This window comes from Cololabis saira, chromosome 17, assembly GCF_033807715.1.
Source record: "Cololabis saira isolate AMF1-May2022 chromosome 17, fColSai1.1, whole genome shotgun sequence".
Lineage (NCBI taxonomy): Eukaryota > Metazoa > Chordata > Actinopteri > Beloniformes > Belonidae > Cololabis > Cololabis saira.
In genome coordinates, this window is record NC_084603.1 from 27728333 (window position 1) to 27867835 (window position 139503).

The 139503-nt window shown below is 39.0% G+C and overlaps 6 protein-coding genes across 8 annotated transcripts in view; 2 read left to right on the top strand and 4 right to left on the bottom strand.

Annotated features, from left to right (window-relative positions):
* hhat (hedgehog acyltransferase) overlaps nt 1-3420 on the top strand; it is a 14544-nt gene extending 11124 nt beyond the window's left edge. Inside the window, exon 12 of the mRNA XM_061745078.1 lies at nt 2988-3420. Coding sequence (XP_061601062.1) covers nt 2988-3073 — 86 coding nt within the window. The 3' untranslated portion in view covers nt 3074-3420. The remainder of the gene's footprint in view (nt 1-2987) is intronic.
* An 11373-nt stretch (nt 3421-14793) lies between these two features.
* kcnh1a (potassium voltage-gated channel, subfamily H (eag-related), member 1a) lies at nt 14794-93175 on the bottom strand. Of its 2 annotated transcripts, XM_061745280.1 has the most exons (13): nt 93054-93171; nt 89930-89956; nt 87756-87879; nt 78701-78807; nt 78226-78354; nt 75449-75567; nt 74845-75237; nt 49859-50016; nt 42290-42561; nt 33239-33438; nt 30366-30618; nt 22894-23090; nt 14794-15758 (listed from the first exon to the last, which is right to left on the bottom strand). In XM_061745280.1, exons 1-13 carry the CDS (start codon nt 93124-93126, stop codon nt 14889-14891), a joined length of 2922 nt encoding a protein of 973 aa, XP_061601264.1. In that variant the 5' UTR covers nt 93127-93171; the 3' UTR covers nt 14794-14888. The 2 variants fall into 2 exon arrangements, with proteins under 2 accessions (XP_061601264.1, XP_061601265.1); XM_061745281.1 differs by lacking the exon at nt 89930-89956 and having other exon boundaries at nt 93054-93175.
* Nucleotides 93176-98083: 4908 nt separating this feature from the next.
* On the bottom strand, nt 98084-98389 carry mrpl57 (mitochondrial ribosomal protein L57). Its single transcript, XM_061745152.1, has one exon. It carries the CDS (start codon nt 98387-98389, stop codon nt 98084-98086), a length of 306 nt encoding a protein of 101 aa, XP_061601136.1.
* Nucleotides 98390-101115: 2726 nt separating this feature from the next.
* Nucleotides 101116-107549, top strand: LOC133463436 (cytochrome P450 3A30-like). Its single transcript, XM_061744979.1, has 13 exons — nt 101116-101252; nt 101363-101456; nt 101636-101688; nt 101981-102080; nt 102842-102958; nt 104475-104560; nt 104658-104800; nt 104881-105005; nt 105579-105663; nt 105879-106039; nt 106141-106367; nt 106561-106723; nt 106793-107549. Exons 1-13 carry the CDS (start codon nt 101185-101187, stop codon nt 106865-106867), a joined length of 1497 nt encoding a protein of 498 aa, XP_061600963.1. The 5' UTR covers nt 101116-101184; the 3' UTR covers nt 106868-107549.
* A 2584-nt stretch (nt 107550-110133) lies between these two features.
* Nucleotides 110134-120650, bottom strand: LOC133463364 (cytochrome P450 3A30-like). Its single transcript, XM_061744867.1, has 13 exons — nt 120499-120650; nt 120292-120385; nt 120099-120151; nt 119624-119723; nt 117626-117742; nt 113103-113188; nt 112870-113012; nt 112666-112790; nt 112034-112118; nt 111658-111818; nt 111330-111556; nt 110979-111141; nt 110134-110902 (listed from the first exon to the last, which is right to left on the bottom strand). Exons 1-13 carry the CDS (start codon nt 120564-120566, stop codon nt 110828-110830), a joined length of 1497 nt encoding a protein of 498 aa, XP_061600851.1. The 5' UTR covers nt 120567-120650; the 3' UTR covers nt 110134-110827.
* Nucleotides 120651-124794: 4144 nt separating this feature from the next.
* LOC133464180 (cytochrome P450 3A56-like) lies at nt 124795-133661 on the bottom strand. Of its 2 annotated transcripts, XM_061746228.1 has the most exons (14): nt 133506-133661; nt 133304-133397; nt 133112-133164; nt 132778-132877; nt 130560-130676; nt 130035-130120; nt 129797-129939; nt 129590-129714; nt 128917-129001; nt 128539-128699; nt 128211-128437; nt 125497-125659; nt 125328-125425; nt 124795-124933 (listed from the first exon to the last, which is right to left on the bottom strand). In XM_061746228.1, the coding sequence occupies exons 1-13, from the start codon at nt 133571-133573 to the stop codon at nt 125351-125353; spliced, it is 1497 nt and encodes a 498-aa protein (XP_061602212.1). In that variant the 5' UTR covers nt 133574-133661; the 3' UTR covers nt 124795-124933; nt 125328-125350. The 2 variants fall into 2 exon arrangements, with proteins under 2 accessions (XP_061602212.1, XP_061602211.1); XM_061746227.1 differs by having other exon boundaries at nt 124795-125425.
* Between the last annotated feature and the right edge of the window lie 5842 nt (nt 133662-139503).

Below are 139503 nucleotides of genomic sequence, written 5' to 3' on the forward strand. Positions count from 1 at the left end.
GGTGGTGGTCTTAATGTTGAAGGCAAGGTTTTATTATCAGTGGCTTACATAACTACGTAACTATATTAAGTTATTCTCTATAGTTACGGGTCATTCACACTTTCATTTGAACAGGTGATATCGACCTGAAAAGCCACCAGTCCATAAACGAATCAATACCTCCTGAGTCACATATGCCTCAGCAATCCTCTTCACACGCTACAGGTTTGACAACTGGTAGCATCTACTGTTTTACAAATAAAATCAGTTTCGGCCTGGTGCACTGGTGCAATCTCATAAAAATCTGGTTTTAGGTCATAAAGCTGGTTTCAGACCATGTGATTTTCACAGTCAGCGTATCACTAGTCTGTTCAGATTACAGGACTCTGTAATTAAGGGTCTCTCCCTAATCATATTACGTGATTACAGATGGAGGGGCACACAATACAGAATCTGACAGCAACTCCATCACACCTGATGGGTCTCTTAAGCTAGCTATCACGTATGTGGAAAATGAGGCGTATCCACGTACAAAACAGTTTACTTAAAAATTTCAAAGTGAGGAAACAAATGTTGGAAGCTGTTTATGCAATGATTTGTTTGAACACAAAAAAGAGAACATACGTGAAGGGATTGGTTTAGCACATATACATGCAGAGAATGTGTTCAAGGTGACTAATAGAAAATCTTTTTAATGAAAAAGTCGCTGCTTGCTGTATTGTGAAGCAGCACTCTGCATCTCCTGTTCACTTTGCTGATTTCCCCTTTGGCGTCCTCTTTCTCATGGTGACTTCACTTAATGCCGATTAGGGCTTCCCTCAATGGCTCCAGATATTTTCACTTATTATTCACTACTGGCAACAGCTTTGCAAGGCATCGGTGTGCATCTTCGACTTGTTCCCACATGAGGATCTTGTGCTGCTAACCTGCTACTGGTTTGCCACCAATAAATATGCAAGCTCTGCAACTGGCAAATTGGGCCATAAATCCTCCAGTCTGAAAAGAGTCTCCAGCGTGAACACGTAAAATCTGACATGAAAACATTGTGCAAGGCTGTGGCCTCATTCAAAATAATCTCTTAACAAAACAAAAAAAAAAAAGCTTGCCAACTTCAATATGAATTATTCAGAGCAAGAGCTGGAAACTAAACAGAGAAACTCGGTTTACTTTTATGGCGATGCCCTCAGATGATTGAAACACTAAAATTAGAACAGCCTCATCCTGATGGTTACTGAAAATGATTTGGAAGAGATCATTTAAGAAACAACTTTATAATCTTGCTGCTTTCACTGATTGCTTGTGTTTTTGTACATTAAATGAGATGGATCCATTAGAAATGCCTCAGGCCATTTCTTCTACTCTTGTAGATCTGCACTATAAACCACCTTGTGGGGGCAGTTTCATTAACATGAGATCAATACTTTTAAATCAGCACATCTTGGATTTTTAGTAGTGCTGGCATCGCTGTAATTGCTCAGACTTTCACTGGTGAACTTTGCAATTCCTCAATCACACTGCGGTCTTCAGTTGAGCGTGTTTGTTGTCTCCTTGACTCGAGTGCCTGACTCATGTGGGTAAACTTGGTCTGTGTCCCAGCCGAACGCCCCTGCGTTAAGATATTTCTAAACGTATATCACTGAGTGAGGGAGAGCTCTTAAAAAGATTAGACACACAAAAAGCTCAAGATCCATCCTGAAGGAAATATGAGCGTTTGCAAAATTCATGGTAGTCCGTCTAATGTTTGAGGTTATTCTATGTACACTACACATTATAGGCGGTAGATTTCACTCTCTGGGTATTGTATAAATACCTCTAGGAATTTAGGGATATATATATATATTTTATATATATATATATATATATATATATATATATATATATATATATATATATATTCATATTCGCTAAGTAGATACTTAAGTCGTGAGCAAAGTGTCAAAATGGACCAAAAATAACCTTTTCTTTTCCCATCTCCCATCCCATGATGATGTTCAGATACTTAATACAAACAGTACTTAATGGCTTATTTCCATAGATTCGTATGAGAGTAGGAGGGAAGACTTAATCTCCTTTTTTTTTTTTAAATTCCTTTTAGAATGTGTCTCGATGAGGATACATTTAAAAGAAGCTGAAAAAAAGATCTGAAATGCGATATACGTTGCTTTTAACGTATTAAAATCTGATGCAATGCTTGAACGTGCATGCGTACTCATTCACAACACAGATCTTAATGAGTTAACGGTGGCTTTTCACTGTTGGTTTTAGTAACAGTAAAAACGTGGATGACTGAGAATCTTTATAATCACACTGAGGGTGTTAATGAAATGTTAATTTTTGCGAAGAGAAAGCACTGTGGTGTCTTGGCAGAACAGCAGGTTTCATGATGTTTGGAAGACCGTAGGCTAAAAAGCCATTATCAGAAATGCACAACATAATTTGTTCAAATTCTGGTTAAAAATAATGGCATCAGCTGTATTTGTAACATCTTCAAAAAAAAAATAAAGCAACTAACCTCTGCATTCCATAAAAATATTTAACATCAGAATATAGCTTTTCTAGACCTGCACCGATGTAACCTTTGTCTTCTGCAAAGAGGAAACTGACAATTAAGCTTTGCATGAAGTACCCTGTGTGTATGTGAATTAGATTTAGACATGAATAGAAAAAGAATAGACTATTGAAAAGCATTGTGGGTGCAGGTGTGAGTTCCTGAGAAAAATTGGAGGCAGGCCAGTTCTGGGGGAGGCACAGACAGCTGTCCTTACCTGCACGCTCTCAACCCTCGAACAAGTGGCTATAAATATAAAAAGAAAAAAAAAAAACACAACAACACTGTATTTCAAAGATAAATAACCAAAGCATTATTCTTAGTATTAGTAGGTAGCAATCCTTTTTAAAAACTGTCCCTTATTCTTGATGAAAACGGAGTATCCGTTTTTTTCCCCCTCCACTCTAGATCTTTTCTCCTGATACAAAACCAGTAATTTGGTTCTTTTGTTCCATTTCAGGATGGTCTACCATTGCCCCGCCAATGCTTGCTTTTCTCTACTGCTTTGCTCAGGTTGGACTTGAACAAACGCATCGCTCGCCATGAGTCACCTTGACTTTGCATCAAAATGAGACTCTCTACTCCTGAACATCCTGAAGCTGCTGGCTTCAGCACCTCGTCCTCACCAGCCAGAGCTTCTGTGGTGCAGCTGGCTCACAGCCAGTCCAAGTCCATCTGCTTTCAACTACCCACAGGACTGAAACTAAACCTGCCTGAAAACTTGTACTCAAGGATAAGGGTTCCTTTGCTCCTGTGGAAAATGTAATCCCACACAAACTGTATTAAACTCAGTAAAGCTGTGTACATGAGTCTCTAATGGCAGGCTTACGGCATGCTTTCTCAGTGAGCTACAGTACATCTAATCTGTTTTATTCTAATAAATTGCAAAAGAAAATGTGGACCCGGAGTGTGTCTTGGTTATGACTCTGATAAGGTATTGCTCAGTGGTGCAGTAAGGTGGAGAAATTCCATGTTTACTGCCCTCTTTTAGTTTGCTAGCACCGCTATTATGTATTTAGAGGTGGGCCATAGACGAAGAGGAGAGCAACAGAAGCCAGATCCTCGATACAATTTCCCCTACGGATGTAATTTGGATGAAACAGAACCAGAGGAAAATCAGAAGTAGAATTAAAAAAACCTAATGGCATTTGATTAAGTCTAAAAACATTTGATATTGGGATATTCAATAAATATGTAATTGCCACATAAACCATTAGATTTAACAAAATGTATAAACATCCATTAACCTAACTAAAAAACACGCACCTGAAATCCATCAAGTGAGGCTCCTCATCATCCTGCTCCTCCTTATGAACTTGCACTTGAAAATGAGACGAGACCAAAGAAATGGATGTCTTTTCAGGTTGGAGCTCAAGTAATCATGTGAAGAGTGTAGATCAAATACTTCCAAGTTGATTAAAGCTTACACGGTAAACAATACATGCATCATCTTCAGTGTGTTACCTAATAATCTAGACATTGTACATTTACATTGAAAGCATTTTATGTGTATGAAGTTACGTTAACTTATTTAAGAGAGACCAAGCCAAAATGCACAGTGTTTGAAAGCTAACTGCACCCACAGTCAAGATTCAGGTGTATCAATACAATGCCACGGAGAAAAGACATCAGAAATGGTCACAGAGAAGCAATTGTTGTTAGGAATAATGATTTGTAACAATTTGGGGCCCATTATTCAATACAGACAATATACTGTAAACACGAGAACAATATTCAAGACAGTTGCCACGTTTCCCAAGAGTCAACATGCCACAAAGTGATCCCAAGGCCAGAGTTTACAATGCTCAGAGAAAGCTACATATTAGACCCTGCACAATGTATGGATGGATGTATCAAGCAAGGTCTCCCTTGCAAAAGAGATCTCGTATCTCAATGGGATTTCCTGGTTAAACAAAGGTTAAATAAAATAAAAATAAAAAAAAATCAGAATGTATCAGCACAGACTGTTCACATATACTGTAGTTTGTTTGGAAAAATTGCAAAGAGAAAACTTCTAGAAAAAATAAAATATTGCTGCACTGCTTAAAGTTGCGAAGTTGCATCTGGAAACAATGCAAGACATCTGGAACAGTGTCCTTTGGACAGAAGTGCTTGTACAGTTTGGCTATATAGAGTACATTTTGTGAAAACCAAAAATCAGCAAGCAAGAAATGCCTCATACTAGCTGTCAGGCAAGTGGTGTGACGATTTGGGGCTGAACGACCATCAACTCCTCTATATATCTTAGTATTCTACAGTCAAACATATGGTCATGAACCTGAGCACACCAGCAAGTGTACAATAACAATTGTTAAAACAAAAAAAGGGAAAAAAACAGGGATGTGTAAAAAATAAATAAACAAACGTACTCAAACCTCAGACTGAATCTGATGTAAAGAATGAGTCCAAATCTTTCACAATCATATGAAAAACTTGTTTCCAGATTATATCTCATGACAGAAAAACTTACTTCTGACGGTTCTACAAGCTGTTGAATTATGGAGCGTATTTAATTTAATATGTTGCTTTTGCACCTGTGCTGTAGCTTAATAAATCAACATCTTTATTTTTTTAAATTAGCACTAGTCTGTTATTCGTTAAAGTGAACTGCTTTGTCCTTAAGTAATTAAAGTAAGGAGGATTCTGGACGACTGTTAAGTTGAACCTTGAGTGTTTCCATTAGTTGATTTCTGTCCTCAGGATTATCACATCCGTAGCTGTAAGTAGGATCAGTGTGAGTGAGGAATCCTCTTAGATCATCTCAAACCGGAGGTTTATCTGACGTGAGAAGATCAGCAGGAGAATGCACCTGCTGAGTTATAGCTTCTTAGAGATGTGTCCTCACTACAGGCATACGAGACAAAATGTATCAAAAATGACATACGCAGCACGATTCATTCCTCAGACCAGTGTTCAGTATGTACAAAATATTTATTATGAATAGCACAATATGTCACATGTCATAACAAAAAGTTTCCATTGTGCTTCAAATAGTATATTTTTCATCACAGGACTTGTGAATAAAGCCATGTGCATTCAACAAACCATACGCCATCATAGGACTATAAACTTTGCAGTACAGCTTGTATATATGCATATGTGTGTGTTTATGGGTAGGAGTTTTAGGCAGTTTTACTAAAGCTGACCACAAAAATAGATTTTTATGCAAACTGCTTCTGGGGAGCAAAATTGGTTGTGATATTCAAGATTTTCAAGCTTTTCTTTCTGTGAGCTGGAAAACGACTATGGGACAATATCATGAAGGCACAGGTTTGCATGCTTCTGAGTCACAAAGGTAGAGACTTCAATAATATGAGGGTAATGGGATTAAGTGGTAGTGCAGCTTAAGGTTTTCCATAATCATGTCACTTATTATTTATAATCGTTACAGCACAGCGCTACATATTGCTTTCAAGAATGTCTCTTGATTATCGAGTGCATTTTATCCCATTTTAGTATATTTATGACCAAATTTCTTTCCCCAAGTTTTATATGAAAATGTGATCCAATTCTTGTTAAATACTGTAGAATATGAAGAATCAAAGCATTTTAAACTTAATCCTAAAACTTTAGAGTACATCATATTCAACTAAACATACCCAACTGTTCAATTCATTGTCACTGAAAGTGAAATTTTAAGATATACATTGCAAGTATTGTCATTCATTTGTGTCCTTGAAGTGAAACAGCAGTTTTGTTTTCACTATAATGAAAATATTCCACCAGAAGTCATTTTAATGAACACAATTTACATTTTTCAATACAGCAAAATAGCAGTTGTAGAAAATAATGCTCTTTGTTATTCTAGTACAGAAAACAGGAAAATATCAGCACCTTGTTAAAAAGTTCAATAAAGTCAATACAGGTGTTTTTAGTTTAATAGCAGTATGACATTCAATAATTCATAGTTTTGACCCCCACTGGACATGACTTAAGGTTTAATCTTAGATTTGCCATTCTTAATATTTGTGCCTAAAGCTCAAGACCCACACAAATCAAAAGCCTTACTTGGTTTTGAACACTAGTATTTATGATCAGTTTCATCACCATGCAGACTGAAACTCATAACATATCGATTTAGGGACGAGGGACTTGTTTTGGATACTTTATTTTGTTCCGTTGGGTGAAAACATGCGATTTGTCCGAAATATGTGGCGTTATTGCTGGTACCCTACTGTCGTTAGCCAAAGACTGGAAGCAGAAGGAAATTACATGCTGGGATGTATTCATATGAAATAGTATTTTTATATGTTTATTGTCAGTGTTTTGTCTTTGAGCCTTAAGACTCCTGTAATATTGGAAATATTACATATAAATTAAGATTTTAGAGTGGCCTTACATCTTTATTGTGAAACTAACCTGAGAGAAAATCCATATAATTCGAATTACAGTGGTCATATGACTTTCGAAGGAAATTATGTCGAAACGACTTGCTTGGACAGGATTTGACCATCACTCAGTCCGCCGACTGAATCCAGACCCATCAACACTGAATTAGCAGTCCATTTAGTTATTAATGAAAAACTGAGACTGTCAAAAACAACTGTGGAAAGACAAAAAGTGTGGTGTGGTGTAGAAGAGTAAATTAAACTTTTGCCGTAGCCTGTTGGCGAAAAAGCAAATACATCTACCTTGAAAAGGAATGATTGGAGCGCCGTCTCCTGTTCAACTTTCACAAAAAAAAAGCCAGAACCGTTAACTTTTTCAATAATCAGTTGCATCTATATACTCCGTTTACATCCAGATTACGTCACCACTTTGTCATCATAGTCTTTGCCTGCCGCCCAGAGACTCCCTACAATTATAGACTGATTTGATTGGCTCTCCAAGACTTTTAGGTGTAGTCAATTAGCTCCAACAGATGTAAGGTAGAATTACCTGCAAAGCATCTCAAATTTGATAGTGGTACGTCTACATTTCTAGACTAAGTCTTCTCAGCTATTTTACAGATTTTATTGTGAGTGGACTGTGGTTTTTTTGGGGTGCTGATGTGGTTCAATATACATCATCTGCTGCTGTTCATGTACAAACATGATGAGGAGGACTGAATTGCAGTGCTCTATCTGCATCCAGAACCAGTTCCACGTCTGTTTTGTGAGATTAGTACCGGTAAATACCTCTTCGCTTCAGTAAATGTGGTCATAAGTATAAGCACAACTGGCAATTATTAGTTCATTTGCATAAAGTTGCCCATTTGTGTGGATGGCCTGTAACTGTGTACAACCATCTGAGGCCACGTTTACACATAGCCGGGTATTTACAAAAACTGATATATTTCCCCCTCTACGTTTTGAAAAATTCCATCATTTACACGAGATCGTTTTCAAAATCTCTTCATTTACACGAATCCGCATAAATACGCTGTTAAGGTGCTATGAGCCAATCAGAATCCTGGAAAAACATCAACAAATGACACGTGTAACTTCCAGTTAAGGCTGATTTATGGTCCCGCGTTACACCAACGCAGAGCCTACGGCGTAGGGTACCCGGCAACGCGCAACGTACGGCGCGCGTCGCCGCGTACCCTACGCCGTAGGCTCTGCATCGATTTAACGCGGGACCATAAATCAGGCTTTACTTCCAAGACGGAATGAGTCTTTCGTTTGGAGTGACAGAGAAGTGGAGTTACTTTTAAGTGTGACTTTAGAATATAAAACAGGTAAAATACAAGAAAATATTGACGGTGGCCAAACAAATTGTAAAAACAGGTCGCACTCATGACGCAGGTGACGTTTCTGTAGCATAATGTGACGTTCTGAAGCCTAAATCTCCGTTTTCCTCTGTTTAGACGCAAACGTGAAAACTGAGTTTTTGAAAATCTCCACTTTGGCCAGAGTTTTCAGAAATGATCGTTTTTGGTGACTTTGAGCTCCGTTTTCGTGTAAACGAACAGCCAAAACGCATGAAAACATCACCGTTTTTGCTCCGTGTAAACAAGGCCTGAATCTCATCTCACAATATCCTTTTTAAAATGTCAAATCACTCCCCGAAATTGGTCTTAAAAAATTGGTTCTTGTACTTAAAATACAACACCAAGTTATTTTGTGTGCATTTCTCTTTTGTGTGTTTAATAATTATGTCAACCAGGGAAGAGATTGTATTGTAAAAAATAAATGAATACATTAGTTTAAAACCAGTTTGTAGTTTTCAAACTTTAAACTGAGAAATATCTGGACTGATTTTGTAGATGGTTCAAGATATCTGCCATTACATAATTTCTATAACCCGTCTTTTACTAGTGTGATTAAATATTTCATCAATGCTGTCTGACCTCGTTTTCGCTCACTATAATTTGGAAACTCTTTACTCATGAGAAGCAGTTTTAAATATTATCTGTAGTAGAGGGGTCATAGTGTGGCATTTTTAGTGCTATTACTGTTCAAGGTTGAAATTCCTGTGAAAGCAGACCCAGAAAGGCCCAGAAACCCTGGCTGTAAACCAAGCGAGCTCCCGTTTCTGTGATGACATGCCCATTTATTTTTAGCAAGCTGAATTTTTGATGGAGATGGCGGCAACACAAACCTAAGCATCTTTTTCCACTCTGCTGTGTCCATCTCTGCTCCTCTTATGTTGTGAAGGGAAAATGCATGCAGGTACAAAAATATCCACATGAATAATACATATTTTAGAGCAATTTGTAATTTTTGTAACATCAAAAGAATACTTTCTTTCTTCCACATTCGTAACAACTGTCAACAGCCATGACATAATAATTACGATATCAGGTTTCTTTTGGTTGTTTTTGTGGCTTTTATTACCCAAAAGAAAAAGATAGTTACATAATAATACTAAACAATGTGGCTGTTATTAAAATTTTCTTGCATTATTTATTGTTTTTAAAGCACATAAAGAAATGCTTCAACACGTCATCCTTACTCTAACAGCTAAACTGGATTATGTGGCTGTAATTTGATGTATAATTGGGTTTATTTTCCAATTTTCGTTTGTTTTTTTTGTTTCTGATATAATGGCCTCAGATGGGGATTATTAGCCTGATAGATCAGACCCACATCTAAAAAGATGTAGGGTCTGGAAATGGTCCATAGGGCTTCCTGAACTAAGGGTCAGCAGCAAATGTCGTTTACTGTATCAAATTGCCATTACACGCAATTATGACCAATCAGAGCAACAAAGGAGGTGACGTTTTCAGAGCAACGGAAATGAGTAAACAGGAGTGTGTGGTGTGTAAAAGAGTAAATTAAACCTTTGATGTTCTGTTCAACTTTCACAGAAAAAGTCAGAACCTGCAACTGTCGATGTCAAAGCCAATTCAGACCGCCATTAATATTTGTGTTAAATATGCCCAGAGACACACTTTACAAGGAATGACTGTATTGTCTGGCTCTCCATTACCTTTGGGCATAATTAACAACAAAACAAAATTAAGGAAATTTGGGCTTGGTAGATTATTTCTTCATTGTATCAATAACTTCTTGGCAGTATATCTTAAACCGTTGGAAAGTCTGTTTATTTCCCTTTTAAATGGTGCCACAGAGCTGAGTATGTGGGTTACGCCCCTGGAAAATGTGCCAAATCGTCTCTGCCAATGCCAAACAGCTTATTTAGCTATTGACTTTTGTTCGGTATCTGATGGATATGATGATTGAAGTTTGAAGAAACAACAAATATTGGCAATGTAACAATTTATCCATTTAATAACAGGAGCCTCAACTATCGTGTGGAAGACCATTAGACAGCTACAACAGCCTGGCACCACCTCATCATGCCTGTCATACACTGGCATGGCATCCCATTATACAACCAGCATCTGTCACAAGTCAGCCAACGTGGTTGTGTTGGTCACTCTGGCACCAACAGCAAACCCAAGCTGATCCCACAAGTGTCCAGTGGGGTTGAGGTCAAGACTGCTGGCAGACCACTCCATCCTCTCCCAAATCTGGAGGTGGTCTCTCATTGCGTTTACATGCACTCAATAACCCTTTTAAAACCCCAATATTGGCAATAACCCGGTTTTGCACGGCCATGTAAACACCAATAACCCCTTTGAATAACCCGAATTTGCTCATATTCCGGTTTTTAAAAACCCCAATATGACCCATGGGTTACTCCTTTTAAAACTCGAATATTTGGTCATGTAAACGCCAAACGGAATATCCCCATCAAACGGAACATGAATTTGTTTTCTGCGCATGCTCTGTTCGCAAGGAATCCTGGTCTTTTGAGTCCAGGAAGTTCTTATAAACACGGAGAAACGCAAGACCACGCCACACTTTTGGAGTGAGGAGGAGACTAATCACTTCATAAATGTAATGAAGGATATGAACATTTTGGCATTTGTAGACGGTAGAAAGTACCGGGATAGCGAGATTTACAAGAAGGTGAGCGAAAAGTTGTGCGAAGCAGCATTTGTTTTGAATTTGGATACAGGAAGAAGAAGTGGAAATGACGCTAATTGCGTCATGACATTCTCCGCGCGTCGCTGGTTTGATCGGGATATCCCGAATGATTCATTACCATGTATACAGGGATAACCCTGTTTGCTCACGCATGTAAACAGAATATTCCGAATGTTTCAGTAACCGGAATATTAGCAATAACCTGAATTTTGACTCCATGTAAACGTAGTCAATGATAAACCCCACAATGTGGGAGCGAGCGTTGTCGTCTTGGAGGAGTTCAGACTGTGGAGATGTGGGATTGTCACTGGTTGCAGAATCTCATCTCGACATCCCTCTGCTCTGGGATTGCCTCCAATGATGACAAGCATTGTTTTTCCAGTGAGGGAGATGCTGCCCTGCACCATCACACTAACTCCACAAAAATATGTTATTCTATCGGTGCGGCAATCAGCTTAACGTTCTCAGCATCTTCTCCAAACTTTTACCCTACGATCCAACTGGCGTAGGCAGGATCTGGGCTCCTCCCTGAACGTAATGTTCCTCCACATGTTCAAGTGCATGTGTTCCAGACACCAGCGCAAACAGGCCTGATGGTTAAGGGCAGTCATGGCAGGCCTCATGGCAGCTCTATGAGAGCCATCGGCCATATCGTCCTGCAAATCTGTCCAAAACAGCCTTCAGTACCTGAATACCAGCGCTGACAGGGTGAGGAAATGGCTTTCTCGGGGTGCCGTCTTCTTGGGACACCCACTTCGCAGCCTGTCTCTGAAATGCCACGTTACATGAAACGTGGCTTTCAGTTTGGAGATGACACTAGGGCTCAGTCCAAACAATGGTTTTGTATAACACCAGCTTGAAGTCGCCCTATCCAGATCAGTGAAATGTTGCATGCTGGTTCTTGGAGCAGACGCGGACTGACCTCTGTTACAGGGCCTGTGCTCACAGGTGCTGCCAATCAGGTGCAATCAGGTCCCTGATTGGCAGCACCTGGGGGTGCCAGAAGCTTAAAACAAGAGTCAATGGCAACAGAGAAATAAGCTGTTTGCTATTGACGGAGAAGATTTTTCCTGGGTGCAACCCACATACTCAGCTCTGCTGCTCATCCCACAAATGCATGTTCCTTATAAATGTGGGACCATTTGAGAGGGAAATAAACAGGCTTTTAACAATATGATTTTTTTTTTGCTGAGAAGCATTGTTACAACAAAGAAATCTACCAAAAACAAACTTTTTCATTTTTTGTGCTAGGTTTAGATGCTAGAGGAGTTTAAATGTGAAACAAGTTTCTTACATCCGTTAAAAAAGTATTAAAATTACTAGCTGCATAAAAAACTATGTCGAATTATATGTTTTGTTTTTATAAATATTAGTTTTCAACATACTGAAAGCATCTTAAGAAAAAAAAATCCATAAGTGATTTTCAATAGCAAAACGTCAACAATGTAAACAGAATGTTTGTGAGAAAGCAAAAACAAAAAAAACGAATGAATCTGCTCAACCAGCTGAGCTATCCGCCACCTCAAAGTTTAAACTTAGTTTTCCCTGCTTCAAGCCCCAAAATGTGGTCCTTTACTGCGTAGATTTTATGTCTGACATTTGTGTAAAAACCACAAGAGCCTGATTGTTTTTCCCCATAAACCAAAGAAATTCCTTATCTTATATTTTCAAAAGAAATTCGTCAGTTCATGCCATTAACCTTAATCCTTCTGTATGTGTGTGATTTGTTCTTAAGCAGTAGATATAAATATGTAAATAAATATAATGTAAACATGCAACACCAGTAGTAAACAAGCCTAAACCAGGTATTTCAGAAAAACCTTATCTTCTGTTAGCAATATAATATCATTTCCTTTTATTTCTCAAACTTATTTCTTCAGGACATTTGTTTTTGCTTTGTGTGTGCGTGTGTGCGTAACATAGTTAATTTTAGGAAATCTCCCCGAGTTCTATTTGCATTTGAAAGATTGTATGCATTTTAAATGCTCTGGCTGTACATGTCGGCCAAAAAGACCTTCTTGTCATCTTTGTCTCCCAATAAACATAGCCATAATATCAAAATAATAAAGTAAACTTTTGGAAAAATCATTCTTGCCAAATAAGAAAAAAATTATCTAGCTTTTTTCTTTTTCTTTTTTTGTTAAAGGATGATCGTCGTCGACTTCTCGAAACGATTATGTGTACCAAGCACAATATGTGCAGGTAACTGCAGGTTATGCTGCTTAAAAGCAGATGGTGCTGTCCGTGGCAGGTTTCAGGTCATAGCTTATCAGAAGAAAGATCCCTTTAGGGAAGGGCTTCCAGTTGTACAACATAAAACAGGTCAATTGAATAAATGTAAAGGCTGTATAAGGGGCAAGTTTCAAGAATAAAAGCTGGAAATACAAAAAACATGAAGGCAGAGGGATTAAATTATTTGGGGTAACAGCTGGTTTAATTATGTAAGAACAAAAAGTTATATGTAATGTTATTATATATACAGTGGGGCAAAAAAGGACAGAAGCTCTTGTTACAGGTCTGTAAGCAATGGAAATCTTGCTGGTTTATTAATGACCAAATACTTATTTTCCACCATAATTTACAAATGAATTCTTTAAAAATCCTACAATGTGATTACCTGGAATTTTTTTTCTCATTGTGTCTCTCATAGTTGAAGTTTACCTATGATGAAAACTGAAGACCTTTCTCATCTTTCTGTCGGAGGACTTGCACCATCAGTGGCTGACTAAATACTGGTTTGCCCCACTGTATGTATGTATGTATGTATGTATGTATGTATGTATGTATGTATGTATGTATGTATGTATGTATGTATGTACAGTACGGACCAAAATTTTGGACACACTTCCCCATTTGTTTGAATGAGAAGGTGTGTCAAAACCTTTGGTCCCTACTGTACACATTATATATATATATATATATATATATATATATATATATATATATATATATATATATATATATATATATATATATATATATATGCACACACCAGCAGATGCCAGTGACTAAAAGGTTTCAATCCACTTTTTGGTTTTATTTAACACGTTTTATTTTAGAAATATTCTAAAAGGTCATTAGTTGATATATTTTAAAAGAAGGCAAAATGCAGAACCAAATTTATCGTCATCTTTCGCATTCTCTACCAACTATATCCGTCCCCAAACCTAGAACTTCAAGACTGTCAGATATACTGTATCATATATGTAGCTCGGTATTCATAGATAAAGATGATAAATACTTGAAATCAGGACACATTGATAACTTCCTAAGGTTGCCTCACTAGTTAGTATTTAAATAAATGTTTCATCAAGCACATCTATCTGCGGTTTCTGGAAATTACACCGTCTCTTTTTAAACATGTTTTTGGAAAGCAGATTGCCTGGCCAAAGTAATCTGTTGTATAATTTATAATGATCCCTCCAGCTGATTTAATAAGAGATGCTTTCTACATCTACATAGTCTTTCCTCTTTCACTGTCAAAGTGATATAATGCAAATGACTATCTGTGCAACTTCAATTAATCAAAAATACCTCCCCACAATTTGAAGCACACATCTATTTTATATGACATGCAAAGAATCACATGAATGTTTCAATAATAAACCAACGGTTCATGCTGCCTCCACATGGAGCATCCCAAAAGAGATAAAACTACAGTAAGTTTTACTGCTGAGATAAAAGCAAACTGTGCAAATTATTTTTCCATCGTAGTGCAGTGGAAAAATAAAGAAAATCTATGTACAAACATAGAGCTGTAGGTTTTTATGTAACCTCCAAGAGCTACACACACAGAACTTTCGGCTACGACCTGGACCGGTCAACGTTTCCTTGTTAACCAGCAGGTATACCCCTACTTGAAAGGCAGGTGGATCATACAGACCAAAATGATGCCTTACATAGAAGTATGTGCCCATTGCACCTGCAGCCATCCCAGCAATTCAGATATCACTGGATTCCAGCTGATTCCATGGTTTACGGTTACCTGATAATTCTTCCATCCTTCAGGAGAAGATGTCCTCTTTGTCCAGTTCTGGTGAAGCAGGTCTGGAAATGTCAAAGAGAGGCTGTGGAGAACCAGAGCTTGATTTCCTGGCTTTGAGGAGTTTAAGTGCTTCTGTGAGTTGTGCCTCCAGGCTGGACATTCGAATGTTCAGGCCTTTTAGGTCTTCCTTCAACTCCAGTTTGAGCTCCTGAAGCGAGGCCTGAAGCGTTTGCTCTGGGATGGGGTAAAAGGCATGCCTGGTTTCTGGAGGCTGGGAGGGGCTAAGGTCCTGTGGAGTGATGCGCAACTCACCCACTTTGTCCAGTCGCAGGTCACTTTTGGTGATGCCACTGTCACACGAGTCTGTCTTCTTCAGAGATGTCTGTGAATCGTGCACAGTGGTCCGTTCAGGTAAAGTCTCCATGGATTCAGCTTTAGAAACCTTGTTCCAGTTGTCAGGTTTGGCCATGGACTCCTTGAAGCGACCCCAGCCTTTGACTTTGACCGGTTCAGCGGGCCGGCCACCTACCAAAGACACAGGCGAAGGCACCTGCAGCTTTGCCTTGTCTAAGGGGTTGCATTTGGGAGGTGATGAAGGTGAGGCGGCTGAAGATGAAGGCGTTGCTGGGCTTTCTGTCACTGTGACAATGCTGGTGGTAGTAATAGTTGTTTTAGTCATCGGGACATCCACGTAGGCGGGGCCCTTCTCTATATCTTGTTCATCTAGATCTGGTTTCTCAGTTGCCATGCGAGCTTCCTTCTGCTGTCGAAAGCGCTGGAAGAGTTTCCGTACTGGGTGATCTGGCGGCAAATTAAGAGGGGCTTCATTTTTACGTCGCTGTCGCTCCTCCTCTTCCCGTTTCACATCGCTGATCTTCCGGAAGACAATCTACAAGAGAAAGAAATTATAATGCACAGAATCAGTTATAATGACTAAAAAAAGAATCAACAGGTAAATCTGAAAGAATCATAACGAAATCAGGCTGATAAGGAAAAAAAGTACAAAATAAAAAAAGGAATTATTTGAGTGCATTTACCTTAAATTTCATTTGATTCTTTAAAGAGCAAAGATAAACAGATCATCTTCATTTCATTATCAAGTGTGTAATAAAAACATTACAATTTTCAAAAGAAACGCTCCACGAAGAAAGATATGAATACTTTTGTCTCTACAGTACATGTCTTAGATGGAAATCCGTCATCTTTAATACTTCAGATGGCACAGTGTAAAAAAACCAGAACCATCAACATAAATAAAAATAATTGGAATGTAATAATACCCTGACCTCAAACCTTAGACATCCAGTACTTGAACGGGAATGGGATTTTTTTTTTCCTTCAGTTTCTGTGCTACGTGGCTCTTTCAGTCCTTGAATATGCAGATTCTTGTCTGCCCTTTCCAACAACACAATCTCAAAAGCTCGGTTTGAAGGCTCCCCCTTTGATCGGTCTCTGGATTTCCCTGCTGTAAACATTCAGGAAGTATGGTACCCTTGTGGGCAGTGACTGATGCAGCAGATCAGATTGCTTATTTATTATTTTATTTATTCAATCTTATATTTACATTGTCTTGGGCAGAGTAACCACAGGAATGAGACTACTCTTGTTTTGTCGATCACAGCAGTTTATTTCTGAGAGGACTATACACGAATCCAGCAAAACCCGGAAGTCGAGCGGCCGCCATTACTGCGGTGGCGGCTCCGCTCCTCCGCTCCAGCCCATAGACATATATACGTATAGATCCATGCTCCGCTCCCATGGATCTATTACTCCGCTCCCTGCCAGGCTCTCATAATGTATTTGTATCATCGGAAAACTCCTGTCCCGGTCACGTGCATTTGTTTTGATAGTGAATGAAGACGGTACGGACTTTAAAAACTACTTTTCTGTTTCACCAAGTGAACAGACGGAACGCAAAAAAAAGATGTTAAACTGCTGGAAAGGAACTGGAATTTACCGGGATACCTTAAACAAGGAAGCCAGGGAGCGGTATATGGAGAAAATAATGATTATTAACGGTTTGGGTCCATATGAAATCACTAGAGTGGAGCTCTGATGAGGATTTACTGCCGCAGTTCTGCACAACCCACGTCTTACTACCTTGTTTAGTGTTTGGCAGCTGCTTTGGTAAATGTTTGACTCGCCATGTGTTTCAATAAATTTGTATAATAGTACAACATACAGTAGGCCTACATCTTTTTTATTACTCTTACTTCTCTTTTCTTTTTTTTTTACCGCTATATTATGCTGAAGAGGCTCCGAGGCGTGAGCAATATTTTTCTTTTCCTCGTGAGATTATTTTTTTCTTCTGCAGCTACAAATAGAGTTGATATTTTTTCCTCAACAAACTAGTTTTATCTGAAGACTGGGGTTATGTATGTAGCCTATGTATTCTGTATCATCCGGAGCTGAGATAGTTCTGCCCTTCAATTAGAGACCTGTAATTGCGTTTTTTTTGGTCATCGGATGCCAGGCGATCAATAAAATATTCTTGGATACCTAAAATAAAACAAAACATAAACAGGTGTTGTTGTTGTTGTTTTTTTTAATCACGTAGCCTTTCCATAATGATTACATTTCGCGCTGCTAACGTCACACGTAACGTATGCTATATTACAGTGTTTAATCATACACTCCCTTATCTCCCTATTCCTCTATTCTTTCCTGCTTATCACTCAAACAAATCATTATTTATAAATTAACATCAGCATTAATTTAAGATACCTTCATTATTTATGGAAGGCCACTGTCTAACATCATCAATCCAGCTATAATGATGCTGTAGCGTCAGGTTACAATAACAGCGCTGCGGTGGCAGATTGACACCTGCCACCGCAGCAATGGCGCCGCCGCAAGATGGCAGCGCGCACAAACCGGTCGCCGGATTCGTGTATATGAGAGTCTATTGTGACTGGATTTCTCTCTTTTAAAGTGTTGTGTTACAATTTGCAAAGACTCTGGCAGCTAATGCTTCTGGGACACAGCTTAATTATTTTTTTTAAAGGTTTTCATATTTTCCAAAATAAATCGAAACACAAAAACTTTGACCAACAGGCTGGGATCATTTTCACCCCTCTGTCACTATAAACAGGATTGAAGACGCGAGTGAGTGAATAAGTGAATGAATATTTAAAAAATATACATGAAAAATTTACGCAAAAAATGTTAGTTCAACTGAATAATTCCCTAGAAATCCCCAAATGGATATATGCTATTTCAGTATTCAGGCAGTCAGCAGAATAAAGGCAGTCAGATTCATTGTAGTATGTTACCGCTGTGGACGAGAATGATCTTCTGTATACAATACAATCAATATTGCAGTGAACCTGAACAAGTCTCTAAAGACGCTCCATTTGACAATAACTAGGTTTGTAGTGGATGCACACTGTTCGTTATTTTCTGCAACATATGCAGCATATTTCTTTACACAATCATTTCTAACAGCCCCCCAGCAGTTCTACAGAGTCGGAGGACAGTCACCCTTTTTTATCACTTTCCTCAGTTTCTTATAGTCACTGGATCTGATGCTGCTGCCCGAACAGATGACTCAAGATCAAAGTTGAGGATGTGGTCAATTCAACAACTACTGTACAGGCTTTATTCTCAACCAGCTCCAAGTCTCTGGCTTGGACCGATCTAAAATGAAGTGACAGCTGACCGCTCGATCGTTGCATCTCTAGTTCTCTCTACTCAGTATCCTGTCCCCCACTGACACAGCCCACAAAAGCAGTTCTCTGAATATTTTTGAAGTTGACATAGCTCTGAATTGTGCTGGAAGTTTGGTTTGTAGATAGTGAAGAGAAGTAATTAGAGCACAATCCCCACGAAGACACAAGCTTATGGTCTCTAAACTGTGGTTTGCTTGTCAGGTAGTCCGTAATCCAAGTCATTGTTGACAAATCCATCTGTGTTTCTGGAATTTTTCTTTGCTTTCAGAAAGCAATGCGGGCTGAATTGTGTCAAACACATTAGAGAAATCTATGAACGTGATATATAGGAGATGACATATTCAATCTCTGACACCATGAGGATAAGCAGACTGCCTCGTTTAGATGATCAGTCTCCTGGGGACTTCTATCATTTGGGAGATGGTCTATAATCATCATGGACAGATGGATGAGTTAGATTTTTTTCATTTTTTTTGGTACTGATACAAAGCAGGATGTTTTCCACAAGACTAGGACTTTCTCCTGGCTCAGACTAAGGTTGAAGAGGTGCTGTTCCGAAATGTCAAACAGCTGGTCTTCAGGACTCTGGAGCTGAAACCATCTGGACCTGCAGCCTTGTTCAGTCTTTCCAGCTCCTTCTTCCCCTGACTGCTACAGACAGGTAACAGGGGGAAACGGAGGGGGTTTCAGCATTTTCTGATGAGCTGGGTGAAAGCAGTGCTTCCTCCTGAACCTATGAACCTATTGAAAACATGCCACCTTAATTGGGTCTCTCCAGGCCTCCTCATCTTTTCCTTCCTCCCTTTTCTTGTTTTTTTTCCCCCCTTCTACTTAAGTTCAGCAGCAGCTCTTTCAAGTCATTGCTGTTCCAAGGCTTGTTACTGGGGAAGCAGCTCACTGTCCTGGTGGGGATGGTGTTCACCACACAGGATTTTATGCCGTCTGTCATACACTGACTGATGATCCAACAAGTTGTAAACCTGATCAGTCCATCCCATTCCTAGCCACGCAAGGACTGTCATGAATCCCAAGCTCTTTAGTTTGTCTAAAACAGAGCTGTGACCGTGAAACTGTGTATATTATTTACTTGACATATGCAGCTACAAGAAGGAAGCAAAACATTGAACAGACAATGTGTTAATAATCCTGGGCAGTTTTTTCTGTGTCCTGGATCCTCCTGATCTTAAAAATAAGGGCCGTTTTGACCAGCTGTATGTCTGCCTCATCAGAAATGCTTCCTTAAAGCCACAGAATAATTCAGGGGGGCTGAACACATGTGGAAGAGCAGTCCCACAATACTAAATGAGGCAAAAGTGCAGCATGACACCTAAGCAGTATAAAATATGTATGGCATAAGATTGGCTCTGTGCTTTTAAAGAAGAGTTTTTTTTTCTCATTTCATCCATCACAACCACCAGCCCCATCACCCCCTTGAATCAATGCCTATAATCTTTTAAGCCCATAACATGGGGGGCGTGGTAGTCTAGTGGCTACAGAGGAGGGCCTGGGTCTGGAGGTTCAAGCCCCAGAATGGCAACCAAGACGAACCACCTTGGGCCCCTGAGCAAGGTCCTTAACCCTAATTGATCCACAAATGATGTGTGTTGTTATCTCAGATGTCACTTTGGATAAAAGTGTTTGCTAAATGACAGTAATAGTAGAAACACCTAAAAAGACATACCCAAAGTAAATGTGTACTTTAAACAATACGGTTCATATGCATGTTTGTGGTGTCCAAGGACATCTAGGTACCTCAGAGCATGTACCCAGTGTCAAAATGACTCTGTTATGGGGCCCTGGATAGCTCAGGGGGTTTAGCGGGCACCATTTGTAGAGGCTATAGTCCTCGTGTGGGCAGCGCAGATTCGAGTCCCAGCCTGTCGCTCGATACTGCAATGCTCCCCCCCTCTCTCTACCCGTTTCCTGTCTACGTACCTTCTCAATAAAGGCCACTATTGCCACAAAACCCTTTAAAAAAATACTCTGTTACTTTGCCTGAGTAAATTGGAATAAACCAAAGGATTAATGTCCATCACGATCAGATTTTTTTGGTTTTTAACAGATGCTAAAAATGATTCCCTCCACACAGATGCCATTAGTCACATTCAGCAACTCATTGGCTACAACACTACCAAATTTGATAGAATTTATACAAAGGGTAAAGTCTCCTCAAGGATTTTAGTAAGGATATTACCAGGTGGAGACTTGCTTTGGCACAATTTGGCACCAAGTGTAAAAAAAAAGGGTTACTTTCCAGTTTCAATGGAAAGTGGCCATCTACTGGAGCATTTGGGGATGACATTTTCCTTGAACTTCAACCTCTGCGAGAATAACCAAATAAAGTAATCAATGTCGATGTGCAATAAAAAAAACAATAACGTATAGTGTTGATGTATTCTTGAAAACAACTATCACAATTTTGAATAATGCAAACAGGAATAGAAAAAAAAACTACAGTTACAGTCCAGCAGCAGCAGTGAAGGATGTGGAGGGCGACCACACACCTGCAAGGGGGTGTTACGAAAACATATTTGAAGAAAATTCACATGTATTTATCATAGCAGAAACAAAATACAATGTTTGTATAAAAAGTATTTTGGACTTAACACAAGAAATATGTGCAAACCTCAGACCAAAAGAGTTGAAACTTCCCAGTCATATTGTGTGTTTACAAGCACCTACGGTAGAATTGGCTAGCATTTTCTATTTTTGAGAAACAAACAAAAGGATCAGCAAATAATTCTGAATTCAAAAAAACACAAAAACGTACTAAAACTGGGTCCATGTCTGAGGTGAATACCTCCTCATCAAAACCGCTACTGCTGTTGTCGTCTAAATGTCTAAAACCCCCTTAAAAGCTTTGCGATTTCCTTATGATTATCAGATTGGTACAATTTCCTTGCTACGGTGGAAAGAAACACCTTAACACTCCTCACGCCAAAAAATTCACTAAAACAGACCTGAGCAACAACTGAGCAACACTCATATTGGTCGCTACGCATGGATTTAACTTCAGCTGGATGTTGTAGTCCTTACAATGTTTGGTATCATTAGACTCAGTAGTTTCTCCCCTTTTAAAGGACTACAAATATGGTTACCATGTGACTGGTTTCACGATCCCTTAAAACATTTTCTTCCTCCTCTCACGCATTTTAAATGCCATTTATATTAGTTAGAAATCCCTTCTTAACATTAATCTTTGCACTAATATACACTTCAGTCTTCTTTTGTGAATATTAGGCTTTAAACTTTGATCAAAAGTTGAAAACAAACACTGTGGTTTTGTTGTATTAGTTTTTAGAGTGGATCGTCGCTTCTGTATATCCTTACTAAATCAAACGTTTTGCATATGGAATAGGGCAGCATGGTGGTTTAGTGGTTAGTACTGTTGCCTCACAGCAAGAAGGTTCCACAGTCCAAAAACATGCGTAGTAGGTTCATTGATGTTTCAAAATTGCATAGGTGTGAGTGTGTCTGGTTGTCTGTACTGTGTATCTATGTGCCCCTGCGATAAACTGGCGACCTGTCCAAGGTGAACCCCTACCTCTCGCTTGTAATTATCTGGGACCCTGTGACCCTACAAAGGATAAAGCTGGTATAGAAAATGGATGGATGGAATCGGGTTAGCAAACAACTGTGAACTGTTGCGATGGCTGACTTTGCTTCATGTTTATGTGTAATGTGCAACTCTTGCCGCATTACCACATGTCTTTTTTTTTGTACTGTATTACCACAACACCACTTTATTTTTCTGTGCCAACCCTCTGCTTGTCTGCACCTGTGGCTGATTCTGTTTTCACAACACTTGGCTGATGTTTGGTGTCGACGCTGCCCCTTCATGCAGAACGTTTTAATGAAGGTACCTTTAGACTTCAGTGAGAAAAGCCATGCCAACTGTGTGGCGTATTGTGAGCACATTTAAACTGGCAGCACCTGATGGTTGTATTGAGAAACACTGATTTATTGCTGTAGGCGAGGTAAAGGAGCCCCAAAAATGTAAAGGTAGACTGAAATGAAAAAATGTGGCTCTGGTACAAAATTCATAATATTGATTAAACTGTTTAATTCATTTTCCAGGGCAAATGTGATCTATTTAACTAAAACTGATGTGGCTTCATTAGAACAAGTCCTGCCTTTTGGCCAGTTATCTTTGTAATTGTCAAAAGGTACAGAAAAGTACTAATGATAATTTTATGTTTTTGTCATGTCATTAATTAAATGCCATCTCTCCTTAGTTGTTTGTGGCTGCTTTGGAAACAAGCCAGACTTATCTTTTGACATGACAACTACAGAGTAAAGCCAAAATCTAAGCAGAGTGGATAATTTTATCTTGGTGCGGTCGAAGAAATCACTCACCCTCTTTCGCAGATTATAAGTGAGCAGCAAGTTTCTGGAAAAGTGGTTGGAAAATGCCGTGTAGAACTCCAACACCTTCTGCAGCGCATCCCTTTTAATGACGTGGAGGTCACAGTAGGTCAGCGCTCTGACGTTGGCGCAGGACTGAGCCAGAGTCACTTCCTTCCAGAAAACATCCCCAAACACATCTCCTTTCCCTGCAGAGAAAAAGCACCTCAACAATGTCCACTCGTCAACAACAAACATACTGCATCTCCTTCTAGGAGATTATCTTTTCAAATGGGCTTGTACAAACAGTGTAAATAATTGTCCATAAATAATTCACTAATCCTGTAAAAGTCTGTTATACATCTTTCATAAGAACAAATTGTATGTTGCCCGGCCCTGAAGGACTATTTGTGAATAGGTTGGGTTGTATTGTTGACTTTGAAATTGTTCTGTATTGGTTTTATTTTCCAATGAAATGAGCTTTATGAAAACCAAATAATGTCCAAGATTAACACGGGAACCTTTAATGTCAAGATTCAGCAGAATCTTTTGCAGAAAATGAATGAACGTGTACCTACATTTGTTTAGACAACATTTTGCGTTGACACAGATGGCTAGTTGTACAAGTTGCTTAGCCGAGGAGGATCAGAGGCAACGAGGGGAAGCGCAAGTCTGCATTAAATCACTGAGATAAGGAGTGGACGTATTCCGGTGTACTATGAATCTTCAGTGCATTCAAATATATTTTTTAAAGTTTTTTTTTTTACGCATTGATCATGAACATAAATACTTTAATCTTCTTATGAAGAATCAGCAGTAAATGTGACGCTTACAGTTGTGCGTACTGTATTTGTAATCTTATAAAAATCATAGGTTTTGTTTTGTGTTCTATACTGTAAATCATCATGGTGGTATAAACAAGTTATTAAGACACATTATGAAGGAAAAAGAGTGGAAGCATATGTCTGTTGAAAGTAACTAACAACTCTAAATCTTTGAGATCTCTTAGGGAACAACTAAGGCTGAACCTTTGTGATTCAAAAATGTGATTTATGCAGCTTCCTGATCTTTATCTCGGTCCATTTTCACATTTGGTGTAACCTCCGACATGGATTGCAAAAAAACATGTCAAAAGAGGCAAACCGCACTGAAGAGGAGGGTGGATAAGAGTTGACATGCCAACTCCACTCCTTTATGAACAGCACTGAATGTGTGTTTGAAAAAGTCTTTTGCTCTTTATCCCAAGGTATCTTGACCAAAGCATGTTACAAACATTTCAATAAGACTTCATTAAATTCTATTAAGTTCTGATGACATATATTTGGTTTATAGTTTAAATATATATTTCAGTTTGTTAATTTGACTTATTTCATTTACACACAGTTTATGTGAAACATTGCCTCATTTTCAGAAATGAAATCAGAATTTCCTCTTTAAACAGGAATTGCCATTTAAGTTATATCCCCTTTATTGGCTTTGTTTTCATAAGTCTATAAATAATTCCCCATTGCTTTGTAGGCAAGTTATGTTCTCCTAACAAATTTAATCTCATCATGCTGTAGAAAATAACAGTACTTTATTTTTAGAAAATAACACACATGGACTCTTTACTGCCAACACTTGAGCATTAACTTATGGAGACATTCCTAAATTATCTTGGATGATCACATTTGTGGAGTTATTTTTATTTTTCCTTTTTTCCACCAGTTGGTCATTGGTCAACGCTGTAGTTTCAGAGCAGAAATGCTCACTATTAAAAAAATAAAAAGTGAAAGGTTTATTTTCATTGATGGGGGTACTGAAGCTAAGAATGTCATAGTAATGACTAGTAGATCATTAAAATATTAAGAGTTAATTTATCAAGCATCAATAATGTGAATCTGTAGCTAGTGGGTCTTTTTGAAGGGGGTGCTTTGTGAAAAGTAGGTTACTTTATGGACTTTATAGGCCATAGCAGTAGATCTTAACTCAGGCATATATTTGCTCGGCACCCTAACAGGTGTGACTTATATACAGTGCTATTTTAAGTTGACATGCTTAGCAAGACCATATGAATACTGTAGGAATAAAGCTTCATGATTTAGAATAACGATTGTCATAAACAGCAAAATGTGGCTTTCTAGCTGAAAAGATTTTAATGAATGACACCTAGAGCAACATGCAGCCTCAGAAATGAACACTAACCATCACTTATAACAGCAAGTATTTATAGAGCAGTAGTAGTAGCAATATAGAGAAAATCTTTGGTCTTGTCCAGTAATTCACATGTTTTTCTTTTTACTTCCATTAACTTAATGAGAACCTGATTTATAGAAGCAACTTGTCCATGACGTCAGGCTCCAGTAGAGCGTCTATCCAGCTCAGTGGTATCAATCTGACACCGTTGTAATTTATACAAAATGAAACTGGGCTGTCATCATCTCTTAAAATCTGGCTAATTTCTTTCAAACAAATGGCTAAGAATGTTTTTTCTCAATTTGTATTTTATAGTGATAATTAAGACCCTATAAGCTGCAGTGTAAAAGCAACTTCAGTCCTCAGCAATACTGATGGGCATGGATCAATACAGATGCTTGTACAGGAGCAATACTGTGCTCGGTTTCATCTAGTTAAGTAGGCTCTCTTTCCAATAAAAGTCTTGAGCCAACAAATGCTGATAGAATTGGCAGATAGAATTAGTAACCAAGAAAAGCCATTTATGAGGCAAAATCACTTTAGATTCCAATTTTATTCATAAATATTATTATCTTTATTCATTTCATTCACAGTTTCATTCATTTATAGTTGCTGGTTGCCAGATGACTGAACGTCATGTGTGATTCTTCTTCATTCAATCTAGATTGTGGCCTTTACAAACCTCCTTTAACAGTTATATAGTCTTCTAGGTTGAGCAGCAAGATGACAGTCTGAGCAAGTGTAAAGAAAAACTGTGAAACTGTGTCCAAGTATTGCAAGAATGAACTGAAACTTGCTACAAGAGTTAATAAGCCTAGTGAGGCTGACGAGCGAAAACCATCAGGCTGATTATACCTGCTCAAAGATGCACTGGCTGTCGTAAAAAAAACCCACACACTAATAGTTCATTGGACCGCCTTTAGGTTTGATAATGGCATGCGCTGGCTACAGCAACACTCCAATAAGCTTCTGCAATTTCACAAAATGTATCTCCGTCCAGTTGCAGTCATCTTTTGCCAGGATCTTGTACTGACGATGGGAGAGTTGGACTGTCTTCTTCAGCACATCCCAGAGGGGCTCAAAGGAGTTAAGGTTTTGACTCTGTGGTGGCCAATCCATGTGTGAAAATGATGGCTGATGCTCCCTGACACACGCTTTCAAGATTTGAGCCCAATGAATCCTGGCATTGTCATCTTGTCATCAGGAAAGAAAAAAAGTTCACTGGCGGAATAACCTGGTCATACGGTATATTCAGGTAGTCATGTGTGGCCTCATTCTTTGAACACATGACGTTAATGAATCCAGACCTGACCAACTGCAGCAACCACAGATCACAGCACTGCCCCCGCAGGCTTGTATGGTAGACACTTGGCATGATGGGTGCATCACTTCAACCACCTCTCTTCTTATCCTGATGGGGCCATCACTCTGGAACTCTGGGTAATTCTGGACTCAGACCAAATGACCGTCTTCCAGTTCTCCAGAGTCCAATCTTTACGCTCCCAGGCAAATTGAAGCCTTTTTTTCCGCCTTATAAGCCTCACTGATAAGTGTTTTTTTTAAGGCTACACAGCGTTTTAGTCCTCTTCCCTTGAATATCTTTTGTATTGTTTGTGTGGAAATGCTGGTACTTATATCATTAAACATAACAATAATCCTTTTCTTTTTTTTATGATTTAAGTTCACCAAACTTTTAAGTCATCCCAGATCACAACCATTAAAATTTTTTTTCAAACCACATGTCTTCCTTGAACATGATTATGATTTCCACTATCCTTCCAGTTTTAATAAAGCGTTGGACAGTTCTTAACCTCACCCTCCTCCTCCTCTCCAGCAATCTCTGCTGAAACAGATCAACATATTTTCCACGACGACAGGATGTGTCTTCACACATGGTTGTTGGGAAATGAGAAGTTCCTCACTGCGTCAGCTAAGACTAAATGACTTGCTGCCAGCTGAAACACAATCATCCCTGTAGTCATTATCCAATAGGAGGCTTGTACCTATTTGCTTAGTTAAATCCAGGTGCTGACTTTTTTTTTATATTATATTTTTTACATTTTTTTAATTTCTTTAAAAATGTATAATATTCCTCTTTAAATTATTTTACCAGTCATCTGTAGAGAAGCTAGATAAACAGTTCCGATCCCCTAGCGTAGAAATCTGGACGTACCACAAGCAAGTTTAACTTCGCTTACATCTTTTCCTTGGAAAGATGGTCTCTGCGCGGGCTAAATGCAATGAGAAACGTGATGTATTCTGGATGTAAACATTATAAATTAGTGAATCAGCTTTGACATTAACAGTTAAAGATTCTGACTTTTGCTTCAAAATCAAAGAAGACCAGTGGGTGAAAACTACTTTAAAAGTATGGTCAAGGGTGAGAAAAAAGATGAAACTCCCCACCTCGATATCTAGAGTAATGAGAATTGCACATAATGTTGATTTTCTCCCCTCTACATTAGACATAGGGTTCAAGAAGTGGGAAGAGAATGGTTTATTCTTACTGGATCAACTATTTGAAGGAGAAGTCCTGATGTCTTTTGAACAGCTACAACGCAAACACAACCTTCCAACCCATGACTTTTTTAAGTACCTTCAACTAAGGCACTATTTACAGAAACACAAAGAATGGGATGCAATAACTGCTTTGCCATCCAATATAGAACTGTTTTTTATGCAAACAATTAAGGGGAAAATTAAGAAAAAAATAATATCACACCTATATAGAATACTACAGGAAGAACTAACAGATAACAGCTTGGACATCAAGGAAAAATGGGAATTAGAAATGAACACCATAATTTCAGATGAAAATTGGGAAACATCATGCAAGGAGGGACATAAAACGACAAATAGCCCCATGTGGAGGGAATTTGAGTGGAAAATTAAGATGAGATTCTTTAGGACCCCTCTTATCACGTCAAAATTTGCTCGCACCTCAGATCAGTGTTGGAGGGGCTGTGGGCTAGTAGGAGATCATACCCACATTCTATTTGATTGCCCAAACCTACTAGGATTCTGGCAAAACGTAAAAGATGAAATTAAGGGATGTCTAAATATAGAACTACCTTTAGAGCCATCCTATTTTATACTAGAAATATTACCAGAAGATCTAGATGATAATCAAAGATTATTACTGAGAGTCCTTCTTGTTTCTGCTAAGAAGATGATCACGGTCTCCTGGCTGAAGCCCCAGCCCCCCACAGTAACTCAATGGAGGGAGAAGGTTAAGGAGGTTTTCTACATGGAAAACATAACAGCAAGGCTACATTTAAAAATGGATGTCTTCTCGATTAAATGGTCGCCAATTATTTCTTATTTCCTCAACTGATGTGATCTGCTATATGTGAGAAGTGACTTTCTTTTGTTGTGGTATTCTTGATTTTTTTTATTTGTGGTTTTCTCTCTTAATTGTGCACTTAGGTACATGTGCACTCATACCCCTCTGCCTATGGACTACTCATCCTCATAGGGATTATGTGACACACGGACAATGAACAGATGCAGAAACCCACGGACTACTTCATGCTGACACCCTTGCTGTATTTTTGGCTGTATGACTGCACTATATGTCTGAACTTGTTAAAAGAAATAAAAAGAAGTTAAAAAAAAAAAAAAATCAAAGACGACAGCACTAGAATTGTTCCTTTGCAAGGAAGATGTATTTTCTGTTTCGCCGACAGGCTACAGCAAAGTTACATTTAATCTTCTGCACAACTTACTCTCCTGTTGACTTGTTTCCATCGCTCTGAATATGTCAGCTATGCTCTGATTAGTTGTAGCGCTAACTGACTGCATAGAGTCTAATAGGCAACCGTTGGTACTGCTCCCTGCATATGGAGCCCCTATGCATCGTTTCCACACCTTACATCTTTCTAGATGTGGCTCTGATCTATCAGGCTACGGATCCCCCTCTTTTAAAAAATAAATAAATAAAAAATATAATTTCTATCACCAGATTAGCCTGGGGTTTCTACGGGTCAGTATTGTGCTCCATCCAGTGTTCTGCACCAGGAACTAAAGATCTCCATTTTAAGACCAGCAGCAAATTGTTGAACCTTTCTCTAAAAATCGATGGAAACTTGACCCGGGCAGTCACAGCTGTGTGGACATGCCACTTCTGGAGTGTGTTTCACAGGTATTGATCTTAACCCTCTGAGGACCCTAAAAGCTGAGGATGTGGTTTTCACACAGATGGAAAAATACTGCAACAGTGAAACACAGTTTGCCATTTAGGCACGCCACTGAAAGTTCAGAAGGTTTGAAAATGATATAACTTGATTTTTAAATTGTTTTATGTGCATTTAGTTGTGATCATGACCATAAAAAATAGCTTTGGTAACATTTTGATATACAACATATACCAAGCTTTACTGTATCTTAAAACTGCACAATTCTCCATTAACATGTATAACGTGACAGCTGGTTGTACCATTTTTTTTCTTTGATTCTATAAAATGATATAGTAAAAGATGGTGCCAGAATAAACTGATGAACTGACGTAATGTGACTCAGGTGAAGTTGAAAAAACATCATTTATGCAAAGAGTAGATGAGAGGATTGCATATAAAATATTTGTCCACTTCCTGAATCCACCACTTAGCAAAAAACAATCCTGAAGCAGCTCAGCTTTCACTGCAGTCAGACACTTTGAAAAGTGCTGTTGAACAGAAATAAGAAGGTAATATTTGAAGTCGTTCACCAAAATTTTGTTTCTGTGCTGAACCCCCCCCCAAAAAAAGGTTAGACTTTACTACACATCTCTTGTGATCACTGCCAGTTAAATAATCTTGATGCATCTTTGAAATAAAATATAAAAATGGCTTCACTGTGTCAGTGCATCTGATTCTACGATATTTTTGTGTTAAAGCAGAAGAAACCCTTACCTTTAAATTGAGAATTGTAAAAAGAAAAATTGATAAAAGGTCATAAAAGTAGTTGACCAGAAAAAGGTTGAAATTAAATGAAAAAAAAGGTAAAAAATAGCCATCAACCTGAAATCAATAGCCATTTATCAAATTTTCAATCATCTTCTTTGGCCGCAGTGGGAAAAAAAAGTGAAATATTTATTTCACTGTGATTTAAAATCGATCTTAAAGCATAAAATTATTAACCATGACAAATGGTGTTTAAGATGACGCGCCTTCCTTTATTTTGGAGAAAACACGAATGTACTGTAACTGATACTGGTGTTACTTTTCTCTTCATTTTCAACCATGAAAAAAATTATTAAATTAATAAATAGTCTAACTCCTGTGAAAATGATCCTCTCCTCCTCAAGAAAACAAGAATAATCAGGATCTCACCTAGAATGGCTACCACCTCATCATCCTGAATGACCTCCAGGGATCCCGACACCACGAAGCACAGACTGTCCACACTTTCCCCAGCGTGGTAGATCAAGTCGCCCGGAGCACAGTGGATGGTCTGAAACTCCATGGCCAGCGCTCTGAGACAGCCGTCACTGGCCAGCCGGAAAGCTGGGTGCTCTTTAAAGACCTTGCGGTTGAGATGAACACAAATATCTGCTCTCATGTCCTTTGGACAAATCTGCAACACCTGGGGGGGGATTGGGGGACAAAAACGCAAGAGCAGACAGAAGCGGTAAATGTAAACGAAGAAATCTGGTAGTCTTTACACCCATCACAGCCAGCTGGTTATCACAATGTATGACAAACATAAAAGTTCGGTTTCTGCAACAAGAGATTGTCGCCCAATGATGAAGGTGGATTGTTATGTCTCATGCCAACAACTACTTTAGTTTTATACCTACACTAAACCTTAATTTTCAAAACCCAATAAAATAAAAATTTCCGGAAATTTTAAAGCATTGCAAAAAAATTCTTCATTTCTCAACCTATAAAGAATTAAAAAAAAAAAAAACACACTAAAAATCCATTTAGGGGTTAAACAAAAATAAATGTTTTATGCATTTATGGATGGTCAGTGCTGAAGCGCTGTAGCGATTTCTCAGTTAGTCAACATACTGTATTGTAGCTGCTATCACATGTTATGAGTCAAAGAATACTGATGTTACTTTCCCGTGAGGTTGGATGCCACCTCATGGGAGTACTTGAATGGATGGTTTGAGGTGAAGAGTTGCTGCACAGACTACATTAAAATGAAAAAGAAAAGGAAAAAAAAAACAAAACAAGACCATAACATCATATCCTGCAGTCTTGGTTTGGATGTTGTAGCTACATTCAGACAGGTTTATAGTAAACCACTCTTTCTAGAGCTGGCTGTGTGCTGTGAATTCATGTGTTGACACAGCTACATCACCAAAGCTGTTTTGGCTTTGATCTCAATTTGTTACTTGCCATTTTAGATCTTGTAATTGCAAACAGTACAAGTGTTGAAAATCTTTAAAAAAGCTTTCGTCATATGAGATGTACAACTCACAAACAAACCAATATACTAGTACATCTTTAACCGGTTTAACAGCAGTTTGTTTGGGTCTGTTAACTTATGATATTTGCATACTTCATGCTTAACTTCTCATTCTCCTCACAGTACAGTGGTTAAAGGCTGAAACCAAAGAAAACATTGAGAATACTTTTAGAAGTTTATATTACTTCCATGTCGGGTAAATAAATCAATTCACAATGTTTTTTACTGAAAAAAAATAAAATAAATTGTTATACTGAACTACTTAATAGCTAAGCTTCAGTAGCCCCAATAAACTACTATCTTCAAATATTTATAGCACAGATGTTTACACTTCTTTTAATGCTTTAAGTGGTTGTTCAGGGAATATTCTACCTAAACCAGACTGTTGTACAGTAGGAGCTACAGTATGTGCCTAAACCGTCATTGTTCTCCAAAATGTTAACGTCACAGAAAAACCAGTGCATTTTTCAGAAGGGAAACAACATGAGGATTTACTTTCACTAAGCCAACACTAGATGGAACATTTCCAGTAATAACTGCACACATTTCATGGTGAATATGAGGGAAACAAAGGCGGTGATCAACCCTTGAGTCTAGTGACCCGTCTGCGTGGCAACACACTGTTTATGTGTGGCTCATAAACATGATGAAGACCAATCCCAGGTCTCTACTTCTAAAAAGTAAAAAAAAAAAAAAAAAACTAACTATGAATGCTAAATAGAGTGGCATTATGTATCACGTTTAAACCTTTTTAATACAGGCAGACAAATGACGTATGGATGCAAAGCAAACTGAGAAAAGGGAGCAAACCCATTTTAAAAGTGTGACTTTGATTACAAATGAACCATTAAAAGTGTGACTTTGATTACAAATGAACCATTAAGGTGTACAGATTTTGCAAACGATAAATCCCCTGTGTCATAAGGAGTTAAGCTGCTAATTTGAAGTGAAATAATAAAACTGTTAGACTTGGACAGGGTGACTTTAATTAGATGCCGTGATATGAATGCTTTCTGGCATCAAATCACAGATTTAATCTTTCCTCTTTCAGTTTTGAATGCTTCATTTACGCTCAGATCATTTGAACGTCGTCTGAATTCAGCAGAATGACTAATAGCTCGGCCGTCTCATGTTGATTGTAGACAATTGCATATAGATTATTTTTTAAACAAAAAAATATAAATTCACAGTGATTTTCAAGGAGTAGAGATTATTTAAGTCTGGTTTAAAAGGTATTCACATTTTTTAAAAAGGAGAAAAAAATGCAAATGAATATATATCGTTCATATTACTTATGCTGTTGTCTAATAAGCATATTACTGTTATTATATTATATCAAGAATTGCTTTTGTGCATTTTTTTGGTGCATAATTTACCAAAATTTCTGGATAATTAAAAAGGAAACAGTTTTAAATTCTGTGATTTATGCTTTCATGCCTTCCTGCTCCATAATGATGTAGCTTCAGCCAACAGCCAATTAACTCTGCATGAAAGCTGAAAACAGCTTATCTCTGCTCAGAGATAACAAAAATCCATCTCTACAGCTGGCTTATGAGCCTGTTATGTTTGCTTTGTTTAATCTGTACATAAACTGAAGGGTATAATGAAATGGTTTACAACGGTTTATTCTTCTGATGTGACCAAGCGTATTAAGACAGCGCTCAACTCTTCTGGATTAGTCAGACTTTACAGAGGAAGCTGTTTAGGAAGATTGTAAAAATTAAAACCAAACCCCATCCCTTTCCAATGGATATTTAAAAAAAAGCAAGGTAATTCCTTGCACGCATACCTTTTCAGTGTCTATGCCCCGTGACATAGACCAGGTGGAGGCAATATAGTCCATCACCCTCTCACTCAAGCCTTTTGGCACCTGATAGAGTTTAAGGAAGTCCCGTACGCTGTTGATCATCTCATGGTAGCGATTTGTGTTGGCGTACATCTGCTGGAAGATGGTTGTCACATTACCAAAGATGGTGGCATAAAGAAGGGCTGTGGAAACACAAAATATGGAAGATATATGAGAACAACTGAAGCACATTAATGATTTTGTTTTTGATAGTAGAGATAAATAAAACAGTATACAATGTAAAATGATGTTTGTTGTTGTTGTATGGATTTAATAACTGATGTTTCATATGGGAGAAAAAGGCATTTACATGAATCTGCAAAGCCATCCCTCATCTTTAATATCTCACAAACTGTTCAAAAACTCTTGCAGAGTTTCCAAGATGCTCGAGGACAGATGCTATTAAAGCTGAACTATCCTACAACAGAAAAATCTTTTACATTTTAAACCAGGATCTTAATATCGTACAGCAGTCAAGTTTTAAGTGCCTTTTATATTGACATGTCTTGTAAATTTATTAAAAATATCCAGCAATATGTAGTTGCACTTCGAAGCCTTAATTTTTATTTGAAATCTTCTCCATTCCTTCAGTTCACTCTGGCCAGATGGGGAGTAGATGAGGAGAACCGCAGCTCAGTTAAATTTAGTCTGGACCACTCCAGGATATTTGCCTGAAGCCACTTCTGTGTTTTATTGGCACTTTGCTTCCGGTCATTGTCTTCCTCAAATGCAAATGCTCAGCCCAGCCTCAGATTCTGTCTCTAGAGGTTTTCAGTGAAGCTTGCTCTACATTTTTTAGGCATACATCTTTCTATTTATCCCGTCCCCCAGCTCCTACAGCCCAACAACATCCCTACGAAATGATTTTGCCATTTCCGTTTTTGACTGTAGGGATGGTATTAATGAGCTGGCATGCAGTGCCTTCAATCTATTTAATCAAATCAGAGGATTTTGTTTCCCTTGGTCTGCTTGTGAATCAGGTGCCGGTGGGGAAATTCCTAATGAGGATCGGGCCTCCGTTTGGCCTCTTAACCATAAAGGCCCAATTGTGCTGCACTGATGGTTGAACCTCTGCTAGACTCTCTCACCTCCACAAAGGAAGTCTGGATTTCTTTCATGATTATTACTATTATTATTATTAGAGAAAAATATTGTAATGAACTCTTGGTAACTTGTCTGACGGATGACAAAATTGTTTCCTATTGTTGACAGAAAGTCGTCTCCGTTTATACACCATAGATACATCAGACTAAATCTGCCTTCAGACTTAATATTGTTTTATGTGGTTATTTTTTTAATTAATCACATGGGAAATTAAGCATCACCAGTCATCACATCCTCCAAATATAATAAACAGAATTCTTGCTGAAAGGGAAAAAAAACGACAAAAAAAACACAGTTACAGCCTAATTTTGTGTAAGCATACTTCCTTGTGATGCAACATCCCATTAAATGAGCATATTTTTTATCCTTCACTCATTTTCTGACAGAAGAATTACAAGAAAAGCAGCAGAAAGGAAAGAACATGTGATGCGGTTGAACTGGTGCAACAGCTGGCGCATGCATGTGGATCAAAGCCATCAGATGTCTGCTGTGTGAGCAGGGCTCTCTTGGCAATGGAGCCCTAATTAGCCCTGCTAGAAAGGACGAAGAGGAAACATGCCAGCCAAACATTTCAATTATCCTTACATGATGACAGCAACCTCTGCAATTCTGTTTGTTTATTTCATGTGTACAATCAAAATGTTGAAATACTACACTGAGAATAATACTAACTTTTAATTTTAAAAGTACTAAAAAGCTCAAAAACACATTAAAGCAAAAGTTAGTCACAATGTTCATCCTTCCATCATCACTCAGCCATGCAGCAATGTTATTAAGCATTGCAGTTCTAAGATGTTCGTTATTGCCTTAAAACTGTTTGGTTGTACATCAGCAGGCGTCAAAATAAGCAGAGAATAACACATCAAAGAAGGTAAATATAGTTTGAGCTGATTAACTCTGACTTGAAATCAGAATCAGTCAACATTGCCAAAGTTTGGGGATGAGTGCACCTGAAGCTTTAGCACAAAATCTTGCTTCATTGATAAGCAGAAAATTCTTTGAGAAAGGAGACTACATTTTTTTCTGCCGAACAGCATTTTACTTTCTTGGCAACGCCACCCTTTACTTGGCACTGCGCTCTTCTTCACTGCACGCTGCTTGTGAAACAGCTGGCTCATTTGAAGGTAGTTAAAACATAGTTTACAGAAACTCCAGCCCTCGGCCAACGGTTGCTATAGAAACAGGACATATGTATAGTGTGCCCCCCCCCCCAAACACACATGCACAAACACACCCCCGCACGCTCTTTCCCATGCCACCCTGCAATCCCTCATCACGCTGTGATCCTCTGCAACCAACACCAATCCAGTGCTGCTGGTAAAAATAGCACAGTATCATAGCATCCATATTTCATACAGAACAGCGAGAGAGACTGCACGAGACTGCATCTACAACTGAATCCTCTCGAGGATGTCTGGATTTTAGATATCAAAGATCATTTGTTTCTCACGATGAAGATTTTCACCGAAGATACATCTGCAAATGAATTTTCCCAGTTCCCTCGCGAGCCTGTTCATAAACCTGAACAGCCAAATCAGAACTCAAAAGAGGGAGGGGGTTCAGGTGCTGAGACTGTGGCTGACAAAAGCCACCGCGAAGGTGAGGGGTGACTGCAGAGGGACTGGAGGGAGTGCTGTGCTAAAGTGATCTGGCAGTGTCACTCGTTGCTCCAAGGTGTTGCTCTCTGTGTGCAGTCACACATAACGGCCCCATGCTGAACACGGTTTTATAAACCATGCAAGCAAAGGAGAGCATATTCAGATGTGGAAACAAGAGAACGCTCTGAAAATTTTTTTGTAGTAGATAAGACCTTTGAAAAACTGTACAGGGGACTGCCAAATTAAACCACACTATGTGAAATAAACAGATCTTTTTTTCTTATTAAACATGCATAATGTTAAAAACTACTCTCAGACACTAAGTATTAAAAATTGCTCCAGAATCTGAGATGTAGTCTTTCTATTCATCACTTCCTCTGTCTCATTTTTGAGCCTTTTCAAAAATAATCCTCAGAAAATCTAAATAATTCAACAGAATATCACAAACTAGACTGCGGTAATGAGTGAGATCTGGGCAGGAATGGCACTGCACTGGATGTCACCGTATTAATTCTTACTGGAGCTGACAGAGTGCTGATGAGATCGAAAAAAAGAAACTGACAGTTGAAACTCATTAGGGCTTTCTCCACGTTAAACAGAACGTGCAGTACAGTATGTCCCATTTATATAATATCCAGTATCCATGATTTTACAAAAAGTTGTTATGCAATTCCAGCTACAGCAGTGACGCAGTAGTTCATTTCAGACTGATCCACATTTCTGATCTCTGTGATTTACATTTTTCACAGACAGCTGATCAAATCCGATTTTAGGAAACGTTTTTTTAAGCGTACTGATATTAGGGTGGGCTTGCAGAAATATCAAATTAGAAGACAGACATGGGGTTAGACGAGCATAGTAACCGAAGGGATATCGGTCTCAAGCTAGATGCTCGCATCCTCAAAGTTATTCTTGACAAATGTAATCCACAGAAAGGTACCAAAACACCAATACTTCACAATCATTTAAGATTGATCTAATAGTAAAAGAGTAAGTATGAATACATCCGCAAACTTTAAGTTTAGGTAAATTTTATCCATAAGTATGAAACTGTTGAATGCAAAAACTCAAATACAAATCTACACACAAATCTCCACATAAAACAAATGTTTTACTTCTCAACATATCCTCTTTCTATCACAGGTCAGCAATCTCTGAGATTGAATTGAAGGCAGAAACTGACAGTACCGTCCCTCAGCTTCCCCTCCAAGTAGATTTAGCACCGCCTAAAGGTCTGGTTGAAGAAATTGTCTTGCTGCATTATGAAGTGTGAACCAATTAAATGAGTCTCTGAAAGTACACCATGTCACTGTCATTAACCCCAACCATTACTGAACCTGTACCATGCTTTAAAGTAGCGTTATACACAGAGGAATCACGCCTCCATCTGACAACGGGCATAACTATGACCTAACACCAGAACCACAGACGCAGTCTCAGGGATGGACCAGGGTTTTATTATGTACTGGTAAATAATGTATCTAAACAAAACCTACAGGTCTGATACTCTCTGACTTTTCCTAGATATGTGAGTTTTATATTATTTAAAAAAAACAAAACAAGAAAAGTTCTAAGCACTTATTCCTCTAAATGCCACATTTTTTCCTGTACAATGCCGTCATTTACACTGCAGGTAGTTATTCGTACATTGGGGATCATTACATTTCATTTTTACAGGATGTTTTCATGGGTCAGTGCATCTGCAACCCCCCAATTGTATCCCCTCTTGTCCTTAGATTACGCAGTATATCCTGACCTGGAGGGAAAGAGAGAGAGAAGCCAGAAGATCGCCATTTTACAGATTGGATTTGGAAAACTAACAAACACACACACACACACACACACACACACACACACACACACACACACACACACACACACACACACACACACACACACACACACACACACACACACACACACACACACACACACACACACACACACACACACACACACACACACACACACACACACACACACACACACACACAAATGTTTTTTTTTGTCCTGCTGATGGAGGCCCAAAATTGTGTGCATCTTCCATCGCAGGGCCCTTACATACCCACACTCTCCGACAAAGACATGGACACTCATTCTCTCACCACTCCCCACTCCCCGGGGAGGTCCGGCACCGCCAGGCAGCACGGCGAGCCCACGCCAGGACCCGGGCACCATGAAGGAACGCGGGTGGAGTAAGCCCTGCTCCCGCCCCTGGTGTTGAGGGGATGTGACTGATGCGATAAAAACGGGGAGGGGGAGGTCAGGGAATCATATTTGATGGAGAAGTTTTCAGTGATGAGAAACGCTCCGACTCTGAAGGTCAGCTGGTGTTACACAGGTGTTAAACAACGATGTCCGATGTCGATGTCCAACTAAGGTGGGGAGGGTTTCTACGGTGATTATTTTGCCCATATAAATGGATTTTGGTGCCTGATCTGAAATTACCGCCATGAATTTTAGGCCACGCCGTTCCTCTCACCAGCGGCTGCTGAAGCAAAGCCAGCTGATGGCTGCTTCAATAAAACATACTATAACAAGAACAAGCTTACCTTAGGAGTTGCTGATTCCTATTTCCACCAGGTATTATTCCTAATAAAGAGATGTCACCACATACAAGAGGAAACAGAGTTCTGTTGATGCAGGGATATTACATTTTTCATTTTTTGGGGGCGGGTTTTTGGCATCCAACTTTATGTCAAATCATTTTTGTTCAACTCTTGGACGCTCCGTTAGGCAGAAGACTGTGCTTTTACTGCCCTGTCAGACCCATGACTTGCTGGCTCCCACCGTGTCTGTACTAATAGAGCAAAATTCATTTTTCTTTGCTCCACTTAAGTTAAAATTCCCTCGACTGCCCAATCAGGAAAAACTTCTGTTCTTCCATCTGTTTAAATGCGCCAGGTAGACAGGCGAGATGAGGATTCACCTTTACACCTCCTTATATGGTGGTCCCTGGGCAGGGATTTATGCTAATTAATGAGCCTGGATGGTGTTGTCACTCTGCCAGAGAATCCCTTTTTTGAAGATATACACATTCTTACGATCGAATCTGCCTTTTCATGGCGTTCATGAATCCAGATTAGGGTTTTAGTCTACGGCCTTTTGTCCATAAGACTATTGACCTTGTCTTGTTCTTGTATTTAAAGCAGTTTCTTTCTACAAAATACCACACAGTCAACCTGGAGCCATTACCAGACATCTAATGATGGATGTATATCATTAAGTTGACTTGTTGGTTGTGAAACAGTTAAGTGTTTGTTAGACAGACTCACTGAAAAACCTCCACAGAAAGTCCTGTGTATCCTGCGCGGCAGGTTAGAGTGTGCACCACATCTGTAAGGTGATGCAGAGTAAGTATCCAACTACATCCACTGATATTTTAAGGGGTTTGGGTTTAGTAGTTGTTTTTCTTCTTCTTCCTAAATTGGCATTTGCTCTGTAAGTTAATGCTTCTCATATCAAACCCATTAAAGACAATAATTATTCTGGGCATAGTTCCCTCTGTATCCTCACTTAAATTTGATCAAGATTAGATGAAACTACATTTGTAATTGCAATTACAGAATAGCATGTCAGTATGCACTGTTGACACCACCCTTCATTACATTATGTAGCACTGCTGGTCTTAGCTGTGTGTGTGTGTGTGTGTACAGTAGCATGGAAATACTGTACCTCTGTCACAGATTTCAAGTTAGACAAAGCCAACGTATCGCTATTCTCTCAAGTTGTTTGAAAATCATTACAAGCAAACAGATAAGAGCATCTCGGAATGCGCAACACATCGAACAATACCTCATCTGTGCACGCAGATAGCATAAAATGTGCATGAATTATGGATTTATGAGCCTGTTTGTAAACCAAGCGCATAATTTTACAGGGTTGGACCCACTTTTGCCTTCAGAACTGCCTTAATCCTGTGTGGCATAGATTCAACAAGGTACTGGAAACATTCCTCGCCTTGAACTGCATCAGATTGTCTTGACAATGTCTACATGCCTAAATGCATTGAATTGCTGCCATGTGATTGGCTGATAAGAAACTTGTGTTAACGAGCAGTTGAACAGGTGAGTGTATGCTGACTGAAGAAAAGCTATTCTGTGAAGCAAACGCTACCTTACCACTCCCAAAACATATTCAAACCCTTCTGTGACACATTTCTGTATCAAAAACCTGTCAAACTCCCACAATGAAAAAACTACAACAAAAAAATACACTCCACAAACACAAACAGAAGTTGTGTGTCCTGTTTCTGTGACACTGCAGTTTTACACAGTGCTGTAATGAATGCACAGTGCATCTGTTATATCTGAAGTGGAAAATAAAGCAGAAAAAAACATTTTGAATATACTGTAGTCATAATGAGTCACACTGATATTCACTGAAAAAAGGCAGTGGACTTGACAGCTATGGATCCATTGTTATCTTCAATGTCAAATGTCAAACTAATTTACACAAAAGCTATGCTCTAAAGGTGGATGTTGTAGTGTAGATCCAACAGGTCTCCTTTTAGCATCTGAAAATATCCTAGGATCTCAGAGCCAACATCAATTGGGCAGAGAAACACTAACCTGCAGATGACTGTCTTTCGCTGCCATTTTGACAGCTGGTCCAGTCTTACTGCTGAAGTCCAATGATGGTGATGGTGTTAAAGAACCATCCTAAGAAAAGCAATTACTCTCCTCAGAGCAAAAAGGGAAATATTTCTAAACATAAAAGTCTTCATATGTGAAGTTTAAAGTTAGTCTACACATTTTAAATCAAAAAGTTACAGGGAGGGAAAAAAAAAACGTACAGTCAGGTTTCTCAATTCCAAACAAACTGGGTGCAAAATTGCATCAATCCATGATTTAATCTAGTTTAAAGAAATATTTTTTTAATGTATCCAAACAAGCGATGCAGATCAGATCAAGTGGCTATGTGTGATTTTTCACAAGTACTGCAACCATATGTGTGAAATCTGAGCACTCGAGTTGAATTCGATGTTGGCTGGTCATCTTCAGAACTTTACAGGCTGCAGAGTTCATTAGTTTGGCACAGATGTCTCATTAGTACAACTTCTATGTTCAATCTGGCCAAGAAAGTATTTTTCCCCAAGAGCGCTGATGGGAAGGTTTCTGTAAATCCTAAATGCAGTTTTCCATGTGAAACAAACACCGCAAGATGATTTCGTGGTACCAAAATTTGGTACTTAAAACAACGTATTCCAAGCCCACTTCTTCAATTTCCAATGTTCATCCATCCATCCCCTTTTGCTTATTCATGTTTGGGTTGTCAGCACAGCAGTCTAAGCAGAGAAGTCCAGACCTCACACTCCCCAGCCACCTGTTTCAGCTCCTCCTAGCCGTGAGATATAACCTCTTCTCGACGTGCAAGAGCAGCAACTACTCCAAGTCACTCCTGAATGACTGAATTCCTCACTCGCTCTACAAAGGAGAGTCCAGCTACCCTGCATAGAAAACTCATTCCAGGGTTTTATATCTGCAACCTGGTCATCCCACCCACTACCCTCAGTTCATGATCATAGGTGAGCGTGGAAACATCCTGTACAACAGGTAAACGGACAATCTTACCTTTTTTGCTCAGCCCTCTCTCCACCACCAGTGCAGAGTCTGCATTACTGTCCATTCTTCCTTCCCTCACTCGTGAGCAAGTCGCCCCCCCCAAAACAGATTGCAGAAGGGGTATACTGTATGTGCTGAGTGCACAGTGTTATTGATGGTGGCTGAAGGCGCGAGCCCTGGTGCTCTGACCTTTGCTTGCTTAAACTGTCAACTTTACACATCAAATATCGGCACAAAACTGTGCACTCAACACAAATTACTTAGTTTCAGTATGAAGACTTATATTTTTCTTTTTTTTTAAAGAAAAAATAAACTACATAAAATGCATTCTAAGAAGAAAAATAGATATTTTTGCCAAAAGCAAAAAAGTACATTTTACTTTGAGAATAAGAATACTGGCTTTGGGTGTGATTTAATATTGAAAAACACTGCAGAGCTGGTGCTAGACAGTGAATGCAGCACTGAACTGAGGGGACACTTGTAGGATGTATTCATTTTTAAAATGTAGTACATAGTAGTTGCAGCGTTGCAGTGAAAACTGAACTGCATATTCTGGAACCAAGCAAGATACAGTATATTGTTTAGCTAATCTAATGTAAAGTTTGATGACTCTATTCATAATTCACCTAACACACCTCAGTGGACTGCAGCTTTTAAGAACATAGCTGGACTTCTCATGCATGGAGTTTCTGTGACGTTAGAGGAGATGATAAAGGGCTTCGACTCACATCCAATCATCATCATGGCCACTGCAAAGATTTTCTCTCCATCGGTCGTCGGGGCAATGTTGCCGAAGCCAATGCTGGTTAAGCTGGTCATAGTGAAGTACAAGGAAGTGATGTAGACAGAGTCCTTGTTTGGTCCGCCCTCCCACTTCCCTGAACCACTGGCGTTGAAGTGATACGGCCTGCCCATCGTCTCAGCCAGGATGTAGAGCCAGCTATCCACTCGGACAACATTGTTTTCCTCATCGATAACCTCATAATCACCAATGCTGTACCTGTAGAGCAAATCAATTATTTATTTCACCCTTGACTAATTATTTAAATACAGTGATTAACAGATTAAGGAAACACAGGTGGGAAAAATATTCTCTTCCACAAAAATATATATATAAATACCAATCCATGACATGCTTGCTGTCACAATCTTATTCAAGTATTAAAGATGATGATAACTTAAAATGGATAAATCCACCAAGTTGCAATTTTATACATCATTATATTATAGGCATTAACAGTTGTGGTCAAGTCTGGTGAGCCTATTTTGAAAACAATAGTGTCCAACTGCAAACAATAATTTTCACAAAAGTGTTGATAATTTTCTCTATTCATTCATTCACTCACTTATAGTCTAAATTCTGAAAATGGTGAGAATTTGCATTCAACATGAGCATGATACAGATTCCAATGTTCTGTGAAGTTACTGGTGGATTACTTTAAATGTACTTGTATAAAACTATTGGAAAGATTGACTTATCTTTCCAATAGCCTGTCTTTTTAATAAATTAGGGCTTTCATCTGTAGAATAACTAAAGTGGTAAGAGAAATGCAGTGACATAAAACAACATGAAGTGTGGTGGGATAGAGAAGTACATGAAAGAAAAATTACTCACTTAAAATGTGTTATAAATTACACTAAGTCGTTACTAAGTTACATACTGTACACTATTGGTACTGAGAAACTGAAAATTAAATTAAGTCTAAGCCAATCCATATGCAGTGACACTTTAATTAAACATTTCATTACCCAGTGACCCAGTTTACATTGAACCTGCGTTCTTTTAGTGAGTTTTTGCTTCACTGACTGGTTCACTGTGGAAAACAAATTTATTGGGTCCACATAAAACTTTTACATTTTTCATCCTGTGAGTTTATTAAAAAAAACATAAATGCTCATGCTTCATTCACATGACTTTTAATGTCTTGAATGGATGTACAGTGGCTTTGCTTCACTGAGCCACTGAAAACAAAGCAACAAAGATAATGTAGTGCAGGTCAAGCAACAAAGGTGTTCCATATACACACAAAGGAATATGGATTGGGGCTGACGTTAAAACCCTAGAAAGAGATGCAGAGTCACCCTAAAGAACACTTTTGGAAAATGAAGATAGAAGAACAGAGTCACCACAGAAGAGAAACAAAATGACTCCAAAGTTAAAATTCCCAGCAGAGCACCAGAGACAAAACACTACCAACAAGTTGACAATAGCAAAGCTTCCAGATTGCAATTTATTTTACAGCAAATTATTATTTTACAGCTCTTTTTCCTTTTAGACCCAACAGATCGTCATATTCCAAATATGATCATGCATATGGTTTACATTGGATGCCTTTCTGGACACAACTGTCCACATTTATCTGAGCTTTTGCGTCGGCACTATCAGAATGCTGGCTTATGACCCCTTATGGACAACTCGTCAATATGGACAATTGACACGAGGCTGGGGATTGGTACGGGACCTTCCAGGTTCAGGCAACTGACCTTACCCACTACACTTTGGCAATATTTTATAGAAGAAGCCAAAATAAAGCAATACATAGGCACAGTTTTGATTCATGTTCAGGTATGACTTGTGTGTGTAACATTTAATTACTTATAAACAAAGTTGGGGTTGCCATCTGAAAATTAAGTAAATTAAAGAAAGCTAGTTAGGATAGCAGCAACATGCACCATCTGAGGCATAAATTATGAAAAGTGAAAAATGTCTGAAAAATTGTTGTGAATTCTATTAAGCTGGACACATTGTAATTATTATTTGCTCATATTCATTTTTATCCCAAAGAAAACAGATTTTTTATTAAAAAAACAGAGAAATGTAATTAGAGGGAGTAAAAAATGGATGGGGAAAAAAAAACACCAAATGGTCAAAGAAAAGAGAGAAACAAATGGCAGCATAAAGATGAAGACCATGAAGGAACGGACTAAAACATACAAAAAGGCTACAATCATTACACAAACAACCTAAATATAACCACGTATGCGAGTGAGTGAGTGAGTGAGTGAGTGAGTGAGTGAGTGAGTGAGTGAGTGAGTGAGTGAGTGAGTGACACTGATGCATCTCTGAGCAGCTTCTGTCAAGTCTGTCTGAACTTCCAGAGGAAAACAGTGGTGGCTTAATGAGTTTCAAAATTCATACTTGACATAATGTTTCATGAGCACATAGCATAGCAACAGTTTATTGTCATAGATTTTGAGATATTTCACTATAAACTGCAAATTTCAGTTTCATGTTGGGGTTATGAGGTAAAACAATTTAGGCAGATTAATTCTAACTGTTCAAAAAAAAGGATGATACAAATTCCACCTTGATAAAACCAGACTGAGTTGGTTGAGTTGCTGCTTTGAAGATAAAGGAAATCTACTGAAGTAAGAGTATAAGTTAGAGGAATCAGATGATGCAATGTTTGCTTGCCGTCTTCCCCGCTGTTCTGATTCCATCTCCGCCCTATCTTTCCCCTGCTAAACAGACTGTATTAGTTGAATATTTTTTAACTCTGGGGGAGAAAACCTCACTTGTGCTTTCACTGCATAGCAGAATTATGTTTTATATTTTACAGCTACAGTACGTTGTCAGAGTAACACAGAATCGATTCCCATTCTTTATTTTTAAATGAAAAGCAACAAGTAGGACACAGGTACTGCTGCTGCTGTCATCCAAGATGATGACAGTTGAACTTTTCTCAAATCGAAGATTCAGCTGACCATGTGACCATGGCAACCAGAGAAACCAAGCAGGAGCTATTTTTACCGGTAGCGCTGTCTGGTTTTGGAGCCACAGCTAACTTCATTCGGGTTTGATATTACTGTTGAGACCAACACACAGGGCTGGAGCCTCTGTCAAATTGAAAATGTCTGAATGTGCATTAGAAATAAATAAACATGAAGGAAACAAAAGACAACATCATGTGGAAAAAAATAATATGCAATAAGTTAAAGTGCTCTCTTCTTTTAATTTTGGCAGGACATTAAATTAAAGTGTGTGTTACTCTGTTTATAGACATAAATAAATCGACAAAATTAAAAAATCTGACACAAAACAGGATGGAAACTTAATGCTTTCACCACAACTACACCTTGTAAAGTTAAGATGCTAAGACAGCGATGATTTTAGAGAATCAATTATTGATAGCATACAGTTTCAATGTTATTTTTTGAACAATTTGCAGTCCATTATTCAACTATGAAAGACAGTTGCCACAGTTAAAGTTCATAATACTACCATTAAAAACAGAATTAACAAGGATAATTTGATTGAAGAAGTTCCAGGAAAAAGCTTCTTCTCCCTTCTTGAAGCCCTTTTTACACAGCAGTCACATCATACTGGTGTAAAAAAACAAAAACAAAAAGAAAAACTAAAGCCATCCTCATTAACCCACCACTGTTCCTGTTTGAAAATTCACACATGCCTTAACAGAGGCGGCTCAGTGTCAGATCAGTGAGCGACCACAGACAGTATCCAAGCTTTGAAGAGTCATTTGATAGAAGTGTTGCTGGTAACAGCGGTGAGCATGCTCACGTAGCTCATCTGCCCCGTGTTTCACATTTCTTACTACATCCCAAGGCAGAAAATAGACAATTAAAAACCACATCATATTCCACCTCAGAGTAATTCATATGTAAAACGCTGTGAAACAGTAAGGCTGCGTCCGAAATTCCACACTTCCACCCTAATGAGTTTACAAAAACAGTATGTGAGATTTTTTAGTGCGTCCGAAACATTAGTTTGTACACAATAGTATGCGCTATCCATACTCATTTGAGAAATGTATTAGTGTGGATTGATGGACACTAGCTAAGCAGAAACTTCCCACAATGCAATGCAGCAGTGTTTGTTTGCTAAGTGCTGCGCAGATACGTATATGTCATAAGTATAATATTAAGTATAATTAAAGCTGCAAGCAGCGATGAACGGGCCCTCGCACTCAAGGCCACCGCCCCCCATAAGCATATCAGAAATGACACCACCCACGACTTCCTATGTCAAACCATTCAAAAGATATAGCAGAAAAAAGGGACAACCAATCAGAAGAAGGGGCGGGGCTAATTCAGGCCAATGAAGGTCAAGGACTCCATACAGAATCTGATGCCACCACCCACGACTCTCTATGTCAAACCATTCCAAAGTTATAGCAGAAAATCGGGACAACCAATCAGAAGAAGGGGCGGGGCTAATTCAGGCCAATGAAGGTCAAGGACTCCATACAGAATCTGATGATACCACCCACGACTCTCTATGTCAAACCATTCAAAAGTTATAGCAGAAAATCGGGACAACCAATCAGAAGAAGGGGCGGGGCTAATTAAGGCAGACGAAGCTCAAGGACTCCATACAGAGTCCCATGACACCACCCACAACTTCCTATGTCCAACCATTCAAAAGTTATGGCAGAGAAAAGTTTTCTAGGGGGCGCTGTTGAGCCGTTAGGCCACGCCCATTAATGCAAAACATGAAATATCAAATTTGTCGCCAAGTCTGTCTTGCATGCAAAATTTGGTGACTTTTGGAGAACTATCAAATATGGACCAATCAGATTTCAAAATGGCCGACTTCCTGTTCGGTTTCGGCTATGGCTCCAAAAGACTTTTCTTTAAGCTGTGCCATGATACAGGTGTGTAGCGATTTTCGTGCATGTACATCAAACCGTATTGTGGGGCTTGAGGCACAAAGTTTTCCGGGGGGCGCTGTTGAGCCATTTTGCCACGCCCATTAATGCAAACCATGAAATATCAAATTTATCACCAGGCCTGGCTTGCGTGCCAAATTTGGTGCCTTTTGGGGAACTATCAAATATGGACCAATCAGATGAAGGGGGGGTGCGCTTGTTGGCGTCTAGCGTCGCCACGGTAACACTTTTGAAAGAGAAAAGTAATGCGTGTAGTCGCAGGATGGAGACGCACATTTTGATGTATAACACATCTGGGTCCACGATACGGTTTGGGCCGTATTAATTCTCGAAGGAATGGCATAAATTGCTCCAAAATTACGCGATTAATTCAGAATGTTCAAAATGGCCGACTTCCTGTTCGGTTTCGGCCACGGCGCCAAGAGACTTTTCTTTAAGTTGTGTACTGATACAGGTGTGTAGCGATTTTCGTTCATGTACGTCTAACCGTATTATGGGGCTTGAGGCGCAAAGTTTTTTCTGTCTGAACCAATCAGATGAAGGGTGGGCACGCTTTTTGGTGTCTAGCGTCGCCACGGTAACGCTTTTGAAAGAGAAAAGTAATGCGTGGTGTCGGAGGACGGAGACGCACATTTTGATGTATAACACACCTCGGTGCACGTTACGGTTCGGGCCGTATTAACTGCCGAAGGAAGGCATAAATTTCGCCAAAATGACACGATTAATTCAAAATGGCCGACTTCCTGTTCGGTTTCTCGACATGACGCCCAGAGACTTTTCTTTAAGTTGCGCCATGATACAGGTCTGTACCGATTTTCGTGCATGTACGACAAACCGCATTGTGGGGCTTGAGGCACAAAGTTTTCAAGGGGGCGCTGTTGAGCCATTTTGCCACGCCCATTAATGCAAACCATTAAATATCAAATTTTTCGCCAGGCCTGACTTGCATGCAAAATTTGGTGACTTTTTGGGCACGTTTAGGGGGGCAAAAAGGCCTTCCTTTTGTCAGAACAATAAGAAGAAGAAGAAGAAGAATAATTCCTGCAATTACAATAGGGCCTTCGCACTGCAAGTGCTCGGGCCCTAATAATATGATTATATAATATTAATATTATAATATCTGTATATAATAATATTATATAATGTCATCTTGTTTTGGCCAGGATAAACGGGAAAGAGCGGAGCAGTGCTGCTACTGATGCTGTAACAGGAGTTGTTACCATGGTAACAACCCCCCCCTCCCAACGGCAGGAAATGCCGTGTGGCTCTGAGTAGTACATCCGAATTAATGCATACTACTGATATTTACTCAAAAGTGTGCCGAACTTAAGTATACTTTTTAGTATATACTGTTTAGTACGGCATTTCGGACGCACCGTAAGAATCTAAACAGGAAACTGTGGTTGTGCAAAGTTAAATCTGTACAAAACAAAAGAATTCTGCAACACTGTCCTTTACACAGAATAGTTAAAAGTGGGGATGTCTGACCATGCACATCACTACAGTTAGTGATAAGCAAAGCTGTCACATATGGTGGTGGAGCTGTGATGATTTGGGCTTGTTTTGCAGTCAAAGGACCTGGTCAACTTGCAATCATTGAACTTTTGAGTCAAGCGTGAAGCCAAATGTCCAAAAGCCAAATCAGGTCAAGCTACAGGACAATGAGCCAAAGCACAACACCGAATCTACAGCATGCTATTTAACAGGTTGAATAAGAAAATAATCAAGTGGTTTTAGTGCCCCATCCTGAATTGACATCCACGACATGAATTAAATTAAAAAGGGACATTTCATGAGAAACAATATTTTTCTCTGTGCTGGATAACACACTACATTTATTGGTTAAGTGACAGCTCATAAACAACCATAGTAAAAACAACCCTTTAACTTTTTTCAGGGTTGAAAATGTATCATTAGGTGAGCCATTATTAATGATACATTAGGAGGGTATTGTGAAATCATAAATCGTGAATAGAGAAGAATGATCCATCTCCCCAACTGCACATCCAACAGCTTTAACTGTCTCTCTGAAGTGGCTTACACAAAGCTGTAACGCAGATATCAAAAAGAGTTGCATCACACCGAAGAGGGGGTCTGATTTGTGTCGACCAACTGTCTTTGAACCCTATAACTAGCCAGTTATTGAAGACGACTAAAAAGCGAGCTTTTGAGCTGTATCTCTGTGATATTATGATCCAAGTATGTTAAAGACATTTCACTAAAAACTAAAGAAATTGTGACATTTGAAAAAAGGGCACGTCTCCTTTTAGAAAGCTCTGCATAAATAAGCGATGGAAATGCTCACTGAACTGAAGCAGGAAGAGTGGGTCAAAACTCTTCCTAACACCATGACACAGTGCAACAAGGGTAATTACATCATGTTCTGCTCTTCATCTGAGGATACGTGTACCTAATCTAATTTAAAAATTTGGGGGAAATGGATGTGTTTAAAGTTGCCTTGATATGTAAATTCTTAATTGCATTGAAAAGTATTTGTACCCTCTTTTTAAAAAAAATTGTTACTGTTATTAATGCACTGTTTGGCAGCACAAAGGAGTCAGAATGTGTTGTGACATTAAGAAGACATGCACACATGCAGGAACTTCCACCATCAGTTGTCATCCACTTTTAAAGCAGTGTTGCAGGAACAGAGTGAATATCATGACATACCAGATGCAGGCCAGCCAGTGTGCAGCCAGCCCAAACACACACACCAGCAGCACCAGTACAGCTGCTCCATACTCGATGTAGTGATCCAGCTTACGGGCAACACGACCCAGACGGAGAAGCCGGACCACTTTGAGGGAGCTGAATAGACTGCTGATTCCCTAAAACAGGAGTAAAAGAAGAAAGACATTCAAAACATAATTTAAACCAGAAGAACAGTGTGATTCTTGATTTTTAAATTGTAAAAGGTATTGATCTGGATTAATCAACTAAACACCATTGTAATTATCAAAGCATTCATTTTTTTGTTTTTATGTCTCATAAGTTAGCTCTAGAGGTCTAAAGGTGCCGTTTGTCAATGGCATTAATAAAGCTGCATCACCTTTAAATGTCTTCATAGTTTCAAATCCAATAAACATGATCTTGGACATCCAGATAATGAAGGAGAATTCAGCAAAATTATATCAAAAGACAACTTAAAGAGGGCAGAGCATTGTTCATTTTGTGCTTGAACGATTTAACTAAAAAAAAAATCAACACTTAAGTAGTAAGACAATACCTCCAGCAGGTAACAGAATTAGCACGTTGGAAAAAAGACATTAAAAAGCATCTGTTCATCCCACAAGCATATTTTTACGATGCGACTACATTTTACAACTTTGAAGAGTTATGTAACCAGCAGATAAATGTCTACTCAGCTTAACAGTTGCCTGAAACACCCACACATTGATTCAAACAGACAACTCCAATCCCATCAGTCTGCTTTGTATTTCACTGCTTGTGGTATCCTGCGTATGTGTGTGTGAGAGAGAATATGCTTTTGCACTATCAGGGGCATTGATTTTGCTAATGTGCTGTGGTCTGCAATGTGAGTACAACTGCAGAGCTTGCTGTCACTTAATCTCATCTCGCTGACTACCATACACATCAACTTCTGCTTCTGTGAAATCCCTTTACAGCCAAAAGATTTAAAAACATTATTAAATTACCCCAGCGACCATTTGACTCCTGCACCGTCTCTGTAACCGTGAGTAAAAAAATGTGAAAAATTGTGTTTACTCATCATTTTAATACAATAAATATGGACTGGATTCAACAATATTAATAGTGAGGTGCACACAGGTATGCTTTTTATTGAGGCAAATTAGCAATTTTTCAGGGATATCCTTGAAAGTGGATCACTAAATGAATAAGTAATAACACTATCCAACTTTCTTTTTTTTATTCATTGATTTCCCTGTTATAATTAGGTTCAAAAGCTAAGTGTTTTTCCACAGTGACTGAGCTAAAAGGAGAAAACCCCAGATGTGTTCTGGTCTTATTTCTGTCTCTGTCTGGAACATACCCTGCAGACTGTATAAAGACAGCTAAGGACCCAGTAAGCTTAGGTGAAGTCAAAGACAATCAACAACAATGATTACACTAAGTGCATTTAAAACTTTGCAAGTAAGGCACCAGTAAAAATACTTCACCGGTGCACGAGGTCATCATATAGAAAAGTTACATTTACAACTAGACAACTATGGTTATTTTACATAAAAGACCTGTGAGCCAAGGGCTGTAAACTATTTCACAATGATGCAAGGTTACTTCAAAATTGTTGTTTATGTGGGTCTTTACACTTTCATCACACTTTAATGCTACACATCCCGTTTCCCTTGAAACAAGACTTGCTCAAATCATCATCATAAGTTACAATGTCTTGGTTCAAAGGATGTTACCGGCAGTAAAAAGACCTGACGGAGCAGCAACAGCAGAACTATGCAACAGCAGCAAAAATATTTTGGGAGCCTATCAGAGAGAAAGAAAGATTTTCCCACAAACCTATTCTATTATTTATTCCCATGCATCCTGCTCAGAATAATCTACTCAGATGCTCCAATGTGGAGCTTTTCCTTCTCTTCCTGTGCCATTTACTGCAGGTAAGAGTGGAAGTGAGCTACCATGGCAACACAATTTTCCACCCGTTTCAGGCTTCTTCTGATTCGACTGATGCAAAGCCTTTTACAACAAACTAAGTTTTAGGCCCTTCAAAAGGCTGTTTCTTTATTTTTTCCCCATGTTGCATCATTTTAAATGATCCAACAGATATGATTATCCTGCCACACATCTTATTTAGTGAGTCAGGTTTGCAACTTAACATTCCTGTTGTAGCCAATGCCTCTGGCTTTTGATTGACACCTCCCTTGATGCCTGTAAGCAGCTTCCATATCTTGTCCAGACGATACAAAATCAACCCGTCTGTGTTGAACAAAGTGTGAAAGGGTCCCTCTTCTTACATGTACATGTATTGATCAAATCAATTCAATAGTCAATGAAATTCTGAAAGCAAGGATATACCACGTATGTAGTTAAAGGAGACCCATTATGAAAAACACGTTTTCTCTGGCTTTAACATATATAAAGTGGTCGCCTGCCAACTCAGGGAAGGAGGAAAGCAACCAAATTCTGCAGTGTCTGTACAGCCGCCCGGATGAGCCGTCCAGTGTGATGTGACTTCTACGAGCCGTTCAGATTCTGCTCCCTTTCGCTACGTAACGACGGGAGCGATTTACATAGGTTGGCTTGGATTGGTTGGATTGGATTTACATAGATCCTCGTCGCTCAGTGCGATGCTCTGCCCAGAGAGATGCTTTGTTCCCTCCCCTGCTACGCGTCATTCAAGCAGCCAATCAGCACAGAGCCTCATTATCATAGCCTCCCCGCCCACTCAGAATCCCACATAGATAATGAGGATGCTGCAGACATGGCTCAGAGGCTGAATTTCTCATTTATTTAGCAAAAAAAAAAAATCAAAAGCTTGTTTTTAAGACATTCAAGGCCTGTTTAAAATAGGTATTATATGCCATAATAGGTTTCCTTTAAGTTTAGATGGGCACCAAGGAAATCTGTACCGTAAGAGAAATACCTGGGGCCAGTTCTTCATGCACCCAGTGTTAATTATGTGAAAATAGCTGAACTTGTAACATGTCTGACAGCTTAGTAAACTTTGGAAAATGAAAAGAGGTTCCTTTTATGAAAGGGAACAATCATTTATAAATGCATTTACAGTACTTGACATTATTTACAGATACAGAATTTCTTTAGGAAGGATATTAAAATATTTTAGAACTTTGACATTATCAGTTAAACATGTACACTACTTCTTAAAGAACTAATGTTCAAGTCCGTTGTAAACGGCATCCGTATGAAGTTTTTTTTTTTTACATCAATGCAGAGTATACAGGAAACTGTTTGTACACTATGTTGTGAGCATATCTGTGTGACGTAATGTCTGTGTCCATCGTATAAACCCCCACGGCACTAGTTGGCAGCAGGGTTTCAAAGCCACAGCTTAACATATTGCAGACTGAAATCAATTCAACTGTACTCAGAGCAGCATGACGCTGTCTGGATAATATATACCATAACCTTTACCTTTAACATGCTCATCTATAATTGTCTTTCTGAGCTGCTCAGGAATCTTTCTCCTTTGCACGTTGTCACCAAACTCCAGATTGGCAAGTTTTTTTTCGATATTTGGAGGTTTTAAACAGATTAAATTCATAATATTTTGTGGCAACAACAAGTCTGTCCATTTTGCTTTGGAATAACCTGAGTATATAAACTATAAATCCTCCAATCCACAAACAGCCATATATGAGACCACTGCTTTTAATCTAGATTTCGGCAGGTATTAAGCATCATTTCAATAAATTGTGATGTTTTAAACAAATCTAAGCATAAACTGTAGCTTAGCATACAGGTACAACAGAAACTGATCCTTGATCTGAAATTCAGGAAGTTTTTTTTTTCCTTAAACGTTCACCTAAAAGATCAGAGACAAGAAACTAAAGATGCAAGTATATTTTTGTTACATCATAAAAAAAATTAACTCACCCTAAATCGTAATGTTCAGTTGCTTTGTTTGTTTTTCCTAATAACCTCTGATTAACCGGAAAGGTGTACTTTGTTTTTAAAGATAAAGTACAACCTTGTTGAAAATAAAATGTAACTTGTTGGAGAAACAAATATTAAAGTGCATTGTTTTATTCTAATATTATTATTGGTAATGGTATGGTAATGGTTTTATATCATAAAATAATTGAAAAGCAGCAAGTTCCTTTTCCTAACAGCGTAGGTGTCATCAGGTCTATGACAGAGTTTTTATAAATAAATAAATACTCTTGACTGATCTTAACTAAAGCCCTATAAATAAAAATGACAAAATGGATTCACAGCTAAATGTGTGTCAGTCACAACTCCAAGACAACTACTAGAAATTTAATCTCGTAAAAAAAACCTGTAAATCAAAGCAAAATTTGCAGTGTTATCAAATACATTCACAGAAAAAGTCCTGTGATTAAAGTTTCACCTTCAAAACACACTTTTAATGTCAGGATGACTTATTTTCAAGTTTTGACAAAAAAAAACAAATTAATGTACAAACAAATCAATCACTTCTGGTGTAAAGACTGAACCCATTAGCTTTAATATTTCTAAAATTAACATCTGGAAAATTAAGGAAAAAAACTGCACGTATGGCAATATGAAAACTGTAATTTAATTCATGCATTGAAGCTTCTCTTTGCTGTGTTTTGATTCAGCACTGTGGCTAAAATGTTCGGAGACGTGAAATGACGTGTGGGGCTACTACCATTGTTAAGCTCAATGTAGAGTTTAAACAAAATGCTCGTTAAGTGAGCATGCATGCTGACAGTAAAATAAAAACATAACTACTGATCATCATATTCTAATCAAAATGAAGCCTACTTGAGTGACAGCTCGGTGGTTCCAATTCTTCCAACCACATCCATGCATGAACACAGGCAGACGAGGAAGGGTGGGGCCATGCAAACAGAATGGAGGGATGAAAAAGAAGAAAAAAAGAAGAGAAAGCATACTTGATTATTTGTACTTGACAAAGAAAAACATGAGAAAACTCAATAAGTGGTGATAAAACTCAAAAAGAAAACAAACAGTACAGTAGTTCAAGAGCATGGACTTGCTGAAAAAGTGCTGAGTATAAATGAGAACCACTCCTTTTATGTACTTATTTACTTTCATTTAAGTCAGACAACTCTCATAAATGATAAAATATTTGGGTTTTGGCAGCTAGACTCTGATCTAATCAACCCCCACTTATTAGTCATACACAGAAATACTGGGGAGATGAACATAACTTACATAAATTAAGAACATAACTTAAGCCCCTTTACAGAGTAATATGGACAAGTACAAGTAAATGTGCCTGCAGGCTTGTAGGTGAAATACACCAGACGGCACGTGAGAGAGCACTACCTTCTGCTCCTTAAAAAGACCAATAAATGAGTAACTGGAATGAACCACATAGAGGGGTGAACCATAAATCACTGCTAGAAATCCCTGCCTGAACTAACACCCAAGGGTTTGCCTCATTTTTTGGAATCTTTTATAGAAAAGTTCAATCGTAGTTATTCATGTCACATTTTCTGCTGCAGCAGCAAAAGATTTTGGCACGGTCCAACAGAGGCGTTTAAACTCTTGCCATAGGCGGACTTAGGGCAATTTGGAATAAATTGATTCACAGAGCTGTTGCAGAGACACACTGGATAATGGATGATAATTGAGGAAACATTCATAACCTTAAAAAATTTAAACCAGCACTGTAAAGCACAGAGCAGAAAAGAACAAAAATTTTAACTCAAGAAATATTTTCAAATAACTGAGTTACATCAATGTGATCAATATAATTAATATCAGACAGTTACTTATATTAAAAAAAGAGTGAGTTACTAGTTCTCCAAGCCCAGCATGACTTCAAGCCATAACAGAAAAATAGTAAATAAAGCATTCTTACATAAAACGTTAACCAATCAAATGTTTGTAATGTTAGTAATAGAAATAGTAGAAAACCTGGTAGCATTCTAAAAACATTTCAATATCATTTAATCAACATAATGACGACAAGAATAAGTATGAAAGTAGAATATATACTAAAAAGTATTGTGTACTATTTTAGTTGCCATCAGTTATTTAAATTCTCCATACATTTAAAAGTGAAATGCTAGGAATGCCTAAATACGTTCAAGAGTTGTCACCTTTCTTTGTTTCTAAGTGACCTGCTTAGAGTTGGCTGCTATATAGCTGCTGCTCTACAAGTGGGTCTGTTGCATCTCATGAAAGAACTGGTTGCTTAACAGTAAATTCCAACACAAAAAAATTTACCGAAAATACTAACTCAACTAATACATTCCTTAGATTATTAACCAACAAGACTATAAAAACATTGTTAACTGAATTAAAACAGTAAATTACATTTTGGAGTTTGTGTCATTTCTGATTGTAAAAGAATTTTTAAATCATATAATATTGTGCCAGGAAAAACTATACTGTAATATCTGAAATACAGGCTGTTCATCATAACGAGAGAATTTGTTCCCAAAACTAGAGATTGGATCTTGTATGTGCTTTCAAGACTATTTGTAAGAGTGCAAACACAAGCTATTCAGAGAAGATCACATAACACCAGCATTATCATTTAAATCAGAAATCGCTGCTGTTTCTTTCCTCTGCTGACCACTGACTTTTTCTGATGGTTGAACTTGTCAGCATGTAGGATGCTGCTGCAACGAAAGACTAGAAAAGGAGTAAAATGCTGGACCCAAAAAACAATTTGATGCTCTCTGCCCAGTTACAAGACTCTTTCAAAAGACTTAACTACATCTTCTAACATTACGTCGTGCTGTGTGAGCTACCCAACCATCCCCCATGAAACAAATACACAGTCTGCTGCTTCCTTTCACACGTTGAACTATTAAATGCCATCAGCTCATGTTACGCTGCCAAATATCCACAATACACACATATACATTATGACACATGACACATTTAAGTACCCTTAGGGCACACATGCTCACACAGTGATGCATTGACGTAGTTAAAACTTGACAACACTTGATCCTGCAGGTCAAGCGTACAAATAACCATTAGAACAGTCACAGTGAAATGTCCAGATATATAAAGTAAGGAAAATAAATACAACATTCAAGCTCTCTGCTAAGTTAATTGCCCTATTATTATAGTACAGGACTGTCTCAGAAAATTTGAATATTGTGATTTTCTGTAATGCAATTAAAAAAACAAAAATGTCATACATTCTGGATTCATTACAAATCAACTGAAATATTGCAAGCCTTTTATTATTTGAATATTGCTGATCATTAAGAAAACTCAAATATCCTATCTCAAAAAATTTGAATATTCTGGGAATCTTAATCTTAAACCATAATCAGCATTAAAATAAAAGGCTTGCAATATTTCAGTTGATTTGTAATGAATCCAGAATGTATGACATTTTAGTTTTTTTTAAATTGCATTACAGAAAATAAAGAACTTTATCATAATATTCAAATTTTCTGAGACGGTCCTGTATACAGACACCCCAAAAATCAAAGTGAAAAAAGGATGTGGCAGACTCGTCCATTTTGCCTAAATTCAATTTCTGCAACTCAAAATTCTTTTCAATATCTTGTGTGGCCCCCACATGCATGCTTGACAACGTCGCGGCATGCTCCTAATGAGACGACGGATGGTGTCTTGTGGGACGTCCTCCCAGATCTGTCTAAGGGCATCAGTGAGCTCCTGTAAAGTCTGAGGAGCAACCTGGCGGCGTCTGATGGACCGAAACATTATGTCCCAGATGTTTCTATCGGGTTTAGATCAAGTGATCGTGAGGGCCATTCAATTGTGTCAATTCCTTCATCCTCCAGATACTGTCTGCATACTCTTGCCACATGAGGCCGTCGTGGATCAGGAGGAACCCAGAACCTACTGCCCCAGCGTAGGGTCTGACCATGTGCAAGGATTTCATCCCGATACCTAACGGCAGTCAGACTGCCGTTCTCTAGCCGGTAGGTCTGTTCATCCCTCCATGGAAACGCCTCCCCAGACCATCACTGACCCACCACCGGACCGGTCCTGCTGAATGATGTTGCAGGCAGCATAGCGCTCTCCTTGGCTTCTCCAGACCCTTTCACGTCTATCACAGGTGTTCAGGGTAAACCTGCTCTCATCTGTGAAAAGCACAGGGTGCCAGTGGCGGACTTGCCAATTCTGGTGTTCTATGGCAAATGCCAATGGAGCTCCACGGTTCTGAGCAGTGAGCACAGGGCACAATACAGGGCGTCGTGCCCTGAGGCAAACCCTCGTGAAGTCTGTTTCTGACTGTTTGGGCAGAGACATTCCCACCAGTAGCTGCTGGAGGTCATTCTGTAGGGCTCGGGCAGCTCAACCTGTTCCTCCTTGCACAAAGCAGCAGATATCGGTCCTGCTGATGGGATGAGGACCGTCTACGGCCCTGTGCAGCTCTCCTAAAATAGCTGCCTGTCTCCTGGACTGGCTCCATGCTCTGGAGATTGTATTGGGAGACACATCAAATCTTCTTGCAACAGCACGCATGGATGTGCCATCCTGAAGGAGTTGGACAATCTGCGCAACTTCAGGAGGGTTAAGAAATCGCCTCATGCTCCCAGTCGTGATAATGACTCTAGCTAAAGCCAACACTTGTGGAAAAACAGTTAAAAAAGATCAAGAGGGAGGAACTTGAAATGGCCTCCACCTGCAAAACCAGTCCTGTTTTGGAGGCCGTGTCGTTGTTGACCCTCTAGTGCACCTGTTGTTAATTCCATCAACACCAATGCAGCTGAAACTGATTAACAACCCCCTCTGCCACGTACCGGACCAAAACCTGTGCAGTTCGATTCATGCCATACCCTGATAAAAAACTGTTCCTTTAATTTTTTTGGGCAGTGTATATGTATATATATTTAAAAAGAAAAAACAAAGGTACACTTTATCACAAAATCCTGCGATTGCTCTATAGTAAGCCCTCAGTATCGTGGCAAAACAACTATGTATTGACAAACGAGTAAATTATGTTATTCAGTCAGACTTGCATAAAGTAGCAACCAGTGAACTGGCTCTTATCGGATATTCAGTGGTTAGGGAAGCTGGCTGAATGCTTGGATAGACACTCCAATGTATCAATCAACTCAGTAATGCTCACTTTTAGGAATTTAATTTTGTTTCAGTTCAATGCCAAAACCCAGATGGGTCAAGAAAACCTCATGGCTTAATCTGCTTCAGCAATAAAAATGTGTAATTCTGAAATGTATCACTTTTATGCTTATAGCTAGATTCAGACATTCACATGTGCCATATGAAAAAGAAATCACTGCTTTCTAATTGTAAAGTTTATGTGTTAGGATATTAAAAATAAAAAAGCCCCCTTCTAGCCCCTAAAATAAAATAAATACATTCTCAAACCAACAACTCCCGACATACTGTAGACTGTCATTTATTTAACAGAGAAAATTATGGAATCGGTGCATTAAAGAAAACCAAAAAACTAAGGGCTCCCTCACTGCTTCTATATGAATATAGCTGGTGTTAATAGAACCAATGCATGTTTAAATGATGAACAAGTATGAGCTCTTCTATATTGGGAAGAGGTCTCGCTGGTCTGGTCTGGAGTCTTCAGGTCTTTAACACAATACCGGGGAGGAATGACACCAGCAATAATCTTAGAGAAGTAAATGATGTTACCCATTAACCCGGGAAAGATTATGAGGCTGTAACCCGCTAGGTGCAACAGGGTTAATAATGAATGGGCTAGTACTAGGTTCGTAGAGGAGGGTTTGAAGGAAAACGACAACCACAATGAATAAATGGAGCCACAAGGTAGTTAAAATGGAAAATGAACTGTATTCATGTGAAAAGGTTGTATCAAAATAAAATAACAAATTCAGTAATATTCAACTGATCTTCAAATATAAATAAATAAAAAACAGAAATTGTCCGTACAAATAATTGTACAGTAATGTCCTTTGAAATGTTCCTTTTCGCGGAAATGTTCCTTTAAATCAAAAAAAATATTCCTTTAGGGTGAAAAAAAACTGCAGCGCGCGATAGTTCAGAGTCAAGTCAAGTCAGGGGATTTGTAAACAGTCAGGGCTCAATAGTCAAGGGTATGTGCAGTGGTCCTACCACAACACACTCAATTAAGGCTGGAAGGCTGGCCGTCCTCCTCGGCTCAGGTGCGGGTTCTCTGCTCCTTGGGTTAGGAATGTTTCCAGTGGCTCGCCATCTCCGTCCACGAGGAGAATCCAGATCCACATCAAGTTCTGAGGGTTCTCAAAAACCTAGCCTCATTGTTCATCAGATAATCCGAGCAAAATAAGAGCTTTGCCTCTTAACACACACACAATGAAAAGTAGTTGTAAGTCACGTTCATGTATTTACAAATTCTCCGCCATTTCATGGACTGATAAAACATGTAGCTACGGCTGTTAGCATTCGCTAGCTAGCGCGAGCTAGCTCAGATAACTCACCAGGTCCCTTGCCGAAAACAACTAACAGATCTTCAACACTGCTCCGCTTCCGGTAGGTATATTTTCAGAGTTCTTCTGTGCTCCTAAGTGAGTTAACAACCGTTTTTTTTTGTTTAATAGTTGTGACTTTCTTCTGTAATGTCATCTGCTCGTTATCTATGCCATGACTCAGCTTTTCTGCGCATTTCTCTCTCTCGCGCTAACTCTCGCGAGAATCGGCGGAACTCTCGCGAGAATAGGGTGGAATTACCTCGATAATAGGTTAGAACTACTTTCTTTCACAAATAATATTAAAAGATTGTGTGCAAAATAAATAAATAAAATAATAAAAATAAATTAACAGAATAATAACCCAATGAGAGGTAATAAATAAAATAAAAATTTTCAAAGAAACAATAATATTACCAGTTCCGATTTTCTACTGGATTTCATATATATATTTCTAGTCCCAATTATCTACTGGGTTACACCCTCCCCTTTTAATTCTCATGCACGTCCCGCTGCATGTTTATTACTGTACAATAGGAGTGGTGATTTCATAAGCATAACTCTGGGACCAATAATCCCTATCATCAGTAGTCAGGGAATCAATAAAAGCTTCACTCAACCCTTGGAATAGTGACTTAACGACTGTGACTAATGGGTTGCCTAACTGAGGATAGTCAAGTCTTTTCGTCGGTTGACGAGTTCTCTCAGATCTTCTTACAGGTTGAGAAGGGTCTGAGTTGTCACTTTGGGTCACATTCACTGGTTGGTCAGCTACACCTTGACTTTCTGTCTGCATGGGACTCTTTCCGGGTAGGTTTGATCCATCTACCAAGGTGTTATTTGGCATGGATGGAGGCTGGTTGAAGAGGCTGTCTCCTGCCTCAGGGTCAGTGTCCTCCATTCCAGGTGACTTGTCAACTGTGACTCTTTGTTCAACATCTGACTCATTTGAATGACTTTCACTTTCTCTTTCAAGTGGTTCCAGATTGGGCTCTTCATCATTTGACATCTCCATGGAGGGATTTCCAGGTAAGTGTGGAGCTCCAGAAGACATTTCAGGTAAGTGCATTCCAGGTTCAGGTAAGTGTTTTTTAGGTTCTTTTCCAGGTTTCCGATGTTCATCCTTTCGTTTGTCTGGGTTCAGTTTTGGTGTCTCATATATTTTGATGAAATGCGTCTCTTTTATCTTGTGTGATGGTTCAAACTGACAACAGACTTCATCATCATCATCATCATCCTCTTGAATCAAGTCGTTAGCCTCTGCTTGAGGGACACTTTGTCGAGTTCGTGGTCTCTGAGGCTTACTGAGACGCTCAGACTCCTCTTCTTCCGCTTTTGAAAGAAAACCACAGGGGAGCAAAAGGTCTCTGTGGAGCGTTCTCAAGGGACCATCTTCTTTCTCTGGTTTCAATGTATACACCGGTAAGTCTCCCATTCTCTTGGTGACTACATACACTGTTGGCTCCCAGCGGTCTGCCAGTTTGTGTTTACTTCTGAGACGAAGATTTCGGACTAAGACCCGATCTCCGACATCCAACGTGGATTCACGGATAACCCTATCAAACCTTTTCTTGTTTCTCTCGGCCACTTGGCGAGAATTCTTGGTGGCTACTTCGTAGCTCTCCTTAAGATGACTTTTCAAGGTTTTCACATAGTGTGAATGTGAGAGGGTCTGTTTGTTGTTAACTGGTAGTCCAAAAGCAATGTCCACAGGCAGCCGTGGCTGTCTTCCAAACATTAACTCGTATGGTGAGAAGCCAGTAACATCATTTTTTGTACAGTTATAGGCGTGTGTAAGGGGTTTTACGTAGTCACGCCAGTGAGTTTTTTCTCTGTCCTTCAAAGTACCTAACATACTGAGTAGAGTTCGGTTGTAGCGCTCTACTGGGTTCCCTCTAGGGTGATACGGGCTGGTTCTCACCTTCCGTATGCCAAGAAGGGAGCACAATTCTCTGATTGTGTGCGACTCGAAATCTCTACCCTGGTCGCTGTGGAGACGCTCGGGGAAACCATAGTGCACAAGGAATTGTTCCCACAGGCACCTAGCCACCGTGCTAGCCTTTTGATCTCTTGTGGGGATGGCCACAGCGTACTTAGTAAAGTGATCGGTTATCACTAGAATGTCTTTTGTGTTCTTGCTGTCTGGCTCTAATGAGAGGAAGTCCATGCATACGAGCTCTAGGGGCCTGGTGGTTTGTATGTTAACGAGTGGGGCCGCCTTATCTGGTGGAGCTTTTCTGCGGACACATCTCTCACATGTCTTTATTTTGCTTTCGACGTCTGAGGCCATTCTCGGCCAATAGAAACGAGACCTTACAAGTTCGACTGTTCGCTCTATCCCTAAATGGCCCATCTCGTCATGAAGATTTTGCAAAACAATGGACCTAAGGGCCTCAGGGAGAACAAACTGCATGATGGTTTCAGTTCCAGAGAAGCGCTTCCGGTAAAGAAGACCGTCTTGAAGCTTGAGACGTTTCCATTCCTTCAAGATAAGATGAAGGTCGGAAGAATCAGCTTTGAATCCAGCAGGTAAGTTACTTCCTGACTCTAACAGGCTGATGACTTTGCCAATAATAGAATCATTTCTTTGTGCCTGCATGAGATCAGAATGACTGTACTTTGGAATAGTGAGAAGACCATTGTTGAGATCGTCCTCCTCAAAGACAGTAGGAATGGCTGCAGAGGACATGGCAAGAGACTGCACAAGGCCAAAAGTGGGTTCATCATCTAACAAAGCTGTATGCCTTTGACAGGTTGCAGTGACGGTATCTGCAAGGAGATGTTGAGGCTCAGCGTCCCTTAAAGATGACAGAAGATGAGACCTGAACTTCTCAATGCGTTGGCATTCCTCCTGAGAAGCCACGTCATCCACAAGCCCGCCGTGAGGCCGCCTGGATAAACCATCAGCGTCTAGATTCTGTCTGCCAGCTCTGTATTTGATGTCGAAGGTGTAAGTTGATAATGCTGCAAGCCAGCGGTAGCTAGCGGCATCTAGCTTCGCTGAGGTGAGCAGGTAAGTTAAAGGGTTGTTATCTGTAACAACGGTGAAAGTATTGCCGTACAGATAATCATGAAATTTGTCTGTTATGGCCCATTTAAGGGCCAAAAACTCCAATTTATGAGCCGGGTATCTGGACTCACTTCGAGATAAACCTCGGCTTGCATACGCGATCACGCGCGAGATCCCTCCCTGTTGCTGATACAGGGCAGCTCCCAATCCTGTGGTGCTGGCATCTGTATGCAGGAAGTAGGGTAGCTTTGGATCAGCATAGCCGAGCACGGGTGCAGAGGTGAGTTGTGCAATGATCCTTTCAAAGGCTTGCTGACATGCGTCACCCCAGCGTTCACCAAAAGGTTGCTTGGGGTCAAGGTAGTTACCGTTATTTGGACTGGGTTTGCGGCCCTTGTGCCGAGATGGATAGCCGGCAGTGAGAGAGGTAAGTGGTTTAACTATTTTTGAGTAGTCTTTCACGAACCTCCGGTAATAACCGGTAAACCCAAGGAACGACTGGAGTTCTTTTAACGTTTTTGGTCTTGGCCAGGTTTTTAACGATTCAACCTTCTCGGGATCTGTCTTTACTCCCTCCCTGGACACGATGTGTCCTAGATAACGAACGGAGGTCTGAAAGAACCGACATTTTTCAGGTGAGAGCTTGAGCCCGTATTCTCTCAATCGTTCAAGGACATGAATAAGCCGGGTCTCATGCTCTTCGAGTGTGCTGGAAAACACAATTAAATCATCCAAGAAGACGAGAACTTCTTTCAAGTTTATGTCTGTCATACATTTTTCCATGAGCCTTTGAAAAGTGCTTGGGGCATTTGTTATTCCCTGGGGCATACGATTAAATTCATAAAACCCAAAGGGGCATACAAAGGCTGTCTTTGGTTTATCTGCCTCACACATTTCGATTTGGTAATACCCCGACTTGAGGTCCATCACCGAAAACCATTTCGACCCAGCAAGGGCTGAAAATGATTCCTCTAAGTTTGGCAATGCATACGCATCACGGATGGTCTGGAGATTTAGTTTTCGATAATCCACACATAACCTCACATCACCATTCTTTTTCCGCACTACAACAATGGGTGAGGAAAACGGGGATTCCGACTCTTTGATGACACCAGCATCTAAGAGTGCCCTGAGATGCTTTTTGACTGCTTCAAAATCATTGGGGTGAACAGGTCGTGACCTCTGTTTAAAGGGAGTCTCATCCTTTAGGTTAATGTGATGCTGCACCTTGGTCGCATGCCCGAAGTCGAGGTCGTGGTGAGAGAAGACATCTGAGAAGGTATTCAATGTGTGTGTAATCCTGTGCTTCCATTCCTCAGGAAGTGAGGATGTACCAAAGTCGAAGTCCAAGAAAGACTTTGTGTCCATGTTCTGCTGCTGTTCAGAACAGTTAACAGTGACGGGCTGGTCACTTTTCTCTGTGGGCAAAGGATGTGGAATGACACAATCGGGGACAACTAGCTCAGCGATCACCCAATTGGCCGGAAGTGTGATGTCATGATTTGTCTCGTTTCTCAAGAGCACTGGCACTTTGTAGGGACCATGCTTTGGCAGAGTAATGAGGCAACAATCGACAAAGACACCGCCGGGCAAAGATGAGTTAGTTGGCTGTTCAAGTAATGCCCACTGTTCTGACTCTGCTTGGTTGGAACACACAAAACCCTCCAACAGAACCTTCTGGTTTGCAGGTAAAACATCAATAGCTTGACCTTTAAGTTTCACCAGACCAATTCTGCCATTTTCAGCTTGTTTCTTTCTGACCTCAAGTGTTTTCAGGACCTGCCGATAGCCATATGGGCTGGACTGACAATGAGGTAAGAACTCACAGCATAGGTCATACAAGGGGTCAAGAGTGTTTGTGCCAATTAGCAGGGGGATATCACTGTTTGAACGGAGATCAGGGACAATAAGGGCCAAGGTGAGTATTTCAGGTTCGCTTTCCAAAAAGTTTTTTGGGAACTTTATGTTGGTCTCCACATATCCGAGATATGGGACAGTCTGGCCATTTGCCCCCTCAACTTCAAGAAGGTCAGAAATGGGCTTAATGGGGTGCTCTGATAAATGGTCTTGGTAGAAGGTCATGGATATGGTAGTGACTTGTGAGCCTGTATCCAGTAAACAGCTGCAGTCCACCCCATTGACAGCTACTTTGGATGTACACTTACTCCCCACAAGTCGACGAGGCAGTTTCTTACTGTTATGTGCATCAGTGTTTAAGCACACTGCCTTCCTAGTGTTTTTCAAGATGGGACGTTTCTCATGCCTAGCTTCTGTCTGTCCCACAACAGAAACTTGACCTAGTTTAAATCAAAGGTGTCAGGGGTGATATTGTAGCTTTCCCACACACGCTGCTTTTCTTTAAGCGCTTTCCTTTTGGCAGCAACTAGCGCTGGGTTTGGGTCTTTGCTGCATCCTGAAGCAATGTGAGCATCCTCCCCACATCTGAAACAGTACCACGGTTTAGGTCTTGATACCCTTGCTGTGATTTGTTTGATTTCTTTTACATCTGGTTCAACTTTTGTTTTTTGTTGCTGTTTTTTGGTCCCTTTTGCTGCAGTTTTTTCAGGTTTGTCTGTGCATTTGGCCTGGAGCCTGGCTACTTGGGCGCTAAGATTTGCAAGCTGCTTCCTGAGATCACTATCTGCAGTGGGATCATCATCAGGATTCATCATGGGGTAATAAATGCTTGTGTCTGGTAGGCGTGTGGTTTGTAACTGTGTGAAAGCTCTTGTTTTTGTCATCCCCAAATGTTGTTTCATTCTGGTTGCTTTACTTGCTTGCTTATCCTCTTCAGTGCGCAGTAGTAAAAGCAGTTCAGCAAAACAAGGAGGCTCATTTTTCCGCTGTTCAAGCTGGAGACTGGTTAGCAACGAGCTATCCCAGCAGCCGCGACAAAACTGTCGGAGAAGTTGTTTGTTCACATCACCAGGAGGTATCCCGCCTCTGCTGATTACTGAGCTCAAAGCAATGTGTAACCTCTGCAAGAAATCAGAAGCTTTCTCACCAACATTCTGGTTAGTGTTCAAAAAGCGAGCAAAGAGCTCATCACCGTCTTCCACTGCGGCATAAGCTGAATCAAGCAGGGTGAGGTAAGTCTTAGGAGTTGCTTTTGGGCCTAGTGATTTCACTACATTGGCTGCTGGCAGTGAGAGACTCTCTACAATTTTCCTGACAACCTGGGAGTCTGGGATGGTGGGGTCATTTAAGTAAAACTCTACACTGCTGCGCCAAGCATCGTAATCAACTTCAAAAGCTGGGTGGGGAACTCTCCCAGAGAAAGGTTTCAGCTTGTAAGACAAATTGGAATGAGAAGCTACCTCACTGCTCTTTACAATGTGCTCCACGATGACACGTTGCACCTCTGGTGTACTGATCAGATCGGCTGGAAATTGGGGCGATTGCATTTTCCTGTCAGTTTCAGTGGCGGTGGCAGAAGGATGAGGTGTGACACTAACTGAGCTTGCATTTTCAAATGCAGGGGAAGCAGGTTGCCTAACTTGAGGTTCAACTTGGGGGAGTAATGGCTCTGATTCTGCAGGACTTCCAGTGACAATGGCTTCTGCCCCTTTCTCCACTGACTCTCCTATTCTAGCCAATTCTGCCCTCAAAATGTCTTCAAATGACCTACTGCTCCTCCTTGCTAAATTTCTCAGCTCAGTCAGGTAAGCTACTGTTACAGAAGCACTAACCTCAGAACTGTAGACACTGGCTAGGCTTTCAATGTGGTGTACGACATTTGGATCTGTAGTGGGTCGATGTAATGGTAAGTGTTGTCTCGATAACTCATTGACTGTAGCTTCATGTTGAAACTCAACAATAACCTGTAACTCTTTGTCTGTAGATGGAATTCTAACCATCCTGGCTACTGGCCCATGCTGTTCCAGGAAGACAAAAGCTTCTTTATCAAGCTCTGCGTTAGTTAGACCACTAACTAAAACGGCGTTCTGAATTCTAATATTTTCTGATTCGATTACAACCTCCATTTTTTCAGGTGAATGCAGAAAATATTTTTGAATCAACACTTTAGACAATTTGCTGTAAAAGTCTGGGTACGTAAATGCAAAATGTACCGTTTGTTGCTCCAGTTACTAAATTGTGGTTTGTCTCAATGTTTTAGCGAAGGAGTTTGATCACAAATAAAACCCTCCTGGCTGGCTCGCCAAGTTTTCACCTGTAACCCGCTAGGTGCAACAGGGTTAATAATGAATGGGCTAGTACTAGGTTCGTAGAGGAGGGTTTGAAGGAAAACGACAACCACAATGAATAAATGGAGCCACAAGGTAGTTAAAATGGAAAATGAACTGTATTCATGTGAAAAGGTTGTATCAAAATAAAATAACAAATTCAGTAATATTCAACTGATCTTCAAATATAAATAAATAAAAAACAGAAATTGTCCGTACAAATAATTGTACAGTAATGTCCTTTGAAATGTTCCTTTTCGCGGAAATGTTCCTTTAAATCAAAAAAAATATTCCTTTAGGGTGAAAAAAAACTGCAGCGCGCGATAGTTCAGAGTCAAGTCAAGTCAGGGGATTTGTAAACAGTCAGGGCTCAATAGTCAAGGGTATGTGCAGTGGTCCTACCACAACACACTCAATTAAGGCTGGAAGGCTGGCCGTCCTCCTCGGCTCAGGTGCGGGTTCTCTGCTCCTTGGGTTAGGAATGTTTCCAGTGGCTCGCCATCTCCGTCCACGAGGAGAATCCAGATCCACATCAAGTTCTGAGGGTTCTCAAAAACCTAGCCTCATTGTTCATCAGATAATCCGAGCAAAATAAGAGCTTTGCCTCTTAACACACACACAATGAAAAGTAGTTGTAAGTCACGTTCATGTATTTACAAATTCTCCGCCATTTCATGGACTGATAAAACATGTAGCTACGGCTGTTAGCATTCGCTAGCTAGCGCGAGCTAGCTCAGATAACTCACCAGGTCCCTTGCCGAAAACAACTAACAGATCTTCAACACTGCTCCGCTTCCGGTAGGTATATTTTCAGAGTTCTTCTGTGCTCCTAAGTGAGTTAACAACCGTTTTTTTTTGTTTAATAGTTGTGACTTTCTTCTGTAATGTCATCTGCTCGTTATCTATGCCATGACTCAGCTTTTCTGCGCATTTCTCTCTCTCGCGCTAACTCTCGCGAGAATCGGCGGAACTCTCGCGAGAATAGGGTGGAATTACCTCGATAATAGGTTAGAACTACTTTCTTTCACAAATAATATTAAAAGATTGTGTGCAAAATAAATAAATAAAATAATAAAAATAAATTAACAGAATAATAACCCAATGAGAGGTAATAAATAAAATAAAAATTTTCAAAGAAACAATAATATTACCAGTTCCGATTTTCTACTGGATTTCATATATATATTTCTAGTCCCAATTATCTACTGGGTTACAAGGCCATTTCTAAAACTTCCTGGGATTGGACTTCGCAGTAAATTCACATCAAGGGAAGACTATGAAATGCCCAAAGAAGCTGCTTAAATAAATAAAAATAAACCAAGAGTGATGCCATGACTCTGATCCTCAGTTAGTATGAGTTTTAAGATGCTTTTTTAAATTAATATAGCACTTCCATAAGATAAACCAATTTGTTCCTGCAAAGAAACAATAACAGATCATTGAAATTAAGCAGTATAGGATAAACAGATATTCAATATCTATAAATCAAATCTATTTAAGTGCATTGTTCTGAGGAGACCTCTTTGTAAGCAAATGTCTTTTTAAAATGACGCTTCATTTGAATATATATATGTCTCTTCAGCAGAAATCCTCACCCATCCTCCTCATATTATTTCTCAATGTCCACAGACCATTTAAGTACCATGCAGCCTTCTTTAATGATTTCACTGGATTGCTGTCTGTCATCTGTGTTGAGTTTGACTGTGTAATTGTTGGGGATTTTAACATCCATGTTGATAACCCTCAGGACATATCGGCAAAGGAATTGTGTTGAGTTCTTGGTTATTTCGGATTGACTCAACATGTGATGGAAAAAACGAACAAAAGGACATTGTCTTGACGTAATAATGTCCAAAGGTCTGAACATCTGTAAGGTTATGATGTTTCTCTGTGACCATTCTTTAGTTTTCTTTTCATTTTATTAACGTCAAAAGAAGCTTTCAGGCAGAGATCAATAAATGGTACAAAAGGTGAAAATACCCGTCAAATGTTTATTCAGATCTACTCCTCCTCACCCCTCCAATGAGCTTGTGGATAAATTCAGTGGTAAAAGTATTATTATTTCTGATGCTATTGCTCCCATCAAGATGAAGATGACCACTGCTAAAAACAAAACCTCCATGGAGAAATTCTGAAAAACAACTAAATTACAGGCTCATTATGACATTTATAAAGAGAGACTGAGTATATATAATAGGGAGCTGAAGAATGCAAGGCAACCATATTTTGCCATATTTTGCCAAAAACAACAACACTGCACGCACTGTTTTCACTATTATTGTTAGGCTAACAAATCCCCCTGAATCAGTGGACCCTGAACTTCTATCCAGCCATGCCTGCAATGAGTTTGCTTCTTTTACTGACAAAATTCAGGAAATCAGACAGTCAGTACTGCTTTGCTAGACACAGATTATGTGTCTGCTGAGAGAAACCATGACACAATTTTGTCCATCACTCATAAGAACCTGGATGACATCATACATCACCTGAACTCCACCATTCGCTGCATTGATAGTCTGCCAACAGGGTTTCAAGTGTTGCACATTGAATGTCCTCCGATCTTCTAGACATTGTAAATACGTCTCTGCTTTCAGGTATCTTTCCTCAGTGCCTAAAAACAGCCTTCATTAAGCCACTTTTAAAGAAAGAACAGTCTAGACAGGACACTCGTGAACAGCTAAAACCATAGAAAAAGCAGTAAAATCATAGAAAAAGCTGTTTTTCAACAGCTGTATAACCTTCTGACACTAAATGACTGTTTATGATGTCTGGGTGGGACTTCCTGGCATAGCACCTGTCTTGTTTAATATGTGTGTTAACAATGTTGAACAAAGTGTGTTACCATGACAATGTAGATGACACACAAACACACACACACACACACACACACACGCACGCACGCACACGCCTATAACCATCTCATCAGGAGATATTTTCCAGTTTAAAAATTTAACAAATTGATTGATCAAATTAAAGAGTGGATGTGCTTGAATGTTCTTTGGTTAAATGGAGACAAAAGAGAAATTAAGTGTTTGAAGCCAAGGAAGAACGATTAAAAGTCCGCTCTAAAACAAGAAAAAAACAGCGAAGCCAGAAATCTGGGAATGGTTCTAGACTCAGCCCTGAATTTTAACAGCAGCATCTAGACAGTTGTGAAGTCGGCCTATTATCACCTAAAAAACAGCTGGACTTAGAAAAACTTGTTCATGCTTTTTATCTTTAGTAGACTGGACAACTGTCACGCTGTTCTCATAGGTCTCCCTAAAAAAAAATCCATCAAACAGCTGCAGTTAGTCCAGAACGCTGCTGCCCGAGTCCTCACTAAAACAAAGAGGGGGGACCATATAACTCCAGTTCTTAGATCTTTACACTGGTTTCCTGTGTCACAGAACAGATGTTGAAATCCTGCTGCTGGTTTATAAATCTCTGAATGGTCTCAGGCCAAAATACATCGCTGATCTCCTGGTCCATGATGAACCAACCAGAACCTCACCCTGCGTTCACACTGAAAGCGTCAAAAATCCCCTGACGCCAGCATCTCGCTGCTTGGTGCGTTCACACTGAAAGCAGCATGTACTGTCGACGCCTGCAGTGGGCGGGGCTAAAGCTGCGCTGCAGAAGTGGAGGGAACAGTGTATATAGCCTACTACAGATAAAGCGTACACATCTTCAGTTTCCTATTTCACCATGGATCACACTTTGGGACGACTTCTTTATATTTTAGCGTTATTTCCGCATAGATAAGAGTAAGTTTGATGCTCCTTAACAAGTTTGGTCCACGGATCAACATCAACCCTCAGCGAGCCTTTGCTCCCGGTGAACCATAAATCAGCCTTCAAGACTGATTTATGTTTCCGCGTCACACCAACGCAGAGCCGACGGCGTAGGGTACGCGGCGACGCACACCGTACGGTGCGCATCCCCGCTTACCCTACGCCGTCGATTAAACGCGGAACCATAATTCAGGCTTGAAGCTGCAGTCTGTCTGCGCTGATCACTGACACACCGGGTCGGAGCGGATTTGGTCATGATGTTTAAACTGTGTTTTGTGATTAATAAGCACGGTTTTTAATTATTTTGCGTTGGATCAACGTAGCAAATAAAATCGTTGGGACCATCCAGCTCATCAACCATCAGTTACGTGTTTCACATGAGCAGTTCAGGTAAAAACGGCAGTCAATCATCAAAGTCAGTCATCAGCAAAAATGTCAGTTTGCTGGATGAAATATATTAATTCCTGATAAAATAAGTGTGTTAATGCACAACTCTGCTCCTGTACGCATGTGAATGAGTGTACGTTTGTGTGTACACGAAAGTACAATCTGCATTGAGGGTTCTCACTTCGGGAATCCCGGTCTGTGATTGGATGCTGCCTTGGCAGCGCCGCTGCCCATTTGCATAAAGTTGAGATTTTCCAACTTCAAATTGACGCGCTGCTCCCGCTGCTCCCGCTGCTCCCGCTGCTCCCGACACCTCCGCTGCCTCTGCTGCTCTCGCTGCCTCTCGACGAGCGTTTTCATAGAAGATGAATGGCAGCCGGCTGCCGTGACGCTTTCTATTCAGTGTGAACGCAGGGTAAGACTGTCAGGGTCACGCCTTCTTTCAATACCCAGAGTTAGAACCAAGCACGGTGAGGCATCGTTCAGCTTCAGCAACACACTCCCAGAATGCTGAAACTGCTGAAACTACCCTGCCTGGCTTTTAGCAAGAGAGTCCCCCTTATGAGCAAGGTCCTGCTCAAGGTTTCTTCCCTCTAAAAAGGGGAGTTTTTACTTGCTACTGTTTGTCTTAAGGTTTTTCACCCACTGGGGGATGTTCTACCTGCCATTGTTTATGTAACGCAGCATGGTGGCTTAGTGGTTAGTAGGGATGTCCCGATCAGGTTTTTTTGCCCCAGAGTCCGAGTCCGAGTCCTTTGATTTTGAGGACTTGCCGATACCGAGTCCCGATCCGATACTTTTATAAAACAATAAAAAATGAAGAAGAGAAAATAAAATTATGCAGGATGACCCTTTTATTATATTTTAACATGTGTACTGTAAACTGAGCACATAGGAGGTAGGCAGCTTGAACATTCTCAGTAAGTCAGTATAAAAAATTTTAATGAGCAGAGAGACTGCATCTGCAGCTGATGTGTTGCCTGCCATTACAGGTAATTTTTATTCATAATTTTGTTTGGTAACATTTTATTTATATTGTTATTTGAAAAGGAGAACTTCTCCTTTTCCTTTTTTTTTCCTTCTTTTTCTTCTTCTTCTCATAATTTAATTAACTCATCATGCACTTTTTCTTGTTGACTTTGGTACCTGAGTTCTGGCTGTCGTGCGCAATATATCTCAGTGATTGATCATTATATGAAGTAATTCCACACAACAGACATGATAGCATAGGGCTGCTTCAGCTTCAAAACCAACAGGCGAGCTCTGCGCGCATGCGGTGCTCTCCGCGCATGCGGTGCTCTCCGCGCATGCGGTGTATGGCTGCCGCTCCGAGCCCACTACTCCACGTGTGCGTTGACTTTGTCCGGTAAAATATGCCGAAGTCCGGTATTTTATAATCTCTCCGGTCAAAATGTCCAGTGAAAATACTCACTGGCGCCGACATCCACGTGTGCGTTGATTTATGGTTCCGCGTCACACCAACGCAGGGTGTCACGCGCAGGGTGCGCGTCGCCGCGAACCCTACGCTGTAGACTCTGCGTCGGTGCGACGCGGAACCATAAATCAACGCACACGTGGATGTCGGCGCCAGTGATTATTTTCACCGGACATTTTGACCGGAGAGATTATAAAATACCGGACTTCGGCATATTTTACCGGACAAAGTCCGGCAATTGCAGGACAACGGAAACCCTGATATATATATCCGATTCCTGATCGGCTCATAACGTCCGAGTCCGGATCGAGTCTGCAATCACGTGATCGGCCCCGATTTCCGATCACGTGATCGGGACAACTCTAGTGGTTAGCACTGTTGCTTCACAGCATAAGGTTCTTGGTTCGACTCCCAGGCCCGGCAGGAGTTTGTATGTTCTCCCCGTGCTTGCGTGGGTTCCCTCCAGCTACTCTGGCTTCCTCTCACAGTCCAAAAACATGCATATTAGGTTAATTGATTCTAAATTGCCCGTAGTTGTGAGTGTGAGTGTGTCTGGTTATTTGTATATGTGGCCCTGCTATAGACTGGTGACCTGTCCAGGGTGAACCCCTTCCTCTCGCCTGTAATGAGCTGGGATAGACTCCAGCAGACCCCCGTCACCCTGCAAAGTATAAAATGGGTATAGAATATGGATGGATGGAAATGCTTTAAGTCAAGGTTGAAAACCTTATTATTTACTCTACCACAATTCACTACAACCTATATTTCTTGCATCTTGTTTTGTACATGAAATGTGCAATACAAATAAACGTGCCTTGCATTAACGTGACCATGTAAAGACAAAGACTTGAGGTTGATCGAGATTGAGTCAAGAATGAGGTTGCTGTTGAACTGCTAAGCTGTGGAAACTGCTACATTTTCTCCACATGGATTGAGGAAAATAGGCTGATAATGACATTGGCTCTGCGTGCACTGTTGCTTATAGATATGAGGCAGTGATGCAGGCAAAACACCAGATGACAATGCAGCAATCTGGAATAGAGTCGTACAAATAAGACCACAGTGGAGACACCTGGCTATAATACACAACTACATGTTTGACAAAAAAAAAAACAAAACCAGCAATTCAAACACCTCAAACCGACTCCAAAACACAACAGTGGAGGAGTGATGTTTTGGCTTGTTTAGTAGCCACAGCACACCGGCACCATACAGTCACTGCACCAACATCTTCTAGTCAAATGTGAGGCCATCTGTCTGCCAGCTAAAGCTTTGCAAAATTGTGTCATGCATGATCAATGATCCTGAGGACTCCGGCAAATCTACAGCACATGAACAGTACCACAGTACCATATAATTGGCAGAAAAAGAAAAGAATCAAAAAGTTTCAATGTCGCAATGTGCAATGTGATCAGGACCTGTTGACTTTTCCAGACTGCCTCTTCTTGCTGATTTGGGACGGTAATGTAATGATGCTTTTACTGCAACTATAACTTGTAAATAAATCAAGTGTAATTAATGTAATTAATAATTTGTACTTGACAGCATAAATCATCACAACAATATACGTTTTTAATTGGTGTTGCTGAACTTGATCAAGCTGTTGAGTCAACCTTTCATCAGTGACTCTGCTAATTATTTTGTAAAGGGTAATTCCTATTGAGTTAAAAAAAAAAAAACTGTGGGGAAAAAAACTGCCAAAACCCAAACATTTCACGTTCTATCACTTAAAGCAAAGCCTACCAGCAAATCCACATTTGAGAAGCAGGAAAAATTGGATTTTAAATGAAGCCTTGGAAAAAATAACAATTAATGAGCTTGCTAAATGTTTTATTCAGTCTCAAGGCACAATGATGGACTCACCTCATCTACATTCTCAAAGGCGTTGATGACGTCATACGGCAGGCAGGACAGCAGGTCGATAACAAACCAGGTCTTCAGGTAGTTCATTCGGATGAGCTTGGCGTCTGAAATTACCTCTCCAGCGGGTCCAACAAAGGTGGTGTGAAAGTTCAAAACAATATCCACCAAGAAGATGACATCCACAATACTGTCTACCACCAGCCAAGTCACGTTATTCTGCTTTGTTTTGAAGGAGACATTGTAGGGCACCATGATGGCGGTGTAAAATGTGAGGATGAGGATGACCCAGTCCCATGTAGTCTTGAAGAGGCAGTAGTGCAAAATGATGTGAGGAGGGGTTTTGGGAGTCTCTTGTTTGTACTGAGGTAGGATTTCTGAGCCAAGCTGCAGTACCTGCCAAAAAGCAGCACACAGGGAACACAATGCGGACAAATAAATACATACAGCAGGACAAAAATACAGCCAGTTAAATAAGGGTCTCAATTAGGTCACTCTGACAACAGCTAGGGCTTAGTCGCCTTAATGATGCCCCTACTTCTAGAGGATTTCCAACACAAAACTGTTAGGTTTTTCCTAACTGAATAAAATCATAAATAAGATTTACCTCAGCTAGACGGGAGTGCTTGTGGACATTCTCTCCTTTGTGAACTGTGGGCTGCAGCTGCTGTAAGACTCCTCTGCTGCTTGTTAAAGCTCGAGTCAGTCGAGCAAACTTTCCCCAGCCTGAGGATCACATACACAGCATGCATGTTTAACGTCATCATCTAAAAGACAGTAAGGTGGTACTATCCTCTGGCACAGGAAACACAGCGGTGTAATCATGCTTGAGGTGGACAGGTGCGTCGCAATTAAAGTAGGGCATAATAAAAAGTATTTACTTAAATGTTTGTTTTCCCATATGAATCTCACCACAATGAGGATGGGTGTGTACATAAGTTAGTGTTTGTGAGTTCTGTTATTAGACTGCTCATACACATCTATATATGTTGTGGGTGATATGAACGATGATGTAACAGACAACAGCTCACTATTTGGTCAACATCAAATTCAGTTTTGTCAGGACAACTGACTCTTTTTAGGAAGTGTTGCAACCTGCAGCCAGTTATTCATATACTAGTGAAACACGCACTGCCAAAACTCATTTCTAGAGAAGTTCTTTTTGTTAGTTTTTTTTTTTAAAAGGCCTTGTTTTATTACTTTAGACTATTTTGCTAGTTTCAAGGATTCTAGTGGTTTATTTCTTTCTGACCCAATTGTCAAATGTAATTTTGCTTAAAATAAGACAATTTTGACTACATTTATGTAATATTAGACCTATTTCTAGAGGTGCAGTTTTTATAACATATTGGCTGGATAATTACATATGTTTGACTGATGCGTCTGATTGTCTTGTTAAAGTTGAGATTTTGTATGTTTTGACCAAAACTGATCATATACCTGTCTCCAAAATTATAAATATTTAAAACGTTTACTTAAGTAAATGAGTCATGATGACCATGAGTAGATTTGGAGATTAGAGTCAGCAAAGCTAAGTAAGTCAGCAAAGTTTTGGGCTATATTTATATACATGTACCTACGAATAATTTTAACATTTCAAGATGTCAATTGTAAGAATGAATGACAATGAATGAATAAAATGTATAATGAGATTATGAATTGCATGAATGATTGTAGTAGATCCTTCTGACAGAAAAAAGAGGCAAAAGTCATATTTCTAGGCCAGGATGGCATAATTGTGTCTGAACTTATTACATGTATAGAGGCCTGGGAACCTTTTAAAGACTTGGCTTTGTCAGAAAAAGCCCATCGAAGTCCAGAGTATGGTATGAATAAAAATACAAAATGCTCAATTCAAATAAGCTGTGAAGTTTATTAAATGCAATGAACAGGCCCATGAGGGCAACATCTCTGGCCAAAAAGAAGCTTCAGGAAAAGAGTGTTAATGACTTCTGGAAAGAAATGAATGTTAATTATAAAAACATGACCCTACCCTCTAGTATTGATGGGGTTGTTGGGTCTGAAAACATTTCTGAAATGTGGAGAAAACATTATGAGGACATGTTAAAAGTGATTAATTTTATGTAGGTGATGTGTTTAATAATGTTGGTGTGGTTGTTACATCGAATGAGGTGAGCTGTGCCATTGAGAATCTGAAAGTGAACTAGACTTGTTGGATTGATTAAATATCAGCCAAACGTCTTGAGTATCCTAACCAGAGACTTTCAGTGTTTCTTGCTGTCTGTTTTTCTGGTGCATGAAAAATTACCCGATTCAATGCTGTCCATCCTGTTGGTACTTATTCTTATTGAAAAATTGAAAATATTTAAAATAAATAAATGTGCTTTAATTCACTCTTGTGTTTTCATCAGTTAATTGCCCAGCCCTAACAGATGATCAATTTGGTTTTTAAAAACAAACAGCACAGAATTGTGTACATATGCACAAAAAAAGTTGTTAGTACAAAAAAAATTTAATATGATTTTTCTGGAGGTCTTTGATAGAATAAGTCATGGTAATTTGGCAAACTATGAGGGATCCCCTCATATTTTATATATATATATATATATATTACAGTTTTGTTACTCCAATCAAACCATGCAAGTTCAATGGTCTAGACGCATGTGTGCTTCTTACTTGTGTTTAATAGGGTTCAACGACGTGAAATACTGGATCCTGTTCTTTTTTAATTATATCTGGATGATCTTTCCAGACAGTTGGATACATGGTGGATACATGGTGGGGAATACTACTATCAAGTATTTCATTTATGCAGACTTTGGTAGTGCTTTCTCCCAATCGTGCTGGTTTACAGCCATTATACATCTGCTCAAATTATGGTGCACGGTCTGATATTACTTTTAAGTAATTACGATAGTTAAAAGAAATAAGGACTGGAAACTAAAGTTTTCTTTATTCTATATATGCATCAGGAATTTGGAAAGCCACTGGGAACAGTGTTGAATAATTTCCACCCAAAGTGTGGAGGACACCTTTTTTCTAGCTGAGTTTTTTGCAGCAGTTTTCTGTAAAACTTCTACAAGGTGGGGTGTAGCAGGAGAAATACTCTGATCCTCCAATTTGTGTGGAGAGCTGATGACCATCATAATGTGCTGCATATTTGACTAACTAGAGCAGAGCAGATAAACAATACTTAGGGTTGAATAGTGGCAGTTTGGACCATCATCATCTGTGCCCCTGAATGATACACTGTAGATCAAAAGCATCCGTCACACATTCTTAAAAATATTGGATTTTTGAGAGTTGATGGATTGCCTAGCATGAAGCATAAATGATCTTTTTCCATCTTAAATCACTCTGACATCGACAAGCAGTGTTATAAAAAGGCGTAAGGTTGAACAAATAGAATTTGTTGACTCTAACCTTTGGAAGAATCGTCTTCAATAGGCTGTTTAAAGGCTGTGATGTCACTGAAAGTGCAGAGGAACAGGACCACTTTCTCTTGTTCATTTCTAATGGGGGCAATCTTCACAAAAAACCAAACTGGAGTCCCTGAAAGCACAAAAGAGGACAACACATTTGGTTGCATCACCTGTTCACAACAGCAGTCATCGTGACTGTAAAGATTAAACCAAAATGTTCTGCATTCTGCTCAACTTTCCATATTTTAACCTCACAGGTGCAAGCACGGGCAGGTTACACCTGCAAGTGGAAAAAACACAGCAATATTTTCTGAGAAAGATTCCCTAGTATGGCTCTCAACCAATTAGCAGATTTCCACAGGGGTAGAAGTGTTCTTGGCTGCATTTGAACTCAGCAGCATGTTGGAGACTGACTACATTTGCATTTCATGAGAATGAACGTTCACATTTTTCCTCATGCTGGCATTGCTACTTACGGTTTTTCTTGTACATCAGTATTTCAAATGAGTTCATCTCATAATTTTCAAATGTTAGTCGAACTTTTTCAGTTGTGTCCTTGTCTGTCAGCTCCCCATACATGAAGCTGAAAAAAGAAAGAAAGAAGACTTTGAATATTTGATAGAAAGCTCTACTTTGGGCAAACAGTTTCATTGTACTACTTTACTAGAGTGCTGAGCACTCTGCTGGGCACCTCCACTTTCTCTTCACATATGGCGCTTTTCCACTAGTACCTACTCAGCCCGACTCGTCACGCATCGTTCCGGCTCCACCCGCTTTGTCCTCGTTTGTTTTTCCACCCCGAGGTGAGAAGTGGGCAGGTTGGGGTGAAGCTGTGACGTACTCGATTGCGCAACCCCTTTGTTTGTGTCGGCGCAGATGAGAAAATCCGCTGGAGCCGCAAGCGGCTGAGAGTAAAACAGAGCGCCTGTGGATCTGATCGTTCCTTATCGCCCGTCTACATCCCTTTTTTAATTCTCTCGTCAGCCAACAGGTTTATGAACATCTGCACCTCAGAGTTGGATCACCAAACAGACGTTTGCGCTGTATAATAAAATCGTAGCGAGCCGCCAGTCGTTCTCGCACTGACTCTCGCTTCCTGATTCAACCGTCTGACCGCCCCGCCCCCCGACCAATCAGTGGCGTGTAGAGTGATGGTGTCAGATATAGTGCCGGCTCAGCCCGGTTAGAACCTCGACAGCCTCGGTACAGAAAAAGTATCTGCTTGGCACGGCTCCACCCGCCTCGGCCCGTAGTGGAAAAGCGCAAGACGGGGGCGTGGCGGGTAGAAGCGAGCTGAGTAGGTACTAGTGGAAAAGGGCCAATAGAGTGCTTCTCTGAATGAGTCATTGGATAGTCAGCGATTATGTCAATTCCATATACAATACCAGTCAAAAGTTTGGACACAGTTTCGTATTAATTTGAAAAGAATTTTAACTGATAGTATAGGCCACTAAGTAATGTTGCTTGCTTCTGAAAACACCCTTCTGTGCAGCCTTGATTTGACCATTTAAAATGTCTCAGCTACAAGCACAGCAAATTCTCCATTGTTTGTAACAATAGGGATCACAAAGAGGCAGCATATACCAGACCCTTCAAATCAAACCTTTATGTTTTGCATTACTGGCTAGTGGCTAATCTGCCTTATATTTACGCTGCACGTTTTGTCAAGTAAGTCATGACATATCATGATAAAACACATTGCACGTTAACCCGTCGCCATTAAACTTTTAAATTTTTGGGCCCTGGATAGCTCAGTGGGTTGAGCGGGTGCCATTTGTAGAGACTGTAGTCCTTGTGCGGGCAGCGCAGGTTCGGGTCTCGGCCTATCGCTCTATACTGCAATGCCCCCCCCCCCCTCTACCCGTTTCCTGTCTGTCTACTAATAAAGGTGGCCTAATAGAGGCCACTCGTGCCACAAAAACCTTTAAAAAAAACATTTTTGTACAGAACACAGGCTTTGTCCTGAAAGGGGCAAAGACAATAGCGCACCCTGTTTGAATTAGTGCTTAGGAAGTGTACACCGAAGAAAAAAACAAACAAAAAAAACAGTTGTAGTGGTAAATTGAGATTTGGCATAGACTTTATTGAGATACAGAAAACTAATAACTTTAAAAACAGTTTTCATCTATCCTTGTGTCAGAAGATAAGTCTCAATCCCCACAATGCCTTTAAAACTCTTAATTCTCTTATACTCTTCACACACTCCTCAGCAGAAATCTTTCTACAAAACGGTAAGATATAAACCTACACTTTTTACACAGAATGGAGAAAACACAATAGGCTTCGAAATATCTAGCTCCCATTGGTCTTTTATATCGTTGAAAGAAAATAGAGGTTATAGTGGGCTACTGTACGTGAAAAGGAGTTATTTGTATCTGCACTTGATTGCTGTTCCTCCGGAAGACCCAGATGTCTGGCACAGTAAAATTGAAATTGAATTGCAAGAACTGAATTTGAATTGTGAGAACTGAATGTAGATTCAGTTTTTCAATGCAATGATTCAAATTAGACAATACAAATTATGTGATTCAGATTCAGTTTTTCATGCAATTATTCAAGTTGACCAATTCAAATTCAAATATAAATTATTCAAATTCAGTTTCTAGTGGCACATATTTCTGCCCATAGTATATGCAGCACTTTTTAGATATCTGAGATTGTCCAGCACATGCAGCCATCTGCCAACTGTCTGTTGTGTGCTGTTGTAATCCCCTCATCAAAAAGAGCAATATGGATTCTTTAAACCTTTCAAACTTCATGCCTATTTCCAAACTCCTTTTTCTGCCTAAAATCCTCAAACAAAAATCCTCTAAATTTTTCACATACTTTTAAGTTGAGTCAGCCATTACTTTACATGCATTACTTTACTTACATACTGTATATGTGCAATGCATTGTGGATTAATGATGAGGTAATTTGGTTAGGTTTGACAGCTACTATTTCAATGTTACAAATGTCATTGTCCAACAGAAAATAGCCAGATTCAATACCAAATTGATACATTTGATTTAGTGTCTAGTCAAAAGGCAACAAGGGAAGTAGAGCAAGTCTTCACAGATTTCCTACATTCCACAGTTCAATGTAATAATACTTTATTGATCCCAGAGGGAAAATTATATATATATATAGTTGCAGTAGAAAGTCAGTTGGCCAGTCAATATTACAAAGTTACTATGACGACTCATTGAGAGAGGTTATAGCTGTGGGCAGGAATGATCTCTTATCTGTCTGCTGCTGTACTTTGATTTAAGACATTGCTGTTTGATCATTATAGTTAGTAGAATATTGCGATCTCCACCAGACTTGTAGAAGAAATCCAAACACTGCCACAAACACTGAAGGAACTAAGCTTTCCAAAGTAGTACAGAAAGACCAAAAACTGCTTCCTAAAGACCGCTGGGTGTTTGATCTCCATGGCCCATTTTATTCCTCTGTCAACAAGAGCTAATAGGAAAGAGCTCAAAGTTGTTGCTTGCTCTTTCAAGGACCTATAACAAGCTTTTGTGACAAGTATTATGCTCCACTCAATTTTAAAGTTCTGCCAAAAGACAAGTGTGCTCTCCTTAAACATAAGTAAAGAAACAAATCACAGTTTTCAGCCACACAGCAGTTAGTGCTCTGGGTCAGAGACCGACTGTACAGAATCCTCAGTCACAGTTACTCATTGTTCCTAACAATGTCCTCAGCCATTTGGTGTCTTCAGTATTGTTCCCCATTTATGTGCACACACACACACGTATATAAAAACATGTCATTGTGTTGTTGGCATGTCTAAACGTTTCATCTTTGACTTGTAAAAGATGACTGTGCTAAATTTAAGGATATTCCCTCAAGATGCTTATTATGCATCGTATTTACGAGTATTACATGAGTAGAAAGCCTTGAACATTATACTAACGGTTACAGCTGCCACAGAGGCATAAAGCAGATGAATCAAGATTTACACCTAATGTGTGCAGAGAAAGCTGTGTTATTTATAGACTATTAGATTGAAACTCACTGAAATGTACCCAGAAAAGATAAAAGGGACGAATGAAGCCTCCCCTCTAATTGGCTAAATGCAAAGTACCCCTCAAAAACACATTAAACCTGAAGACTGGTCAAGCGACCATGAACACCTTTAACTATGCTGCATAGGCATTCATCTCACTTTATGCGTTGTTGCCACCCTCAGCAGCAGCAGTTCCAGGATGATCTAAATATAACTTTGAGTTTGCTATGAAATGCAAAAGGAGGGCTATATTTAATAAAACAATCTGACACTGCAGAGACTTTTCAGACCATGGCTTGATTAAATCACTGGCGAACATCATCTCTTCTGGGATAGAACTTGCATGGCTTTCCTCAAAATCAAAACATGACAATATCTGAAATTACTTTCTTGTCACATGTGAGAATCCCCACAGGTTTACAAGTATGTGAACAAGAGCGAACAGTCATGAAAAAAAAGAAAACGTGGACATGACTGAAGAGACACAAGGAGAGCAGTTCAGGAAATAACACCTTTGATCAGAACACGTCTACAGCAGAAGGGTTTAGTTAGGACTCTGGGGTAAGGAGTATACACTTTATATTTGCGCAACCCACCAAAATAGCCAACACTCACACCAAGTAAATATTTTATTGACTTATTACCAAGCTCACAAAAGATGAATTCAAATAAAGACTGATGATTAAAAAGGTGAAATGTTTGAAGAAAAGTAAAAGATATATGGTATCTAATGAAAAAGCTGTTAAGGACTGTCTGATACATTAAAAGTTGCAAATTAGAAGCAAATTGAAATATATAAACACCCCCCCCCAAAATAAATAATGTAGCGAGGCAGTTAGCCTGATAGCTCAGTAAACCCTCCTCCTCCAAGGGGCGGCACCAACGGTTGCTTGTCAAACCACCTTTGCATGCAGTTGGTTAGCGCTACAACCAATCAGAGCAACGACCAAGGTGACTTATTCAGACTGACAAATGAGTCCACAGGAGCACGTGTTGTATAGAAGAGTATATTAAACTTTTGATGTAGCCTGTCAGCCAAACAGCAAATGCATCTATCTTGCAAATGAATGAGTGCAGCCTTTTGTTCAATTTAGAAAGAAAAATCCAGAATCTTTATCTGTTGACACCAAAGCACATTCAAATGACTGCTAATCCTCAGCTGCACCCATCTTCACTGTTTACTTCACTCGTCATTGCAGACACTCCTTAAAATTATAGACTGCTTTGATTGGGTCCCCATAACTTTCAGGCATAGTTCATGCGTGAATTCAGATTCACTAGCAGGCTACTAGGGGATATGTTGTGAGGAAAATGTAGGCCAATGTGAGTTTAAAAAAAAAAGAGAGGAATGTGCTATACTTTTTGATATTAACCCTCAATTGCCTTGGAAAGGTCTATGAAAGACATGAAGAAAGACTCATCAAAAACATAGATTTTGGAAACAAATTCCACATTATAATAATGTTGATGGATATTCATCTAACAAAATCATCCTAAACCTACACATAACACTGTGAAACAACAAATGTCTGATTTTTAAATATCATTCTTGTCTCATTAAGTTAACGACAATGTTTAAGGCTCAGATCTAACAGTGACTGAGCTGTTTTGAGTCCAATATTAGATTTAGCTTTGGGGGCCACGACCCTACGAGTCATGCCGAAAAATAGGTTGAAAATTATACCTTTCTAATTATGAACCAATTTGAGCAAAATGGTTTGTTGTAATTTGTTTTGCAGAAGAGTTTGAAATCATAAATTGTAAATCTTTCAAAATGCTGTAAAAAATATATACAGGATGAGGAAATATTACAGAAATGAATACTCTCTAGGTAAAATTCTCACTCCCATTAAGTGAGATGTTGATACAAAGCTGTTTAAAATTTCGGAGCATTAGAGTTGGAACGTTTGTGTACAAGTGGCAACTGATTTGAAACATTTTCTTGCACTGGGTCAGGTGGTCATGATTGAGGCAAAAAAAAGCTAAACAAAGCCTGTTTATTTACAGCTGGGCTCATTTTCTGTAGCCTATTTTAGTCTTTTGAACCAACAATGCTTGCTGGATTATATACTGTGTTGTACTCCTTGTACAGAGATTACTGGCCTTTCACTCAAAATAGGTATTAAAGTTTTCTCTTTCATACCTAGCTTATTTTGAATGAATGGATGAATGAATAAAGCTATGGTGTGAATTAGAAGTTGGGTAGGAGATCTTATTCTGGATCTTTTTTTTTTTTTTTTTACAGACTACCATTTTGGCTTGTGCCCTCTAAGTGGAGGGGTCACCACAGCAGATCAGCACAATCATGTTCCACATCGATTTGGGACAGGTTTTATGCCGGATGCCCTCCACACACACACACACACACACACACACACACACACACACACACACACACACACACACACACACACACACACACACACACACACACACACACACACACACACACACACACACACACACACACACACACACACACACACACACACACACACACACACACACACACACACACACACACACACACACACACACACACACACACACACACACACGTCCAATTTATAATCACCAAATACAATGTAATTTCATTGTTTTGCTAAAAAGATTAAAATTAGGAAAAGAATTGTTAAAATAAAATGAAGCTTTTTAAATTAATATTTCTTTAACAGTTTTTCTGCACTTCTGCATCACGTATGCATTTTTACATTTTTTATCTATACTTACACTAATTTATTTGAGTATTTCTATGTGTATTTCTATATTATTACATTTTTCAATTCACGTCATGGTCACATCCATGTTGGAATATAAGCTACAGCAAGTTCAGAGTTCAGCCACTCCTATCTCCTACTACGACATCCACTCCTGATTTAAAAATTCTGTTCCTCACCATCTAGGCTCTCCATAATTTAGCTCAGCCATACCTGTCAGACCTTTGCTACCTTACACACCGTCTCACACACTCAGATCTTCCTCCTCTCACCCCTCAACTGCCCTTTTGTAAGGCTTTCAGACGCTTTGCCCCACGACTCTGGAATTCTCTTCAAGGCCTCCACACCATCCACTCTCTCCGTGGCTTCAAATCTAACATTAAGACATACCATTTTAATTTGGCATATCCAACATGAAAAAAAAAAACAAAACAATGCATTTGTAGTTTTAACTGTTTTGTTAGTTTAGTGTTTTGTTGATATTTTTGCTAATGTTTCAATCTATTCCTGTTTTGTTGTTATTTTCTATCATTGATGTTTTCTCTAAAGTGTCCTTGAGGGAATGGAAAGGCACCAATAAATAAAATGTTTAATAAATAAATAATACAATAAAAAAGAAATCACGAATCAAGAATCACTTTTATTACTTATTTCTGTATTTATCTATTTACACTTGCAAATAAAATTGACGTGGCACCTTTTCAGCACAAACTACAAAATAATAATTTCTTAAAATGAAAGGAATGATAATCTTTAGTGACTCATTTGGCACCCTCCCACTTGTAAGCAAATAGTCAGCATCTTTTCGACATGAAAATCCAATAGTGATGAAATCATTAGTAATAAATGACCTATTACACAGAATACACAGATTTGTGGTTTGCAGGAACTAATCATTAATGATTCATTATTCGTCAGGTTTCAGTATCAAGTGCCCTGCTTACTTACTTGTGTGGCACATTATGAAGTGTTGGTAAAATGTTTTTTTTATGAGCTCTCCAAATTACTCTGGGAGATTTTATAGATTTGCTCTCTCTTTCCAGCACAAGACTCAACTTGATGTCACAATCTCATAATAAACCTAAAACTAAGCAACTCACACTCACGGCAGCATTTGCATTGGCAAGTCTTCTGAAGCGTATGTTTAGGAACCCGCGGTTCTTAAACAGTAATAGCTGCAGTGCTGGCTGTGTAAAACACCATCTCCCACAACAGATGAAATCTCCCACGGTTTTCAAATCTGGCAGCACCAACTGTTTCGCTGTGATCCTATTTATCTATTTATACGGCTGTTACTGACTTATTTAATACATGCATGCAGGAAAAAATATATATTTTCAGAAATTATTGACCAAAATAGGAACGCTGCGCACTTGAACAGGCGTTCGAGCTTTTATTTCTCTGTGTACAGTTTTTGTAGAGATGGCCCAAGAGACATACTCCAAGGGTTTACAGTTACAGTCAGAGATGCAGAGGCTGTTTGCAGCTGGATTAAATCAGATCTCTGCATCAGTTGTTTGGTTTCTATTTCTGCAAAAGAATAACACCTACAAACGAAGCACACCTACAGGTGTATCTTTAAATCCAAGAATATCATGCTTTATCAGTTCCGTGAGAGGAGCCAAAAGAAGATTATCAGTTCTGCAAGACTGGTATTTTCTTTCACTTTTGCTCCTAATCTATAAGGAATACAGGACCCATAGCTTTTAGAAGAGTTGGACTTCACTTAAAAACTCAAATAAATACAAGTCCTAGGTCCCTCCTCTTCCCTCTCTGCTGTGCTTCAGCTTTCCTACAGAGAAGGCTGTCATGCAATCACAGATGAGAAACCCCAACAACTACAGAGCCATCGGTGATTAACACTGGTTAGACTCCTCCTGCTGCTGCTATGTGGTTATTTCTATTGAAACACATGGTAGTCATTGCGGATTGTATCAACAGCAATAGGAGGAACCAGAGGATCTTATCTGATGCACAGACGACCACATTCTGCTTCAAAAACTCTTTTGAAGCCTTTCCTTGTTTTGATGAACATTAATTTAACTTTTTTCAGATTATTCCGGTCTATTGCAGGGGACCCGTTGTGAACATGTTAACCGAATCATAAAGCCTTCATGAGATGTATTTATAGAATAAACTAAGCTGCACAAAAGCACAAACAAATTGGGCAAAAAAGCACAACATTTACTATTTACCACTTATTCCTTTTACCTTTAAAATATTTCCAAGCATTCAAAGAAAGTAATGGCCCTATTCATCTAGGTAAATAGTTAAAAATCCTCCTGATTATTATTATTATTATCCCCCCGATTATATTATCAGCCTAAATGAGTAAATCATGCTTTATGCTGCTCAGTCATTACACATTTAAAACATATGAAAATGGCTCATGCTGCGTCAAAATTGCAAAATACGCTATTTTTAGATAAAACAGTGCCAGTCCGTTACCAGCTATCTATCTGTTCCAACTCAAAGCTTCACACAACTTTTAGTGCAGGCATTCAAACTGACTTGATTACAAGAAACCTTGTAAACAAATGCATCCTCTCTCAGAGTAATACAACAGCAGGAGAAAAATAATTACCTCAGCATTGCCAGGTAAGATGAAACGCAATCGCAATCATAACGACCACTCTAACCATGACAAGTCTTTTCAATGTCACTGGCTAACGTCATTTTCCCCAATGCCAAAATAAAATAAATCCCAGAGTTAAAAATATTTGGTTGAGGGAAACAACAAGACAGCATTTGATACATTACCAAATTTAAATGTGAGAACAGTGAAACACAGTGACTTATGAAGACGCAGCTTCTCTCGCCTACCTGCAGGTGCTGCTTTTCTGCATCACTTCTGCTCTGTGGTACCCCGACAACTTGCAGAAACCATCATTGCTGTAGACAATGGGCCAGTCCACGATTTGAGCATTTCCCAGGACAAAGTTGGTATCTGTTTTGAAGTGAAAAAGGAATAAAAAGGGCAAAGCACTCTTCTAGTTACATTATTTCTAAAAATAAAAATTAATAAAGCAATTCAGAAATTCTTAAACTATAGTTTGGATTTGGAAAAAGATTGTTTCTGAACATTGTCTTAAATTTAATCAGAGAAAGCAGATTGAGCAAGAGCAGATATTAAATGTACGTTTAGGTTATTAAAACATATTTTAATCCAAAGACATTAATTAAAGTGTAGAAAACTAATCACCACTGTTTTTGACTAGATATCACATAGACAATGATATCTTGCCATTTCTTTTAAAAGCATTTCTGAAATCAAATGTAAAGTTTGTTTATAGTGATTTCTACTCTAACCCTCAAAAAGGGGAAAGAGCCAACACACACATCATTTTCCACTAGTGTCCATGATGGTCTCCTGCTCATGTCACACTGGGTGACTATATAAAAAAGTGTTACTGTCAAACTCAAGACAAAAACACCAAAATATCTGCTTCTTGAAATTATTTTTTGGCATCCGTTTCTTAGCAGGGTAAGAGCAGCTTACGTACTGCTTTAATGTGTTCCTCGTGCATAATCTGTAACACGCCTCAGTAGCTGCTTCAAGCTTGGGGTGATAACTTTTCTCTTTTTGCCATTATTACATAAGAGTTCAAAAAGATTCTTGTTTGGAAATTCAACCTCCAATTATAAACATGTGATATCTGATTTTCTTGGAAAACAGACCACATACACACATAGGCATTAAACCTTTTATCTCATTTTGCATATTCAAATGTTAACAAGGCCTCCAAGCCAAAGATATTTGTGGTCCAAAATAATTAGAGGCACATTTACATTTTAATGGCTTGTTTACTCTCATACTGTTTTTCCTAAACATGTCAGCAGCTATATAATTTAAATATACAGCTATTGAGTGTAATTACTTCAGTTCTAACCATAATGCACTCAAAAGATTTTTTAACGGCTGGCTTTTTCAAGTGAATAACAAATACGCATCCATACGACATCATTAGTCCTATAAGGCAGGGGTCTTCAATTCCAGTCCTCAGGGGCCGATGTCCTGCACATTTTACACGTTTCTCTGTTTTAACACACCTGATTCAAATTAATGGTCATCATCAGCTCGTCATCAAGGTCTGCACAAGTCTTTTAATAAGACAGACATTTGTATCAGGGTGTGCTGAAGCAGGCAAACATGTAAAACATGCAGGACAGCGACCCTCCAGGACCGGAATTGAAGACCCCTGCAATAGGGGCTTAAACAAAATGTGCAACAACACTGTTTCTTTCAAAAGCATTAACAAGGAGGCATGCATTATTTTGTATTCATTTTAAAAAACACTAATCTTCCAGGTACAAATGTGAGAGTTCAGTGAGAAATAAAACATGTGCATCTGAATGTTGACATTTCATGAGTTGTGAATAAATGTATAGAAACAAGACAATTTCTAATCTAGAGTAAGAAAAAATATTTGAGCAATATTTCAATTTACTCTTTGCAAATAAAACAAAAACAAAAAATCATTTTTAAATGTGATGAAAAACAATGACAAGAACTCTGAAATCAAGATTTATATATATAAAAATCACAACAATGTGAGAACACAAAGGTGAACAAGCATGAAATTTAACTGGAAACCCCTGAACACAAAACAAAAAAGAGTTTCAAAATCACACAAACACGCAGAGAAATATTTGTTCAGTCACATCAAGACGACAATTAAAAGCAATGGTGCAAAGAAAAGAACACACAAATACAAGATGCAAAGGGAGTTCCATGCCAATGTGTTATTTTACAATCATCACGTGCAAGCTGATGTTTTGAGAACTAGAGCATTAAAGCCAAAGCTCTGTGAGAGTTTAAGTCCTGGATCTGTTAGCCTACTTCTGTACTTCAGCAAATATTCTGTAAAACATTATACATATCTAAAATCATTTGTAAATTAACAGCATTTGGTACAGAACATTTAGAAAAAAAACAAAAATGTAAATGCTGTAAGGAAAACATAAAGCAACACGCCAAATTAAACTTCATAGTATACCTGTCTGTTTATGTGACAGTGTCCAAACTGAAAATTTTGAAAAGAAAACAAAAAGTTAACAGATTACAGGGAGAAACATGTGCCAGACTGTCAGACAAAGATGATGGGGTACGACAAACAGGAGTCACATCTGTGCTACCTTAACCTTTAAGATGAAAGTAAAATAAATATGGCTATTTAGTTCATGTATGAACACCAATTTTTGTATGATCTTTATCTAATCCTAAGTAGACTTTACTATGTAATGACTGAAAAAGTGTGAAACTACAGTTGAAAAAAATGGTTTGAAATTGATAGCTATAATATCAGTGTCCTGAGACAAACTGTCCAAAAAGAACTTGGTGAAACTCTGATTTGTGCACTAGAGCAGTGAAATCTCAAATGATACATAATTGAGATAGCAAGCTGATAGGATTTAAAAAAATGACGCCATCTTGGAGATATATGTATGATAACAGGGGATTCTGGGCTATTGACATTTAAAGTAGATATGTACAACAAAAACTGTGAAATATCGAAAGGCAATTATCATTACTAAAATTAACATTACAATCCAAATTAATTTTTGCAATATTTAGGAGGGGTCCGCCTATAGACAAGGAGACTGAAACGCTTTCATAATATCCAACACTGTCCAATATTTACTCTTGCTCAGTCACTCCTGAGAGTTGCTTTAAATTACAGGAGGCAACAAAGACACAGTTGATCCTGAATCCTGCTTCTAGAGATCTGTTGAGGCACCTAATATGGTGTAGAATAGCACTAGTAGCATCCAACTGGCTGTGCAATTCATTTTATTTGAATTGTGACTTCAGTTTCAGCTCCTAAATATCACAACAATATGTAAAAACAGATGCACTCATCTTGTCCACAGGTGAGGAATTCCTTTCTTCTAATTGTGTTGAACATGAAGTTACCTATTTATTAGTTCACACTGTTGTTTCTGGACAAAAACATTTAGGGGATTATTTGAGCAGCTCTATCTGCTTTTGTTTGAATTATTTTTCATTTAGTTTCAATACATCCAGCATACTTCAAAAGTCAGTCAGTTTTCATTTTAAATATCACTGATTTCACCGTTTTCCACAATCAAGGAGCGCTGCCATACAGTTACTACAAGAACCAGCCAATTACTTAACTTTTTTTCTTATAAGCCAGTGACTTTTAGTCCAATGTGCATTACTTTTGACTTTAGTTTTAGCCTCTACTAACTTATGAGTTATATTTTACCCTTTCTGTCCCAAAAACAATTCAACTGTTTTGGCTAAAGTTAGCAGCTTTTTAGTCAGCTTTAACTTTGTTGCATTTAGTCACTTTCATTCAACTACAGCCTTTCAATTACAATGATATAAGAGTTTATTATACTCAAATTAGTGCAGAAAGTAGACAGAAGGTATCTGTTGAGAATGGTAGAAGCCCAGAAGCATGGCATCAAACGAGAGATAACTTTGCTCATTTTCACTGCTCAAGGATGACAATGAACAATGATAATCATGTTAGCAGATGTTTCAGTGACTGAGCTTCACTCAGCTGCTTTCTTCGCTACAATCGTTGGCGCTCTGATGTTACTCAATTTCTGAGAGGCATTTAAAAGGCTACAAGGATGTTTAGCCATCTTAAATGTCAACTAAGTGGTCCAAAAAAACCTTTGAGTGTACTGTGTACATAATAAAATACCACGACTTCACGTGTTAATTAACAATTAATTATTGGTGCATAAAAGGGATACTTAATTGTTTATGAATGCCCACCCACCACTGTGAGTTGGTGACACCCTGCAGATTAGAGACTCAGCTCTTTTGTTTCTTGCTTGCGAGAGATAAACCTCTTACTAATCTATGGACCATCCAAGGTCATAAAAAAAAATTAATGCTTTTGTTTTTGAGAAGTTGATTCCCCTTTACTAAATAATTAAATCCCTTTTACAGAGATCCAAATACGACACTGTAAAAAGCAGCCCAATTCTGGTGATAAACAATAACTCGTAATAATCTGACCTCTTTTGGCCATAAACCATTTTTAGTTGTGTGGGGACTGCAGACAGTGAAGTCTAAAGTGTGTTGTTTTACATTCATGAATTATGTAAAGTAAGACTTCCTGTCCTATATACACATTATATATCTATGCAAATAAAAAAGGGGAACTGATACAGCTTCATAATATTTCTCTCCATCCTATCACTTCCTATTGGATAAAGAAGACTCCCATCAGAGCTGGTAACTTTCAATTTTCCAACTTGATTATTATTTGTCTTTCCATCTTGCATGGATAATTGAACCCTGTCTCTTAACAAAAGGTCCCCAATTATTATATTGGTCTCATAGCTACAGTCCAGTCTGGAAAACCAGACCTTTTATGGCTTCAAATCGAAAATACTTTGATGCATGTTGTAGATTTAAGTTTGGATTCAAAAACACTTTGGTTAGACACCATATATTAGATACAGGCTATAAATGCTCTCTATTGCCACAGACATTCGTGATAAAAGCTTAATAGTTTAGTTTCAATCTGAAGCTTAAAGCAAAACGGCAAAATCATTGACTTCACCTCAGCTAATAAACAAAGACAAGTATTTTCTTGCAGCTTTACACACATTTAATTACGTTATTTAAGAACTACTTATTCAGAAAGATAAGTCTCCATTATATCTGGCCCATGCAATTTCTCAGTGGAGACATTAGGGTTCTTATGTCATCAATTTAATGATTATTTGATCCGCTTTTATCTCCCCATAAACACAACAGGGACTCCCAAATTACAATTGACTTTGTTTCCCCACATTGTAAACAAAACAGAAAAAAAGTCAAAACATTAGGCCTATACTAATTAAGTAGAATAGAATTAAGTAGAATAGAGCAATGCACGTTGTTTTAAAAGCAAATGTTTGAACAGACCGGTAGTTTTCTCAGGTAACATTAATTGATTAGGAAACAAAAACAACTTTTAGACGTAAGCAGGTGTCGGCTCCCGCACTAATTAGCGTCTTTCAATCTAAATGCCCTTAATTAGCTGATGGGTTCGACGCAGTCACACAATTAACGTGATTAGTTGCTAAGAAAGGCTCCACTTCGCATATTTGTTCACATTTCGGAGCTCCATTTACTATACTAATGCTGGTCCTTACCGTTCGACCGTCTGACAATATTCTCCAGAAAAGTATTCTGGGGGGCCACAAGTCCCCTCCGCCCCCCCGCCATGCTGCTCCTCGCTCAGTCTCCTGCACTTGAATGGCTCCCTCGCAGTTTGCCGCCGCTTTTCATGCTGTCTCCCGCAGAGCTGCGTGATGCGGTGGTCGGGGGAGCTGTCTGGTCTGCACCAGCCGCCTCCTCACCGCGCTGCGTAGCAGCCTCACGCACCCCGCCGTCCAGCACCAAACAACGGCAGGGCAGGAGGGGCCGCCCGCTGCACCTCCCGACACACACCTGGACCCGGGGCGCCATCTGCTGGACGGAACTGCACAGCACACTTGTGCCCTCTATTTATTTATTTTATTTTATTGTTTTATTTTTTTAATATCTTTTTATTTCAAATACATTCTTAATGACGGTAGGTCTTACAATTTTATTTTCTACTCCCGCCTACCCCCCCCCCCCCCCCAAAAAAAGCACAAAAACATGCACAAAAAATAAATAAATAAAATAAATAAACTGGAAAGAAAAAAATAAGTGAATAAAAATATGGAAAATAACATCAATAAGTAACAATAGGGGCATCAAAACTCAAATACCCACAGATAGCCTACATAAGATACATAGAGTAAGTGAAAGCAATAAAACCGCATTCAGCGTACAATGCTGTTCTCTAAACCAGAGAATAATGGTAATAATCAAAATTCTTGAAAAAGATGGCCAAAATTGTATTTTTCCAAGGTTAGTTTTTCTAAGGGTAGGAATGGTGTGAGTTGATCTACGAAAGTCTGGAGGAGATGGAGGGGAATCGTACATTTCTTTGCAGAGTAAGTGATTCAAATTAATATCCTTCATTTTTTGTTATCTAGTTGTAAGTTATGTGTCATTTAATAAATATAAACTACTGTTTAAATCACATTTTTTGTCCAGGACTAATTGTGTAAGGGAATGAATTGAATTCCAATAATTTTTTTTTTTTTTATTGAAGAAGTTATATACAAAGAACATCAGACAAGTGCTTCAATCAGTGTTCACACTACATCACAAATGACCAGTGTAGAGAGAGATCTTTGCGGACTCAGATGATGCCTCCACTTATTATTATCTGTGGGAATTTTACACATTGTCTCCCATCTAAAAATCTAACCTTTCTGTTATTTTACAATCAACACATGCAAGCTGATCTTTTGAGAACTAGAGCATTAAAGCCAAAGCTCTGTGAGAGTGGATCTGTTGGCTTACATCTGTACTTCAGCAAATATTCTGTAAAACATTGTACATGTCTAAAATCATTTGTAAATTAACAGCATTTGGTATAGAACATTTAGAAAAACTAAAATGTAGAATGTAAATGCTGTAAAGAAAACATAAAACAACACGTCAAATTAAACTTCATAGTATACTTTCTGAGCAAATGATGTCCACCTGCGCTCAGAAAACAAGTCTGAGCGTCTGCCTCGTCAACTTCACATTTGAAACGTCATGTGGAGTTAAAGCATCAGTCCAGTGTGAGAAAATATCTGAAAGTCCTTGACAATCAAAAAAAGTCATGAGGAAAGACCAAGAAGACCTAACAGCCCCAAACAATCCCAGTCACACTGCTGCACCTTCAGGGGTTTGATTTCCCAGCAACAGGTAGACAAACTGATAATGGACTACATTGTTGGAGATTTACAGCCTCTGAGTTTAAAAGCTGAGTTTAAAGTTTAAAACCCACTAGGACAATACATGAATGTATACAGTGAAGAGTTTTAGGATAGGGTGGCGCTTCATTCGTACTTCTCTCACCTAAAAATATTGAAATGAACTGAATTTGAACTAGTTCAAAGTGAAAATGGTGAACTATGAACGTGAACTATTCATTTTTAAACTATGTGAACTGAACTTTGAACTAGTTCACGAGAAGTATGAACTTGCACAACACTGGCTACAATATATATGTAACAAAAAAATAAATGTAAAATTCCAGTGAAATTAACAGAAGTAGGGAGAATGACAAGTGCTTACAAGTGAATAAATAAAATATGAAAAAGGGAAAAAAAAGTAAATAAAAAAAAAATACAATGTATGAATATACATGTATTCATCTTTTAAAAAAAACTTCTCGTATATATCGGTGGATGTTGTACTTTGTTTGGTGTCAATTAGTTTAAGTGATTTAATGTAGTCTACTCTCTAAACTCAAGTAAGAGACCTTTAAAGTGGGGTGGAGTTTTGGAGTATTTACATTTGTGTATGTGAAATTTGCCATACAGAATGAACAGGTTTATAATAAAACCAGTCATTTTCTTCATGGACACGTGTCCCTTTTATTCATTGCAAGTCTATCTCATGAAGTCATACAATAAAACTTGAAAGTAACTGACCAAGGCCCAGGGTTCAAAAGGAGAGGTGGGTGGGTATCCCAGGCTGGAGATAAGTAAATGGTATACAGAAAATAATGACCTGTAACATTTTACATGTAGCTAATTTAAGCAGGGAAATAAAATATATTGTCAAGCGTGTATTACCAAATACTGAAACTTGAGTGCAGTGTCAGGGATCCATTTATCTGACAGTTTCATGTTGAAGGCCCATCCACATCTCTTCAATGAAAGAAACTGCATGTTAAACAACAGTTCAGTTCTTAGTGTCCTGTTTTTAGGACAGTCTATTTAAGTTTAATAAATCATACTGTTTTACTGTAGGCCCTTTAAACCTTTAACTCTTCTTTACAAATCTTAATTGTTGAGAAACATTCCTCACAGCAACATGAGTTAGTGTAATCTATTACTTAGGGAATGATAATACTTTAAAGATGCAATACATTTAATTCAATATACAGGAGTTATTTTCTGCTCCCAGTCATAACCACCTAACAATGAAGCTTTTAAGAAACTAAATGACAGTTACTACCAGATACGATTTCGCTTCAGAGATTAAAGTATTACCGAACTGAAAAGCAAAACTCCCTAAAGCCACTCTGTTTCAATGCCACTTCTGACCACATGGGGGCAGCATATCACAAGAAAGACCAGGCGTACTGCATCTCTGGTGGGACGAGGGCTTTGTTTACAATGTAGTATGTAAGTACTGGATACTAGTCTGGAATCCATGCCAGACTTTACCCACTCATAATAAGCATTGTGAGTCGTACTTATGTCAGTACAACAGAATTGGCTATCAACCAAGAAACGTGTTTTGAAATGTTTTCCTGAACCACCGTGAGCTTTCAATATGGCACACATTCACATTGGCACTTTTTTGATCAACTCATGCAATGTCAGACCATGCATTTACATCCATTTTATTCATTTCTCTTGTTTTCACTATTTTAACTACTCAAACAGTATTTTTAATGCCAGCACCAACAGCTTGGAAAATGCTCTTGTAATCAGAGAAGAAATAAAAATCAATTGATTGGAAGGAGGGGCTCATAAATAATCCTAAAACTGTGATCATTATCTTGACTATTCCAAAAGTATCAAGTATTTAAACAGTATCTGAATACTGGGGCTGTCGATCTTCAGAAATGCTCATGTAATCAGAGATGTGGGAAAAAAGAAGATGCTCAAAGTACATTTAGATAGTCAGCTGATCTCTTACATTTGGGCATATAAATTATATAACACTGACGAACCTAAACCTGACCAGATACCAGATAATATTTCAGCCCACACAAGAATGTTCAGTAGAAACTACAAATGAGTGCACCCTCTGGCAGGCCCATCAACCTGGAAAAGGAATACATGCACAACATGACCTTTCTTGATTATTCCATAGTCCAGTTGTCATGTTTCTGAGGAAATTGGAAGTCTTTTTTAAATCACCATCACTATTGAATGGTTCTCTAGAGACAACACAGCTATTTAATTAACTTCTCTCCACATTGTTTACACCCAAATGCTATTGTTCTCATACTTTTCCTGAGCTCCACTGTTGATTTCGATAAAGAGTTCAACATTTTTTCCCCTCTGATATAATCAGAGGTATAATCATAACCATATCACATTAGTTAAAAATACAACTGTTGTTTAAGCTTTAACCCTCGAGTATTGGTAGCATACATCAAGTTTTACTATCCATAAGTTTAACACTACTGTTCTTGTTTTCTGCAGTGTGTCTTCATTTAAGGAAATATGACCTTTGTGTCTGTTTCTTTAACTTCCTGTTACATAACTTATCCTATCCTTTCAAGATTATGAAAGCTGCCTCGCCTGCTGCCCCCCCTTTATGGTGGTGTTAAGTCTATGGTAATAACTGTTATCAGACAAGTCACTGTCATAGTGTAATGTTGCATGCAAGCAAATTGCAGATGCAAGCAGATCCGCCATTGAGTCACTGGAGAACCCCTAAATCTCAGCAATGTCGTCATGATCTGCATCCTAAGCCTTCTGAATTGAATTTGAATCGATGATCTGCATCCTCTCATGCGACTGAAGTAGGTTTAAATTAAAAAAATAGGAAAAACAAAACAAAAATGACAAGACTCCTGAGGAACAAATATGTTAATGAAATTAATTCCTTGAACCTTGAAATGTACAAAACCATGGATTTTCAAAATTGAATTATTAAAAAAAAAAAAATTTAAACCTCTAGTTTCCACATTTGAACTTGCTGATAGTCACCACCAGATGTTGACAACAATAAAGGGAAATTAATCTTTTATATAAGTTACACAACTTTGCCCCAACTTACCTAGAAAATCTTAATCATTCCTCCAATATTGTTATACAAGTACAGAGATTTTAGTCAACATAGTGATGGTTTATTTCAGTTTTAAGATGTACTTTTGTATAAACTTTTAAATAAGGACAAACAAATCAAAATGTGTTACAGTTTTTATGCAAAAAGCCAACACTGATTGTGATGAAATCAGCTTTTCTGACATGCCATTTTTCTGCCATGTTTTATGGCAACTTTTCAGATTATATATGATGTTTCACTTAACATACTTCAGCATGAACAAAACAAAACCTTTTTTGAACAATTATAGGTTACATGATGAGGAGAGTCTTTGCACGTCATCCTGTTGCTCACATCCACTTCACCATGTCTTGGTGATTCTCAGATGGCTCAGGTGATCCGTTATGAACTTATGCTGAGGAAAATTTGCAAATTTGCCCTCCTTGATCTTGAGCCAGGCTTGGGCTCTGCGCTCTGCGGCGTGGGAGTGCTCCTGCTCTGGGGTCATGTACGCCCGGCTGATCCAGTATTCGTTCTCTGCTTCACGGTCCAAATGTTTCAACATATTGCGTTTCATCTGCCACGTTATCGGTCGAGGACGGCGATACTTTCCAATCCACTGCTTTCCAGGAATGCCCTTCCGCAGCAGGGTGAGGGTGAGGAACATGGTGGCCGATTAAATCTGGAAAAGAAATATCACTTAATTGTTAAAATGACAATTCGTGCCAGAGTTTTTTAGGGTAACCAAAGGCTTGAGCAAGAGTGCAGCATACCACACTTAAAACAAATATTCAGAAAAGGTTAAAGAAGTATGAGGTAAAAATTAAGGGGTTGACTGGTCTTTTAAGCTGCCATCTGTCAAGATCAAGCATCCATGAGATTTACAAAAAATAAAATAAAAACAAGCCAAAGCAACAGAGGTCTCATCTTGCAACCTCCAGAGAAGTAAAAATGTCTGGTAACTTATTACCACAGATCACCTCAAGGAGACCCAGGTCTATGTCCTGAAACGTCAGCGGTCTTTAGGTGGAAGGAGTGGGACATATACATTAGGCAGTGATGTTCATGTTGTCACTAACTGAGGACTCTCAGAGCAAAGTGAATTCTAATGCATTAGTTTATATTGGGTTTTATTTTGACTAAAGTGCAAGCAGTAAGATTATATTTTATCAGTATTATACTTTCTGCCAACAGATAATTTACTAGTATGCGATTAACCATGCAAAAATCTAAAAGGTGCATCCAAGTGGTTTCACTTTCGACCCAGTGCAAATCAACTGGGATTGGCGAAATCCACAAGCAAAAGATAATTCCTATCTCCTTCCTCCATAAACAGGAGGCAAACCTCCAGAACATTAACTTTAGGATGCAGTCTAGGATGCAGACCATCGTTAAGTATACTGCACGCTTTCCAAAAAACTAAACTAAAAACAATCAAGCACAGGTACAGATTGAGGCTGTAAACATTGAAAGAGTACATGAAACTAATTTTCTTGGGGTAATTATAGATGACAAGATTTGCTGGAAATCTCATATTAAACACATCCACAACAAAGTATCTAGAGGCATCTCAGTTCTGGCCAGAGCAAAGCAATTCCTGGATAGCAAATCACTCCGCATTCTGTTCTGTTCCCTAGTTTCGCCTTATCTGAGTTACTGCTTAGAGGTTTGGGGATAAAAGTTCACTGCAACCACTATTCATACTGCAGAAAAGAGCCATAAGGATAATTCATAAGGCTGGTTTTCGTGAACACACCAATTCCTTATTCTTCAATTCTAAAATAATCAAATTTTTTGACATAGTAGAATTCCAAACCGCACAATTCATGTATAAAGCTAGGAAGAACTTATTACCATCTCACTTGCAGGAAATGTTTTATGACAGGGTGTAATTTAAGGGGTACTCTAAATTTTAAGACTCGTAGAACACGAACAACTATGAAAATATTTTCTATATCAGTCAGTGGAGTTAAACTATGGAACAGAATGGATTCAGAATTAAAACAATGTCCAAACATTAACCAGTTTAAAAACAAATATAAAAACATGATTCTCATGAGGTACAAAGAGGAAAGGGTTTAGCGGCTTTTAGGGGCCTGAATATAACACTATTGGGTGAATGGGTAGATCTGTGTATATTTATGTACAGAAATGGGCAGCAAAGTGTATATATATATATATATATATATATATATATATATATATATATATATATATATATATATATATATATATATATATATAGTGTAAATAAGTATATTTATATAAATATCTATATGGGCATGTGTGTACAAATATATAGAAATATTCAACTATGTGTGTGTATGTATGTATGGTGTGAGTATAATTACAGTATATAATATATAATACTATTATATTATATATAACAGTATATAATAATAGTAATAATAATAATAATGATAATAATAAGAATAATAATAATAATACTGTTACTTAGCAGTGTGAGTACAGTGTGTGAATAATTATAAATACAAGTTAAATGATCAGTGAATGGGGGTAGGACTAAATAAGTTTACACTTCTTCCTTTTTTTGGCACATGTAAATCAAGTTAGCAGTCGCAGACCCTTTACACAGCGAGGTGATGGGGACTGTTTTACAGCAGGTCGAGTTAGTGACATAAACAACCTCATCTAGCACTGAAGGGCAAATAAATAGCACACTTTTGAAGGCAACCAAATTACAACAGCTTCAAATAAATGGCATCCAAGACACAGCACCAGTGTCACCAGAGTCTCTATTTACGCTTGAGTTCATCGCTGCAATTAAAAAGTGCAGATTAGGTTTGGTTGTCTTTGCTGCAGCGGAACACAGCAGAGTTTAAAACGTCTCCCTCGCAGCGAATACAACACACAACTGTCAGACTCGTGGGGTTTCTTTAGCTCACCTTCTGAATGTCTTAAACGTGATTCTACACCGACTAAATGACAAATACGGCGTGATTTAATTAAGAAAAATCTAATCCAGAGTGAAAACGTGACAAGCAGTTAGTTCACTAGCTTGGAGGTCATGACGTCACGTCCGGGTTTTCTACGGTGTCGGAGTTGGGTCAAACATTTACAAAGCGCGTTTCTAAAACTATATTTATCATGAATGTTTAATACAGTAGGCGATTTATGTATAATTTATCATGGATAAAAGTGGTAGCCTGATAAACACAACCATTATTTTAATGGAAATACATTTTTCCTCAAGTGCAATTATATCTGTTATATATGTGTATTTCCTGACGAAGATTAGTTGATTAAATTGTATTATTCTGATATCATTATAAATTTTCTGCTAATTTTTTTTAACATAACAACAGCAACAACCACACACTAACTGAGGTCAATGTCCACCTCTGAACTTCAGGACTCCTCCTACAGTGGAGAGGCTTTAAAAACCACTTGTTTGAAACGCATTTCCTGATTTGGTTTGCAATCGGATTCAGTTGATTGAAAATGATATTCATAATGTTTTCAGCGACCACATGGACTTTGCTGGCTCTCTTTCTAACCCTGTTATTACTGTGAGTAACACCTATTTACTGTCAAAGTAGTATGTTATTGTTTTGCATAGACAAACGTCTGTTGAATTGTTCTTGACCTCTTTCTCTCCCTCTCACTTTCCCGGAAATAGATATGGAATTTGGCCATATAGGTTTTTCAAAAAACTGGGAATATCAGGACCAAGGCCTCTGCCTTTTATTGGAACAATGTATGGTGGAATTAAGGTAACTTGCACACACAATTGGGAACCAGATTGGTTTGTAAGAAGTTCACTGATTGAAAATCAGAGAGGAGGGTATTTGTGATAATGTGTTTTCATGACATATTTTGCCTTTAAACTATAATTCAGTTTCAGTAATGTCCATGGCTTATTTTCAAGACATTGTTCTGTCATTTTATGAAGGGCATCGTTCGTTTTGACTATGAGTGTCAGGCCAAGTATGGAGATGTCTGGGGGTGAGTATTTGGATCATCAACAGTTATGGAGGAAGCATCTGTCCTAGAATGTGTTAGTATAGAATTCAAATTTCCCCTCTCAATAAAATGAACAACAAAGGGAGATTTATTTATACTGCACATTTTTAGGTTATTCTTCCATTTCAGTTTGTACTTCATGAGGTTACTTATTTTTTGGGAATAATTCCTCCTCGTGGGCTCATTTGTAGCAGCATAGCCTGAAAACGTATCTGTGTTTGTGTGTGTGTGTGTGTGTGTACGTGGGTTTTGTTTGTTTGTTTGTTTTTCCTAGATTGTTTGAGGGACGACAACCAACGTTGATGGTTTCAGACCCAGAGATTGTCAAAACTGTGTTGGTGAAGGAATGCTACAGTGTGTTTACAAACCGCAGGGTAAGAGAGGGTATACAATTCTTATGCCCTAGTACAGGGGGCAAATGTAATTTAAGAACATAAGCCTGAGATCAGGCCAGGAGTAAAGGGTTAGGGGAAATAAATCAAATCAAATCAAATCTTTATTTGTATAGCGCTTTTCATACAAAATAAAAAATGCTACGCAAAGCGCTCAATGAGCTTTTTGACTTTCATTACTGTCCTGGAGTGTCTAAAAAGAGTCCTTAAGCATAATGAAGGATTACTTCAGACCATACACCTCATCTCCTGCAGCCAACAAAAAACAAACTCAAACACTCCAGCATTTCGCTATCTTCGCACAAACTGGAAAAGCCAGTCATGTGGCTTTGGTGTTGTTTTGATTTTCAGTGTAGATTGACCATGCTGTGGACTAACATAATAATGATCTCTAGGATATGACGATACCTATGAGGTTATTAGAGCTCTTTTGCCCTGTAAATAAAACTGAGGCCTATATACAGTAGCTCAGATTATAAAAACGGGACACTGTGGTTCACAGTTAACATGATGGTAACCCCAGCGTTAGAGTTCAAAGGCTAGTGCTTCCTTGGGAAACAGTCTGGATTTTTCAGGAATTGCATATTTGAGTCATGTTTTGTCCCTTTATGTACCGAAATTGCCAATAAGCACAATTGAATCAATAAGCCATGAGAAAGAAAGTGGTAATAAGAAGTCATATTGACAGAGCTTTATGCGAGCTCTTCAAACATCTCTTTCACACCTACTTCTTCTGTTTCCAGGATAATCTTGAATCAGGTGGACCACTGGATGATGCAGTTAGTGTAGTTAAAGATGAAAGATGGAAACGAATTCGCAGCACACTCTCTCCATGCTTCACTAGTGGGAGACTGAAACAGGTTGGCATTTTATCTCAGTTCACAAAACCAATCTGCCCTTAATTATTTATCGCTCTGATAAAATTGACCTTCCAGTTTTATAAGCCTTGTTAAATTACATTTGTGAATTTCATTGTTTTGTTAAGGCAAAACAAAACCACTTCATATACAGTATGTAAAGTGTCTGCAAGAGACTCTGTGGGCTGTATGGTTCACTTTAGTCACTTAAACAGTGCTGTGACTTTATGTTTGTACAGGTTTAAAACATCCTGATGCAGAAACACAGGCCCACATAGCATAATTGAAACCTGCATCAAATGGATCATATGCATCAAATTGATGATATTTCCTGGCCACGTTGGATCTTTTTGGAATAAGCAAGAAACCATCTCTGTTATTTTTTGTTTTTTTCTCTTATTCTGGAAAACCAATGATTTTTTTGAGCTGTGTCAACCACCCTCTGGAAGGCTTCCCTGTCTGCCTCCAAACACTTCCCAAACCATGCTAGTATGGAATATGTCAAAATTCTTTCCACGCACCAGTAAGGAGGAAGACATGTGATTTGTTTTCCTCAGTGTCCTGAGGAGGTATAATCTTTGCTGGCTCTTTTTTAGTGCAACAGTGGTGTTTATGCTCCATTTTAGGTTTGGATTCTTAGAAATGTAAAGTTTGTCACTTGTTCAACCTCCTTGTCTCCTATCCTGGTGACAGGTGTGGTGAATCTGGGTTGTTCTTTCACCCCTTTAAATGCATTAAAAAGGTTTATTACAATAAAAGTAGGCAGAAAAACAGATCTGCAGAATCTGGGATCTTGCTAAGCCAATTGTGAAAAAAATTCACGAGCATGCCCTCAACTCAAGCTTTTAAAGGGGACAAATGAAAGAGAGCCTGCCCCACACAATTAAATTGTATCTACAGCGGAACTTATGAGTAGAGAGAAATACATCTTCCTTTTCAAAGAAAGTCCAGGGAGACCCAAATTCTTCTCTTAAGAGAAGGTGTTCAAGAGTCCAGACGCTATACAGGTTCATGCCTTGTTTCAGCCTGAAATCCAGGATAAGCTCCTTCATCTTTTTGATATGTAATGACGAATGTATTTTCCGCACAGTCTGTCAGCTTGTCAACTTTCGTACCTGCAAGCAGTCTGACCCTCATCTGAAAATAAGACCCGCAACAGCTTTGTCATGGGCAACGTTGATGATTAGGTTTGTGGGATGAGTGGGTGGGCAGTCGCAGGTGTAGAGGGAGTATAAAACAGAACAGGCTGAGGACACACCCTTGCGGTGCTCCCATGATGGGTTTCAGGACTCAGGAGATGTGGGGCCCAGAGACAGTTGTTTTCCTGTGCTCCAGAAACAGTTTCTCAAAGCACTTTGAGAAAACAGAGTATTGTTTTGATTAATAATAAAAATGGTTTCATCTCCGTGTTCTCTGTCCTCAGACTAACTGAAGGAATTCATGTTAATTTTTGCTAAACAAACTATGTAAAAGACTATTGTTTACATCACAAAACTTTTTTTTGTTCTTCCCCTTGAAGATTTTTCCCATTGTTGCCACATATGCTGATCGACTTGTTCAGAAACTTGGAAAGACAAATCTGGATGAGTCCGTCGATGTCAAACAGTATGTTAATAATCTGTTGTATACCATCATTTATACCATCAGAGCAATGTTTGCCTTTAAATAAATAAATACGGTAGCGCTTGAATGTCTTTGTCAGATTTGTGGCACCTTACAGTTTGGACACTGTAACGAGTGCATCTTTCAGTGTGGAGGCCGATACCATAAACAATCCTGATGACCCTGTAAATGTTCAAATCAAGAAGGTTCTGAACATGAACCTTTGGCCTTTTCTTTTAATGAGTATGTTCCCCTTCTGCTGTTTAATCAAATATATTTTAAATATAAGTAGATTTTGTTAAACAAGTATCTTATTCTTTCAGTGATCTTTCCTTTTTCTGGTCGTCTGATGAAGCTCCTTAAAATTGAGATATTCCCCAGAGCAAGTGTGGAGTTTTTCTTCAACATCATCAAGAGATTTAAAGACCAGCATAACGCAGAGGAATCGGTAAGCATTTAAACTTAGCCACGTCTAAAAAAGTTGCATTGAATTAAAGAAATTCTGCAATATTTGGAGAAAATAAACACCTTTTTTCTGTCAATAGCATATTTATGTCTGTCTGTTTAATAGCTGTGCTCCATCTACAAATTATACTTGCACAAACTTGTTTAATTGACACAAAAACTATAAAGGAAGACTAGTAAATTGCCTTTTTTAAAAGTCAGAGTTATGGTAACGATCAAGAAAAGTTGTCTTCCCAACAGTCTGCAGCCGGACCCGTCTTGGTAATAAGAAATCAACAATGATGGCAAAAGGCTTCAGACAGAGTAAAACAGAAATCAAATTCCTTATAATAAAGATGACAATAGTTGAAAATGGTAAAAGTGCAATAAAAAATTTTCAATAAAAGAAAAAGGAAATTGGCCCAAATATTTTTTTACTCTTTTAACTGCAATTTATTGTGTTCTGTAAAAGACAGTATGCTAGTATGCATACTTCCTTTCCAGTTTCTTTCTTTCTCCTTCAAATACAGACATTTTAAGTTTGTGTGACACTTGAATGTTATCTGTACCAATCTAGACACGTGGAGATTTCCTGCAGGTGATGATTCAGAATGAGATTCCAGAAAAAGATATAAAGAATGAACATGAGCAGCCAAGTAAAGGTATGTTTTCACCACAACAGTAGTTCTTGATGACTGAAGTGATACGGAGTCTGCAATTTAAAATGATCTCTGGTATTTTCATGATCAGATGAATGAAATTAGCTTTGGCCTTTCTGATTGTATTTAGAATGTCTGAAATCAGCAGCAGTACAGCAACTTTGAATGAGATGTTGAAATAAACACTCACAGAAACGATTTTCTGTTTTTGGTTGCAGGTTTGACTGAACACGAGATCCTTTCTCAGGCCTTCGTCTTCATCTTTGGTGGCTATGAGACGACCAATGTCACCCTGTCTTACATCCTTTACAATCTGGCCACAAACCCTGATCCAATGAAAACTTTGCAGGAAGAAATCGATGCCAAGCTCGAGAAAGATGTACAACAATTCTGCACATGACTTGCCACTATTTCAGATCCTGCGGTTTACATTATCTTAATCTTTTTGTGTTTACATTCCTCCACATGTTATGCGTCTAGGCCTCTATTACATATGAGGACCTGAATAATCTGCAGTACCTGGACCAGGTCATTTGTGAGTCGATGCGGGTGATTCCCACTGCACCTCGTCTTGAGAGAATGTGCAAGAAGACTGTGCAGATCCACGGACTCACCATCCCTGAAGGAACCCTGGTTGGGATTCCTGTACACATGTTACAGAAGGACCCACGCTTTTGGAACTCACCTGAGCTTTTCAGACCAGAGAGGTACATTTACAGAGAACAAAAGTTGATATTACTTACATCTAATATTAAATAAACCCTGCCAACAGAGTCGCTTTTTAGATTATCGGTTTTACTTTAAAAAGATGGTTTTACATACAGTATACGCAATAGTGTAAATATAGATGGCTGCATCGAAAAAGAATCATGATTTTAAACCTCAGTCTGGTCTGTCCAGGTTCAGTAAAGACAATGAGAGCGAGGTGAACCCGTATGCATACATGCCATTTGGCCTCGGCCCTCGTAACTGTGTTGGGATGCGGTACGCAATCCTCGTCGTGAAGGCGGTTGTTGCGCGTCTGCTGCAGAACTACACTGTGGAAACATGCAAAGACACCATGGTAAGACAAATACAGTATTCCCAATTTCATTTTGCTCTGCTGTCTATTTACAACCATTTCTGCGTTCAGATTCCTCTGCAGTTTGACTGGAAGTTTCAACCACTTAAGCCTGTAAAGCTCAAGTTTGTTCCCAGAGAGAAGTGATCCAAGATGGAAAAGCTCCAAATGTAATCTATACAGAGAACAATGCTCAATCAAATGTGTCTTATTTTTTTATGTATTTTTCAGTATTTCTGTCTCAATGTTCAAGACGTAGAAATTCTTGTAAAATTTTAAATATCTTTATTATAAAACACTTCAATTTACAGTTTTCACTTTTTCTTGATGTCTCAAGGTGTATGCATTTAAATGTCAAATGTCAGGATAAAAATTTTCAGTTGTGCAGGTGAGAGAAATTTTAAAATAAAAAATGAACACAAATATAATCCATTCACCTGATTATATAGGATAAATTGTCTCGTCATGAGCCCTCTGCTGTGTTTTTCAGTTGATACTGTAAGTGCAGAAAAATGCTAGAATTCCCATGAAAGGTATAAAGACAAAAGACTTAAATATCTTTACTCTGTGACTGTTTTCATGTGTTAAGCTTCACTTTAAACCAGTTCTAGATGATGCACATTGTATTTCATTGTTGTCTGATACTGGTTTGGGCCTTGGACCTTTTGCACCTATGTCTGTCAACCCCTGTGAGTTTGTACAAATCGTCGCGTCTTTGCCTTGGTTTCTGTTCATTTTCTTCTCAGTTTGTCTGTGATGCTTTGTTTGAATGTACTGCTTATTAAAACCTTTTTTTTGTTCATTAAAACCTATTGGTTTGCAAACTTCAGCCTCTGGTCTCCTGTAATTGGCTGCTCCTGCTGCGTTTCCTGCCCAGTGACAGTAGTTTCTCAACCTCTGTGGATTAGAACACACCCTCATAATATAGAAATTGTATCCACCTTATTCCTAGCCCCCATGAGACTTTGCGTGAATTATGGGTGCGACTTCCGGTGCGACCGGAACCGGCGTTTGTTTACATGCTGAGTGAACGCGTTAACCCTCTTTCTCCGAGCGTTGGGGATATAAAACGTGGAAACACCACCTGTCACAGCTAAAACGGGACAATATCATCTTACCTCTGCCTACTGCTATTGAGGGTTGGGAGGACGACCTGAAGAAGGGAAGAAATGCTTAGAAGATGGGAAGTATCTCATTCTTCCCAATGGGATGAATGAGGTAGAAATGACCAGACGAATGATTTAGGTGTCTCCCTAATTTGGTCATCATCCCTCTGGCACCAAGGTGTACTGTACACTAGTGATCTTCAATACCAACTATTTCCTTTCCGATTCGATATTGAGTCAAATTCGGGCTATCGGTGATACCGATTTGATACCGATACATTGTGCCAATCCACCTAATGTGACCGGTAAATCTAAAAAAATTGGTGTATTTTAGATATTTTAATATTGATATATGTATAATATATATTTTGTATATGAATTTATTTTAGATAGTTTAACAATACATGATATAAAGTGACATAAGGTTTTGTTTTGTCGTTTGTGTGTGAAAATCATATATTTCATACGTGGACACGGCCAGGTGAGTTTGCGTCGTGGAAGCATAAGGACGTTCAAATGCTCTCATCTGCAGGACTTAAAGGAGCCGTCTGTAAGAAATGGCCAAAACTGGTACTGCAGTCGCTTTCAAAATATTGTTGATCGGTGTGTACCCTCCCCCTCCTCCCCCCGACCAGAGGTTGCCAGGTAGGCTGCAGAATGCAGCAGGGACTTAGGCTGCCATGGCTGCCATAATTAGAGCCGAGCTGGCAACCCGGATGCCGAAACAATACTGACTTGGTGATTGGGAGATAGGTGGAGGGTGGAGCTTCAGAAACAATACTGACTTGGTGATTGGGAGATAGGTGGAGGGTGGAGCTTCAGAAACAATACTGACTTGGTGATTGGGAGATAGGTGGAGGGTGGAGCTTCCGGCCAAAACAAAAAATGACAACATAAACATCAGTTGAGGGGCCTGTACTACGAAGCGGGATTTGGGGTTAGCGAGGTAACTTCAGGTTTAACCCTGGGTTTTCAGGACTACGACGGTGGTTCACTTCTTATCGGGGCACATCGCCATGGTAACTTATGCTGAACAGCTAACCTGCTCCGGAGCAGGTTATGTTCGAGATACAGATCGCCGGGTATAAAAGCACCGCCCACTGACCAATCAGCTCTCTTGGAAAATGGCATGCCCTTTCGAAGAGAATCCAGTGGAGCTTGGTGCGCGGATCGTGAGAGGATCCCTCCGAAGAGAACGCGTATTCAGGGCCACCAAAACCCCTTTGCTTTCCCTGTATGAACGATCCAAAAAAATCAAAAAAAAAGGAAAAAAGGAAAAAAAGAAAAAAGAGGTGGAGGAGAAAATAAAAAATAAATCAATCAATGAATAAATAAAACAAATCATCACCCAAAATCCGATGTACAGTCAATCCAAAACTAATACCAATTAAATAAATAAATCAAGAAGAAATCAAAAAGAAGATGCATTTGTAAGGGGATAGCAAAAAAGGGATTTTCAATTTCGTCCCTCGAACATTCTGAGAAGTCACTTTAAAATACTAAACACCCCCCTCCTGAAAAAATAAAAAATAAAATAAAATAAATAAAAAAACCCAATTCTTTGGTACAGCATCAGCACAAGTTATCGGTCAACAACAATAGTTATAGAACCAATATATACAGGACTGTCTCAGAAAATTAGAATATTGTGATTTTCTGTAATGCAAACACAAAAACAAAAAAATGTCATACATTCTGGATTCATTACAAATCAACTGAAATATTGCAAGCCTTTTATTATTTTAATATTGCTGATCATGGTTTACAGTTTAAGATTAAGATTCCCAGAATATTCAAATATATGTTTATATCCCTATGAATTTACACATTTATACAGTCAGCGATCTTTTGCCAGCTGTCTTTCCTGCATTTTGCAGCTGCAACTGTGTTGCTTTTTGCCTGTATTATATGCCTATACTCATCATATTTCCGTAAAATTATTGTTTGCTCTTCGCTACTGAAATAAGCGGCTCTGACAGCGGAGTTCTCCATGCTTGCAATTGGTCATGCGCTGAAAACACCGCCCCTTTTATGTGCACGCGCTCATATCCAGATTGGAGAAACCTGGGTCGATCTACCGAGTTGATAACCACCGTCGTGTGACCGCTTAGCGTGATTGCAATTGTCCCGCTTAGTGAATCTGGATAAGGAAAAGATATCCTGGATATGTTGAACTTGCTTCGTAGTACAGGCCCGAGGGCTGCAACTCCTCTTTTTAAACTGGAATATCCTGGCTTGAGTGCTGTTGTCAGTGACATAAGTATTTGAAATGAACATGATTTTTAAATGTCTGTTGACATATCGGGGTCATTTTATGATTCGTTTTATTATTGCTCTTACATACAGCTCCTTTAAAGTGTAGTAACTTTAAAAAAAAAAAAAAGTGTAGTAACAATTTGTAGGAAGCTTATTTTGACAAACACCCACTCAGCATGGAGATCACACCTTGTTTTGCTTGTTGAATTGTCTGATATTGCGATACACTTACGATACGGTCAAATATATTCTTCCGTTGTCCGCCATCCACACATATTTTACTTTATGTTTTGGTAATTTCAAACTTCCGGTACAACTTCAAAATAAGAGACCCATCATGGAAACCACACATGTCTAAATAAAATACAATCAATAAAATACAACTGTTACTAATAAATGGCGCTTACATTAAGTGTTCTTCCTGACATTCAAACACATATACTTGGAGAGGTCAGGAAAACTTATAAGCTTAAGTGGTTTAAAATAAATTAAAAATTATTAAAGAATTTATACTTCATGACCATTGAGAATGAAAAGAAAAATGAAAGAGTAAAGATTGAATTGAACAACAATCGAATGAAAATGAAAAGATAAAATTGGATTTATACATATATTCGACTGGACCCAGACCCTGGTGGTCGGTAGAGGACCTGCAGCTCTGGACCCAGACACATTCAATACATTATAAGTAAATACTACTGATAAAAATCTGTGTAGATTACATATGGAGTTTTTCCATCTTGTATCACTTCTCTCTGGGAACAAACTTGAGCTTTACGGGCTGAAGTGGTTGAAACTTCCAGTCAAACTGCGGAGGAATCTGAAAAAGAAAAATGATTGTAAATAGTCAGTGATCTGACAGCAGAGCAACATGAAAGTGTGAATATTTGTTTTACCATGGTGTCTTTGCATGTTTCCACAGTGTAGTTCTGCAGCAGACGCGCAAGAACCACCTTTACGACGAGGATTGCGTACCGCATCCCAACACAGTTACGAGGGCCGAGGCCAAATGGCATGTATGCATACGGGTTCACCTCGCTCTCATTGTCTTTACTGAACCTGGACAGACCAGACTGAGGTTTACAATCACAATTCTCCTTTGATGCAGCCGTGCATATTTACACTATTGCATATATGTAAAACCATCTTTATAAAGTAAAACTGATAATCTAAAAAGCGACTCTGTTGGCAGGGTTTATTTAATATTAGATGTAAGTAATATCAACTTTTGTTCTCTGTAAATGTACCTCTCTGGTCTGAAAAGCTCAGGTGAGTTCCAAAAGCGTGGGTCCTTCTGTAAAATGTGTGCAGGAATCCCAACCAGGGTTCCTTCAGGGATGGTGAGTCCGTGGATCTGCACAGTCTTCTTGCACATTCTCTCAAGACGAGGTGCAGCGGGAATCACCCGCATCGACTCACAAATGACCTGGTCCAGGTACTGCAGATTATTCAGGTCCTCATATGTAATAGAAGCCTAAACGCATAACATGTAGAGGAATGTAAACACAAAAAGATTCAGATAATGTCAACCGCAGGATCTGAAATGGTGGCAAGTTATGTGCAGAATTGTTATACATCTTTCTGCAGCTTGGTATCGATTTCTTCCTGCAAAGTTTTCATTGGATCAGGGTTTGTGGCCAGATTGTAAAGGATGAAAGACAGGGTGGTACTGGTCGTGTCATAGCCACCAAAGATGAAGATCAAGGCCTGAGAAAAGATCTCGTGTTCAGTCAAACCTGCAACCAAAAACAGAAAATCGTTTCTGTGAGTGTTTATTTCAACATCTCATTCAAAGTTGCTGTACTGCTGCTGATTTCAGCCATTCTAAATACAATCAGAAAGGCCAAAGCTAATTTCATTCATCTGATCATGAAAATACCAGATATCATTTTAAATTGCAGACTCCGTATCACTTCAGTCATCAAGAACTACTGTTGTGGTGAAAACATACCTTTACTTGGCTGCTCATGTTCATTCTTTATATCTTTTTCTGGAATCTCATTCTGAATCATCACCTGCAGGAAATCTCCACGTGTCTAGATTGGTACAGATAACATTCAAGTGTCACACAAACCTAAAATGTCTGTATTTGAAAGAGAAAGAAAGAAACTGGAAAGGAAGTATGCATACCAGATTACAATAAATTACAATTAAAAGAGTAGAAAAATATTTGGGCCAATTTCCTTTTTCTTTTATTGAATTTATATTTTCTTCCATTGCACTTTAACCATTTTCAACTATTGTCATCTTTATTATAATAAATGTGATTTCTGTTTTACTCTGTCTGAAGCCTTTTGCCATCATTGTTGATTTCTTATTACCAAGACGGGTCCGGCTGCAGACTGTTGGGAAGTTGGGAAGACATTACTGTACGTACTTTAAAAAAAAAAGGCAATCAACTAGTCTTCCTTTATAGTTTTTGTGCAAATTAAACAAGTATGTGCAAGTAAAATTTGTTGATGGAGCACAGCTATTAAAACAGTCAGACATAAATATGCTATTGACTGAAAAAACTCCAAATATTGCAGAATTCTTTTAATTCAATGCAACTTTTCTTAGACGTGGCTAAATGTAAATACTTACCGATTCCTCTGCGTTATGCTGGTCTTTAAATCTCTTGATGATGTTGTAAAAAAAATCCACACTTTCTCTGGGTAATATGTCAATTTTAAGGAGATTCAGCAGACGACTACCAAAGGGAAAGATCACTGAAAAGAACACATTTATTAAACAAAATTGATGAAGATTTAAAACACGTTTAATTAGATTGAAGAAGGGAGGACATACTTGCGAAAATAAAAGGCCAAAAGTTCATGTTCAGAACCTTCTTGATGTGAACATTTACAGGCTCATCAGGATTGTTTATGGTATCGGCCTCCACACTGAAAGATGCACTCGTTACAGTGTCCAAACTGTAAGGTCCCACAAATCTGACAAAGACATACAAGAACTACTGTGTTTATTTATTTAAGGAAAGACATTGCAATGAAATGATGGTATACAACAGATTATTAACATACTCTTTGACATCGACGGACTCATCCAAATTTGTCTTTCCAAGTTTCTGAACAAGTCGATCAGCATATGTGGCAACAATGGGAAAAATCTTCAAGGGGAAGAACAAAAAAAAGTTTTGTGATGTAAACAGAAGTCTTTTACATAGTTTGTTTTGCAAAAATTAACATGAATTCCTTCAGGTAGTCTTAGGACAGAGAACAGAGATGAAACCATTTTTATTCTTAGTCAAAACAATGCTCTGTTTTCTCAAAGTGCTTTGAGAAACTGTTTCTGGGGCACAGGAAAACAACTGTCTCTGGGCCCCATCTCCCGAGTCCTGAAACCCAGTATGGGAGCACCGCAGTGGTGTGTCCTCAGCCTGTTCTGTTTTATACTCCCTCTACACCTGCGACTGCACACCCACTCATCCCACAAACCTAATCATCAACTTTGCCAATGACAAAGCTGTTGCGGGTCTTATTTTCAGTTGAGGGTCAGACTGCTTACAGGTACCGGTGGAGCTTTCACCTCCAGGTCCCTCATATGAGGAAGGCCCTGCATCCCCTTTGATAGACGTGGAAGGGGATGAGGATGGCTTTGTCTACCTGCTGCCTTCAGAGGAAGAGGATATGTTGTCTATGGGTCAGCAGGAGGAGGAGGAGCTTGACGACAAGCGGTTGCCCCTCCTGCATGGTCTCATTACTAGGGCAGCAGCTGCTCTGGGGATAGAGATGCCGCCCACACAAGGGCTCCGCCCATCACGGTTTGACGATGATAAAGGGGGGTCTCAGTCTTCAACGCACTTCTTGGTGCCCCTCCTCTCAGACTTTGAGGAGGTGGTCAGGCCCAGCTGGATCTGAGGGTCCAGCTGAATGCGGCTCGGCGCGGCAGGAGAGGACACAGAGGGCGAGGGGGAAAAGCACCCCGGGGCCCCAAGTCCCAGTCCTGACGTTATTTGTCCCACGGCCTGCACAAACCCTCAGGGGCCCCAGACAGGATGGGAGTCCCTGGGGGCGGACCCCTGGGTCGTTTTAAGAATGACCCAGGGGTAACGTCTTCAGTTTCTGAGCGCTCCACCTGTGACTTCGGTGCCTGCTTTTACCATCGCTGCAGATCACCAGCGCAGAGAGATTTTACGCTCAGAGCTGTCCACTCTTCTGGCCAAGAGGGCCATCAGAGAAGTGGACCACGACGACAGGCGGGCAGGGTTTTATTCCCGGTATTTCCTAACACAGAAACGCGATGGGACACTCCGGCCTATTCTGGACCTCAGAGGCCAAGATGCAAGATGTTGTCCATACCGCGAGTAAAGCAGGCGGTCCTTGTGGGGGACTGGTTCGCAACAGTCGACCTCAAGGACGCGTATTTTCATATTCCAATTTGGGAGGGCCACAGGAGTTTCCTCAGGTTTCTCTTCAACGGCAAAACCTTCGAGTTCTGTGTCCTCCCCTTTGGGATATCGCTGGCCCCCCGCACCTTTACCAGGTGCATGGATGCGGCCTTAGGGCCTATGCGGCAGCAGGGCCTCAGGATTATGAATTACCTGGACGATTGGCTCATTTGTGCTCGGACAAGGGAGCAATGTTGCCATCGTGTGCAGTTGTTGGTGCACATCCAGCGCCTGGGTCTGCGCATCAACGACAAGAAGTGCAGTCTGCAACCATCTCAGACTACCCAGTTCCTGGGTATGTGGCTGGATGCCAGAACTGGGTTGGTGACATTGACTCAGGCCAGACAGGATTCCCACAGGGACTGTCTGGGGCATTTTTTCCTGGGGGCCAGGGTCACATGGAAGCTGTGTCTTCGCCTTTTGGGTCTCATGGCAGCTGCTGTACAGGTGGTGCCACTGGCTCTCCTGCACATGCGGCCGGTTCAGAGGAACCTGTACGCTTTAGGGCTCTGCCCGCAGAGGCATCTGAGGGCGTTGGTGCTTGTGACCGGGGCGTTGTGCGCAGCCCTCAGGTGGTAGAAGGACCCAGAGAACTTGGCAAGAGGCAGAAGGCTGGGTCCAGTGCTGCGCCATCAGGTGATCTCCGTGGATGCGTCCTTCACAGGTTGGGGGGCCGTCCACGAAGGCAGAGGGACCAGCAGATGTTGGGGGCCCCGGTGGCAGGGCCGCCACATCAATGCCTTGGAGCTGAGGGCAATACACTTGGCCTTGGTGCATTTCCTCCCAGTCCTGCAGGACTGCCACGTACTGGTGAGGACCGACAGCACCACGGCAGCTGCATATGTCAAAAGGCAGGGAGGCATGGGCTCTCCGAACCTGGGCAAGATTGGATGTGGGCGTACAAGCAGTTCCTGTCACTCAGGGCAATGCATGTGCCTGGATGGTGAATGTGGCAGCAGACCTCCTGTCCAGGAGGGGACCGCATCCAGGGAACTGGAGGCTGCACCCAGCCGTGGTGAAGGAGATCTGGCACCGCTTTGGCAGAGCGGTGGCCGACCCGTTTGCCTCGAGCAACGACGCGCACTGCCCCCTGTATTACTCCATAGGGAGGGATTCGCCTCCCCTGGGCTGCGATGCCATGGCACCCCAGTGGCCGCAGGGGCTGCTTTATGCTTTCCTCCCATTCAGCTTCCTGCCCAACCTGCTGCAGAGGATCAGTCAGGAGGAGTTTCAGGTGATTCTGGTGGCGCCGGACTGGCCACAGATGACGTGGTTCTCGTGGGTGACACCACTGTTGCACGGGACACCATGGAAGCTCCCAGTTCGCCGGGACTTGTTGAGTCAGGCACAGGAGACCCTGTTCCACCCCTTTCCACAAGGGCTGAATCTCTGGGCCTGGCCACTGAAAGGGCCAGCTTATTAGGCATGGGGCTAATGGGTTCTGTAGTTTGTACCCTGCAGAATGCTTGAGCCCCATCAACAAGGGCGGCATACTCATACCGGTGGGAGTTGTTCGGGTCATGGTACGCTGCAAACCAGCTTGACGCCCTGTCGTGCTCGGCTCCAGAGGTACTCAGATACCTGCAAGAACTCCTGGAGTCGGGTAAGTCGAGTTCCACCCTGAGGGGGGTGGTGGCGGCGATAAAGGCCTCTCGGGTTGGTAAGGATAAGCTAACTGCACAGGATGCTGACCTGATATCGCGGTTCCTCAAGGGGGCACAGAGGCTGGTGCCCCGCACTAGGCCGACCGTCCCGGGGGGCCGGTAGGGGTCGGCAATGGACAGCGCTGTGTCCGGTTAGGGCACTTAAACTCTATATTCAGCGTATGGCAGCATTCAGGAAAACTGATCAGCTGTTTGTCTGTTTTCAGCCTCAGCGCTGGGGGAAGCCGGTGTCTAAGGCTAGGCTTTCTCACTGGGTCGTGGAGGCTATCCACCGGGCATACAGTGAGGACAGTGAGCCGGTGCCGGAGGGGGTAACAGCGCACTCTACACGGGGCGTATCCACCTCCTGGGCCTTGTGGCGGGGAGCTGCCCTCTCAGACATGGGCAACGCCGAACACTTTTGCCAGATTTTATAGTTTGAACGTGGCCACCAGTGCCTCCTTTGGGGAGCGTGTGCTGGGGGCCGTGTCTCCTTGAGTTTGATTCACTTGCCCCTGGGCTGTTGGCATTGGGCCTGGCCAGTGTGATGTCACTATACTAGTCAGTGGCCTAGCAGAGTGCAGGTCGTCTGAGTGGCCTCTTCCCTGCACCCCGCCCTTGCGTCTGGCGGGGTTGGTGGTGCGGGACTCCCGTACAGGGGTGGTGTCATGTTGCGTCTTTGCCACCTTAGGTAGGGCGAAGCTGCCTGACGGGGTTGCTCTTTGAGCAGTGTCTGCTCTGTCTCCTTGGGACCCTCGCGGTGTGTCTCACAGAGCCCATAACATATATTCTATATGTGGTGGAGAGATATTCTCATACGATAGAGAACGTGGGGTTACAGTGTAACCCTGGTTCTCTGAGGATAGAGAATATCTCTCCACATCGAGGCCGCTCGGGACCCGTTCAAATCAGAGTGAATCAGCTGATCCCTGCGCAGGTGGATCCATTTATAGGGCGCAGGGGAAGCCACGGTAGGCGTGGTGTGTCTTAAAGAAGTTTTCACGTCAGCTGCTAGATTGTCAGTAAATCCCATAACATATATTCTATATGTGGTGGAGAGATATTCTCTATTCTCAGAGAACCAGGGTTACACTGTAACCCCATGTTATTTTGTTAGATGACTTTGGGACTAGTTAGTAGTCATGTCAATCCTTAAAAGCACTCGAGTCAATCATCAACTAATGCAGAATTAGCGGTAGTGCAATTGCCACACTTATTTGATCTAAGCTAATTCACAAAAACATCTATAGTGAGTTCACACATAAGACATCCACTGTCTCTGTTTTATTGTGCCTGCAGTTGAATACCACTTCATATGTAAACTAAGGAGCTGAACTCAGGATGCTCCTGATGTTCTACAACTCATGCAAGATGACAAAATAACTAGGTTTTTTTTTGGTCTCGGTCTCAGTCTTGAGCTGAACTAGTCTTGGTCTTGGTCTCGGTTTAGGCGGTCTTGACTACAAGTCTATTCAGAGCAGATTGGTTTTGTGAACTGAGATAAAATACCAACCTTTTTCAGTCTCCCACTGGTGAAGCATGGAGAGAGTGTACTGCGAATACGTTTCCATCTTTCATCTTTAACATCTGTAACTGCATCATCCAGTGGTCCGCTCAGTCCCATATTATCCTGGGAACAGAAGAAACAGCAGATGTTTGCAGAGATGTCACGAAGCACCATAAATGTGACTTCTTGTAACCACTTTCTTTCTCATGGCTAATTGATTCAATTGTGCTTGTTGGCATTTCTTTGGTAAATAAAATGAAAACAAATGACTCAAATATACATCCTGAAAAGTCGAAAGTGTTTCTCAATAAAGCACTACAATGTCTCTCAACTCTAATGCTTGGGATACATCCATGTTAACTGCGAAATATGTTTTTTACAACCTCAGCTACTGTAGAAGGGCCTCAGTTGTATTTACCAGGCAGAGCAGGTCTAATACTGTAACCTCACAAGAATAGTCATGTTGCAGGGCATTAAGTCAGGTTAAGTCTGCAATGTTGACCAAAGTGTTTACAGATAAATATCACAAACATTAACATGAATTCATATAAAAACATAGCAAAGTAAATTATTTACTAGCTGTCATTGTTCGGTTCAAATTGCTTTTCTTCCATTTATATGGCAATATACTTCAAAATAAAAAATGGTTAACCTTAATGTCCAATCAGTTATTCAAATCATTAATACATTTTAACAATGTCAGCAGTGAATGAGAATTATTAGACCAAATTGGCAGATACATTTGTATATCATCTGCAAAACATTGAAATTACCAGCTATATTTCTAACATACTGACCACAGGGCAGTATCTGGAAAGAAAACAGTAATGGGCCAAAAATGGAGCCGTGGGGTACCCCACAAGAGAAATAGACAACAGAAGATGAAAACTCAAATCTTTACTGAAAAGCTCTTGTAAGTCAAGAAAGGCCTGAGAAAAGCAAGGATTTTCAATGCTACAGACGGTTCAAGACGGGATAAATGAATGGAGTGGTTGACTGTATCAGAAGCAGCAGTTAAATCTAAAAGCACTAAAACAGCAGTTTCTTGAATTGCCTGTTAAAAAAAGTAATAAAAACTCTTAAATGGGCTGTCTCAGTACTGTGGTGACGCTTAAAACCAGACTGAAATTTCTCGGAACCACCAAACTCCTTAAATAAAAAAAAATAAAATAAAAAATTGCAGTTGGTTAAAAACAACTCTCTTTAAAACTTTAAAATAAAAGGAGAGAGTTTGGAGATGGGTTGAAATTTGGAGAGAACAGAAGGGTCTGAGTTCTTCTTTATTTAAAGCGGTTGCACCATGGCATACTTATAAGCAGTAGGAACAACATTTTAGTGAATAGATAAGAGTAAGTAATTGATTCAAGCTGCTGGACTGATTTTTGCAGTTTGTATTAGGACTGGGGAATACTACAGTGTTTGCACTTGTTTTCTGATTGTAACACAAGATGAGGTGTCTGGTCTGATGTAATCCTTCATCATAGTAGTTGCTCTCACAGCAGGAAATTGCTGAAAATTGAAACCACCTAACTTGACTCTGGGAACTCTAACATTTGGGTTACCATCATGTTGACAAGGAATCATGTGTCCTGGGTTTATAATCTGAGCTACTGTATCTCCTCAGTTGTAATAACAGGGCAGAAGAGATCCAAGAACCTCACAAAAACTGCCATATCATACAGGCGTAAACGATGCAGGAGACGGACGAAAGGGTCAGTCCGTATCCATGTGTTTTTCGGGTTAAGCATAAATTAACTTTTAAGGTGTTAGTCCACAGCATGGTCAACCTACACTGAAAACTTTACAACACTCAAAATACATACGGCTGACTTTTCCAGTTTGTACCAAGATTGCGTAATACTGGAGTTTTGTTGTTCCTTTTGTTGGTTGCAAGAGATGAGGTGTGTGGTCTGATGTAATCCTTCATCATGCTTAAGTAGATCTTTTGAAATACTGAGTTGAATCTTTTTTTTCTTAATGACTAAAGTTTATACCCTCTCTTACCCTGCGGTTTGTAAATACACTGTAGCATTCCTTCACCAACACAGTTTTGATAATCTCGGGGTCCGAAACCATCAAGACTGGTTGCCGTCCATCAAACAATCTGGAAAAAAACAAAAAACGGACATTTCATTTTAGGCCATTCAATTAATTTAGCTCAAATTTGCAATGACATATTTCCAATCGACCTGCTCCCCAATAAGTACAGAAACATTTTTAGAACATCCTGCTACAAATCATTCCTGAAGTGGAATAATTCCATAGAGATAAAGATAAAGATGTACTTTATTGATCCCAGGACTGTGAAATTATTGTAAAACATCAAAAGAGATTAATTTGTTTAGCTAGATACAGCCTGAGGGAACTAAAAATAAAGAGTAACCTAAAACTGTGAAGAACAAATAAATCTCCCTAAGTTGTTCACTTTATTACGAGGAGAAATTGAACTGTAGCCTATACAATTAATGTAAATACTCACCCCCAGACATCTCCATACTTTTTCTGACACCCAATGTCAAAGGAAAGGATGCCCTTCATAAAATGACAGATACATCTATTAAAAATAATCCAGTGACATTAATGAAAATGAATCATAATTTAAAAGATACTAAAATACATCACAGTAAACACCCTCCTATCTGATTTCAACATCAGTGGACTTCTCCTGCTACCTTTGATGCTCCATACAAGGTGCCAATAAAAGGCAGAGGCCTTGGTCCTGATATTCCCAGGTTTTTGAAAAACCTATATGGCCAAATTCCATATCTATTTCCCGGAAAAGGAGAAACAAGGAGACAGGTCAACAACAGTTCATCAGACATTTGTTTATGTTGGACAGTAAAACAGTCAGACTTTGATATTAAGTAGGCTAAACTCACAGTAGCAACAGGGTAAAACAGAGAGCCAGTAAAGTCCATGTGGTCGCAGAAAACAACGTGAAAATCATCCTGATTCGACTCTTTCCAACCACCAGTGAAATCAGGAAACAATGTGTTTTAAAGCGTCTCAGCTGTAGGAGGAGTCCTGAACCTCAACCCACTTCACAGCCGGATATGTGCGTGGCTGCCGCAGCTTGGACTGTGTTACTGTTGTCCTGCTAAATTCTGATAAGATAAGTTAAGGAAATAAACTTTATAAAGAAATTATAGAACTGGACTTGAAAAAATAAAGGCTTTCCCATTAGTGGTTATGTTTGGCTTGTTAACGCATACATTAATTCAAAAATATATTTTTCTAATATAATATACATTGCAGGATGAATATAGTTTTAGAAAAAGAAAGAAAAACGAGATAATTATGGCTTTGACCCTTCGACACCATGGAAAACCCGGAAAATACGTCATTGACTCGGAGCGGAGCCAAAGTCCGGCAGCAGCGTCTCTTATCTATCTGTATTTCTAAATAACACCCAGCTTTGTTATTATATTCATTTGGTCATATAATTGTGTTTTAGGGATTCAGTGGGTGGGCTGCAGGAATTATGTGTCTTGCCGTTTTATTTTAGTTGAAAGTGTCGAAGGGCAAGTTAGCAAAGAGTGAATCAACACGTTTTTAACTTTAATCACGTAGCCTTGTGTTCAGAACAGTTCTGTTTTGTTAATGGCAAAGTATGTTAAGTGGAACAATATACAAATCGCCATAAAACATCCACAAGAGACAGTTTAAACCCCTTTAACTGCATGAAAGATAGCAAACATGGTTTCATGTCAGAAATGCTGAATTCACACATTTCATCACAATCGGTACTTTCTTTTTGGATAAAAGCTGTTTCACACATTTTGAGTTCCCCCCCCCCCCCTTTATTTAAGATTTTATTAACAAAGTGCATCTTCAAATCGAAATAAATAACCTCACTATTTTTTCTAAAATCTTTATACTTACATGAAAATATCAGAGGAATGATTTTTACTTTTTTTGTAGGTTGGAGCAAAGTTGTGTAACTTTTATGATCCCCTTTTATAAGAGTTTCCTCAACAGCACCTATAAAAGGCTCTGTCACGCCTAATCTTTCCCTCTTTTTCTGTGATGTCTTTGGAAAAGGCTAGCTCTTATTTTTTACTTTTAATTAAGCATCTTATTTGACTTAATTTAATATGTTATGTCACCCGATATTTCCCATGAATATTCTTTTGTGTTTATGGTCATATTACATTATTATAACCCTTTTTTTCAGTGATATCTTTGGGGGAAGAGATATAATTGGATAACTGAACCTTTTGAGTCCAGTACTGGTGACATAAAATATTAAATCAAGTCCAATAAGATGCTTGTGTGATAAATTGTGAAGCCAATTATACTGAATGGAGCAGGAGGCTAGACGGGTGGTTTACATGACCCATATGCCCCGATCCTTGGAGGAAGCTGACTTTAGGCATTTCGTCCATTAAACAATGTCCTATATTGACTTTACAAATTCCTTCCACCCATGCTGCTCCATATTTTAGCAGCATTGTTTCCTCTGCGGAGGTCCAGCATCAGAGAATCGTTCCTGTGTGTTTCCACCCATCTGTTTTTGTGATTCTGAACTCCATTGTATTTTTTTCACCAGTTTCTGTCCATGGATTTTTGAGCCTGCCTGTACTGGCCTGTTGTTATATTAGTCTCTTTGATCTATACTTAGACTTAGACAGACTTTATTTGTCATTCCGGATTTGCATCGGAAATGAAATTCAATGTGATGGCAATGTGGCACAGCAGTGAGTACGTTACAGTTTAAGTAAATAAATAAAATAAAGAAATAAGTATATTTACATAGTGCATTGTTATTATTGTTGTAAAGATTCTGGTGATTTTGGTAAGAAGTTTATTTTGCACCACAATTCAGTCTTATTTTTGTTGAAACAATAATTCCCTTTTTAGGATATGAGAATAATTCTCCCATATCATTTAATCTTGTATTCATTCTTTCAGATACAGACCCATGTGTGTTTTTCTTTCCCCCATGCACTTCTACCATCCACATCGGCAATAGATGTCTTGAGTGAAGTCAAGTTTTCATGGTCTCCTTCATGCGCATCCTGACCGATGCCCATCACGATAGTTTAAATCTTGGAACCCTCCAATTGAAGATTTTATTGCCATATTATTCTGTGATGGTATGTGTGTCTGGCAAGCGAAAACATATGACTATTTGTATCCCAGGCTCGTGAATAATGTATTTTATTTTTTTGTGATGCTTTGGCACATTTCTTGGAAGACTGGTGAAGGACTAACCTGTCTCCATTTATGGACCATTAGTCAAACTGTGGATTGACGGATGCCTAAACAGTTTGAGATTAAGCTGCGTTTGTCCACCCTGATGCAGATGAACTATTCTTGATTGTACATCTTCCGATATTTAAGAAGCCTGAACTTGCTGTTGTCCTCAACACCGGATTTTAGTCTTCAATGAATTCAACACCTTATATCTGTTGTCTGATCTTCCATGGGTTCAGTTTGATAACCTGTTACACCACATGTAGACTTCAGCTAGGCTTGTGCCAAAAAGTCAAAGTACCATCAATTTATCTTAAAATGTAATTTGAAGAGGAATACTTGAGCAAGTTCTTTACAAAATGTGAATCAGCAATGCGCACAATAGCACAGTCCCTTTATTTACTGTGGAGAAATGTGACAGGGAGCACAGGATACCCATTTAAAATAAACATTTTGTTTAAAGTCCCAGGTTTTTGAGGGTCACTGCATCCATATTTTCCATTCCCTAACACACCTCCTTCAAATCACCATCAGCTTGTCATCAAGGTCTGCACAAGTCTGCAAATAACCCAGTCATCTTCCTCTTCAGACCACATAGTACCGTATAATTCCGCTGTCTAACACATCTTATAATGCTACTGTGGCAGTTTTGAAACTGATTTCTATGGTAGCACATACTAGTTTTGACAAAACAGGTTATGCAAATAATTGCATAAATAATTTAAGATTGTATGACGCGAATTAGTACATTTACATTTAAAGGCCCACCAGAAGTTGGCCGCCTTCACAATGTCATATTTGGATCCCTGTAAGAGTGATTTAAGATTTGATCGATTAATAAAGGGGAATCAACTTCTCCAAAACAAAAGCATTTGTTGTTCTTATGATCTTCAATGGTCCATAGATTAGTAAAAGGTTTATCTCTCCTAAACAAGAAAAAAAAACAGTCTCTAATCTACAGGATACCGCTAACTCACAGTGATGGGTGGGCATTCATAAACAATGAAGTACCTCTTTTAAACACAAATAATTAATTGTTAATTGTATGTGAAGTCAGGGTGTTACTTAATTTTGTAGATGGTACATTTATTGGACCAATAAGACCAATAAGTTGACATTTAAGACATTTAATTGGGCAACTCCAGTTATCTCTGACTAGGAAACAGTCAGCTTTATTTGTCCTGACATCACAAAGGATTATTATTTTCAATCAATGGGCAAAAAAACTTTTTCTTGTTGATGTTCCTAATTTTCTCAGATAAAACCAGTTATCTGAGAAAATAAGGGCTTCAATACGTGTTGCAACATTATATCATTAAAAATATAATGTTCAAAACATCAGGAACACAAAGTATCTGTGATGCTTCCTAGCAGCACTGAAGTGCATCATCCTGAACTAAACTCAACTGGGTGTGAGGAGTAAACTACGTTCAGCTCTCCAGTTCAACCATAACCTTTCACTGGCGGAGAAGAAAGTACCTTCCTCAAAGGCACCATGGCAGCTGTTACTGAGAGGAAGCATCAAAACTCTAACTCAGTGCCAACCTCACAACTTCACCGTTAAATGAGAAACATTTTTACTGTATTACAAGAAAAAAATTGGTTCATGGTTATTAAATTACAAGGTAACGAATTGTTGAGAATCTGCTTCAGTTTGATGATACAATTTCCTGCTGCTACCGGTCTGACATCTAATAACAGACTGACATCCTGATCCAGATCCTGAGGCTGCTTTCAGGATATAAGCAGCCAAAGGTTTGAAACATTTCAAATGCAGCTAAGGAAACATTTACCAGCCACAGATAAGATGATACCAGCAATCAGTCATCAAAATCCATTCTTTTTGATTACTCTTTTCACAACCAGTGTGTTTTTGGTCATTTCTGCCCAATGTATCTTGTGCAACTCGTTTTGAGACATTGTCTAATCCACAAGGAGGGAGTGTTTGGGAAAGTATTAGGACATCATGGAAAGCCGTGTACTTTATCTGGAATTTATTTAAAGCTGGTTTTAGTTTTACACATGAAAAAAACTTTCACAGCTGATCAAATCTGTTTTATCGATACCTGTCGGTGGAATTCTAGCTCTCTGCCGTCATCTAGCGTCTGAAATGATCAGCTGAAAACCACAACAGGGGATATATGACAAGATGATTTTTCCTTTATAATTAAGTGGGTGTCTATTTGTGTTTATTCATACTTTATTTTAAAATTCCTCTCATCTGCACAACTAAAATTGAAGCTGAAAACGTTCTTCGTGGCATTTAAACACATACACCTTGACACATTGTAAATCTAAGTTCTTTACAATAGAGATATGTAAAATATTACAAAAGTTTCTACATACTGAACATTCAGACATTCATATTGAAAGTACATACTAAAGTAAAACATCTGATTGAGCATCACTTCAGTTAAAGTCGGAAGTTTAAATGGTATTCGACAGTTCATTCAATTTTGCACACAAAATACATTGTAAGTAAACAGTACTGATAAAAATCTGTGTAGATTACATTTGGAGCTTTTCCATCTTGGATCACTTCTCTCTGGGAACAAACGTGAGCTTTATAGGCTGAAGTGGTTGAAACTTCCAGTCAAACTGCAGAGGAATCTGAAGGAATACATTATTTAGATCAGTGATCTGAAAGCAGAGCAACAGGAAAGTGTGAATATTTGTCTTACCATGGTGTCTTTGCATGTTTCCAAAGTGTAGTTCTGCAGCAGACGCACAAGAACCGCCTTCACGACGAGGATTGCGTACCGCATCCCAACACAGTTACGAGGGCCGAGGCCAAATGGCATGTATGCATACGGGTTCACCTCGCTCTCATTGTCTTTACTGAACCTGGACAGACCAGACTGAGGTTTACAATCACAATTCTCCTTCGATGCAACAGTGCATGTTTATACTACTTTGGAACTCTGCAAAAGCCTCTTCATAAAGAGAAAAGAAAGGTAAGTTTATTTGTACAGCACATTTTATGTACAAGACACATTAAAAGTGCTTTAAATAAAAAAAAAATGCATTAAAAAATGAAAAAGTTTAAAAACTAAATTAAAGGTAGACAGACATAATTTAAAAAAGGATAAAACGAATGGGATGCAGGAAGTAAAGGTGAGCGTATATTATGGTGGATTACTGAAATGTAGCAGTAAAGTAAAAAGTTTTCAACCTTGACTTAAAGGAGCTTGAGGCAGGATTGAGGCAGGATTTATGAAAAAAATTAGTATACGTTTTAAGTTTTCTAGTAATAATGTCAGATGAAGCGTTCCAAACCAAAACGAATGAGCCCTCTAGTCTAGTGTATCTCTCTGTTGCCTTGAACAGGCTGTGTGCTGCAAAATGTGCTGCAATTCGGACTCCGAATTTCCCGCACTGGGCGGCGGATGTGACGTCACATGACGCTGCATGCACGTTCTCCCCGTTCTCCCCGGCCCCCGGGTCTGGCAGTCAGAAGGCGCGCCGATTTTTTCCAGTGGCCAGCCGCGGTACTGCAACAAAAAATCCCATGTGGCCCAGAAAGCTTTTTTCCCATAGACCGCAATAGTAAAAGAGAAGCCTCTAAAACTGTTCACAGGACACCTCCAGCTGTAATCCCCGGCAATTACTAATCTTTGTATTCTATATTTTTAAGTCATGGACTTTATATCCGTCAAAAATGTTTTATAACGGCCAGAAAAGTAAAAGAAAAGTCTCTTTCTGGGCGTGACGTCACGGCTGACGTCACAGCCGTGTCCGTGCATTCCACGGATGTTTTATATTAATATATATTATATAATTATATTATATTAATACATTAATAATATATGTAATGCTATACATGTAATAATATACATTAATTAATATATTATATTAATACATATTATATTAATATTCGCGGCATTGCCCCGGGGCATGATGGGAGGCCCCAGAGCATCATGGGAGGTGACTCAACTGCGCATGCTCTATGGGCCGCTGTATGCGGAAGTAAACCCGGAAGTCAGAGATTTTTTCGGCGGATGCGCTGGCTGAGCAGAATGCATTGAAATGAATGGGCGGCCATTTTTGACGTCCGATCCAGTTATTATTATAGATCCATGGTTCTCCCGTGCCGGCTTCACTGTTGGCTGCAGTACCCCCGACGGCCGTCGTGATGAAGGGTGGCGCTAGAGAGTCTCATTTCTTAAAAGGAGCCTCATGCTCCTTTAAAGCAATTGAAAGTTTCAGCAGTGTCGATGCATTCTGGGAGTTTGTTCTGAGGTTGTGAGGAGCATAAAAGCTAAATGCTGCCTCACCGTGCTTGGCTCTAACTCTGTGTACAGAAAGTAGGCGTGACCCTGGCGGTCTGAGGGTCTGGTTGGTTCATCATGGACCAGAAGATCAAAGAGTAATTTTGGCCTGACACCATTCAGAGATTTATAAACCAGCAGCAGGATTTTAACATCTATTCTGTGACAGACAGGAAGTCAGTATAAAGATCTAAGAAGTGGAGTTATAAGTTACACTCTCTTGGTCTTAGTGAGGATTCGGGCAGCAATGTTCTGGACTAACTGCAGCTGTTTGATGGATTTTTTTTGGGAGACCTGCGAGAATATTGTTACAGTAGTCCAGTCTACTAAAGATAAAAACCTTGGACAAGTCCTGCTGAGACATAAGTCTTGTAATTTTAATTTTTTATATGTTCTTTAGATGATAATACAGTAGACTGACTTGACCTGCTATCTTGTGGCTGTTAAAATTCAGGTCTGAGTCCAGAACCACTCCCAGATTAATGGCTTGGCTATTGGTTTTTATCTTCACTGCTTGAAGCTGAGTGCTGACATTTAATCGTTCTTCATTGGCTCCAAACATTATTTATGTTTTGTCTTCATTTAACTAAAGACAATTCTGGCAGATCCACTCCTAAATTCGATCATTGCATTTGATTAATGTTTGAATTTGATTAGTCTCCAGGTGAGATGGTTATAGAGATTTGAGTGTCATCTACATAGTTATGGTAACACATTTTGTTCTTTTTCATAATTTGAGCAAGTGGGAGGAAATACATGTTGAACAACATGTATTGTTCAGGCCCCAGAACTGAACCATGGGGAACTCCACACATTGTTTTTTGTAGGTCTGATTTTTAGTTACCTAAAGACACAAAATAGTCCCCGTCTTTTAGATAGGACTCCAACTAAGTACAGTATGTACTGTGCAACAAAGTCCCACCCAGTTCTTCAACTGGTCTATCAAGATGTTATAGTCGACCGTGTCAAATGCAGATCTGAGATCTAGTAAGACCAAGTCTGAAATGTTGCCATTATCCGTATTGCAGCAGATAAAGTAAACTGATAATCAAAAAAAGAAAGATTATTGGCAGCATTTCTTTTAAATCAATGTGAGTCGTATCAACTTTTGTTCTCTGTAAATGTACCTCTCTGGTCTGAAAAGCTCAGGTGAGTTCCAAAAGCGTGGGTCCTTCTGTAAAATGTGTACAGGAATCCCAACCAGGGTTCCTTCAGGGATGGTGATTCCGTGGATCTGCACAGTCTTCTTGCACATTCTCTCAAGACGAGGTGCAGTGGGAAGCAAGCGCATCGACTCACTAATGACCTGGTCCAGGTACTGCAGATTATTCAGGTCCTCATATGTAATAGAAGCCTAAACGCATAACATGTAGAGGAATGTAAACACAAAAAGATTAAGATAATGTAAACTGCAGGATCTGAAATGGTGGCAAGTCATGTGCAGAATTGTTGTACATCTTTCTGCAGCTTGGTATCGATTTCTTCCTGCAAAGTTTTCATTGGATCAGGGTTTGTGGCCAGATTGTAAAGGATGAAAGACAATGTGGTACTGGTCGTGTCATAGCCACCAAAGATGAAGATGAAGGCCTGAGAAAGGATCTCGTGTTCAGTCAAACCTGCAACCAAAAACAGAAAAATTGTTTCTTGTGGGTGTTTATTTCAACATCTCATTCAAAGTTGCTGTACTGCTGCTGATTTCAGCCATTCTAAATACAATCAGAAAGGCCAAAGCTAATTTCATTCATCTGATCATGAAAATACCAGAGATCATTTTAAATTGCAGACTCCTTATCACTTCAGTTATCAAGAACTACTGTTGTGGTGAAAACATACCTTTACTTGGCTGCTCATGTTCATTCTTTATATCTTTTTCTGGAATCTCATTCTGAATCATCACCTGCAGGAAATCTCCACGTGTCTAGATTGGTACAGATAACATTCAAGTGTCACACAAACCTAAAATGTCTGTATTTGAAGGAGAAAGAAAGAAACTGGAAAGGAAGTATGCATACTAGTAAAATGTGTCTCTTACAGAACACAATAAATTGCAGTTAAAAGAGTAAAAAAATATTTGGGCCAATTTCCTTTTTCTTTTATTGAATTTTTTATTGACAGTTTTTTATTGCACTTTTACCATTTTCAACTATTGTCATCTTTATTATAAGGAATTTGATTTCTGTTTTACTCTGTCTGAAGCCTTTTGCCATCATTGTTGATTTCTTATTACCAAGACGGGTCCGGCTGCAGACTGTTGGGAAGACAACTTTTCTTGATACGTTACCATAACTCTGACTTTAAAAAAAGGCAATTGACTAGTCTTCCTTTATAGTTTTTGTGTCAATTAAACAAGTTTGTGCAAGTATAATTTGTAGAAGGAACACAGCTATTAAACAGACAGACATAAATATGCTATTGACAGAAAAAAGGTGTTTTTTTTCTCCAAATATTGCAGAATTCCTTTACTTCAATGCAACTTTTTTAGACGTGGCTAAATGTAAATACTTACCGATTCCTCTGCGTTATGCTGGTCTTTAAATTTCTTGATGATGTTGTAGAAGAAATCCACACTGAGTCTGGGCATCATTTCAATTTTAAGGAGTTTCAGCAGATGACTACCAAAGGGAAAGATCACTGAAAAGGATAACACATTTATTAAACAAAATCGATGAAGATTTAAAACAAATTTAATAAGATAGAAGAAGGGAGGACATACTTGCGAAAAGAATAGGCCAAAAGTTGAAGTTCAGAACCTTCTTGATGTGAACATTTACAGGGTCATCAGGATTGTTTATGGCATCGGCCTCCACACTGAAAGATGCACTCGTTACAGTGTCCAAACTGTAAGGTCCCACAAATCTGACAAAGACATACAAGAACTACTGTGTTTATTTATTTAAGGAAAGACATTGCACTGAAATGATGGTATACTGTACAACAGATTATTAACATACTGTTTGACATCGACGGACTCATCCAGATTTGTCTGTTCAAGTTTCTGAACAAGTTGATCAGCATATGCGGCAACAATGGGAAAAATCTTCAAGGGGAAGAACAAAACAGTCTTGTGTTACAAAAAAAAAAAAAAAAAAAAAAAAAAAAAAAAAAAGGTGCTTTACATGTTTTTTTTTCTTCTCTTAGAAATGTGAAAGAGAGTTATGTGACGCAAACAATAGTGCTTTGCATGAGTCAGTCAGTGTTTTGAGCAGGCACCATGAGTCCCGGCCTGTCACTCTTCACTGTGCTCCAGTGTTTTAATTTTGCTATATGGGTCTTAGTTTCTGCATCACACAAACTTTATAAAGTAACAGCCCTGTTAAAGTGGCTAAAGTAAACCATTCTACCCACAGTCTGATGCAGACACAGCACCTAAATCAAATTGTTTTTACTTTGCCCTAAGATGTGGAAAAAAAATCGTCAAATCTGAGGGAAGATTGTTCAGAGCAGATTGGTTTTGTGAACTGAGATAAGATACCAACATTTTTCAGTCTCCCACTGGTAAAGCATGGAGAGAGTGTGCTGCGAATACGTTTCCATTTTTCATCTTTAACAACTGTAATTGCATCATCCAGTGGTCCGCTCACTCCCATATTTTCCTGGGAACAGAAGAAACAGCCGTGAAACAGCAGATGTTTGCAGAAATGTCATGAAGCGCCATAAATGTGACGTCTTGTAACCACTTTCTTTCTCATGGCTTTTTGATTCAATTGTGCTTGTTGGCATTTCTTTGGTAAATAAAATGAAAACAAGTGACTCAAATATATAAGTACTGAAAAGTACAAACTGTTTCTCAATAAAGCACTACAATGTCTCTCAACTCTAATGCTTGGGATACTTCCATGTTAACTGTGAAATATGTTTTTTATAACCTCAGCTCCTGTAGAAGGGCCTCAGTTGTATTTACCAGGCAGAACAGATTTACAGGTAAATATCAAACATTAACATGATTTCACATAAAAACATAGCAAAGTAAATGATTTACTAGCTGTCATTGTTCAGTTCAAATTGAGGGCCAGCTGGAAGGCATTGGTCTTGAGCAAAGATTTGATAATTGTAACAGTTTTAGAAGTTTATATTGGTACATTTTATCTGTACCAGACAATGGGACCATAAACTGAAAAAGCTTTGTCACCTCTGTTTTTAATCCTAGCTCTGGACAATCAAGGACAATCTGGCTCAAAACCTCAGTGCTCTGAGAAGAGTATGAACATGAATAGGATCAAACAGATACGGTACAATAGACCACACCTCTTCAAACATTACGTCATACATCCAAATCATAAAGATCCAAACTACTATCTATGAACATTAATCTGACACTTCACTCCAATAAACTATTTGCAGATTGACGCTATAAACACATCCTCAAGTACCTCTGAGAAAACATGAGCCCACAACAGAACTTTTCTTCAACTTTTAACATTGCCCTTTTAAATGTTCGATCTTTTTAAATAAGTGTTTTATAACAAATGATCTAATTTTAGACAACTATATCAATGGTCTCTTTTTAACTGAAACCTGGCTTGATGTTGATGCACCAGCTATTCTCACTGAGGTTTCAGTGAGAATAGACCCATGCTTTTGTATCTATTCTTGATACATGCTTTTATTTCTAGTAGAATAGACGACTGTTACGCCCTGCTCTCGGGTCTTCCTAAAAAGTATTTCAAGTATTTTGAGTATTTCAAGTTTACAACTACTACAGAATTCAGCCGCACGTGTGCTGACGAGGACCAGAGGGTGCACATTACACCAGTTTTAAAAGCGCTGCACTGGCTCCCTGTGCGTTTCAGGATTGATTTTAAGGTTATTTTATTAGCTTATAAGTGTCTTAATGGTCCCTGGCTTTCTTATATATCTGATCCGCTTTTAAATTATGAGCCCTCGCGGACCCTGAGGTCCTCTGGTATCGGCCTTTTAATTGTTCCTAAAGTTAGAACAAAAACTTTCGGCGAAACCTCGTTCAACTCGTTTGGCGAGACCTAGCTGACCAGAGAACCTCAGAGACTGTTGACATGTTTAAAAAGAGGCTAAAGACCTTTCTTTTTAGTTTAGCTTATAACTAAATTTTATTTATTTCATTAGTGTGATTTAATTAATTATCTAGTTATTATTTTAACTAATTATTTTATTATATACTTATTCTTTTATATAAACTTTTTAGGTTTATTTTAATGTTTTTACTTTTTCATATTAACTCCAGTGCTTTTTCCTCATGCGGATCTTCCACACCGGGGACTCTGCCTACTTGGCCTGTGGGGTCGGTGCTGTGGCCCTGATCTGGGCGGTTACCCCCTGGTGATGCCCTCATTGGTCTTTGGTGGGGGGCTCCGGGTGTGGATAGATCCCCAAGATATTGTTCCTCAACTCAGCGTCAAGCCAGGTATTTATTTATGTATTTATTTATTTATGATGTTTCTTTGTTTTTTATGATGTTCATGACTATATTTCTTGAACATGTCTATATGATGTCAAAATACATACGGCTGACTTTTCCAGTTTGTACCAAGATTGCGTAATACTGGAGTTTTGTTGTTCCTTTTGTTGGTTGCAAGAGATGAGGTGTGTGGTCTGATGTAATCCTTCATCATGCTTTAGTAGATTTTTTGAAATACTGAAAACATCACTGAAAGTGGAAAAACCACCTAAGTTGAATCTTTATTTTTCTTAATGACCAAAGCTTATACCCTCTCTTACCCTGCGGTTTGTAAATACACTGTAGCATTCCTTCACCATCACAGTTTTGATCATCTCGGGGTCCGAAACCATCAGGACTGGTTGCCGTCCCTCAAACAATCTGGAAAAAAACAACAACAGACATTTCATTTTAGGCCATTCGTGTTAGCTCAAACTTGATAGTAAAACATCAAAAGAGATTACTTTGTTTAGCTAGATACAGCCTGAGGGTAACTGAAAATAAAGAGTAACCTAAAACTGTGAAGAACAAATACATCTCCCTAAGTTGTTCACTTTATTACGAGGAGAAATTGAACTGTAGCCTATACTTTTTACAATTAATGTAAATACTCACCCCCAGACATCTCCATACTTTTTCTGACACCCAATGTCAAAGGAAATGATGCCCTTCATAAAATGACAGATACATCTATTAAAAATAATTTATTGACATAATGAAAATGAATCATAATTTAAAAGATATGAAAATACATCACAGTAAACACCCTCCTCTCTGATTTCAACATCAGTGGACTTCTCATGCTACCTTTGATGCTCCATACAAGGTGCCAATAAAAGGCAGAGGTCTTGGTCCTGATATTCCCACGTTTTTGAAAAACCTATATGGCCAAATTCCATATCTATTTCCCGGAAATGGAGAAAGAAGGAGACAGGTCAACAACAGTTCATCAGAGATTTGTTTATGTTGGACAGTAAAATAGTCAGACTTTTAAGTAGGTTATACTCACAGTAACAACAGGGTAAAACAGAGAGCCAGTAAAGTCCATGTGGTCGCTGAAAACAACGTGAAAATCATCCTGATTCGACTCTTTCCAACCACCAGTGAAATCAGGAAACGCGCCGAAAACAAGTGTGTTTTAAAGCGTCTCAGCTGTAGGAGGAGTCCTGAACCTCAACCCACTTCACAGCCGGATATGTCCGCTTGGACTGTGTTACTGTCCTGCTAAATCCTGATAAGATACGTTTACGAAATAAACTTTATTAAAAAATATTAAAAATTTATAGAACTGAACTTGAAGAAATAAAGGCTTTCACATTAAGAAAGTGGTTATGTTTGGCTTGTTAACGCATACATTAATTCAACATGATATATAAATGACTTGCTATTATAATATACATTGCATGATAAATATAGTTTTAGAAAAAGAAAGAAAAGCGAGATAATAATTGCTTTGAAATAGTTTGACCCTTCGACACCGTGGAAAACCCGGAAATTACGTCTTGACTCGGAGCGGAGCCAAAGTCCGGTGTTCTGCCATTTTTTGCTGCTTTGCCAAAAAATGCTACCTAATGGGTTTCTACCTTTGTAGAGCTACAATTTGACTGTGTTTTACTCCCTAGCCCACTTCCTTTCCCCCCAGTGGTCCTTGTCTCTTGCCAGGCCGTCATTGTAAATAAGAATGTGTTCTTAATGACCTGCCTGGTTAATTAAAGGTGAATGACTGAATGAATATCAAATAAAGCGATATAATTGTTTTTTTCTCTCTTTATCGCATAATGTTCACAGAGTTTAATGCACTTCATTCAATTCATGGGTAGTGTATTTTGAAGGATGAAATACTCAACATCCCATATTATCAATTTTGCATCGTGAAAGAAATGATGGGCGCGGCAATCAAACATTGAAAATCGACTGTGCGCATGCGCAGGACCCCTAAGTAGTATTTCTCGGCAGGGAGCAGAAATTGGCAGAACACCGGCAGCGAGCAGCGTGTCTCATATCTATCTTCGTATATTATTAATAATAATTTGGTCATATAATTGTGTTTTAGGGATTCAGTGGGTGGGCTGCAGGAATTATGTGTCTTGCCGTTTTATTTTAGTTGAAAGTGTCGAAGGGCAAGTCAGCAAAGAGTGAATCAACACGTTTTTAACTTTAATCACGTAGCCTTGTGTTCAGAACAGTTCTGTTTTGTTAATGGCGAAGTATGTTAAGTGGAACAATATATAATCTGCCCCCCGCCCCTCCCTTATTTAAGATTTTAACAAAGTGCATCTTAAAATCGAAATAAAATAGCCTCACTAGTTTTTCTAAAATCTCTATAGCTTACGTTTCTACTTTTATGCCCCCCTTTTATAGGGGGTGCCTCAACACAAAGTAGGCTTTTAGGGAATTTATTTAAAGCTGATTTTAACTTTGCACATGAAAAAAACTTTCACAGAGTAAAACTGATCAAATCTGTTTTTTTTTTTTATACCTGTCGGTGGAATTCTAGCTCTCTGCCGCCATCTAGCGTCTGAAATAATCAGCTGAAAACCACAACAGGGGATATATATGACAAGATGATTTGTCCTTTATAATTAAGTGGGTGGCTATTTGTGTTTATTCATACTTTATTTTAAAATTCCTCTGCACAACTAAAATTGAAGCCGAAAACGTTCTTCGTGGCATTTAAACACACCTTTACACATTGTAAATGTAAGTTCTTTACAATAATGATATATAAAATATTACAAGAGTTTATACGCCCTGAACATTCATCCATATTGAAAGTACATATATATATATATATATATATATATATATATATATATAAAGACGAGACGTGTAAATTTGGTGTCCGAGGGCCATTCATTTAACATAAAAAGATAAATATATATATATATAATATTAAATCACTCAACTCTTATCCTTCTTTTGACCCAGAAATATTTGTGTTGCTAACTATTAAATTAAGGAAGTTATTGAGCTCTAAAGTCTCAAAATGTCCTTCAGTGTAACTGTCCGGGTTTAAATTCTAATGACAAAAGTGTTTTTAAAATGTATAAATTCATCCTAAAAATATAAATGAACACTCATGGCATAATTGTGTTAGTGTTTGCAACAATATATAGAATAATGGCCATCATACTGTATCTAAAAAATATTTAAAAACTTGAATAACTTTTGTCCAGACTTTTGCCTTTCCTCAATGTCATTCAGTATAACAATGGTAAAAAGGCATTTTAAGGCATATCACATGATGGTAATCATGTAACAGTGTGTGGCATCACAAAGAAGACCCCTTGAAGACCCTCTATCAATGTGAGGAGGTAAGTAAATCTCTCATCTTTTCTCCCTCTTGTAACCTTTGGAACAAAAAAGTATGTCCTTCAGTACAACACAGAAAACATACTTTTAATGTTATTGTTTTATAAATACCTACATTAAACATGAAAAGTAAGGATGATTTTTACAGGTTAAGAACATTACATTATATAGGTGGCCAAGGAACTGCCTGTTAAATATGTTTACGTATGAAATCTGTCCTTCAGTGTCGCGCTTTTGTCCTTCAGCACAACAAAAGTTTAATGTTATACCACAATGTCACCCGTTATGCTGAATGACAGTAGCCTTATTATCCCATGTTTTCACAACATATGATCATGCAATTCATATTTTATTGTTGTATTGATACTGAATAGTATTGTTTTAAACTATTTTTATGGCATTTTAAGGTATTTCAAGAACCAAAATGCAGAAACAGAAGACAGCCTGTCCATGCCAGTGAAATCACCAGAGGACTTAAAAGGAAAGTTCGTAATAGTCAATTACGATTACCAGCCATTTGTCGGCCAAGTTCTGAAGGTTGTGGGAGAGGAGTTAGAAATCAGTTGCATGCAACAACTAGCTGCAAGAAAAAATTAGTTTGTGTGGCCCCATGTGAATGACATCACATACTACTTCAAGTCGGATGTCCAAGCAGTAATCTCTGAACCACACCCATCTTCTACAAAACAAAGGAATTCAAAACTCTGCATCTCTGACTGGGAAAGGTTTACAGAGCTTTATTAATCCAAATTCCAAGTTACACACCAGTTAGGCTACAGAATACTACATAGGCCTACATAAGAAAACAACATACACAAGCAATCCACGTTTTAAAGATGTTATTGAATGATGAGTTCAGTTTGAGAACATAGATGAGTTCCATCTGATGTTCAGAAAATGGATTTGTTAATATTCTGATGTTCAGAATGCAGAAATGTTTTGTTTTAATGTTGGTTGAATTACTTTTTATGCATTTTCTTTCAAATGCCTGATGAATGTCATGATATCACTTTGAAAAAGAAATCCATTGTTTCATAATGATTTTAAGGAAAACAACAGTTTTTACACTATGTTAATGGAATGTTTTTTAATTAATGCTTTGTCCTATGAATTCCTGTGAATGAAATTGTTCCTCATGTGTCTGTTAAAATATATTGCATAGTAAAACCCATATCCTTTATGTGTGTGGCGTATGGGTCATTTCTCTCTCTCTCTCTTTCTCTCTCTCTCTGCCTGCACATTTTAAACATCTCATCCTATATTTTACAAAATGTTATAAAACAAAAAGTAGCTAAAAGAAAAAATAATAATGCTGCTACTAATAATAGTTCATAGGATAATTATTGTTATTGCTGAAGAAATCACATTTAATCAATATTTGTGGGCCGGAGTGAGATGTGTCATTCAGGGTAACAAAATATTGTCATTCAGTATCACACCAGTATTTTATATTAAAATACAATAACTTTGTTTTGTTGACTCAGAAACACAAAGACAAATCTCAAAGGATGAAGTGAAAGATATTTTCATAGATTTTTACATTATTTTCAGTGCAAGACAGGACGTTTTTGTAGAAAACCTTCAACAAATTTTGAGTTGTACCCATGATGCATCAAATATTTGTTATTAAAAATGAAATAGTGTCATTTTTTCTGGGTAGTTATATTTCTGCCAGTCTAAGCATGGATATAAAACCTTGTGATTATGAAAAAATGGGCATAAAATTAAATTGTTTAAAAAAACACTTGGCGTTATACTGAATGACATTTTACCAGGGTACATTCATGTGAATCACAATAAAAAAGAATTATTGATTAATTCTTTAAAATAACTAATATAGGGACATAGGTGACACTCCAATGAACATAAAAAAGTATTTTAGGGAATTGTAATTGCTGTTTCATTTTTTTCCTACTTTGAAAACCTTATACGTCTTTGACCCATATATATATATATATATATATATATATATATACTTACTCATTGTAGCACGGCTACATCCTTTCTCAGAAAGAGAGGGAGAGAGAGAGAGAGAGATGGGTCAACAACAGTTCAACAGACAGTTGTCCATGTTGGACAGTACCAGGCCTAAGTGGTAAGACAGAAACACAAATAACTGTTACTCACAGTAACAACAGGAGAGAGCCAGCAAAGTACGTGTGGTTGCTGAAAACATAATCATTTTGAATCGATTGAATTCGATTACAAGCGAAATCAGAAAAAGCGTAGAAAACAAGTGGTTTTGGAGGCCTTAGGAGGCGTCCTGAAACTCAACCCAGTTTAGGGGTGGACATTTACCTGAGTGTATGAAGTACATCACATGATAAAAATAAATAAAAAATATCAAGAAAAGAGAGAGTGACTCTGGAAAAGTGTGACCCTTATCCCCTACTGTAGAAAACCAGGACATGCCAAGAACCAGTAGCCACAGATGTAAAGTAATGTACACACATTTTCAATTGTTGCACGGCCCAAAATGGTTATCACGATAACGAGACTTTGGTGCTTCATGTTATGTTTTTTTATTATTATTTTAACTAACATTTGGTAGTTTCCCAAAGTGTTAACTAATCATTTGCCCTTTACTTCAGTACTGCAGCAAACCCTGTTCAGATGAGGGTGTTTATGTCATTAACTCGCACTGCTGTGAAATAGTCACATTCAAAAGTCCTCACTGCACTGAGGGTCATGGGCTTCAAAGCTAATATGCTGTGAATTTAATGATTTATTTAGGGATTAATTAATATTCTGCAGGTTTGACATCCATGCCTACATAGATAGAAATTACCTTTTTCACTTTAAACTTTCACTTTTGTGAGTTTCAACTAAAACCGCTGGTGTGCACCTTTAGATTTATGCAGGGTTGAATGCATAATAGTGAATAACCTGACGCCCGAAAACGTCGTACCTACCTAAAACCAAATATTAACAAATTCACTCCCCTTTGCTATGAAGGTCAAACAGTTTGTGACAACATTAACATCACAGTCCAATGTTGTGTCCGTCCCATCCCTTCCACAAAAAGACCTCTGACATTTTTAGGGCATGGACCTGGGAGAGATATTTTGGGACCTCTTGGCTGGAAGACGTGAGCTTCATTGCTATACAGGTACATCAAATAACTATTTCTGGCATTAATTGTCATTTCAACAATTAAGTACTGTTGCTTTTCCAGATTTAAGAGGCCGCCGTGTTCCTCGCCCTAACCCTGCTGTGGAAAGGCATTTCTGGAAAGCAGTGGATTGGAAAGTATCGCCGTCCTCAAGCGATAATGTGGCAGATGAAACATAAAAAAAGAGATCAAGTACAATCAGCATATGTGCATAACAGATCACCTGGACCATCTGAGAATCACAGAGATGTGGTGAAGTTGATGTGAGCAACAGGATGACATGCATTGATTTTTTTTCATTATGTAACAATATCTTATAATAATCATAATAACTTGTTTCTGCTGAAGTAAGTGGAGCATCATATTTAATTTGAAAGGTTGCCATAAAACCTCCAAAAAAGACAATGTGAAGCCCTTAACTGCATACAAGATAGAAAAACTATGGTTTTGTCTCAGATGAGCTGCATTCACAATCTTGGACGGTTTTAGTGACAGTGTACAGCTGAATGTTAAGACAAATAAGGATATGATCATTGATTTCAGGTGTACCTCCCCCATTCTAAGACCACTACCATGAAAGTGG

Coding starts and splice junctions, on each gene's coding strand:
- kcnh1a (XM_061745280.1), bottom strand. CDS start 93,126: ATGGCGGGGGGGCGGAGGGGACTTGTGGCCCCCCAGAATACTTTTCTG. Junction 75,568..78,225: donor TGAAGACGATTCTTCCAAAG/GTTAGAGTCAAC, acceptor TGTGATCCTCAG/GCTGGGGAAAGTTTGCTCGA. Junction 75,238..75,448: donor AGCACTCCCGTCTAGCTGAG/GTAAATCTTATT, acceptor GCTTTTTGGCAG/GTACTGCAGCTTGGCTCAGA.
- mrpl57 (XM_061745152.1), bottom strand. CDS start 98,389: ATGTTCCTCACCCTCACCCTGCTGCGGAAGGGCATTCCTGGAAAGCAG.
- LOC133463436 (XM_061744979.1), top strand. CDS start 101,185: ATGATATTCATAATGTTTTCAGCGACCACATGGACTTTGCTGGCTCTC. Junction 102,081..102,841: donor GTGTGTTTACAAACCGCAGG/GTAAGAGAGGGT, acceptor TTCTGTTTCCAG/GATAATCTTGAATCAGGTGG. Junction 106,040..106,140: donor ATGCCAAGCTCGAGAAAGAT/GTACAACAATTC, acceptor TTATGCGTCTAG/GCCTCTATTACATATGAGGA.
- LOC133463364 (XM_061744867.1), bottom strand. CDS start 120,566: ATGATTTTCACGTTGTTTTCTGCGACCACATGGACTTTACTGGCTCTC. Junction 113,189..117,625: donor CCAGTGGGAGACTGAAAAAG/GTTGGTATTTTA, acceptor TTCCCCTTGAAG/ATTTTTCCCATTGTTGCCAC. Junction 111,557..111,657: donor ATACCAAGCTGCAGAAAGAT/GTATAACAATTC, acceptor TTATGCGTTTAG/GCTTCTATTACATATGAGGA.
- LOC133464180 (XM_061746228.1), bottom strand. CDS start 133,573: ATGATTTTCACGTTGTTTTCAGCGACCACATGGACTTTACTGGCTCTC. Junction 129,715..129,796: donor TTGGCCTATTCTTTTCGCAA/GTATGTCCTCCC, acceptor TATCCTTTTCAG/TGATCTTTCCCTTTGGTAGT. Junction 125,426..125,496: donor AAACATGCAAAGACACCATG/GTAAGACAAATA, acceptor GTATTCCTTCAG/ATTCCTCTGCAGTTTGACTG.